At 48.0% G+C, this 139,041-nt stretch overlaps 9 protein-coding genes and 3 long non-coding RNA genes across 24 annotated transcripts in view; 3 read left to right on the top strand and 9 right to left on the bottom strand.

The window, feature by feature from the left end:
• LOC149917482 (uncharacterized) overlaps positions 1-55,671 on the top strand; it is a 71,705-nt gene extending 16,034 nt beyond the window's left edge. For both annotated transcript variants that reach the window (XR_016467741.1, XR_016467740.1), the window contains exons 2-3: positions 8,230-8,332; positions 55,622-55,671. This is a non-coding gene — a long non-coding RNA (uncharacterized LOC149917482). The remainder of the gene's footprint in view (positions 1-8,229; positions 8,333-55,621) is intronic.
• Positions 38,359-42,217, top strand: LOC116226958 (uncharacterized). Its single transcript, XR_004166443.2, has 3 exons — positions 38,359-38,432; positions 38,551-38,647; positions 41,822-42,217. It is a non-coding gene; the product is annotated as an uncharacterized LOC116226958 (long non-coding RNA).
• Positions 55,672-58,082: 2,411 nt separating the features above from the next.
• Positions 58,083-60,568, bottom strand: HOXA1 (homeobox A1). The gene is made up of 2 exons (XM_031590016.2): positions 59,948-60,568; positions 58,083-59,578 (listed from the first exon to the last, which is right to left on the bottom strand). The coding sequence occupies exons 1-2, from the start codon at positions 60,552-60,554 to the stop codon at positions 59,223-59,225; spliced, it is 963 nt and encodes a 320-aa protein (XP_031445876.1). The 5' UTR covers positions 60,555-60,568; the 3' UTR covers positions 58,083-59,222.
• Positions 60,569-64,563: 3,995 nt separating this feature from the next.
• Positions 64,564-67,441, bottom strand: HOXA2 (homeobox A2). Its single transcript, XM_031590140.2, has 2 exons — positions 66,273-67,441; positions 64,564-65,674 (listed from the first exon to the last, which is right to left on the bottom strand). Exons 1-2 carry the CDS (start codon positions 66,652-66,654, stop codon positions 64,929-64,931), a joined length of 1,128 nt encoding a protein of 375 aa, XP_031446000.1. The 5' UTR covers positions 66,655-67,441; the 3' UTR covers positions 64,564-64,928.
• Positions 67,442-68,383: 942 nt separating this feature from the next.
• HOXA3 (homeobox A3) lies at positions 68,384-103,070 on the bottom strand. 9 transcript variants are annotated; one of them, XM_090142643.1, is made up of 3 exons: positions 89,175-89,308; positions 73,820-74,408; positions 68,384-69,732 (listed from the first exon to the last, which is right to left on the bottom strand). In XM_090142643.1, exons 2-3 carry the CDS (start codon positions 74,289-74,291, stop codon positions 69,665-69,667), a joined length of 540 nt encoding a protein of 179 aa, XP_089998769.1. In that variant the 5' UTR covers positions 74,292-74,408; positions 89,175-89,308; the 3' UTR covers positions 68,384-69,664. The 9 variants fall into 9 exon arrangements, with proteins under 9 accessions (XP_089998769.1, XP_031446004.1, XP_089998763.1 ...); XM_031590144.2 differs by lacking the exons at positions 68,384-69,732; positions 89,175-89,308 and adding exons at positions 70,522-72,467; positions 102,964-103,070; XM_090142637.1 differs by lacking the exon at positions 68,384-69,732 and adding an exon at positions 70,522-72,467.
• Positions 89,410-93,057, bottom strand: HOXA4 (homeobox A4). Its single transcript, XM_031590147.2, has 2 exons — positions 92,384-93,057; positions 89,410-91,915 (listed from the first exon to the last, which is right to left on the bottom strand). Exons 1-2 carry the CDS (start codon positions 92,979-92,981, stop codon positions 91,584-91,586), a joined length of 930 nt encoding a protein of 309 aa, XP_031446007.1. The 5' UTR covers positions 92,982-93,057; the 3' UTR covers positions 89,410-91,583.
• Positions 103,071-104,134: 1,064 nt separating the features above from the next.
• On the bottom strand, positions 104,135-106,788 carry HOXA5 (homeobox A5). 2 transcript variants are annotated; one of them, XM_090142644.1, is made up of 3 exons: positions 106,277-106,788; positions 105,969-106,132; positions 104,135-105,097 (listed from the first exon to the last, which is right to left on the bottom strand). In XM_090142644.1, the coding sequence occupies exons 1-3, from the start codon at positions 106,528-106,530 to the stop codon at positions 104,847-104,849; spliced, it is 669 nt and encodes a 222-aa protein (XP_089998770.1). In that variant the 5' UTR covers positions 106,531-106,788; the 3' UTR covers positions 104,135-104,846. The 2 variants fall into 2 exon arrangements, with proteins under 2 accessions (XP_089998770.1, XP_031446002.1); XM_031590142.2 differs by having other exon boundaries at positions 105,969-106,787.
• Positions 106,789-106,979: 191 nt separating this feature from the next.
• Positions 106,980-114,300, bottom strand: HOXA6 (homeobox A6). Of its 3 annotated transcripts, none has more exons than XM_090142645.1 (3): positions 114,201-114,300; positions 110,023-110,278; positions 106,980-108,844 (listed from the first exon to the last, which is right to left on the bottom strand). In XM_090142645.1, exons 2-3 carry the CDS (start codon positions 110,045-110,047, stop codon positions 108,585-108,587), a joined length of 285 nt encoding a protein of 94 aa, XP_089998771.1. In that variant the 5' UTR covers positions 110,048-110,278; positions 114,201-114,300; the 3' UTR covers positions 106,980-108,584. The 3 variants fall into 3 exon arrangements, with proteins under 3 accessions (XP_089998771.1, XP_089998772.1, XP_031446009.1); XM_090142646.1 differs by having other exon boundaries at positions 110,023-110,180; positions 114,201-114,298; XM_031590149.2 differs by lacking the exon at positions 114,201-114,300 and having other exon boundaries at positions 110,023-110,672.
• A 1,265-nt stretch (positions 114,301-115,565) lies between these two features.
• On the bottom strand, positions 115,566-119,000 carry HOXA7 (homeobox A7). The gene is made up of 2 exons (XM_031590150.2): positions 118,482-119,000; positions 115,566-117,390 (listed from the first exon to the last, which is right to left on the bottom strand). Exons 1-2 carry the CDS (start codon positions 118,855-118,857, stop codon positions 117,107-117,109), a joined length of 660 nt encoding a protein of 219 aa, XP_031446010.1. The 5' UTR covers positions 118,858-119,000; the 3' UTR covers positions 115,566-117,106.
• A 6,353-nt stretch (positions 119,001-125,353) lies between these two features.
• HOXA9 (homeobox A9) lies at positions 125,354-127,542 on the bottom strand. Its single transcript, XM_031590151.2, has 2 exons — positions 126,929-127,542; positions 125,354-125,978 (listed from the first exon to the last, which is right to left on the bottom strand). Exons 1-2 carry the CDS (start codon positions 127,470-127,472, stop codon positions 125,740-125,742), a joined length of 783 nt encoding a protein of 260 aa, XP_031446011.1. The 5' UTR covers positions 127,473-127,542; the 3' UTR covers positions 125,354-125,739.
• Positions 127,543-130,962: 3,420 nt separating this feature from the next.
• On the top strand, positions 130,963-133,817 carry LOC116227067 (uncharacterized). Its single transcript, XR_004166476.2, has 4 exons — positions 130,963-131,990; positions 132,234-132,376; positions 132,938-133,092; positions 133,551-133,817. It is a non-coding gene; the product is annotated as an uncharacterized LOC116227067 (long non-coding RNA).
• Positions 133,741-136,264, bottom strand: HOXA10 (homeobox A10). Its single transcript, XM_031590152.2, has 2 exons — positions 135,418-136,264; positions 133,741-134,057 (listed from the first exon to the last, which is right to left on the bottom strand). The coding sequence occupies exons 1-2, from the start codon at positions 136,235-136,237 to the stop codon at positions 133,783-133,785; spliced, it is 1,095 nt and encodes a 364-aa protein (XP_031446012.1). The 5' UTR covers positions 136,238-136,264; the 3' UTR covers positions 133,741-133,782.
• Positions 136,265-139,041: the final 2,777 nt, after the last annotated feature.

Here is a 139,041-nt window from a genome sequence, read left to right as displayed (position 1 = left end):
ATCTTGTTTAGCTGAAAAATGTGATTTCCCCTAACAAGCACCACCTCACCACTCGCTATAGTACTGATCAGACTGGTGCATATCTGTTGGATTGGATTCTAGAAGAAAACACACAAGGAGCCAGCTGTTAGCCTTGCTGGCAGATTGGTTTTTAGAAGCATTTGTCCATGAGGATAAATTCCCTTTAGCTTGTGGAGAGACACGCATATAGGGACTGGTACTGTGCTCATTGACTTTGCTTGAGGAATATGTTAGAGATGGAAAAGTTCTCCTCAAAAGTTCTTCAAACTGCCATCAGCAGAGGCTGCTGGTAAGACAAACTTAATCAAACCACATCCTCTGCCTCTGGCTTAGTGCTGTCTTGACATGACAGCAAGTGAGATGGGGCTGGTTTTGCAGCCAAACGTGTAATTCACGAGAAAGATTAAAAGAAGTTTCAATATAGGATCAGGGCAAATCAGATTTCACAGCAGCTTAGAAATTTTATTGCTTTCCCCTTGACTTTTTCCTCATTTCTGTCATTATAATGTCAGAGTCCAGAAGGTAGACGAAGGAATTCAATACAAAGCACCTCTGCTCTATGGAGTGATCATGGCATTTGCCCTCTCCAAGTCCAGTGTAGTTGGATGGACATCACGTATTTCCAGACCATGTACATTTTTTCAGCTCTGGTCTGCCCTTAAGCAATGTCATCTTCTTTTTAGAATGCTACTTGTCATTCTTTTTCTATTTTATCCAAATAAGTGGAAAGATCCATTGCTGAAACATCTGAGCTTTCCAAATGACCACTAATTTTAATGTTGACTTGTAGAAAGCAATCTTAATGCTGAACAGTGTCATTTGTAATCTTGATAATATTTCTGATTGTTAGCAGCAGTCATATTGGTCATAATTGGCTCTGATTAGGACATTTATTTTCATCATTTTCATTTTAGAAGCTGTGTAGTGTTAAAGCAAAACATAACAAATGTAAAAAGCATGCAGCTTTTTCTGCAGCTCTCCTGAGATGATTCTGTGGTGTTCTTGGATATGAAAATATTCTGCCCCATTCTTGGACAGCATGGAATATGTCATCAAGTGTATATATGTGACATCTTTCAGCAGAATTAGTAATTGATGACTCGTAGTACTATACAAGAAGAACAGCTGCCATATAACACAGTCTTACAGTTAGAAAGCACTCTACAGGAGGGAAACCTTCAAAATACAAACCTTTTCCTTGTCATCATCTGCAGAATACTGGACATTCACAACATGCAAATGTCCAGGTTATAAACTCGCAGGCTGCGTTAACGTGGCAGTTAAATTTACCAGTATGAAAGCTGCACTTGTAAAATATTTATGAATACATGTGGTTGTCACTGCAAAGAAACTGCACTGTCAGCTCAGCCACTTTCTCTGATTGTTTCCTCCCCTTGTCTTCTCTCTTGATTGCATTCCATGAAATTCAAACCATGAGCCTTTAGAAATACCCCACTGAGAGGTGTTACACTGGAAAGAAATAAAGAACTTCCTCCGTGGTATTTTGGTGCAATCATTGCATTCACTTTTTCATCCACTCATACAGTTTTGATTTTAGCATCTGTGATTTTTCAAATTAAAAAGTGAACAGTGAACAATGCTGTGAAATTTTACACAACTTTTAAATTGTACATAAAATTACCAAATGCACTGCTTTTGCTAATGCCTTGCATGGATTAGTTCTTTGTTCTCTGTGGAAGAAGACAGTTAAAAATGAGTCTAGAAGGATTTTTTTTAAATCTACATGTTTTAAATATATATTGTAGCTTTGCATGTTCTTTGTCCCAAGGAGGTCACAGGTTTCACATTCACACAGTCCCTAATTCTACATATATTTCACATATATCATCTATTAATTAAAATATTACTGTTGTTCTCTGAGATGACCAAATGCTATAGCATGCACAGAACAAAGATGAGTGCATTTATGTAACACACATCTTAAGTATTGCCAAAGTATCAGAGAAATATGTTTGCAAGAACCACAAACTGATAAAGTACAGACTAGAGAAGTGAGCCATGAGGTGGACTGGAAACCCTGAACTGCTAGGCTTAGAAGGATGCATCTGGAGGGGAAGTGCAAAGTCCTGCGATTCTGCCAGAGGAAGTGCAATTCCTGCACCTGGGACCAATAACACCACACATGCTGAGGGCCAACCAGCCATAAAGCAGCTTCGATGAAGAGGACCTCAGGGTCTCAGAGGACACCAAGCTGAACATGAGCCAAAAATGTACGCTGGGGCCAACAGCATCCTGGGTTGCATTAGGAAGATCATTGCCAGCAGGACAAGTGAGAAGATCCCTCCTTTCTACTCAACACTGGTAAGACCACACCTGGAGTGGTGTGTCCTGGGCTGGGCAAGTGTGGAGTCCTACACCTGGAGAATAATAACCTCATGCATCTGTACATGCTGGGGGCTGACCTACTGGAGAGTAGTTCTGCAGAAAAGGACTTGGTTGTCCTGGCGGTCAACAGGTTGACTGTGAACCAGCAGCATGCTTTTGTGGCTCAGGAGGCCAATGATATCCTGGGATGCATCAAAAGAAGAGTGGCCAGCAGGCTGAGGGAGGCGATCCTTCCCCTCTACTCTGCCCTAGTAAAGCCATATCTCAAGTATCGTGTCCATTTCTGAGCTCCCTGGTTCAAGAAAGTTCTGGAGACAGCCCAGCGGAGGGCCACAGAGGGACCTGGAACATCTCCATTATGAGGAAAGACTGAGAGATCTGGGTCTGTTCTACCTGGAGAAAAGAAGACTGAGGTGGAATCTTATTGCTTATAAATATCTAAAGGGCAAGTGTCAAGAGAATGGGGCCATGTTCTTTTCAGTGGTGCCCAGCACCAGAACAAGGGGCAATAGACACAAACCGGAACACAGGAAGTTACATACGAACATGAGAAAAAACTTCTTTACTGTGAACATGACAGAACACTGAACAAGCTGCCCAGAGATATTGTGGAGTCTCCTCTGGAGATATTCAACACCTGCCTGGAAGATTTCCTGTATAACCTGCTGTAGGGAATCTGCTTTATCAGGGGGGTTGAACGAGGTGATATCCTGAGGTCCCTTCCAACCCCTACAGTTCTGTGATTCTGTGAGGAACCTACTCCACCTGATCCAGTTCTGAACAAGAAGATTGGATTAGATGATCTCCAGACATCTCTCCCGACCTCAACCATTCCGTGATTTTGAGGTGGCCTGATGTTGACCATGGACCCTATGGACTGTGGGATAGAGCTCTAAAGTAATTATAACATGAGTCAGATCTGTGCAGATGTAAATATGACTGGTTAAACCTACATGTCTTTAAAGTTCTGATCCTGGGAAATCTCTTCTCCAGGAACATGCTTTGTTTTCGGTCCTTTTTCCACTTACAGTCCTATAGATCCCTACAGATCTGTTTGGCTCATCTCCCATGTCCAGCAATACTGGGAAGGCTGCTGAGCCTCTTGTCCATGCCATCCTATATGAAAGGGAGAGATGTTTGGGGACCTACTAAAACAGTCTCATTCATCACAGTCCTGGCTGTGAAGTGAGCATCACCAAACAGTGCAAGTCATCTGGCACACTTCTGAACTGGTTAAACTCTATCTGAAGTGGATAAAGAGCTCTGGCATTCTATGAGAGCATTCTTAGCAATAGTCAGTGCAACACCGTCTTGAGAGTATGTGCTGGTGCTCAGCCCTCTGCTTCACTGAGCCTGCCTGTAATGAAATCCTTGTTATGCAGTGCAGCTGATGGATAGGGGTTGATGTACAGTCAACAACTGGCATTTCCAGGGATTAATATCACAAAAATCTCTATTCATATTTAAACACATAATATAGGCTTTCCCTCCACAGAGAAAGGAAAAAAAAAGAAAGTAAGAAAGAAAAAGACTGCAGATTTCTGTGACACTTGAAAAATCAAAGGCTTTCAAAGTAATAAAGGCAATACCCAGAAAGTATGACAAACAGTAGCCCTACTACAGTATTTCCTTTAAAGAGACATCTGGGGTGAATTAGGATGCTGCTCAGACTGTGGCACTGCTGCAGATGTTGAGGTGTAAACGTGTTTTGCAGGGACTGTAGGTATGTGATCATGTATAATGCTTTTATTGGGAACTCTGGCACTATATTTTCAGTAACATGAAGAATGACAGAGAAGAAAAGAAATGCCTTCTGAGCTTAAATTACAACCACATCTAATGAACTCAGAGGTGTTTTCACTCTACTTTAGTATAACTTTTCAACTCCTGCAGCTTAAATGAAACTACTGATCATAACAGTAAATATGGGCTCAGAGACTATCCCAAGAGGTGTCATTAGCTACATATTACATCCTTTTCTAATTTGTACACTTACCATGTTGCAGAATTTCACAGGACTGATGAAACCTCCAGAACTCCATGTCTCCCTCAGCAGTCTACAATAACCCTTAGTCTGAATGACATGTATTATTTCCTTGTTGTACATGTGATGTAGCAGGGTTAGTAAAAGATTTATTGTAAGAAAAACTAGATGTTTTATTTCCAACCTAATTGAATACGTTATTGCTCCAAGTTTAAAAATGTTGCAGTGATATATTACACCTCAACACAACTGTACACGTGAAATTCACAGCAAGAAAGCTTACTGGTCTACTAATCAGAATGCAGCTGTTGATAGGAGAGATATATACCTTAACTTACAATATATTACAATAACATTTTACTGTATAACCATAGTGGGAAATAAAATTTAAAAATCTGATGAAAGTGTTAAGCAATACTTCTAATTTTACTAACTAAAATAACAGCAACTGCAGAACTATAATCCCTTTTGTTGTGTATGGATGACAAAATGGCCATACTAAAAGCTCCCTATCAGTGTGACATGTAAAATAGACAAAAGTCTGCTAATCCCAGAACTGCCTATAGAACAGAGCAGATTCTAAATTCATTCTGGAATAGAAAGCCTGCTGGGGGGCCATGGGTCCCTGCCACATGTGTGAATTAACATGGGACGGGGCCTCTGCTATGGCTCTGGCCCTCCAGCCTGCCTCCATCTGTCCTCATGCAGCTCTTTGAAGATGAGTACCTGCAAACCCTGATCTGTGATGAAGATAGAACTGTAAAAAATGTTAAGATCAGTAAAGGCAAATGAGTTGCACTGGGAAATTTATTATACATGTGCGATAATTGAGTGGCAGTTCTAGCTGACAATGCAGAGCCTCACTTCATTTGTGGCAATGAAATGTTTATTCTACATCATTGATGTTTGAGTTCAATGGGGATCCTTAGATGAAAGTGACATGGAAATTTTCCAGAAAGCAATATTTAAGCAGACATTTTAATGAAGATGGACCACCCTACTGGCTTTAAGAATGCTGCCTGTAACAGGACAAGTTCTCTTTTTTTTGCCAAAGCCATAAGTCTAACTAACTGCCCAAAGGCCTATCCTTAGATGCTTGGAGAGCAAAGGGAACTATTCATTTCTCTTTGTCCACCGCATCCTACAAGGTGACCCAACTGCTCAGCCTGTCCCAGGCTTGTGGGTCTTCCCTTGCCAGCACCATAAGATTTCCATTAAAAATAAAGACCCTAAAGGTTCACTGCACATTCAAACACTCATCCATAGCAAAGCAAGAGGGCTCTGAAATGCCCTGACACTTCCATCTGAATACCTCTGTCCTGCTTTCCCTTCCTGCATTTTCACTGCAGAAATTATATGACCTTGCCTTTACATGGTCAAATCTACATACTGTTGACAGTCAGTTTCTTTTTTTCACTTTTTATTTTTCTGCACGTCCTCTTTCACCGACTTTCTCCACTGACCTGAGAAACTTGAAGCTATTTTCCCCTGCACACAGACAACGACAGTCTTTATGCATTCCTTGTGATGCACCAATTTTCTGAACAAAATTCCATCTATTGTTTTCAGCAATTGATCCCTGGGCTAAAATGGGAAAACAGAATAATCCCTCATTTAAATGATCAATGGAAAGGAATGACTGGGAGAAAATGTTGATCGCTGCCACAGCCCTAATCATCCGAAGTGTTAGTGCAATTCAGAGACGGAAGGAGGGGGGAGAGATTTACAACATGAGGAGCTCCCAGGGACGGAGGTCTGTAAGGAATGGCTCCCATATGGAACTGGAATGCTTTGTACACCCTGGTTTGGCAATTAAATTTACAAGGTGTTGCTAAGTAGCGGCATCCCTGTAAACTCAGCAAACGTTGGAGATGCTGTTACAAAACTGAGGACTTCTTTTATTGCTTCTCACATTTCAGTAGGGGAAAAGTCATTAGCAGAAGGCTGTTCTTTGTACATACTCTCCATTTGGGAAGGAAAGAAGGAAGATATTCCAGTAAGGGATCTGTGAGTGAGTACAGCACGGCCCATCAGTGAAGGCAGATTTTTCAGCAGAAATAGAACAAAATAAGTATTTGGATCTGAATTAAAAACTATGTGTCTAAAATGAGTAGGCAGTGATTTACTTACACACATACACACAGACATATATATATATATCCGTGTTTCCCCTTGGAACAAAAACTGCCTTTTAAATTCTTCTCAGTCAAGTTTTACTGACAAACTTGTTTGACGGGCATCAGGGACCCAAAGCAAGCTTCAAAGGAAAAAGTAGCCATCACTCATTCTTCATTGGATTTCTATGACAGAATGATCAAATTCTGTAGAACCTGGCATAAGCACATCATTATCAAACCCTGCTTTAGCATTTCTTAACTGATCACGGAGGCTGAGGTCCTTGGTGACTCCTGTTTTCTGGCACTGTTTGTAGTTATTTGACCTTTTCTCAGTGGATAATCCACACAAAAAGCCCTAATTACTTCCCCAGCTTTGAGCAGTCCAGCACTGTGAATAATCAATGACACTGATTTAGGTATTGCACAATCAGATGCTTATGGTGTTTAAAGAACATTTTTCCATTGACCTGCCACAGCCGCAGGACAATACCAAGCACTGAAGTTGCTGCTGTAATCACAAGCTGACCAAGTGACCTTGGGGGTCTGAAGTTGATTACTGAGGCCTTGATTTGAACGGATACAACACATTTTTAATGATTTCTTTATTTTTATTTTCTTACAACAGCACTTAATCAGGGTGCACCTAGCAAAATGCTTGTGTACTGACAGAATCAGAGCAAGATTTATCCACAATCACAGCTGCATAATTTTTTTTTTTTTTTTATCTTTATATCACCTCAATCCTAATTTTTGCTGTTAGAATGCGCAGTGCTGTAGGAAATCTCTTTTGCCGTGTTGAATTTAGATTTATCTTTTAAAAATAACACAGTTATTTTAAAAATAACACAGCTCTCAATTGTCCAATTCCTTCAAAAGAATTGAAGTATGAGTACAGTTCATTCTTTAATCTCCCATCCTTTGCATCTCCCAGAGGACATTGCAGTCTCCTTTATAAATACAAATTCCTGTTGGGTGTATTTGTGCAGTCACAGACTACACAATCCAGAGAGACATTTCAGGATGGCAGGAAGCAAACAGCACAATTCAGAGGCAGAAAAATTCTGGCGAAGAGATATCGAAAGTGCTCTGAATAACTCAGCATTCAAGATTTATATTGCTCCTGGTGACTTCAGTTTGCATACCTCAGCTCTTGAGGCAAATAATCCAGCTTTCCAGTAACTTTTGCCAATGTAGTTTGGTAATATTTTTAGAACAAACTGTTTCTGAACAGTTTCCAACGAACTGAGCACAAACATGTTAAGTATGTGTTTCTTCCATAAATACATTCTATGTGAAGAAAATTTCAGCTCAATGAATGTTTGTTTCTAGAGTATCACAAACAGTGCTAAAAGCTGTTTCTTTTTAATCATCAACACACTAATGAAAAACTGGTTATGTTTAGTCTGCAATGAGGTTGGATATTAGAAAAAACTTCTCCAAAAGAGTTGTAGAGCACTGGAACTGGCTGCCCGAGGAGGTGGTCTGTCCATAGAGGTGTTCAAGAAACACGTAGATGTGACACTGAGGGACATGATTTAATGGGCAATACTGGTGATAGGTGGATGGTTGGACTAGGTCATCTTAATGATCTTTTCCAATCTTATTTATTATATGATTCTTTGATTCTATGAAAAACTGATTTTTTTATCTGAAAGGAACTATTAAAGGAACTATTTAATATTAGTTAATCAATGCTGAAATAATCGGCAACAGCACAACCTCTTTTTTTTCTTCTGATTGACTAATTCTGTGTATTTTCAGTGTGCTGGGATATTGGCAACTCCCATTTGTCGTGATGTCCCATCGGATGGCTAAACCAAGACATAGAACTGTGCCCAGCACCCCGTGAGAGGCACAGCCCCAGGTGAGGACCAAAGTGCATGTCCTTGTCTGCCACTAGTGAGCATGGAGGGCTGGAAGATAGCCCCTTGCCCATGGCCTTCTTTGCCAGGTGGTTATGTTTACATGCTCTGCTGAAAGAGAGTTATAATGGCATTTAGGTCTTCAGTGTTTTTTCAGTCCCAGAGAAGGAGCAGTTTTTCAATGGAACAATCGGTCTGAGCTGAACATGATGTTGGAGAAATGCCCTTCCTTCTTGAATGCCAGTGCTTAAATTCTTCTAAAAACTGCTCTACCTTTACAAATAAGGTATGATTACAGCAGCCAGGGTGTACTGGATGCACCTTTCCTTTGTTAATATGTAGACAAATTGTCTTTACCCTGTGCCGAATTCACTGAGCTGAGCTGAAACTTAATTGAAATAAATATTGCTCTTCCCAGCATCGCAACTGTTCCTCTTCTAAATCAGATAAAAATGTGAAGGAGAAATGGAGCTTTATCACCTCCCCCAAGATCCAAATGTTTCAAGTACTTTAATTTCTCGTGTTCAAATTATTGGTTGTCCATTATCTTTGGTGGTTTCCTGAGATGAAAGAAGGGTAAACAGTCTCACAAGTGATCGTGGTCCATATCCTGCCTTGGGAAGCTCTTCTCAGAAGGGCTGCAAATCAAACAAAACCTTCCTAATGAAAAAGGCACTCGCTTGCTGAGCTGTGAGCAGCCTTTCCATGTAACATAGTGATTAAAAAATGATATCTAAATAACAGGCACTTCACTATCACATTCTGTAGTAGTGCTCAAGAGATACAGTCCCTGAGTGTTTACACACCAGTACAAACAGTGATAAGACTGTTGATTCTGCTAGAAACTACCATGTTAAGTAGTAACTCAGATGAATAGCGTATTTTTGGTGCATTGATTCCAATCAGATAAAAGCTGTGTGATTCAGAGTAGAAGTACAAATAAGTGGCACATCTCTGCATTTCATGTGGGGCCAAATACACATTCTTACACAAATCAGCGGGTGCCTAAAGGTTTGACTGAAGTTGTTGATTCTGTAATAATTCTGATAATTCTTTAAATGGTGGTTCCTAAAAGGAGGAACAAAGCACCATTTAGTGTTGTTGGGAAGTTGGACTATGCACAAAGATCCTGACTTGCAGGGGAAGGGGAAGTTTATGCTGCTGTTCATCTGATGGAAGAGCTGGCTTTGTTATTTTACACCAAGGGCAATGACAAATCTTTTATACACCTCCTTCCCTTTGCATCTCTTGTCCTCTGCTTTGTTCTGCTTTCACTCTTAATGGAGAGCAACACGTCTTACGCCTTGTGGCACATACACAGCTGCTGAGAAAGGCCCTAAAAAAAAGACATTTCACCATTTTATGCCTAATTTACATTTCCACAAAATACTTCTGAATCCTTCCAGAAAATAAATTCTTTAGAATGAACGCAAAATGCAACATTAGGAAGTACATGCTTCCTAAATATAATGTCCTCATTTTTCTCTTCTGCAAGAAATTTATTGTGTCATCAGATCTGACTGAAATTTACAGTTACCCATAATGTTATGTTGATATATTTGATTTATTTTTTTATTGCATTGTGGAATAGAAAATGTGTTTATGGCTTTGTCCTATTAATATTTTCACAGGAACTTAATCAATACAGATTTTAACCAAGAAAGTTTGCAGTTCTTCTGTTCTGACAGTAATCTCCCCATATACTTAATCATTTTGGCAAAAATAATTTTTCCTCCAGATAAATTTCCCTTTCAAAGCTTATAGAGATGCTACTTACTCAGAAAAAAAAAAAAAAAAAAAAAGGAAAGAAAAGAAAAGAAAGAAGAAAAAGAAAAGAAAGCAAACAATCCTGAGAATCATTTCTTTTCATTTGCATGAGAATTCTTACGCATTTTCCCAACATGAATTTAAGATCAAACTTGCTATGGAAGTTTTTGGGTTTTTTTTACTTAGCATGTTTCTGGGCTTCATTTGTAGATGATGCTGAGATTTTTTGGGTTTTCTCACAGTTAAAAATCTCTTTTGTTGTAGACAACACTTTATGTTCTCAGATTAGACAGTGGAATGTGTTCCAGAACATTTATGCTACAATGGAAAGGAGACAACCAAGGAGAAAGAGCTGCCTAGCATCACCCAAATCTAAAGTGTATCAGTGGTTGTGATTGTGGAAAACCATGTAGCAGGTTTCAGCAGGATTGCTTCCTTCTTTCACACGTGGACAGCCTTCAGCATGGACCAAATCACTCAGCAGAGATTTTAAATGAGAATAAGAGCATTTATTAAAGCTGTGATTAAAAGAAAGAGAGAAAGAAAGAGAAGCGAATTAATTGAGATTTCTCAGACATATTTAAAACAGACATTCCAGGTATTAGAATTTTGGGTCTCACTTCTGGCTCCTTTGCCCACATTGGCAGATGTTTATTCCACACACACTGAAATCAATAGCCCAGCTGTATAATATTTCTAAGCTGGACTGTTGCCAGGGTGCATATAAATATTTTATTGTACTCAGAGCTCTGGGAAGAAGATGGAAGTAACAAGGCAATTTAGAGAGGGGCTATTCAGTTTATCGGTGGTTCCAATCTTGGAAACTTCTTTTTCATAACCAAAAATGGGAAATTCTTGGCTTTTTATTAGCTGCACTTGCGGAATTTTGGAGAGAAGCAGTCAGGTTGCAGTGCCATTCCACAAGCTGGCTTTGAGGGCAGGGGGACAAAGAGCAAGCTGTCTGTGTGGTGATGTGTACCTTCCAGGCCTGTGCTTTGCTCTTTATGCATTTCTAATCATAGCTTTTCATGCCAGAATTTCTTTAAAATGTACGAATAAAAATGTGTTCTCAAGAAAAATGTTTTAGTTTTAATACAAGCCAATATAATTGCATACAAAGTCTTCTTTGCCTTCAGCTAGGTCTGCTCTGCAGTTTTCCTTTTTTTTTTTTTTCGCTGTGGCCAATATTTACACAGTACTACAGGAAACGACACTTTTTCTGAGTTATAGACACTCATAGCAGTAAATTCAGTCTGAATTTTAAACTACATTTGGGTTTGGTCACTCTTCTGTATAACAACATGTGAGCAGCAAGGGAAGCTGAGGAAGGTAATCATCAGGGACACCAAAGTACAGCATGGCTTATCAGTATGAGGAGTAGGTTGTCATTCTGTCAGTTTGCTCCCTGGTCAGTCCCCTGTCAGTCTGTCTGTCCGTCCTCCCCCTTCTATGAGCTCACCCACCCTCATCTGGTTTTGTCCAGATCTGAGAGGGATAAAGATGTAAGAGATATTAAGTACTTAAGATAGTCCTGAAAATGATCAATCTGAGAAAGGGCTGTGCTCAGCTCCCACCAGGGAACCCAGGCACCAGACACAATGCTGCACACAGGCAGCCTCAGCTGCCCCACAGAGAACTTCTGTTACCTGCATAAGGTGAACACAGCTTGTTCTCATAAAATGCACCTGCAGATCTTTGATAACGGCTCACCTGTACTCTAGGGTACCCAGATTGCTGCAAGATCATCCAGTCCAACCGTCCACCTGCCATCAATATTTCCCCACTAAACCACGTCCTTCAGTGCAACACCAAAACATTTCTTGAATGTATGACCATGCTCAGACATTTTTAGGAGATTTCTGTTAGCTTGGCATGGTTGCTGTGTGCCAGGAACTCACATTGTCTCTCTTTCACCTGCAAAGATATGCAATTAAATCACAATGCCAACACCTGCTGGATTGCTTTTCCATCATGCCATACCTATATCAATCTGTATCAGCTCAGCACTGCCACCAACACTGTTTTTCTGCATTCTTCCAAAGTCACAATCATTCACTTATCTCAAGGAGATTTTCCTTACCATGTCATGTTAGTAGAAAGAGCACGTGTGAGTATTCTCATTAATAAAATTGAGACAACTGATTTTAGAGTCTGCAAGCTGAGTAAAAATATGGCATAGCTCAAAAGTGCTTTGTGTTTTCTTTGTGAGGTGGCATCCTTCAACCTTGAAAAATACGAAGTATAAAAAGGAGTCAGAACTGTATTACAAAGGTGTTTCATTTAGACATCAGTGTTAAGAGGGGAAAGGATTAAACCATCTTTCTGTATTAATCCACAGTATGCTTAAACAGAAGAAAAAATGTCTTGACTGTTCTGAAATAAAAATAAATAAATCACCAAACTTGGTAGGAATTCATCAATTTATGCAGCTGGACCAAAACCAATTTTTGTAGAGGACAAAAATATTTTTTTGCCAATTTGGCCCAACTGTATTCAGTACATCGTATGAGCACGGGGCCTCGATGCCATTGTGTTCTGCCTACCACAGCACTATCACTGCTGGAAGAGATAGCACATGGTGGTCTCAGTCCTGATGGTTGCATGGAAGGGAGGGAGCTGGGTCTGAGTGTGCCGGACCCTCGCTATCTGTCCCTGCCAGCCACGGGCAGCTTCCAGATAAACCCATCATCCTGACAGGGCAAATCAGTGCTGAAAGGCTGTGAGATCTGAGGAGCTTTGCCCCACTGATACGACAGAGTCATCCCTGATAAGCAGCAGTGCTCTGTTTCCCCTGAGCTGAGGCTGTGCTCCAGCCCTCGGGTTGGGCCACACACGCTGCACCGGTGATGCCAGCATTTTAGGCTGAAGTGGCCAGATGGGCATGGTCTCTTCAGTAGGAGCACTGCAGTCCATTCCCTTTCCTTATCGTGAGATATTCACACTGAAATGAATATTTTTCCTAATAAAACTACGCTTCTGATGGGGTGGAAGACGTAGTGTATTTTTGGGACAGTTCAAATGGCACATTTTTAATACGTGGTCAAAACACAGTGTTCAGTGTTAATATGAATTCCTTCTGAGTTCACACTCAGGGTTATACCTATTTAACTGGAAAAACGGGTGCAAAAATTTGTGTCCAAGCAAATCCGTAATACCTAGTATCTGCTAAGTGATTCAGGCTGTGGTAATAATTAAATTGCAAATTTGCAAGGTTTGATTGCTTGATTTCAATAAGGAACAAGGATAAATAATCCTATCTGTAAACACAAGAGTAGTAAAAGACACAACTTTCCACTCAAGATCCTTTACATAGTTGCTTGTGTAAAGGACACTTCCCATTTCATGAATTGAGATATTAAACTTCAAAAGGGGCTGATATAGATGACCATTTGGACTTTTCTCACAAACTCTTATCATGACTATGAATTATTTTCTAGCGTTCCAAACAGAAGCATTCCCACAGGAATGACAAATTAGTTGATGGTGCTGCAGGAGAAGCTTTGCAGTCCTCCTCTTTTGAAGTCCTTAATGATGTGAGCTTCTCAGTGCTTCAGTCCTGGCTGCTGCTCACCCCATTCATTTAAAAGTTAGGTGCAGTGAAAATTATCCATTGCCTTTTCTTCCTTTACCCCTGCTGCCCAGAGCTGTGACCAGATGCAAACGTGATGATGTGCCTGTGCATGCCACTGTTGCTGAACTGTAAGCGAAGCAAGAGAAAAGTCTGATTTCGAAAATAAACCCAAGGTGCTTGATGAGTGAAATGTCAAGTAGATTCATGTCTGGCAAAGGACTCTTCCTTGTCCATCATCATCCAATCAATGACACTTGAACCTGGGTTGACCAGGTCACCACACCAGCCCTGCTCAAAGCAGGGGGAAATTTATAGGTCACTTTTTTGAATGACAATTAGTACAAGAAGATATGGTAATCCCACTGCCTTTCAAAGCCTTACTGTTTTACCATGCCAAAGTCCCAGTGTACCATGCGCAGCAGCATACCTGCTCTCTGTGTTCTTTACATGAGGAGAAACAAAAGACCTTTAGGAAACTGTCTCTCTAGTGGCTGTTGTCTGATTAGAAAGTCCTCAGGGGATTAGCAGTATGAATTTCACAGCTTGTCCCTCCTGCCCCGCTGCATTAAGGTTAGAAGGATGTGCTTAGATCAAATCACGAGGAGATTAAAGGAAAAGAAACCCCAGAGCAATTCTCTTTTGCATTTGAATGAATATTTGTAGTCAATAGTCATTTACCATTTCTTTTAAAATATGCTTGAGTTTTAGCGAAGCAAAGTTCAAATGTTGCCATGAGACACCAATATCTTATACTTCCATTTTAGATTAGTTATATCATTTACAGTTAATTTGTTATACTTGTACATATTTGCTGTTGCATGTAATCCTTCAATTTGCTCACGAGATTTCATCGAGTCCCCAAGAAGATCAAAAGCTTTAAAGGTTTTGTTTGCATTTCCATGTAAGACTTAGTACTTTCTCACTGCAAAATGGCCTAGAGAGCATTCTTTAAACCCATGTTAACTGTCAACAGACAGAGCCTGCAGGGGACATCTTTGAGGTGTGCACGATCAAACAGAAATATATTTTAACCTTTTGTACAACAAAGTGTGGAAAAAAATCCAATTTCCTATGAAACTCTCAGTACGCTGCCTGTGAAATCTGTTCTACCAGAGATGCTCTTTAAAGGGGCAAATGACGCAGATGGGTTTCTTTAGCAAGGAGCTGTAAAGGATGTTTTTAAAAGCACAATATGGTACTAAAAGGAGAAATATGGGAAAATGCTGTTCTAAGGTATATTTATTTATATCTGCATCTGTTACCGAATCGCTGTAATAAGAGATGGTCCTGGCATCAGCACCGTTATGCTAAGTAACATCATAAGTCAAGCCACTGATTCTTCACAAAGGGAGAAATAAATCTCACTTAATGCAAGCAGAGAGAAGCATGGCTGCAGGACTGATAGGCAAGGAAAACCACACTGGATTCATTTCTGCTCCCTTCTGCAGCTGGGTAACATTATTTCTGTGACAGGGTGCAAATGAAAACCAAACTTAATCCACTGCACTTCAGAACTTAGGTCATCAGGTGGTGAAACAGTAAAAAGGGAACATAGACTGTGGAACAGAAGGTGATCTAAGACTGGCCAGCATTTTGGAGTACGTGGCTTTTCATTGTAGACACCTCACAAACTGACTGCCTTTCAAAGGGAGCAGCTCACTTGAAGCACTGCAGCAGATTCAGACTCCTTCTCGTAGATCTTACTAAGGGAGATAGCCATCGATAAAGAAAACCCTTAGAAACATTGCGTGAAAAGAGCAAACCAATTGTTTACTGCAGCTTGGATATATCAAGTTTGTCGGCTATGTGTTCTGCCATACAGTGTATTGAGCATTGCAGCCCAACACAGAAAGGGTTGAGCACAGTGATTAAAATAGCACTACATAGGCAGCTCTATGGATGAACAACTGTAGTGAACAGAGTCAGCTCCAGGCTTTTGGGGACCTTGGGAGCATTTTCCCAAGGGTCCAAAGGGTCTCAAGAAAAGCCCATCCCCAGAGATGAGCAATGCTCCCTAGCTGAGTGTGTGGTTACATGAACTTTCTCACTGACTGAAGAGCTTTCCCAGAGGTCAGTGGTCTCTCAGTAGTGCTGTTTTAGCTGTGAGGTTGCGTCCAAACCCATGTCAGTGCAACGACTTGTTCTTTCTGATTTAATTTGTTAACAGTGCTTTTGGAAGAATTCAGTCTAGAATAACTCACAATTAGGCACATAGCAAAGCAGCACTAATAGTTGCTCTTTTGCAGCTGATGGGGTGATGAACAGAGAGACAAAGGAGGAAATGAACAAGGAGGTTAAGGCAAGAGCTGGAGCCCCTTGAGCTGCCTTTGCTGCTGGAGAAAAATACTCATCTTTCACATTCCTAAACCTCGAAGCCATCAAGATTACTCACCTCTTACACTGGCAAATGCACATTTGCCTACAAATAATGTTAGCAATATGGCTTCCAGCTAGTGTTCGGGTCAGATAGGAAGCCCTGCATGGCAAACAGGAGCAATCAACGCAGATAAATGATGCCTGCTTTCATTCATGTCTAGGTATTTTGGAGATGCAGCTGATAGCCAATCTCACTTGCTTGTATTTATGCAAGCCACATTTATATGGTTAGCTTTTGGTTGATTGATTTTGTACTTCTGCTTGTTTGGGTTTTGTTAGGTTTATTTCATTTCATGACAATATGGCTGATTTATTTCTGACAACAGTAGCAGTTTAATGCAAAACATTATTGAAAGCTTCATATAACTTATGTTTTTAATTTCTGCAAATACCACCTAGATGCTGTAGGGAAAGACACTATATAAATCTTAAAGTTAAATAAATATTTACTGTACAAGTGACTTGTGTTAATGAATATTGCAGAAGGAGCAGAGCACGCAGATTCACCAGGAAACAACAGCACCATATAAAACACCACCCTTGAGTGAGAACAAATTTGTCATAGGGTCAGAATCGCTGTTGCACAGTTTGTTCAGCTCAGACTGCGAGGTGATGGCAGCACAGCTTTCATTAAAGGGTGGTCAGCATGGCTTGATGAGTAAATTCATCTCAGCAAAAAACAGTGCAAGGAGAACATGCAAGAAAAAATAACAGTTGAAAAACAAGAATGAAGGTACAGTTCTTTCCACATGACTTGTGCTGCTCTTCTGTTTGTCTGCATTTCTGCACCACTTTCTGCAGTGTAGTATCTTAAAACCTTCCAGAAGTTAAGAGAGAAAACAGATTTGAGCTGCATACCCCTTCTCTATCCTTTATCATAGGAACAATACAAAGATATCCAAACTGGTGACTGGGAGGCTTTAAGATACTACTTGTTTTCATCAGTCTTGTTTTAGAAATTAAAGTCTACGTGGCCAATGCCATGAAAACCATTGTCCCATACTCCTTTTATATCTTCCCTGTGCCTTTTGTTGTGTGGTTTTAGGTTCTCTTTCATTCATCCACCAACTGTAAAACACCTGAGTTTATGTAAATTATCATTGTTTTGAATTTTATTGCTCCATTTCCCCTCAATTTATCTGGATTTCTTCACTTCCTTGGTACATTCTTCCCCCTCATTTAGAGATGAATAAAATGTGATCCCCTGTGGACCTTTGCTGGTTGCTCCCTTTCATGCGCTTTGAACTTTAAGCAATGATCAACAAATACTGGGGATTTTTGTTATTGTTATTCTCTCTCATGTGCCCTTGAATTTTTTTTTTTTTTTTTGCCATACTTGAAGATGGAGCATTTCATATCTATAATGTTCAAAATTAGTCTCTAAAGTTCAAGGCATCTTACAGCCAGTAAAATTGTAGATGTTGTGATTTTGTCTGGTAAGGCTCCAAAGTGAGGTTCCTTTGTTTTTACCAATATAGAAAAGATCCCAAATGAAAGACCATTCAATAAAAATGGAGGATTTTCATCTCCGAGAGCATTTCACAGAGCTTTTGTTTCAAAATCTCACATTTCTGGTGCTGATTTAATGGAACAAAGAATGATAACACATTTCTGAAGCTAGAGGAAAACTAATCAATAGCATTCTGCATGCCCCATAACGAGACATAGTTCAAAGTATTCCCTGCCATTGTCTCAGATTGGAAGCTGGTGTTGGATAGGTGGTGAAATATCTCTTGGATAAAACTCAGGCGGTATCTGCATCTTTGATGTAGAACTTTTATGACTCCTCCAATGCTTTGTAACAAGCTCGATTTGCATTCCAAGGCACTCATACCGGTTGCTGATATCTTGAGTAGGAGTTCAAGCCCCATTGAAGGATCTCACTTAACATCAGTGTGAGCTGTAACATGCTTCCCTTTTCCTGTTGACCTCCTCTTGGAGGTTAAAGTTGAGTAGCTGAACTTTAGCTGCTGCCTAGATATGTGTTGAGTGTTTGATACACACTGTCATCGTAAGTCTACAAGTAACAGTGGAGCATGTTGCCTTTGAGTATTTTTACACATTTTCTGATAAGTTATTGAAGATGCAAACATTTCTGAACTCCTTTCCCAGATATCAGATGCGAGGGTAACTAATACTTGAAGCAAAGGTAGAAAAAGATTTTCTGAAAAAAATTCTGAAGACTAAAAGAAACACATGTACACTTGGCATTTTTAAAAAAGCAAAAGTCAGAATTGAGAGCTTATAATTTAAAACCATATTAGCACAGTTTTAAATCACTCTCTCGCACTATTCTGCTGACAACGAGCAGATGAAAGGCATTTTCTTCATCATCAGATGTGTCGATCCTGAGAACATCACCACTGCAGTATGAAACTCAGTTTACACAGACAAGTTGGGCTGGTCAATTAATGGCAGTAGCACTTGAAACTGCGACCAGTGCAGACTATGCAGTGCAAAAAGGTATGAACAAGTAGTGACATTCAGGCTTGAATCATTTTTTTGCTATTTTGTTGGTGAATTCTACAGAGGGACTGGAACACAGAACACCACAAATAATATTAGTGACAAAATTCATGTCAGGTGAGAAATCCTTATGAAATGTAGTGAGAGGAAATATTTTGATGGTGATAGAGGAATAGAAGAGATAAGAACACGCTATTTTGCTACAGCTATCTTTCCATTGATGTCCCAGCACTTAACTGTGACTGACTAGTTCATGTGTGCTGTATCCCAGTCTCTCAGGTAAATCATAAGTAAAGCAACAAATCCTTGAATTGGAGCTGGTAAAATTTTAAGACTTGCCTAAATAATAACAGATATTTTCAAAGGTCCTGGGAAAGTCAGACCAATTTCCTGAAAATCAGTAAGAACTCAATGCCTGGTCCCCTGCAAAACTCCCAGAAGACGAAAGCAGCATGATCACATGTTAAATTAGCCACATTAATGCCTGGCCTCTTAGCATTTATTACCTACAGCTATGCAATAAACCCCTTACATCTACCCTATCCTCAGTCTAGATGTTATGCCTACAACGTGGGGAAGTTATGAATTCATACTGTCTTCTTCCAGACCAGCTGAACCAGTGTTGGGAACAGTTTGCTGCTGCTGTTTCTCCAAACTCTTGCAGAAGAAGGCAGAAAGGAATTGAGCAAGGCAGAAGAGCAAAGAATATGGAAATATCATCAGCAGTGCTTGGAAAGAAGAAAAGGAAATGCAGGAAATCTCATTGTACTCTTCACATAGATAACAAAAGTGAGGAGAAGCAAACTGGAGAGAGAGAGCAACAGATAAATTCAGGGTTTTGGAGTAAGAGAAAGCAGCCATTTTATCTCAACAGACAGATAGGATATCATGGAGAAGGCTTGAACATCTGAGCACCGCAGAGATTCAGAGTTGCCCCAATGAAATTTAAGCCCATGGTGATATAAGGCTACCCTGCCACTTAGCAGCCCACTGCACAGAATTAATGCTAGGTGTATTTTATCTAGACACAGAGCAACTGTCATTAGGTATGGAACTCCTATTCTACTCCATGATATAGAACTTGCACACTTGAAGTGCTAAACTTGATTTGAACTGTTGCTGCTTATATATGAGGGAAAAACAATATTCTCTGCTAAGAAGAGAGAATTTGCTAGGTAGTATTTAAATCAGAAGGGAAGATAGGTTTCCCTTAATCTTACTGCCCCATCTGATATTCTGTGAAAAAATCCATACTATAAAATACATGGTATTTTTTGTGTGTTGCTGAGCATCTTTATCTGTTCCTGTGACAGATCCATCCTCTTTTCAACTGTTTTGTTTTTTGTTGTTTTTTTTTTTCCACTGGCCTAAGTTAACTGGCTTTGTCAGAATTACCCTACAATGACTTTGTATAAGGGCAGAAAATTTAGCTCAATGACCTCAGCTCTGGGTGAAATTATTCAGCTCCTTGAATGCTGAGCCTGCTGTAAGGAAGAAATGGAGTATCAAGGGAGATTTTTTTTTTTTTCCTGCTGAGACCACTTCTCTGCCTCTGCTTTGGATGCAGTGAATTTATTCATTCTAATGAAATTTTAAACATGAAACCTAATGAGTTTCTCTTTTGCTGCTGACTGTTTAGATAACATTATCTACAATGGTACTGGAAATGGGGTTACACTACCATATTTCCTTTATTTGCTAGAATACCCCTGAATCTAGTTTGACTTATGCAATTGTTTTTCTTACTATGACTAGCATGACAGAGAAGACAGTCCTAATGCCTTAACACCCATAAAAAGACAACCATTAATTTCAGTGCTGATAGTTTCTTCTTCTCATTCCAATTGCTAGCAAGACATTTGATAAAAACCTTCCATGTAGTTCTTTCCCTTTATCCCTTTAAGTACACGCATATTCTCTCATCACTTAACATAATTCACAGTAGAAAAAGGTCATAAACAGAAAAAGACATTTTTTGAGCTTAGACAAATAAGATCAGTTAAGCAGAAATGCAAATATTAGTTCAGTCTTTGTCTAATCTTTTTGAAAGTTATGACTTCACCGTTGCACAGCTTAAACATTAAAAAACCTAGGAGATGTGCTGTGAATACATTAGTTTTAAATAGCAAAGGTGGGACAGGAGCTTCTCTGAGTTTCAGGTGGATGATGGATGAAGCTCTTAATATATTTCAAGTTAATACTAAAATATCTTCTAGTATTTTAAATAAGAAATCACATGTCTCACTTGCACTTCTGATCATTAATGGCATTTAATGTAGACTTTTATTCTTGCATGTAAAAATGGTTTTCCAAATCACACACTGAGGATTTCAACATATCTGCAAAAATATGTGCACTTTTAGGCCAAAAACAGGCATAAATCTTGAAATTCTGAGCGTGCTTGTTTATAACATGTCCACTTGCATCCATTTTGCTTCAGGTTTATTGATACAACCTGACTAAGTCACTCATTTACTACCTTATGTGATCAAAACACAGTAGAATCAGTCTGCAAAGTCATCCATCTGTGATTCCCAGTGTTTTAAAGTTTTTATGCGAGTGCTGCCATCCTTCTACTGTCCACTTTTGCTGTGATGTATTTATAAACCAAAATTATGTTATGCTTGAACAGATAATATAGAAGAACAGGGCTTTGGTCCGTCACAAACCTTATGTATATCATAGCACACTAAGAATTCTAGGTTTGTTTATTTACTGACAAATGAGCTTGTACAGCTACTTACACCAGAATTCTGTAAGGTTTTCATGAAGTCTGAACAGCTATAACACATCTTTCCAAATAGGCCATGTCTTTCTTAATATTAAGACTGAGTCCAAAGATGTTTAGTGTTAATTAAATTGCTGTTTCATTGACCTCCATTCAACCTCTCCAATTTTTCCAGCAAAGGAGAAGACATCTAACTTTACTGAAAACATGTCTGTGTTTTTGCAACCTATTATAGGCAGTTTAGAAGTATTCCAGAAAACTCCAGAGGCTAGTGGGCAAGAAAATAAAATCCACTCTTCTAATCTAACCTGTTTCAAAGACCTATAGTTTAAGAGACGCAAGAATTCTAGACTAAGGTTAGTCCAGGGTGTAAGAGGATCATAAAATTTTGGACTTTCATTGAGCTACATATATTTGTAGTCATAGCAAATATGGCTTTGTCCATTCATTGCAACAATTCATTTTTAGCACAGACTGCAAAATGGATTCTTGAGGTGCCTTCAACAAATATATTCATAATTCAAAAGAAAATCCTTCCAAAACTTCATAAAAAGACTCAGCTTCAAGCTGTAGTAGTTTGAGGAAGAAGGAAGAAAAGAAGAAGGAGAAAAGTAGAATGAAGTGACTATACTTCTCAGTGCAGTCAAAAGAACACCTCCAACTTCTGCACACGGTTCTTGGTTTCTCCAAGCAGACATAGTGACAGCTTCTGTACTTGTCAATTAAGCATTCTTGATTCAACAGTTACAAAAGACGACCACAACAGGGATCTTCTGACAACTTATCAGTCATACTAACAGTTGTCAAGCGCCAAAAATATAGCCAGTGCTGCTTGCTTTTCATGTTTGTCCATACATCAGCTCTAAAAACTCAACCATGGAAAAGCATAATACTTCCGATTGGATTGGTTGTCCAGAGAGGTGCTGTATCACTGAATTCTACTGTTGAGGTTCAATGGAGTGATGGAAGACAGATTTCCTCGCTTGCTGTCCACTCTCAGCCTTTGTTAAATTTCTTATATTTTATTTATATCAATCCATATAAGCACAATTCCAAACCATAACAAGTCTGTATATCATCTGAAATTATTTCAAATTGAAAAGCTTTAATCTTCATAACATTTGTTTATAAATATTATATAAATTGTGCTTATTCTAGTATCTGACTTTGCTTAGCATCCATCTAGTTATTTTACTTCTTGCTTCAATTAATAGCTTTTTTTTATTATTATTATTGATTAAGGTTGTTTTGAATTCAGAGGAGACAGATTGTACTGTTATGCCCTAAAGGGAAGCTTTAAAGTAGTGGGATTATATTATGCAAATCATTTAAAAATATTTTTAAACAGGCATTACTTCAGCATTTAGATATCGGCTAAAGCAGCTTTAATATGCAAGACAGGATGTTAGGTGCTTAGCTGATCCAAATGCCAGTCTATAGATTTGAAAGACTAAAGATCACATCACTGGGAGGTTGACAGAAGTGACACTTTGCAAAGTGCCAATGATTTATGCCAATGTCTTGCTTGATGATACTGTTATAGACAGCACTGTCATTACAAAGTCCCTAACGACTTCAGTCTACATTTATGGTGCACAAATTATAGGTGAGCCCAAAGATCGAAACCTTCCTGACTTTTAGATTTCAATGACCAAGTAATTCTCGCTAGGTTCGCTTCTTGTTTGTTGCCTGACACTTTCCACTCACTTCTGTTTTAGCATTATAATTAAGTCACATCAACAAGGGTAACTTATACATTCATTATATGTTACTAAGTCTTCTTTAGCAAATATTATGCAAATTACACTCAACCTTCTTTTTCAGTAATAGTTCCCCCTCTCAACAAGCAGTAATACAGCTCTGCAGGGTACTGAGGTCTTGTGCAGGTGGTTGGGTACTCTGAGTCAGCTGTGTCCATGCTGGGGGGAAAGATGCTCAGGACTGGGGAAGATCAGGCCTTCTCCTAAAGAGCATCTCATGCTATTACAGACCTCCTTCAATGATCCTGTGAGATATAATTTCATATACTAAAAACACTGTTCATGTACATTATTCCCACTTTAGTCAGGCCTGAAATGACTACTACACTAAAGCAAATTACAGCTTTTTTTTTTTTTTTAAACTATTGTTCTCTTCAGTGATACAGTAGCCCTAGTAAGACAGAAATCAAGGAATGTGTTGCATGCAGCATATAGAAGCTCCCAGGTAATACTATCTATAAATTGATAGTATCAGAGAATGATGGTTTGATCTGGAGATAAATTATTTTTCCATGGCCATCTAGAATGGCTAAGAGTTCCTCTGCTCTAGCACTTAGCAAAGCTGACCATGAAGCAGAAGAGGAACACATAAGACCTGCTGATGAGTCTCAAAACACTGGGACATTCAATCACTGAGGGAAGCTCCAGAGGGAAAGCTGCAGTTAGATAAGCCATGAGATTCAAATTTCCCAATCAGAGATGTGATCTTCCTTAGGGCATAATTGTTGGACAGTACTGAATGAAGTTCAGTTGTTTTAAAATAATGCAGTCCATCAAGCAATCTTCTTCAGTGTCTATGTTCTGTCTTAGTGCTGAACAGGAGAAACATACATCCTGCAGAAACCTTTCAATCTAAACACACTAGAAAGCATCCAATTGCTTTGGTTTTGTGGTTTTCTTTGTAACCACAGCTCCTCCAGAAAGAGGAGAGACTCATATTACACAGTAGGATATAATCATGTCTGAGCTAGGACTTACTTCATTTTCTATTCCAGTTACTGTAATTTCATGTTGGTTCTGAGGACATACATAAATATAACACAAAACTAACCAAGCAAACATACTGATTTCCCTATAATGACGAATGTCTAGATAGAAACAATATACAGTGAATTTTGTGGTACAACTGTCAGTATCCTGCAAATTGTTCAAATAACATGTCATGCTAAAGTCAGATTAGAGCTAAACCAGTATCCAAACGTGTTTTTTCTTAATCATCCCATATAAAGGATGTGTCCAGTTTATTGGAACTCACTGCAATATTAACTGTAGAGAGCGATAGGCCTGTTTGATCTGCAAGAGAAATAGGTTCTCTGGGAGAGGCAGTATAAAACCCAAGTGTTCTGGTGTCCTTACATCCACTTCAGGAAAGCCAGATCAAAAGGAATTGTTCAGTCAGGGAAGGAAGCCTTCTCACATAAAGGATATTCTGGCAGATCTTGGGAGACAAATAGCTTCATAAATGCTTTGATTCTACAACTATTTCTTAAACAAAACTCCAGTTCAGATGGGAGCCTTGAGCAACCATGCTATGTCAGAATAGTTAATTAAAAAAATATAAAAATGTTTATTAGCTGTTCTCGTTAGAGTAATTATGTATTAGTTCAATACTTCTACTTAGATGAATTAATGCTTACAGCATCTATAACATTTGTATTTTTAAAAATTCTGAAAAATATAATCTTACCATTGGGAAATTCTTATTCTCACATGCTGCAAACTTCATAATATGAAGTTCTAGGCAGTTAAGTTAATCTTTGCAAGACTAAAAGCTTAAAAGAAGGCTGAAAAGACCATTGAAGGTCAGAATTTACATATTGATCAAACTGTAAGTTTATACTCATGCAAACATGTAATTAACTTTGCCGTTATTGAATTTTGGTTCACAACCAATTTTATTAGTCATAGTTCCACCAGTAAGTCCACTGGAATGAAACATGAGTGACAGCCATCCATAATAATGTGTGTGCATACTCAGATGTTTTGTTTACAAATAAACAAAGGTTTCAAGGGATCTGTTATTTTGAAGAAAGTGTCTTTCATTAAGAGAGAGCTTTTGGCAAAAAAAAAAAAATGAAGCCATCTTCTGAGAATTACTTATTAGAAATTGAACTGAAAAACAGTTTGAAAGTTATGTTTCAAAGTTCCAAGCCATTGGACTTTTTATCCATCCAATTTAATTTTGCAAGATAATAATTGTGGTTTCAGTGATAAAACTAGAGCTTTTCTTTTCTCCTTTATTTGCTGAATGGCTAGAAGCTAGTAAGAGAGAAGTTTCCTGAAGGTTCAACCTCAAGTGTATTGAAAGGATGACTCTTACCCAAACAGCAAGAAGTATGAAGTGGGTGAACACAATGGTCACAATGCTACATTGAAGAATTGCTCTAGAACAACTGATGAATAACCTGGAATCCATTTTGGTTTGTACATCAGTGTCATGGTTTTATGTTTTTTGGTTTTCAGTATTCCACATCAAAACATCACGTACTGGAATTAAAGTGTTAATGCTCCAATTCCAGGTACCTATCCCTATATATTACGGAAGTCATGGGATCTGACCCTTCCAGGTGGGCAGTCTCTTACTGCCTGGCAGTGGATGCTAGCAGGTGCTTTCCTAGCCGTTCCAAGCTTTTCAGGTTTGACTCTGTCTTGGGAACTCTCTCCCTCCTATCTTATTTGATTTATTAGTCTCAATTTCAATTAGATTGTGTTATATTGTGTTATCTTGCATTCCGATATCATAGTTAGTAAAATAAGTTTTCCTCCATAGATTGTTGCCACTATTTTTTTTCCTCCCTTCCTTCCTTCACATTTTGCGGGGCCAGGGGCCTACTACCCCCTGTCACAGGCATAGATTGATCTAGTTAACTCCGTGACAATCAGAAACAGAAATAGTTATTTATATTCCAACTGAAGGAGCATCTGCTCCCTGGCTGAGACATGGAGAAAATGCACAGAGACCAACTATGTCACTTCAAAGAACTAATCCACACCCAGAACTACACCTCAGCCAGGGACATTACAGTCACATAAGAGAATGTCTCACATTCGTTAAGTTAATCATAATGGAGGGTAGCAATAATCAGCCATTAACATGACTGTGATGCCTTTTCTACTTATTCTGCCAAGTTCAGAGGATCTGGACACAACAAAGAACTTCAAGAGTCAGCATGTGTACTCTCATGCCGAAAAGTTAAGTCCTGAAGCCTTGAAATCACAATAATGCCAACAAAACATGTGCTTTCTTGACAAAACAATGAAAAAAATGAGATTACATTAAACATTTCAGGAATGATTATCGCCAATCTCAGCAGACCGCTGTGCCTTTAATACACATTACCCTTAGCCATCATCTCCGTGTCAATACAGCCATCAGCAATGAAGGCTTCACTCAGAAGGAAATTCCTGACTTCACTTGTTATAGCAGGACCCAGAAGCACAGTATCATACAACACTCCAGGAAAAAAATGACAGGACTACTGATAGTATAAGCAGAGCAATGTTATGTCTAGTGGCAAAACATAGCTGGCTGAAACGTGTTTTATTTCTGTTGGAGACAGGTAAGTTTACACTGCAAGAGATTTTGTCACTAAATAAATGTCTACTAAAACAAGAATAAAAATAGAAAAAAGTGTTATGCTTATTATTAGGCAGGGCTAATAAAAAATGGCAATATTGATCAGCATCCATCTGGCTACAGGCTTTCCAGGTGAAGAAAGACTGTATTTTTAGCCAGGCCACAATTACAAAATGAGTCATGGGCTTGGACCTTTGATGGTGATGGTGGTAGTAGACCTGTTGCTATTTTAACATTTAGTTTGAACAAATGACTGTGTCTAAAGTTAGATTTCTCTTTTTCTCCTACTACAGAGAGAATGTATCATGTCACATCACCTGTCATTTTCGTCAGCCATCACATCTGAAGTCACTGCATGTGATCTCAGTCTCAAACAGAATCTTTTAGTATAATTCCCCCATACTTAAGTGAAGCAAGCCAGCAAAATGAGAAGGTAAGCTAGAGATGGCCCTTTACCTTGTGTCCGGCCCACTGGATTTATTCAGTTGTGCACTAAATGAAAGCTGCCTGCAGCTGAAGGGCTCTCTTCTGGCCACTGTACCAGCATGGACCAGGAGAGTCCAGCCACACAAAGAATGTGACACAAGGATCAATAGAGGGGCTCAGAGGCATACCATAGAAATGCCTACCTTGCCTTTATTGCCAGAGGTGATTACCATTACGAAGCTGAGAACAGCCAAAGACACTTCTTTTCTCCATGTTTGAGCCCCATCTCATTGTCTTCTAAAAGTTATCCCACATGTTTCTAGCTATTATTCCAAACAAACACTTGATGAAAACTACACTGCTACCTGTACAATCAACAAATGTGCAGTTAGAAGAGTGGTGTGGTTAGAATGGTATTTTACAGGTTTTATACTTAAAAAAAAAATCATGGTAGAAAGAGACAATTAAAAATAAATGAAAGACTCACCTGTATCCAAGGCTCGCAGTAGAAAACTCCAAAAGACAGAATCTCCAAAAGCTCTTAAGTGGGGTCTAGAAGAGGTGCAGCCAGGTTCCACCCCTTCCAATCACACAGCTGAATTGCCTTCACCTGTGCTCCCATGGCTGACTCAGTGCTTGCCTCAGGTGGTCAATCAGTGGTTCAGGCTGTGACTCAACAGTTCCCATACACTGCCACAGCATGCACTCTCCCTAAGTGACCTACCAGCCTGGATCCATATCAAGCAGTTCTCTTAATTACGTGCTAGCTGTAAACATTTTATTAGTTATAACTGTGAGGTGTTTAAAGTTATTTAGCAGCTATCATACACTTTGTAACTCACCCTTTAACTTCAGTGTACCAGGAAATTCAAATTCAGAGCATGGTGTAAGATGCCCTTTTGTGTGCAAGCTAAATCCGTTTTATACTCCTCAGAATTTGGCCCACTGAATATAAAAGAGTCCATGCTGACAAAAAGAGAAAGTTATATCTAAAAAAGGAGGAAGGGGAATTCCAGCAATGCCTTGTATACAGGCAGCTGGGGAAGTGTCTGCATGGTGATACATCGACCTGTCTCCCTTTCAGGAGTTGCCAGCCAGTATGGGGACCAAACTGGAGAAGTGGGAGCATGCTGCAGGGGAAGGGTGGTATCCAACCTGCCAAGATCTGTAGAACCTCACAAAGACTTGTGTTTTTGAGAGAGGAAGCAGCAGATGCAGCCAATAGCAGGGGACCAGACCTAGTCCAGTAAAAAGTGTGGTTTATCTCAAGTGAGGCTTGGACTGTTGCATCTCCCTGCTTTGTGTCATACCTTGTGATCACCTCAGTGATTCACACTGCACCAGTGGCTCAATGAGTAATTTGACATTCCTGGAGAAATTCTGATGCTACAGCATACTTCCTGAAGGCACAGATAAGCTCCTGCTGTTGAACCTTTGGCTGCTAGAAGCCTCTGTGTCCTTGAGGATGCTGGAAGAGAACCTTCATAGGGGTTTCCCTCCACTTTCACTTGCCCAGTGGAAAAACTAATAAGGAACTTCCTCTATGCTTATTCCTCCATTATGTAAGCCAGATCCGTAGGGTTGTGCTGCGTCTTTTAAGCTCGTTTTCCTCTTTTTTGTAGAATAATAATACATGACAGAAGCTAAAAGGGATAGTTTTCTTTCAAAGTTCTACAAAGTTAAGAGAGCTGGGATTTCTATCACCTCATATTTACAAGATTCAGGATTCAATTCTGTGTTCGGTAACAGCCGGGTGACTTCAGAGGGGTCAGCAGGCATATCAGAGGGCTAAATCTGGTTCTTAATCATTAAAATATTATGTAAGGGAACATGAATAGAAACAAAGGCAAGAGAGTCCCCACTTCCATATCAATGTTCCAGATACTTTGCATTCATACAGAGCAGAGTTCATGAACTCTCTCTAACCATGTTAACAATCCTCTGGGTTTCTAAAGGAGCAGCAGGGGATGGAATGAGAAGTCTCCCCATATACATCAATAACATCAGTCTTGACACACTGATGAGATTTCCAGGGGGTTCTTTGCGAACTGTGCCTGCTAAAACCTCCACACTGCTCAGCAGTGGTATCTCAGTATGCCTCGCAGGGAGGAAAAAGTCTGAAGTTTGCAGTTCAAAACAAGATGTGCATCAGTAGCATGTGATTTCTTGTACGAAAACAAGTTAGAGCGTAGACATTTAAATGCATTTTTCTTAGTGACTGATGTCAGTTGGGATGTCTTAAATTGATATTTTTACAGAAGTTGAGCACAGCTATACTTTATATCCTACTGACTGTATTTTACAAGATGTATGTAAATAAAGCTATGCATGACTTCCTTTGAAAATCAGGGAAGTACAGTAGCCTCTGCTATGTAGGGAAGAGCTGTGTGAGTGATGATGGCTTGCATGTTATGAGGAAGTGAGAACTCAGTGACAGGTCTGTGCCAGATCAAGGATTGATCCGCATAGTCCTGCCCAGCCTTGCTTGGAGTCCAGCACCAAATGTTTGGGGAAGAGTATCATATAAGGACAAGCATATTTTTATACAGTACAGTATCCAGCAATCCATATTATAAGGACATCCTAAGCAGAAGGCTATACATACATCATTTTTAATGGAATTATCTTTATGGCTTTTTCTTCATGATTTTTTTTTCCTAATTGTTTTTTGAATCCATTTATACTTTCTGAGTTGCTAGATTTTATTCAGGATCAGCTTGTCAGCTGCAGTCTGTGGCTCATTGACATGCCATGCCAGTTTCTGTGATATAAGAATCCATCCCCTCAGAGAACTCAACCTTAATATAACAACTTCTTCAGCTTCATCAGCTTTTGCACTGACACATCTTTACATGTAAGCTTTTTTTTTTTTTTTTTTTTTGTAATTGAAAAACAACTGCATGCAGAAATCCAGCATTTTGATAGAGTTTTCCCAGAGCAATTCAGTAAACTTTTGGAAAAATAAGTCATCATCTTGGAAATAACTTTGAAGCTTTCTGATTCTTAAAAAAAATTGACCAAACAGAAGATTTTATGTATCTGTACAATATAAATCAAACTGAAGTGGAAAAAAAAAAAAAAAACACAAATGACACATGAAGTTCTGTGTTGGATTCCATAATAAAAGAAATGCACAAGCTAGAGGAAGCTCAGCAGGGTCTGCTGAGACGGCCAGGGAGCTTGCTTTGGCAGGGAGATCGTACTTGATGATCTCTGGAGGTCCCTTCCAACCCCTACAATTCTGTGATTCTGTGATTTTCCCAGCGAGGAGATGTTCAGCATGGGGAAGAAGCAGCTCTGGGAGGACATAACTGCAGCCTGGTAGAAACTACAGGATACTTTATTGAGAAGTTGAAGGCAGGATCTTCACAGAGATGCATGGCAGAGGACACAGAGTGATGGATGCATGTCTTGCCTCCCTCACACACATCACAAGGATCAATGGGCTAAACTGCAAGGCAAAATTCCCTTTAAGATATCTTCCTTGTCTTCAGAAGTGCCCAAAAGGGCAAAAGCACTGATCCCATCCCCACATCAAAGGCCTCCTGGCACTGGGCCTGTACATGCAGGGAGGACATGGGCTGCCCACCAGCATCTTCTCCACCTCCACTCCTCCCCTGAAGTGCTGGCTTGCATGCAACAGATCAAAACTGCAGGAGGCTCTCTCACAGCTGGAGAGGACAAACAGAGGCAGCTAGGGCTTAGAATTGGTCCACAGCACTGTGGCTTGATGGTACAGACACAGCCTGGCCTTCTGATCAGATTCCAGCAAGTAGCACAGAGTTGCACTGGAAACTGAGGACTCAGGGAGGTTCGAGTCAGCCCTACAAATTCACCTGCTTGAAAGTCTTTGCAAGATCATGGCTTAAACAGCAGCATCTTCTATCCCTTGCGTTTCAGACATCCTCCTCTCTCCAACCGTGCCTGGGATGGGGAGGAATGCACCTCTGCTGTCTCCTCATTTTTCAGTGCAGCCTCCTGGGCTGCTCACCAGAACCCAATCAAATGCTGAGATTTCCAGTTTGCTTCACTTTATTGCTTATTTAAACAGGCTCAAAACTTTAGAAGTGAAGCAAGTCCTCGGGTCTGAGCAACTACAGTGAATTGATTGTGTGTAAGGGAAATGTTGTCATAACAAAACAGGTATTGTACGGTAATTGTGCTGAGTATCCTAACAAGTAGAGTTCATCTGGCACAATTCACACAAAGCCTTTGGGGAAATTTGTTTGTTAGTAAGAGAAAAAATGCTCTCCTTAAGCTAAGACAGCTTCTTGTGAAGGTAAGCAGAATTGTTTAGAAGGAGGTGCCCTTCTCCGGCATTTTTTTGGGAAGGAATTACCTGCAGTCCCTACCACATAATCTGCACATGCAGCAGGGGAACTCAGTGATATGGTGTATGAAAGAGGTGATTAAGGGAAATATTATGGAGGAAGCAACTTTGTAAGTAGATATGGAATAAAACATTTGCAAGAAAAAATACAAAAAAAGCAAAATAAATCTGCCATTTCAGAGGCAAAGGTAACTGATATAGGTAGATGCATTCATGTTTATGTGCTTTCTTAAAGTTATAAAAATAAAATGAACTCAGAAGCATATCAGCATAAATCCTGAGTGGATCAGACAAGTGTTTTTCATTGTTCAATCGCCCTTCCACTGAACAGAGTGCTGACAGCTCTTGTAACAGGTGGCACTTGCTCTATTATGTGCTACTAAAGAGTGGAATGGTATGGGCTGTCATCCTATTCCCAAGTATCGTGCCTTAAATTTGAAAGAGCTTTCAGCATATGACTCAACTCAAACTGGCAATACGATCTTACATCTCATCTCATAAACCTGTCTACAAGAGCGTTTTGGAGTAAGTTTGAATAGGTAAATTTTTATAGCTAATTAGCTAGTCTGTATGCCCAAGGTAAAATTCTAGCTCCACTGAAATCATCTATGAAAGTCATACCAACGGTAACAAAGCCAGGTTTTACTGAATTTTTATCAAGCCAGACATTTTTAAATGTCAGAAATAATGTGCTGTGGAAACATTAGTGCCTTTGCTCAGCTGAAAGTGTGAACCACTCTCACAAACAGTTTGGCTATTCTTCCAGCTTAGGCGGTTTCTGGACATGATTTGCTGCTTCCAACACATCACACGCAGTGTTGAAACTGGCAGAGAACAGGATCTTTCTTTCTCTCCTGAAAGCGTCATATGCCAGTCCTGCTGCTGAGCCCAGGGTAACAGCTGTGATCCCAAAAAACACATCACTGGTGGGAGATTCAACCAGCAGTGCTCAAGCAGTTGGACACTGAGACAAGTTGCTGGAGAATGGCTAAACTGGCGTTAGATCTGCTCCTAGGTATGGGTTAGGATTTGCTCTTCCAGGGTAACAAACCCTTACCCTGCCACGTGAGAACTGCTGCCATCGTCAACAGTCTGTGGGTGAAATACCATCTGAATTAGAGTCATTAAACCCAGATGTATCTTTTTAGGGTCAAGGAGGTAAGGAATTGCATTTCACATTTACGGGTGAGTGAAAGGGTAAATTATAGCTATTTATCTAATTCCTTACCTTATAAAGATGAATTGGACAAGGCTTTCCCAGAAACCAGAAACATTTTGGACATGTTTTTGTATGGGAACACTTTCCCAGTTCTCACTCAAAAATGCTACCACAAGGTCATTTCTCATCACATAAACTTTCTGAACTACTTCAGACTGTGTAAGAGATCCAGGATAACCAACACCCCTCCCTATAACAAGTATAGCGCAATTCCCTGCAGATCCATCAGAGATGGATGTGCTCTCAACACACAAGCAATGGCCTTGAGAATTGGCAGAGAAACAGTTAAGGATCACATGAATTTACTCTGCTGTCCCACCTCTAAGTGAAACTGGGTGTTCCCCATTCATTCTAGCCCTGGGGACAAACAGTGAGATGCTAAGCCAGCCCTGTGTGACTGTATTTGCCTAAAACGTTTGTATTTTTCCCAACTCGGTCAATTTACATAAAAACAGGACCTGCCCCAGAAGACAAAGGTTGTGTTTTATTTTCTCAGGAAGAGAGCATGAGAAGATACTTGCTGCAGAAGGTGATGTGCAGTAATGAATATGAACCACCACTTAGCCTCAGGAAGAAAGTATGCAGTCAAAGGTTCTGCATTTAAAAGAAGCAAAAGAACTACAGGAATCAAAGCCACTATTTGTTATCAGAGGACGCCTGCCAGACCCAGAAATAGTTCTGCTGCCTGATGCTTTCTTTCCTCAGGCTCACAAACCCCAGAGGTATCTTTGGGAGTGGGTGGAGCTGCAGTGTTTTAATAAAGTATTTCAGAATTTTATTAATGTGGAGGGTTGCAAATGTCTGCAATTCTGGTCATGTGAGCATCTGCATTCAGTTGTCCAGGATTTTAATGAGGTGCCATAGAACATCAGCTTTGAAATTCATGTGGCTGTTCTTTTGGCTTAAAACAAGTCGTAGGATGGTTAATACTATGTTCACATTGAGATTTTAGTTTCTAGTTTCATGGAAAGAAAAAATAAGCAGAAAAAATATCCCATGCATTGGAGAGGATCAGAAGGACACCTGGAAATGAAAGAAACAGTTTACAAGTGTGGAACTCATAGGGTGCACAGGAAGGTTAGCCAGGAGAGACAGGGAATGGGATGTTGGAATTTCAAACCCAGAGATTTTGCTGCTGGTCTTGGGCTCATGGAAACCACTGACTGCCCCATTTCATCCCCAGTAAGGAGCAGATGAAAGCTGAAGTGAGTTTTTTAAAATCTTTTTCCTTTGAAAATCAAACTGAGCCAATCGTACCTCTCTGACAGAACAAATGCTCTCTGTTTTGGGGCTCCCTTATTAGGGCATGTAGTTCGTTTTTGGTCTCAGTCCAGCTCTGGCTGGGGCTCAGTGTCTGAAGAAGGGGTGCCTGTGCACTGACACCTTGCTCAGAGAAGTACTGTGTCGACTCAGGAGCATAGCACTGCCATTTAGGGACCCCATGCAGCCCAAAGACAGCAGCTCCCTTCCAGAAAACTGAAATCCTTTGAGGGCCACTGCTCAGATTTCTGGCCATAAACATAAGGCTGCTCTCGGAGCACGAACTGGCAGGTTGTCCAGTGTCTTGGGCTTATATTTAGTTCTCCTTCACCAGAAGAGAGCAATTCCGTATGTGAATCCTACTTTGTACATTAGTTCACTCTGTGGCTACAGTCAAGAAACACAGCTTTTCCCCCTCAGTTTTCTTCCTTCCCAAATCTCACCCCTATTTTTTGCAAATGATATAATGCTCCTCTCCTACTCATAGAGGAGTTCAGAAGACCCTGTGAAATCAGTCAGCACAGAGAGTCTCATCCTCTGTGCACAGCCCTTTCTCTGACCCATTAGCTGTTCTCAATGTCTAGGGGTGCAGGGAGGTCCTAGACCCAGCTCTGACACTGTTTGCTGAGGAACCATCATCTCTCTTGGCTTGTCCTTCTCCCAGCAGCAGTCTGTACAATTCAATCTCAGTGTGTGATGCTCCCGCAGATATGCCAGGGATAATCAGAAGCCTCTATTCAGATATTCATGATCAGGTAGGGATACTTTATAATACACCTTAGAAAATGCCTCTCTATACCTTCCCCATCCCATTGGGAACTGGGTTGTCATGAGCTGGGAGAGGAGCTAAGTGCATGCAGCCAGGACAGCCATATCATCTCTTCCCACTAAATGCAAAGACCAGCCTGACTGTGGAGACATTTGAATAACATTTTTGCTCTGTGCCAGATTGCAAGCTGCATGTCATGCTGTCAAAGCTAGCAATCAGCCTGATTGTTACAGACTTGACAAACGTGCTTATTTTTAGAACTGCTAGATATTACACATTGCACTAGATTTCTCTTTCATGTTAAAGACTTTAATCTTCTCTAGAGTTTCTTATTGGACATCTGCCCGGAATATAAAGACTGATCTTTCTTTTTTCCCCCCGTATTTGATAGAGTGTCAGAGCCTCACTGAAAGGTGTAGATGGCAGTCAAAGGATCTCAGCTGAAGTCATGCCTTTCCCACCTCTCATCCAAATTATACGTAGGGGTTATTGGCAGTATGTTGAAATAACTTTACCTTGGGATAATAGCCTTTTGCTTATCTCCCATCTATCTGTCACACTGTCTAACTTCTGTATTAACAGAGTCTACCTTTGGGCAGCTCACACAGTAAAGTAGCTGTCATTCTGTCCTCACTCCTGGGTATTTAATGTAAACTGAACTAAAGTATGTTGAAGATGTACCAGCAAAGACAGTCATTTTTCCATCTCTTTCCCCACAGAGTGAGAGTTAGCCAAAAGAGCAGCCCTGCAGCACTCCAGATGTGAAGTAGTACGGTACGTATCATTACAGGAGAAGCAGTTTCTGCCTGAGGGGTCTATTAGTAATTTTGACAGCAGAGGCACTCTAATCCTATGCAGGAGAGAACAAGGCTAAAATAAGCTGGGATCGAGTGAGTTCCCAAAATTAAGCCCCAGCTAAACGTCCTGGTACTGCCATTAGACTGAAGATTTCTACAGATTATATTCCTGAGTGTAGAACTCAATATTGCCTGGCTGTGATGGCCCAAATAAAGAGAGTTGAAAAGATGGAAAAAGTTCACTTAAATGGCTCATTTCTTTCATCCCAAAAGTAATACCGGATGACAAATGGGCTGCAGGGACAATGTACTCTGAGAAGCTCACAGGGGGTGTGCGAGCCCCTCCTTGACCAGCACTCTGCTCCTCTCTGCAGGAGTGCCATCCAAATGCAACACAAGGGGAGGCAGAAAGAAGCTGACACTACAAAACCTGACTGTTTTGCACCGCTGTTAACTGCTTCTGGCCCTCCTACCTGGGCTCACCTCTCCTTTGTATTGTGCCACAAGGTAGATTTCTCTTTCCTGCAAGTTTTTTGTGTTTTTATTTTTTAAATGTATTTTAAAAGATAAATGGTTCATGTAAGAATAAGCTTACGTACTTATCATTATCTTCCATATACTATTTTCACTCCGTAGATTCCCGCATTACTTCTGCTTTCATATTTTTCTAAACTTCATTCACTTGCTTGTCTCTTTTTTGCTTCATGCCTTCATTTGATAGGGGTGAGAGTATAGGCTTTTGATGTCTCTTTATTCATTTTAATTTTAGAAAGGGGATAGGTACAAGAAGGCTGTGTAATTTCAGTGAAAATATAGACCCATCATGTTCAGGGGTGCTTAAAAGTCAAAACATCAGGCAAAAGCTATCAAACATGGACTTGTGTAGGCCATGCACTCCTCAACCTGCATGCATTTAATCGTATTTGAAACTCACTGTGACTGTGTCTGTCCCTCCTGCCATTATTGCCAAGGCTGAGGATCCATTGCAAGAGCCTAGTCTGCTAATCCAGCTGATCCAGCTGGTGACATGAGCTGCTAAGGATATGCTCGGCAGCCAGGCTCCATGCAGAACAAGTATCTGTGCTTTGCCTCATGAGTAAGTGTGAGAAAAGGTAGGAGAGCCACAAACAACAGGGAACTGGCCTGGGGCAGTTCAGCTTGTTAGCAGAGAGAGGGGAGCAGCCTTGAAACAGATGTAACCAACACCCTTAATCTGTAATCACTGTACAGTTCTCATGTCAGGAGAGTCTGGGCAATACGAGGATCTCAACTGCTGTCAACATCCAGTCCATGAGAAAACAGAAGATGTGGCAAACCTCCAAACATAGCTTGGCTTGAAGGTCCAGTGAGTGTGTGCTATGCTGGAGAGACACTTGTTTTCCAGCTACTGATCTCAGCGCTCTTTTTTTTTTCCTTTGACAGATGGGGATTAGTGTAGATAGCCAATATGCTTAATCTCTAGAGAGCAGGAAACATTTTATGCCACTCAACAGGAGACTTTACAGATGCTAGGGGTCAAATTCAGAATGATATCTGGAAACCTAAATCCTTTAGTGGCGTTTGGCTTCCCTCTGGCCTGGGTGGAAATTTAGCCACGGAAGAGTTGCACCATAAATACTTTTGGAAAACTGAGCTTAGGCAGATAACATTTAAGCAATTTCCTGAGGAGTTACTCCTTGAGATGTCCCCAGTTTTGAAGGATGCCTACTTTGGTTATTGAGCATCAGAACAGATTATAAAAATATTTATTTACATAATGAATACTGCAGGTAGCAAGAAGCTTACCTGCTGCAGAAGAAGTGCTGGTAGGCTTGTGATTTTAAGCAGAACATCAGCCTTTGCCCCTTAGCTGCATAGCTGGAAAGGTGGTTAGTGAGTAATGTACCTGCAGCCACAGGCCTTGAGAGTCTAATGTCCCATCCATTCTGTTTAGTTGGAGTGGTATTAGAAAAACAGAATTTTACACCAGACCTGTCAATATTTCCACAGAGCTGGCATTCTTCCACATTTATTAGTGCAGTGCCTCTCTCATAGGCTACAGGCATTACTCTAAAATATTTGCTACGTCATCTTGCCTGCAGGAAAATATGAGAGATGGATTCCACTTTGAAATGAGGATGTTCAGTATGTGTCAAAACATGTTGCCTATTTTATTAATTCCTTCCCATAAGCATTTCAACTAGTCTGGTTTAAATTAAAATTCAAGAGTGAAACAGTTTAGAATAAGGCACAGCCAATACCTGCAAGAACACAGTTCCTTTAAGGCCTTGCAGTCAGCTCCATTAACATTCCAGTTTTATTGCATGTACCTGGTCTGAAGAGAGTCAGTAGCCACTGGGTGTAGCATAAATTGTTGGCCTTCAGCAAAATGAACAGCTGAAATGCACACAGTACCTGACCATGCTTGTTAGGCTATTTGCTCATTTAATCACAGGCTGTGCTAGTGAATGCCTTCCATTCAATTATCTTCAAAACCTTCATCGTGTCACTAGACAATAAAATGTGACAAGACAGGTATTACTGTGCTATGGTCATCTGACATCAAGAAATGTCTAATTATTCCCTTCAGTGATTAGCTATGATTACTGCTTTAACCTGTGTATTTAAGGACATAACTGTTTCAAATATTCATCACAGAATACTTTATAAGGCAAAGAGTTGTTCATGGAGGAAGGATGAGCAGTTCCCTGCAGACTGTCCCCAGAGCAGCAGCAACCTGGTTGCTTCCAAAAAAGTTCTGACCCCCAGAATGCCCCTAAGACACAGCAGTCACTAGCCTAAGGGCAAGCCACACATCTTGTCTGCACTGATAGCAAATGATACCAGAGCTTTAGGAAGGATCTACATATTCAACACCCACTTTGGGTCATTTTTTCTTGCCCTAAACCACTCCAGTTAGGGCTGACTGGGAGAGCTGGAGGCCAGACATTCATCTGAAGCATTCAAAACAAGTGATGTCACAGAGGCCACTGCATTATTCCAGTATCTCCAGACTACACTGGCCCCAAAGAAGCACTGTTAGCCCTCTCTGGTAACACTGACAAGCCTCACCCAAGGTTACTGCATACACTTTCTGTATTTCATTTGAGAATTGTACACAAATTTAAGATTAGGACATTGTATTGGTTAAGCTGATGCAGTCCTAACTCATCAAAGCCACTTCAACCAATACAGGACAAGGACAGACTTTTCTTACTGGCATCTGAAAACAGCAAGTTGCAAGAGTAAGAACCAATAAAAGGTTGCACAGTGCCACACTCCTCAAATGTGGGTAAGTCATGGAAATTCTTGAATTCAAATTCTGCTTCATTCAAGCCTTACCTTCACAATAAGCAATGGGCAGTGGAGGCTTCCATCCAGGAGGGGAGACTCCTACAGGCAAGGAATAGCTGAGAGGCAGGAGTGATGTTGTGTAATAGGAAGGCTGATTGTCAAGGAGAGGGCATGACAGACCCATGGACTGCCACTTTCAGTAGATCTAAATTACATCCAGGGTCAAACTAATGCTGTCTCCTTCCTTTTTGCCCTACTCAACATAAGTCAGACTCTGATGAAGTGGAAAATTTATCCTGATCTTTAAGTTCAAAGTCAAGACACACATTTCACAGTGGTGCTGCAGTAGGGGGAATTAATACTCGCATAAAGTAGTAAAACAAGAACAGCCAGCCTTTCACTGGGGGAAACTGGCAGTTTCAAAGGCACATTGCCAGTCAAAATCTCTCTCCCACTGCGGCTGAGAGTGGCTTCTCAATTTGGTCTGCCTTCCATATCGCCTTCAATGTGATGAGCTAACAACCACAGCTGGCACTGCTGCTGGCAAAGTCAACAGTTGCCTCGGGCAGATGACGGGTAGAAACAGCAAAATAGCCCTGCTTTACCTACAGCAGAGCCCTGGAAATTCAAGTTGGGGAATGTGGCAGATGTCCCACCCTAGCGCTACAGGAGGGACAGGTCTGGCTCTCCAGGACTCTCCTCTATTCCAGCCCTTCCTTTGCCCTTCTCATCCAGCCCTGGGATGAGCCCAGTCCTCTCATGTCACGGCTGCAAAATACAGTTCTGCCAACACTGCTGAGAGGCTTCAAGCTGGACCCACAGGCAATGAAGCTCTTTGCGAGAGAATGAGTTGCCAATTTTGTTTCATGTGGCACAATGAAACATTTAAATAAAATCCTGATTAAGACAGGAAGACACAGACTTGATTCACAGCAGGGAAAGCTGAAAACTGCTTACTACATGCCGTTAAATTACCAATTTCTACCATTTTATTTTTAAAGCAGATTGCTGTTTCTCTGAACTGGGAACAACATGGTATGCACATCATTTTGGATAATGTGTATGCAAGGTCACTTTGTCAATTTGATGATATTGAGTCCAAAGTAAGAAACTCAGGAGGCTTTTTCCTATCCAGTTTAGAAGTACTTTTTGATATGTAGACCTCAGCAACCCTGTGGTAGGAAAAGATCTGTCCTGAAATGTGCAGACTGTAAAGTGAATCAGTCCAACTCCACTGTAAGGACCAGAGGGAATCATTCAGCTTCCGCCAGTCATCCTTCTGTGCCAGGAATGTAGCAATGAGGTGAAAGAAACTTTGTAGTTCTCCCTCCTATTCCTTTCATTTAAGTCACAGAGCACAATTTGTACGTGCAGATCATTACCTTCCATCTCAGCTGCAGAGGACTTGTTACACGTATCAGGCACAGCTAGCAAAAGTTTAATGAGGAACACATTAAGAACAATGCACCAAAACATTAATTGAATGCTAACTGAGAATAATTTGTTGACATTATTTCTTCCTAAATCTTATCTAACTTATCAGCTTTTCCATTACCTGGCTGTATTTATGCTCACGTGTGTCTGTGTAGCTGATCTCTTCAGACCATTTCCATTTCCTATTGGAATAAGCATGAGCAATACTGAAGCAAATGCACTTCATACAGATTGAGGTATGTAGAGACAGGAATGCAAGAACATGCAAAATAACTATAAATAGAGCCTGATCATGAGTTTTAAGATGCAATTACTGGGATTCATATTTGCTAGTCCTTGGAGGTATTTTCTCAGATCTTCCTCAGAAATCTTTTATCTCCCATCAGCTAAGCCAGCTGTGAGTTTGCAGCACTGTCTGCATGCATATCTAGTCCTTTCTTTACTGTCTGCCTTCAGCTGTGGCAGAAAGACATAGAAAATGTTGCAACACCTACCTTTTGTGTTCATCTGCAGACAAGAGGAATATGTCATATATACTAACCACTATAACTGTTGTGTTTGTTTTCAGTGCCCAGGCAGAGAATAAGTGGTGTTGATTTTTAGGTATCTGTAATTTTAGATGACAGTGCAGTGCACAGTGCAGATGAGTTTGTATTGCTGCAAAAGTGAGCGCCCAGACATTTTAGAACATCCCTTTGAAACTCATCCCTCACTTCTATGCTGATGAAGCCTTATAGTTGTAGCTGCACCCCATAGTAACAATTTTTTGGTGAAACCATCTTCCCTCAGCAATGCCATGTTTTAAGGAATCCAGCTGAGTTAGTGACATTCCCTTCTTCTGCAGTTACAAGGGGGCACTGATAGCCCACAGTCACCATACTGCTGCAATTCCACTCCAGGCTGTGATGGAGAACAGTCAGGCCTGGCAGCTGCCACTACAGAAGGCTTTCATGTTGGAATCATGTTAGATCTTTCAGTTGTTTTAGACCTAGAGTTGCCTAAGCAGCACTGATAACAAGCTGAAGAAATCTAAAGCATGCAAATGAAGAAGTGCTATGCTGAAACTGCTTGCTCTTATCAGATATTTTTTTCTGGGCTTAGGAGGCTATCTGTATGTCCCTTCTCTAGTGCCTGCTTTTGTTACACCTCATCTTCTTTATGTCCAAGCAATCTTACATAGTTGTTGGTGCAGAATGCCATTTACCCTGTACCAGTAATGCTCAGGTATGCTCATGGAGCAGGGTATCGTCTCTCCTTAGAAAACCTTCTCTCCTCACCAAAATGCCCTCTTGTGAGACAAACAAACAGATAGAGGGATGAGAACAAAAGGTCCTAGGAATGCAGAAAGGATGAGGCAAAGAAGAGGGGTGAACTTGTTGGTGCATTAGTCTATTAACTCAGATGCCAATAGAGCTATGCAAAACCTCGAGGTCCTACCAGACAACAGGATGCAATGTTAATGAAAGAAGTTGTTTTCAACTGGCTGCACTGAGGCTTCTTCTCTTCACCCTAAGTATCACTATAGCAGCAGCAGTGGAGAAGTGTAGATTATTTCAACTTCAGATATATAGCTTCTGTGGCCAATTCCTTTACACGACTTGTGCTCACTGTACCCGGACTTTCTATATGGTCACCTAAGTCTCCTTGTCAAGCCTGAGCACACTTAGTTTCCAAAGCAGGCAAGAATAAGATTCATTCAACTTGTTGTGGGTGAGGCTTACTGAATTTGTTATTGCAGCAATCCTTCAGTGAGACCTGCAGCTCTCAGTGACTCCCAGCGATGGACTCAGCTTACATGACACTACTGAGACCTGCATTGCAATAATAAGCCATTGAAGTGATTGTTCATTATACATAATTAAGATGTTGGTTAACCATGACATCCAGAATGAACGTTAGAGCAAAGACACTATGCTAAATCTGGAGCAGTATTCCAACCCATCAAGATATCAGTGTGATTGACAGATCAGATAATCTCTTTAGTAATCCTCTGAATTCTAAACACAGACACCCATAACTCAATGGCAGATAAGAACATGCTGTGGTTATACTCTACCACAGCGGAGAACAGAGTTTCGGTTGACTGGCTTTGTTCACTCACTGTTGGCACAAGGCTGTTTGAGCATCTCTGTGTAAAAATAAAGTTTAACTGTAACTTTATTATGGTCTGGCATGTTCATTAATATCAGTGAAAAATTCTTGCAGAGATTCTGCTTTTAATTTTTTTGTAAGGCGGTAATGATGTAATAAAGATTAATTAGTGTAAGTTATAGTGTCTGAAATGTATACCTTCAAGCTGTTAAATGTGCCAGTGGAGATCCATTATGACAGCAACGGGCATATTATTCTCAATAGGGATTGCTCTATTTGCCAGTGTGAGATGTGTGCTTGTTATTAAGACAAAACCAGTGAGGGGAGCTCAGATTTAAAGGCAGCTAAAATAAGAGCCTTGCTTTACACAGCATGATAAGCCTTGATTTTGTAAACACTATTACTTTGCTTTCATTACATATTCCTGCTGGTATTATTTCAGGGCATCAGCTATTTTATAGGCTTTTATTTGTCATCATACAAAATCAGGCCAACAGAGCATGCTTAGCGCTTTGCAGCTAAAACAAAAACAAACAAACAAACAAATAAATAAAAACCCATACACCTTGATTTATGAAATATAAATTCTTGAATTTGAAATAGGATCTAGGTCCAGATGGCCCATCAGATGGAAAAGATTATTTCTACAACTACCAAGTTACAACAGCCAGTTGCATACAAGGCTAACAACACATCTATATGCTTGGGCACTCCGTGGCCCAGTCAAGCAGGCATCCACTCACCTCTGGATTACTGTAGCACAAGTCCATCTGTGTCTATGAACCTAAATTGACAACAGAGCTGTATTCCTACCACCTTTCTATTCAACATCTCTTTTACTCATTAGAGGATTGAAATTGATTTTAAATCCCTTATCAACATATTTTTTAAATAACGATGAAATGCAGCAGTAGGATATTTGCTAGAAAACTTACTATTTAGATGTTGTGAACACCAATGGGAAACACATTTCTCAAAATACCTTGGATGACAGTTAAAAAAGTTCAGTGCTTGAATTGGTTTCCAAATAGGCTGAAAACTGCATGGGGATGATGAGTCCCTTCAAGTCTGAGAGGTGCACATCTGCAGGCATTGACAAATTCTCCACGACCACCAGGCTCCAGTGGAACCAACCACATGACAAACACAGCTCTTCTCCACATCCCACATTGTCGTGTGGAAGGGTTATCATTTGTTTGTGTTTCTCAAAGGGATATTTTCCAATGCATACCCAGTAGTTGTTTCCCAACATTGTGTTTTGCAAACATGAGGTTTTATCCACAGTTTTCCTGTGCACAACCTTCCTGCAATTTTGTGGGACTACAGCTTGGCTAGGACATTGGCCTTCATGGAAGAACATTCAGGCATCAAGATTAGCCTTCCTTCTCTCAGTTTTCAGTTTTGTTTGTTTGCTTGCTTCTTTCCAAGTTGTAGTTCGAAAACAAAACCCTCATTTTCTCGCTCTTCTGTGACTTAAAGTTGAATCAAAGAATTTTCCTCAAACTTTCAGAAGAAAAAAAAGGTCTTTTGTGAGGAGCATCAAAGCTTTCAGCTCTAGAGAAGTTTGGGAGGAATTTACAAGAACTTGAAACAGTAGAGAAAAAGAGTGCCACTAGTGACTTTCCCAGCTCTGGAAGAAATGTGGTTCCTGCCCCTTTTCATCCCACTTTGCGGAGCCTGGGCCTCCACTGAAATCAAATGTCAGCTTTTTTCAGAGTAGAGCTCAAGACCAGATCTTCCCTACAATTTCTGCTGGCTTCCTGTTGTCTCATTCAAGCTCACTTCACAGCATATACAGGACCACAATACAAGGGAAGGAAAGCAGAGATGGGAACGTGAGGAAAGGAAAGAACTCCCCTTTCCCTTCTAAGTGAATGCCCATGATGAATCTCCAGCCCATGGATGCTCACCTCATCTGCTCTCTATTGGACAACTCCTAGCTGAAGAGGACTCTTCAAGAAACCTGGGGGATCCACAGAACATGGACTCTGAAGTCCTTTTCTTGTAGCCACGTTGTCTCAAGTCTTGGATTATCTGCTACTTGAGAACTCAGCAGGTCCTGAAGCACAACAGCTTTTCATAGCTAGACTCTGATTCTAAAAACCCAAAGTAATGCCTGTGCTTACATATACATATGTAGGAAGGACCTATTGTTACTGCAATATGGCGAGTCCTCGATCTTCAGCTACAGCTGCTAGTGGTAAGTGTTGTACCGCGGATTAGGAAGGCCACTCAAGTGCCACTCTTTGGTTTGCCCTTCAGTACCAGAACAACAGGAATTACTTCTGTGGTGCTGATTGGCATCCCATCTGTGGAAGTGCTAAACAAAGAAACAAACATCCTCTCCTTCATATATTTAGATTCAAAATTAAGACCAAACTATCGTAAGATTTCTTACCTTACAATCTGAAGTCTGGGACTCAGCACATCTGAACTACAGCCCATATTACTTTCCATATATAAATCATTCCTAGAGTTCAAAACATGTTTGTTTGCTTCATGTAAATCCAGGAAGATGCATGTATGAACATGTATTTACTGAAGATCACATCTGTGCTTTGATGTATCTGTAATTAGATGCACAGTTTCTCAGGCTGTTACAGAAGATCTGCATCTAGCTATGACCCACTTAAATATTCCAGCCATGTAATTTCTTTTCCTTTTTTTTTAATTTAACCTTATCATTGCCACGATTTGGAACTATGTATTTTTTAAAATACCTGAATTATGTGCATTTTACTGTGAATGAACCTATTCATACACCTCAAGTAATCTAATGACTGTAGAGATTATAATCATGAGAGAAATTGAATTCCCAATTAATGTTTTCAAAGTTCTATTGAAGAATTTTTCCATTGATTACACTTACCATTGATTGAATGAGATTTTAATCAGTTCAGTTGTTTTTTAGGAGGCTTAAACACCAAAAAATTCTCATCCCATGTAAGAATATTTGCATTAGAAAGACCCTTAAACAGATGAACCTTAAAATTCCATCTTAATTTACCTTTCTTTGCTATCTCCACTGGAAAGATTTAAAAGCAAGTATCTTCTTGTTTGAAGATACTCTGCACCATAATTTTAAGCACATAGGCATATCTATTTCTTATTAATAAGCATCATAAAATTTTAAAATTGAATCTCTGGGATTGCCATAAAGTTCAGCTAGTGGAAATGTGGTACTTGCCTGAGTTCTTATGCATTGAGCAAGCATGGAAATGAACTAGAAAAAAATAAAAGCTAATTACTTATCAAAATTAAAACTCATATGCTTAATTTCACTACATAACAAGTAAGCTTTGTGAAGTACTATCAATTTGTACATTTTATGTGCTTACAGTATTTTCCTTCATTGTTTTTTTTCTGGAGAAACTGAAGCCTTATATGAGGGCTGCACTGAAAGCAGTATCTCCTACTTCATTATGTCAGCAGACGACGTCAGAGGTGGATGTTGGTGGTTTGGTATTATATGCTGAACCTTCCCACTGATATTCTGCCATGTGTTGGCCGTGTGGCAGATGGCAGCAGACGGGCAGTCTGACAGAATGGTGTCTGACATGGACATGAGTGTGGAGCAAAGGTGTGACATTTAATTCCTTCACTTGCAAAAGGTTGCACTCATGGACATTCATCTAAAGGAGAGTTTCAGTGGGACAGCATGAGCTAGTGGCTCTGAAGGCATCATCGTGGCATAGCACAAAACAAGCAGCTGCCTAGGTAGGGACTTGAGACAATCTAGTGACTGGCTCCATTTTGGGAGCATGATTTCATCCCAGAGATGTCTTATCGCCAGCCTACCTACCCACATACATGCAAGTGTGCTTCATTAAAAACAGTGAAGAATCAAGTCTCAGTCCAAATGAAAACTGAGCTGTAAGTCAGTCGTATCTGGCCTGTAGAGTATAAGATCACAGTTTGTGGTATGAGTTGATATGGTCCAAAGCCACAGTACTTCTCTGACTTTTACATGATGGCTAAGAGAACAGTCAAGTCAAAAATTCCACCCCAGCAGGGAGCATTCACTTTCTCTCAGTCTCATGTGTAGCATGAACAGGCTTACAAAAATATGTGTAATTGGAGACCTGGAAATTCAAACTTCAGTAAAGGGCCATTGTCAAAACACAGTAAGTTCATCTTCAGGTCCAATACCTTACATGGTTCTTTTGCACAGAAAAATATCTTTGTTCAGTAATTACAGTGCAAAAATCTTCCTACAAGAGTCTTGAATAAGATGAGCTGACGTTCTGTCTTTTAGTCTTTTTAACACTTTGAGTCCATGAGCTGCTATTTGCTGTCAGCTCCAGAATCCTGCAATATTGTGAGTTCATCCTAGTGTCCAGCACCAGGCAGGGGATGAACTTTGCTTCCCTGGCATTGCAGTGCTGTACCTGAGGACAAAAAGTATAACACCTGTGTTTTGATAAATCAGATCCTCCAATGATTATTTTTTATTAAAAATCAGATGAATTTGTGTAGCGTGAGAGATAAATTATCGGAGAAATTGTGAAATATAGAAAAGATTCAGGACACAGGGTCTGGCAATTTCTTTAAAATTTCACACAAGCTGAGATGACAAACAGATGGTACAGTTAGGAAAATCTAGAAGGCAAAATATAGCCCCTGTGTCACTTTAATGATGCCTCTGCTTATCACAGCCTATATTTTAGATCAACTTATAAGGTATTTTTCTAAATCATAGAACTCTCTTGAGCTCTATTTGCTAAAGACAAACTGGCCTGCGAAGATGCATCAGTCAAGCAAAAGATTAATTCCTGTTGTACCAAGTTGTTGTTTTTGGCACAGAAGTCAATATTTATAAGACAGAAAGCAGCTGTAGAGTGCAAGTTAGCATAGTGCATAAATCTTTGCAGCAGGTTATAGCAAGATTATGATACTATCCACAGGTAATACGATGGAAGTGCTGCCACAACAGAGCTTTCCTAATGGTGGCCATCCATTTACCAGTGTGAGCTGAGCTAATGAGGTCACGTTGAATCACTTTGTGTTGTTTCCCCTTTGGAAGCAATCAGCCCACATATAAACCAGTCATATATTAGGAGAGGTCACCAGCACAGCAGTTCTGCAAAGAGTGAGCTGTTTGTACAGGACTCCAAGCCAGATCCAGTTTTGCCTGGAGCAATAGGATGAGTGGCTGCTGACAATGAGGCCTGGGATGCAGATTAATCCCCCTATCCCCTCAGAAGCTGTTGAAGGTGAAGAGCTGCTCTCAACTTTGCCCACAGTGAGATGCTTCATCCCACTGCCCTCCTCACCCTGACACACAGGCCAGGGGACAGTGGAGAAGGACAGAGTTAATGCTTAATTTTCCTTATGCCATCTGCCTCCTGCTTTGTGTAGCCAGACACAATGAGGGACTGGGGCTCAGTATCACCTACAACTCCACTAGACACAGTTCTGCATTCATGGCAGTGGGTCAAAAGACATCCTCGAATGGGCACCGTGCTCCCATCTCTCCCACACAACAAAGCAGGAGCTGTGGTTGTTACCATGGTGGGTATTACCAGCCGCTCTGCTTTCATTTACTGGTGGTGCTGACAGAGGCCATGCGCTGCTGCACTCCCCAGGGTGCAGAACACTGCATCTGGGGCACCAAGCACCCAACATCCTTGTCATGGCTTTGGTTTTTGCTTATTTGATTTTCAATATTCCACATCAAAACATCATGTACTGGAAGTGTTAATGCTCTAATCCTGCAACTCCAAGTGCCTCGTCAAGTCCAATCTCTCCCTGGCCTCAGCTCCCACAGCCTTAACACAGTAGTTTCTCTTCCTCATGGCATACAGTGAGATCTACAGTAGAGCAGGTAAAGCTAATCTCTTTTTTGTGTGTGTGTGAGGTTATAGATTATCACTGCCCTTATCTCCATCAGCCTTTCCCATGATTAAATGGAGAATATTGGATTTCTTGTTACAATATCCTATCCCTAAGACTAGATGTGAATGGAATTCAGCATGGAAAGGTACTCAGATATTTTGCCTTCCTGAGAAGCTTGTCACACCAAATTTTAGTCTTTGGCACTGCCTATGAGTGCAGTTTCTCACCATGCAGTTTCAAGCCTATGGCTTTCTCTCCATCTCACTATTGCACTCATTCTGACATTCTCAGCCTTGCTTGACCAATTTATATGTGGTTTTAGGCGAAGATGTTAGAAATCTAATGTGGAATAGATGCAGATTGAGCCCACATGGGAAGCAGGAAATACGACAGAAATGTGCAAGTCCATTATGTGAATTTATCAGCATACATTCTACAAGCTTTATAAATTTCGCTAGCACAGTCATCTGTTTCGTTCCTGGAAGAGAAAAATCTAACAAATATGAATTTCTTGAAATAGGCGACGGAAAGAGATTGGCTCAGAATAAACAAAATAGTTGAAATTACATTTTCTTGGCAAGGTTTGCTTGTGTTGTTCATCAAATAAATGCACATTATGTCTTGCGCTGCTACTCAGCTGTGATCCTATAATGTGTTCCCTGCATCCTGTCAGACATATGATCCTTTGTCCCGTAATAGACCCAACTATCTCACAACCAGCTGAGCTCAGGGTCATCCCAGGGTCAGGCTGGTTAAAGATGGCTGTCAGTTCACTGCCTGACTCACAGACGCGCTTTAAATCACCTTTATCTCGCTTATGCTGATGCTTTCCAGCAGCTGCCAGAGCAGGAGCTGGAGCACCTCTGTGCAATGTAGGGAAATACCTTGTAGCATCCCTGAAAATTTCTCTTCGGATCCACCAAGCCCAGCATAACCAATGTAAAGAAAGTACAGCCCTATGTATAATGTGGTATGAGGATTATTTCAAACAGCTTTTTGCAAGGTGGCTAAACAGTAGTGTTCTCATCCATCTTGCAAATGAAAACAGAAATCCAGAGAGTGAAATATCACCTTTCAGATCAGAAATATAATACTCAGCCTGAAATTTCCAGCAAAAAGAAGATCTGAATAAGTAGGCCTGATAATCTGGGAAATGCATCACCTGATGTTTTTATTGTGATAAATACCTCCCTTCAACTCCCGATGCCATACAACTTCTTAATGTTTGTCACCAGTCTCCAAGGTACAGAAGAAAGACAGGCCTTAATTGTAAATTTACGCATGCTTTATTGCCAGTGCAATGGCACGAACACATTTAACAGGATTGTCATTCCAGTTAATTATGCTGATTCTGACATGCACCTATCACTTCTAAAATTGATAGTGCCTTTCGACCGGGTAGCAGCATCGCAATATGCTGTGCCTTTCTCTCTAAGGTTAAGCATGCAAGGGGCCAGGCAATGGCAGGGGAAGGAGTCCCTGCATACTAAGCAAGTGCTGCAGCTCAGCCTCCTCTTAACAGAGAAGCAGATAGCTCAGAGCAGCACATGTTCTGCATTTCTGTGCATGCTTCAGCCACAGCCCACCTGCCTCAGGCAAAAACAACAATCTCCATTATGCCTAATAGTAAACAACACCATCCCAGACCCTCAGAAATTCAGCCCTGTTCACAACATGTAACACCAAGCATGCAGGCAGCTGGTAGCACTTATTAAAGATATTAAAGCAACAGAAAAGATGGTAGAAAAGGAGGCAACTGCTAAAAAAAAAAAAAAAAAAAAAAACACCTTTGTGATAAGAAAAAGAAATCTATGTTTCCCCTGCATCAAATGGGAATAAAACACCATCCTTCCTTTCAGCAGTTACCTTTGCTCAGAGCAAAGCCTAATTTTAAATCCCCAAAGGTGGTTAGAAATCTGGGGAAGTAGTACATCCCCTTTCCTCCCCACACACCCCAGTATAAATTTTGGGGACCTTCCAGAAGGGAAATGGAGGTACACACTTCTCATATTCACACCTGGCCAACAAGAGTAATGTTTTCAGGTTGTCTGAAAGGAGGAAGGGAAGGGAAAAAGTAAGAGAGAAAGGAAGGGAGGAGAGAAAGAGGGAAGAAGGGAAGAAGGAAAGGAAGGAAGGGGGGAAGGGGAATGGAAGGACAAGGATTTTCCCTCTTCTTGCCCCACACTATCTTTGCCCTTTTGGCCACCCTCATCCCAACATGAATAAAAGCAATGGAAGCACTGCTCTAAGTGTGCAGACTGGAGGATGTAAGTTCATCATGTGCTGCCAAGACTTGGAGCACCAATGACGATCATAAAGAGCTTGTCTTAAAGATGTGGATAAACATATGGGAAACATAAAGATGAACCCTTTTTTTTCCCAAAAAAAAAAAAAAAAATTCTTTTAAATACAAGTGTGAGATGTATGCAGGGAGGAATTCTTACCCCTCCTTTCTTCTAATAAGAACTTATGCAGCTCTACACCCTTCAAGTGTGCCTAAAGTAGTCAGGAAGAGGTATTTTCAATAGTGACATTCTGGCTCAGCGCAGGTAATCCTACTCACGACCACAAGGACTTTCACACGTGGCAGCTGAAGGAATGTCTGAGCTTGGGCTGGCAGCGTCCTGGGAGCAGAGCACCACGCCTGCTGTGGGACAGATCCACTGCAGGCAGGTGTGTTTCCAAAAAGGGATGCTGAAGGGCTTCATTCCTCTCTCCCTCTTCTCTTTGAGATCAGATACCATCTACAACACAGATAGTGACTCTGGGGCTGCTTCCACTGCTCTTTTTCTGATAAAACACCTCATTGGAACAAGGCACCATGCTGCAGACCCTGTACAGCTGTGGGGCCGAATGCATGTGCTGCCCTCGAGGAAGGAGCTCCTGTCGTCTCCTCTCAGTAAACTCACACCTGAATGCAGTTAATATTGCTCAGCTTTTCCATTCATCTCCTGGTGTTGGGGGTTTTTTTGTGGTTTTTTTTTTTTCTTTCCCTATGTCTAAGAGGAATTTTATGAAATAAAGATCTAAGGACTGAAAAATGTATGTGCAGAGGAGGGGGAGTGTGACAACCTTTGCAGCCCTTATGAAAGGTTGTTTTGCTTCTAGACCAAAGGGGAGGAGGCCTGATCCTGCTCCTCGCTAGATAAGCAGATATCCTGCAGGCAAGCAAAGCTGGCAACAGGCTGAAATCGTGGTGAGAGTTGAAAAGCTTGTTTTTCTCTATGCACAACAAACCAGAATTGTTGACAGAAAAGCAAAAGAACATCTGCTCACGCTGATCTATGAAAGCTTTCTCCAGCTCCATTAACCTCCCTTCTTTGCCTGTCTCTCTTTCTCTAGGCTGAAAATTATCATTTAAGATGTTTGAGGCTTTCATTTCTCTATTAATCAAATTAAATCTCCTCAGCCACGGTTAAAATACTCTGAGAGGTGCTTTGACCAAATATCATTTGCCTTGCAATTAGAACTCATTTTTAATACAACAGGGGGAAATAGAGAAGCGGAGCTTTGCAATCAATAGAACTATAAATTACGTGGAAAAGGAAATGGCAGCCTCCTAGCTTGAAACAACAGATTTATTATCAAAGTGGGGAGTACTGTATCAATGGAGTGCATAAGTTTTACAGAGAGAGAGAAGGAAACGCACAGACAGAAATCAATGTTAACATGGGCTCACTGTTACCTTAAATGCTGCATATGAGGTGACAGATTTTCACTTATTTTGAATTGTAAAATGTCACATTGAAAAAGTAGTTGCTCAGGAAGAAAAAAAATGCAGTATTTTTAAGGCAAAACTACGCCAGTTATAATGAATGAGATCTGCAGAAGGGGGGTCCCATTCTATGTTCTGTATTCAACCATGGTTAAGGCTGGTTAGTAAAGAACCCTCTCAATAAGATCATAGCTAAGGCTGCAGATAAGATTTCCATCTAAGCTTTAATGATTTGCATTTCTTTTGATTCACGCATACTGGATAGAGGGAGGAAAATTGTTCTTTCTAGTGGTAGAAAATCTTTTAAGTGCTTTACCTTCCTCTTTCACAAACAGGATCCCCAGAGACAGATCTCAAGTATAATGCAAAAGAACTGAGGATCTGACCAAATGTTGCTTGTTGGGTTTCCATTGCTTCGGTCTACAGCCTGCCCTTTTGCCTTCTCACTGGAAAGCAGAGGATGGATTTTGCTCATTGTTGAGTATGGAGCCTAAAGTTATAGTCCCACTCAAATATAGTCAGAGCCCACTCAAATGATCATGACTCTTTCTTTTCAGCCCTGATGAAAATAGAGGCAACCTTCATGGTCAACTGTTTCCAAAACACATCACTGTTTTGTGCTCAAAAAGGTGGTTTCACGGAGGCTATCTGGATTTCTAGAGCTACTTGTCTGCTTTGCAATCGTTAGAGCTCTGAGTCCCAGCAGAATTTTCAATGTTTTTTATCTATTTTCCTTGCGAGCCTTACTGTGGCATTCAAAACCCCAGGGTGAGAAACGTATAATCTGAAAAGAGAAAAGTTATCTTTACTGATGGATTACTAGGTTCAGTGAGCCTAATCTTTTGATTTGCAGACCTGGGGCTCAGGTGAGCCAAATCTCCCCGGGCAATGGGCCATGGTAGGTCCAGCACAAGATCGATGTATGCATAAGGCCAGGTACAAGCCTCTGCTGACATTAAATCATTCAGTTTGGGAGCTGACTTGAAAGAAGCTATGGTAACAACTCATTAAATTAACCTAAATTCTGAGGGAGCATACACATTCACATGGATACAATGGGAGCTGGGATTTACTTTCATCCTTATCCTCTTCCTCTTCTGACCAACATGCAGGTCTTCTCCAGCCCTTTTTGTGTCATCACTTCCTGGTCTCCTAGCACTGTCAGAAGTGCAAAACTGAAATACATAGAGGAGGAGGCTGAAAATGTGATGAACTGCAAAGCCCCCTGGGGTCTTAGTTGCCTGCAATGCCCACCTCCATGACTAAACATATCGTTCATGCTAATGCTGTTTGCTGGAAGGAGTGTTCCTTCAAGATAATGTCTCTGCACAGTGAAATATGCATAGCTTTTCGATGGCTCAGCTTGAATGGGATCACCTTTCAGTGCCTAGACAGTGCTATTTTTTAAATATTTTTTTTTCCCCAGCACAGCATGAGGAACGCAAACTACCCCAATCAATGCACTTTGTTTTATGATCCATCCATCCCCAGAACCATTCAGGAGTCCACTGGTATTACAGTGCAATTGTGCAGGTATTTCTTCCAAAATAGCCTAGTTTGGTAAAGTCTCCTTCTTTCCTGAAGATTGGAGGGAATATTTTACAACTAAGCTTAGAAAATAAATTGAGGCTTGCCTGGCATTTCCAATGGAACTGACATTTTGCCCATGAGTTTGTCAACCTGGTGCATCAGTCAAAATTTTAAAAAGGTTTTTTGGTACTAAGGAGTTTCAATTAAAACTGTGTGGAAATCCCTATCCTCATGGCTTCCATGACCTTCACCGTTTTACAAAGCCGGAGGGAAACCTGGGCAAGTGGCTGCACTCTGTGTGTGGCTCTCACTTCAACTCTCCGATGTGTCCCCAGATGAAGTCCGTTGTGCACAGCTGTGCTCTGCACCTGAGTGCCCACCGCTAGACAGCAGTCGGGAGATTCCCACTGCCCTGTTCCCCTCTCCAGCCTCATCCTCGTCCCGTCTCTTCTCATTCCCTAACGAACCCGGCCTCCTGTGTTTTCTCTGCTCTTTATTCTATGTCACCGGAGCTGAGTGACTGCTGAAGATGAGAGGGGATGAGGAGTGTGAAGAGGGTAGCTCCTGCCTTTGGTCTGAGCCTGACGAGGAATGATGAAAACCACATGGGCTATGAAGAAGTCCAGTCCAACTTTCTGTTTACCGAGCTCCCTAGAAACATCAACATCTGTCACCGCGAATCCCCTAAAAGTGGCACCCCCTTGCTACAGGACCCCGGTGGCAGCTCCCATCCCTCTTCCCCGAGTCCGGGCCGGGGCTCCCGGGTGTTGACAGAGCGGGAGGGAGGTTATCCGGGACTGGTGAGAGCTGTATTAATAGACAAAGCGGACCGGCTGCGATGCCCTCCGCTCAGCGTTGCGGTGCCACTCGGGCGCGGACAGCCGCCGGGGTTCGGCTCATCTCTCGCAGCCCCGCAAGTTCCCGGTGCAGCCCCCGGAGCCGCCCCACCCCGGCCCGGCCCGGCCCAGAGCGGAGCGGAGCGCTCCGGTCCCTCCGCCGTCTCCCCTCGGTTATTGTCACAGCGCACACAACGAATTTTCTTTCTATTAGTCATTTCCCGAAGATCAAAACCGAGGACAGCTGCGAACGCGATCGATCCCTCCAAAACTCCTTAGCCAAGCATTCCATCAAAGTAGATATTTCCTGGGATTTATTTCTTTTTTATTTATTTTTTTTAAATAATCGATAGCTTATTACTGGCTTTTGACTTGGTTTTCCTCTGGCCGGCTTACAGACCGGGCTGCAATTACACAGTAACCCTCAGCCCTTCGCACAGCCGAGCGGACGGGATGCGGATACCGCCCTCCCCATCGGGGAAGCCGGGCCGGATTGGGGTTGTGCCGCTCCCCGCCGCTCCGACACCTCCTACAGCTGTTCCGAGAGGAGCGCACCGTGGGCCCCTGCGTTTCCCAACCCCCTCTGCACCGCGTCTTACACCGCTGAGAGAGGAGGAGAAAGTTTGAGGCTGCGGCTGGCCTCGTGCCCCCCCCCGTTCCCCCCGTTCTGCGCTCCTTTGGTCTTGTATTTGTTTCGTTTGGTTTAAGGTTTTTATTATTCATTCACTTACTTATTTTTGGCAACGCGTTGGCTTTGTGTTTGTAAACCGGACCCACTCAAAAGCCGCGAAGCGTCCGTTGTTTTCACCCTAAGAGAGGTCGATCATCATTTGGTCACATTTTCATAAGAATCACCGGTGGCCATTTCACATCACGAGACAGGAACTTTCAAGGAAAGAAGATCGGAAAGCCAAAAGAATTGTGAAAGTAATGGCTGAAACATTCTCCATGTGGAACAAATGCTTCAAATATGGCACTGTCCCATTAACTTATAATTAAAAAAAAAGGAAAAAGAAAAAAAAAGAAAGAAAGAAAGAAAGAAAGAAAGAAAGGAAAAAAAAAAAAAAGAAAGAAAGAAAGAAAGGAAGAAAGAAAAAAGTAGCGCGGAAGCATTTCTTCCGGGCCGATTTCTGCTCGTATTACTAAAATACCTCATTTTTTTGGTAGCCGTATGGCAAATGGTGCTCCTCACATGATCAGAATCAACAGTTTGCCCCCCGAGTTCTTAGGAACTTTCTTTCCAGAGCCTCCCGTTGATTCCAATGGTCTTTCCGTGCCTGAAACAGGAGTAACTGTGACCTGTAATATTTTTTGACACATAAACCATAAAAGAATAATGTTAACAGCGCGAGTCGGCCAAGTGGTGTGCCTGGGGGAGAACGGGAATGTTTGCCTTGGAAGGGAGAAAGGGAGGAAGGAGAGGGGAAGAAGAAAGCTATAAAGAAATATTTGTGATCATTTTCGATATTATTTTGCTATTTAATTAAATATTATCCATTTGGTTATTTCTGTATTTTTTTTTCTCCCGTAGTTTAAGGAGCTGGCGCAAAACTAATCGCCGCTGGAAGACGAGCAAGGAAGCTAACGAGAGAAATCCTCCGAAACGATTCAATTCCCCCCAAATTCTCCCAGTGTGAGCGGGCGGGGGAGCAGCCCCCTACGGGCGCACTCCCGGCGCTGCCGCCCAGCACGGAGCCCCCCGCAGCCGCCTTCGTGCCTGCGGGGCTCCCGCAGCGCCCCGGTGCTCTGGGGGGGTCTGGGGGAGGTGGGCTGAAGGGCGACGTGCGGGGGGAAACCTGCTCGGCTCGACGGCCAGAACGTGAGCCGTCGTTAGAAAGGTGCTAATAAACCCCTTTCAAGCAAGCGGTGATGCACTGATTGCGTGATCTCTGGCCTTTGATTTCCTACAATTAATAGCGACATCCAGCACGTTTTGCCCAGATTTCTTCTTCTTATGCCCAGATTTATTATTATTATTATTATTATGTATTCCCACCGAGGACGGAGAGAGGGACGCGGCTCCCCCAGTCTCCAGCTGACCCTGCCGCTGCCGGGGAGAAGCCCCCAGCATCTCGCCCTGCCCCTGGGACTCCCCCCGTGTTCCCTGCGGGACGGTTTCCCGCAGCCCGGTGCGTACCTCCGGGACACCGCGAGGCAAAAAGGAGAGGGAATTGCTGCCGCAGGGGAGACCGAGAGAGGGACGGAGAGAGAGGGATGGTTCTGCGATTGTTGCTTTAGCGAGGCAGTGAGATTAACCACTGAGGCTTATTCTAAAGTGACCCATCACTGAATTCATTTCTGCCTGAACTTTCGGTGAACCTGAGATTAAAGAGGGGAGAGCAGCTAAGCAGTTTGTTGTTAGCTGCCTTTTCAACAGCCCTTTCAGACTGAGTAAATATTGATCGCTTTCAATCTGATTGCCCCAGAGGAAAACACCAAAGCATCTCAATAGCCTCCAAAAGTAAACTTTAAAGGTGAACAGTAGAAATGGCCTTAAGTATGATAGGAGGATGCTAAACTCCGTTTGACATTCGAACGCGGTTTGAGTTGGGGTGGTTGGTGAGGGATTTTTTTGTGAGTTGGGTTTTTTTTCCTTTTGTTTGTTGTTGTTGTTGTTGTTGGGTGTTTGTGTGTGTGTGGTTTGTTTGCTTGTTTGTTTGTTTCCCAGACATTCAGGAGAGAAAAATAGGGAAAAATAATCGGGTGTAAAAACAAAAGGTTCCTCCTATTCCGAAGGACAGCTGATGGTTCCCCCGGCCGACTCGTGCTCTGCTCGTTGCGGTATTTCTGTGCCAGAAACTCGTTCCTCCTTCCCCCACCGGCAGCACTGAGGACTTGATTATATCGAAATGATAACAATAAAAATAACGAAATGAGTTGGGGTAGGGAAGGCTGGGCTTGTCAGCTTTAAATCTTTCGTGGCTGAGAAAAATAAAATAAGATAAGATAAAATAAAACGATAAAGTGAAAAAACTTGAAGCATGGGGTTTGACTCGGAAGGAGAGGAAGCTCTGTGTCCCAGCTCCGCGCAGACGGACGCACTGCCGTGTGTCCCGTCCCGCATTTAGGCTGTAATTTATGGGCTCTCTTCCCAACGCATTGAGTCAGCACCGGGGGAGCCGGCTCTCAGATCCGGATTCCAGCAATGTTTAGATCCAGATTTCGATATTGAAATGCCCTCATTGGCATGCAAATGTCACTTTAACACATCCAAGTCTCTGGAAGAAGGCCATCTGGTTTGCTTTGTGGCTTTACACTAATAAACAAAAGGTAAAGTATATGGCAGGCTGGGAAATGAAAGAAATCGAGGCAGCGGTGGCGGGAGCCTTTGGAGACAGCTCCGCTGCCTCGCAGATAGCTGCTCTTGATATGGCCGCCGCGCCTGCAGATCGGGGCTTGTTTCTTTTGACACCGAAGTGAAGAACGTTTCGTTGGCTCCCGGCGATCCCGCACAGCGGAGCCGCTCGGGCAGCGCTGCCCCGCAGCTGTGTCGTGTCAGGCGGTGTCATGCGTGGAGCTTCCAGAGGCAGCGGGGACTCCGGGCACCCCCGGCACTCGCTGTCCCCCTCCCCGACCTCTATGCTTTTGGCACCTCTTGGAAATGTCACACTATTTACCCGCAATACCTTGTTTGGGTTTGCTCCAGAAATACGAAGGCAGCGGCTGGGAAACGGGCTGGGAGCACCTAGAGGCCAACCCCTCCCCCCCGCCCCATCCCTTGGCAGCCCTTCGGGGTGGCAACGCTGGGCGGGGGGGGAAACGATGCCCGCGGTAATTAAATGTGCAGCCCTTGCGAGGGGCCTGCGACGTGAGGAAAGAGGGCTCGAAGACAGTTTCTGCTTTTGAAGCGTGCTCTGTTTATATAAGTGTCACCATCCATCCCGAGGTGAAAAGGTTAGCACTTGACCCAGGAAGCTCTCGTGTTTGTGCTTCAGAAATAGATCGGGGTCATAAATTCCTCCCAGTTAAAGCGGAGGGCCTCATATTTTTTCTAAAAATAATGCTGTTTGAGCGTAGGGAAAGAGGAAGGTGCGTGTTTATGGGGAGGACCGGGCAGGCCGGGGGGGTGAAGGGGTGAAGCTGGGACCCTCCTCCCTTCTCCCCTCGGAAGTGCCCAACGGCGGAAAACGTGGGAGCCGAGCCGTGACGTGCCGGTGACGTCACGCAGAGGCAGACACACGAGGTATACCTGAAAGCGGAATATATTTATTACAGACATGGTAAGGACCCGTAAATCCTGCCCTGGGTCCCAGCGGCGGGGACCGCAGAGCCCTGGTGATTGTACGCAACGTCGGGGGACGCGGCTCCCACCCGACAGAGCTCCGTGTCCCGAGTACAGCACACACGGGGCGGCATGCAGCGGCCCGGACACCAACCACAGAAGTTATACATTCATTTGGCCATCCGACACATTCACGAGTGGGTCGAAAAGACATCGAGGCTAAAGGAGGGGGGATACGGAAATAGGGAGAGGTGAGGTCTGTGGGGCGGCGGTGTCCCTTTGTCAGGCACAGCCCAGCACAGCTGTATGGGGGAGGGAGGGACGAGCACACAGGGTAAGGTTTACAAAACCTAGTGCAATTGAAGCCTTGTTTGTCACGTTTTGGGAAATAGCGCTACGCTTTGAGGTATCTGCTGGAGCTTAACACGTCTGCTTGATGCTGCCGTCAGCCTGACCGATAGAAAAGCGGGTCCGGTTTGGCGAATGCACTCACCCTGCTTCACCTGATCATCTAAACGTCATCTCTAGAAAAATCTGTAAAAAGATAAATCTCTCGGACAAAGTATTTACAAGCAACAAACTCATAGACACGAATAAAGTATACATTAAATTAAAGGGTGAAAGTCCTAGAAGTCGTGTAAACACTTGCCATAGTGCATCTCTTCGTGAGGTTATGTACCCTCCATGACCTGTCTGTCAGCCAGGGAAACTCAGAGGAACGTCCTTGCGGGGAGGAGGGAGAACCCAGCGTGTGTCAACGCAACTCCTCCGGCAAGGAGGTGAGGAGGGGGAAACCGAAAGAAAACCTCTTGGTGGCAGGGGCCGGGAGCGGCCGGGCCGGCGCCCCCGGGCCCGACCAACGGACGGACGGAAGGACAGGCCGACGGAACGCACCGCAGCTCGGAAGAGCTCAGTTGGCGGCGGGACCCGGGTCCGAGGTGCAGGATGCGGGTGAGGCGCTGCAGGGCGACGGGCAGCACTTCTCCGTCGGGTCCTCCGCCTTCTCCTCACAGCCCGTGGGAGTGGCGGGGGAGATGGGCAGCAGCCCCTCTTTCTCCCTCTTCTTCTGTTTCATCCGCCGGTTCTGGAACCAGATCTTCACCTGCGTCTCGTTGAGCTGGAGAGAGGCGGCGATTTCCACCCGTCTGGCCCGAGTCAGGTACTTGTTGAAGTGGAACTCTTTCTCCAGCTCGGTGAGCTGCTTGGTAGTGAAGTTGGTCCGGACGGTGTTGGGCTGCCCCACGAAGCCGTACTCGCCGGCCTTGCCTGTGAGGAGACGGGCAGCGTTAAGCGAGCGCAAATGATTTATAGGCGACGTAATCGATACGCCAGCAGCGGCCGAGCGATAGGGATTCCTCGGGATACGGGAGAAGCCCCGGCAGGGTGAGTGATGGGGTGCGAGGTGCTAAACTCCCGGTGTCGGGGAAACTCGGGAAGTGCTTTGTGAATTACACGAAATACGACCGCGGGAGGGGTGGGAGGGGAGACCGAAGAACCGGCGCTGGCTCCCACCCAGCGCTGAGGGCACACGACCCTGCCGCCCCCGCGGGCACCTGCACCCGCCTCCCCCCACCGCCCCGACGGCGGGGCCAGAGCGAACCGGGCCGGGCTGCCCCGCTCCCGCCGGCCACTGACCTGTTTTAGGGGGGTTCCTTTTAACTTTCATCCAGTCGAAGGTCTGCGCCGGCGGCGAGGTGTCGGCGGAGGGGGAGCGGGAGTTGTCCTGGTGGCCGGCGTGGAGGGGAGAGAGAGCATGGTTGTAGGTGCCCAGGGGCAGGCTCTGCTGCTCCTGCCCGTACGGGGAGGGCACGTACTGCGCGGGGCCCCCCGCGTAGCCCTGGTGCGGGTGCTGCGCTGCGGCGGAGGAGAGGCTGCCCGAGTAGACGGCGGGCGCGCAGGGGGGGAAGCCGCCGCCCAGCTCCGCGTCCTGCCCCAGAGCGTAGGGGCCGTAGGCGGCGCCGAAGCCCTGCGCGCCGTACGTCGGGGGGCAGCCGGGGTGCGCGTAGGACACCCCCAGGCCGCCGTGGTGCTGGTAGGCGGCGGGCTGGGCCGGGGGATGGTGGTGCCGGTGGGGGCTGAGGGGCACCCCGCGGCCCACGAGGAAGCGGTCCTCCCCGCTGCAGCTGCCGGCGCTGACGGCGCAGGGCTGGAAAGTTGTAATCCCGTGCTCGGGGTGGTAGGAGCGGGCGGCACAGGCCCCCGCCTCGCCGCCGAGGACGGGGTACTCGAGGAAGGAGCTCATCCTCGCAGCGTGCCGCTGTCACGCCGCCGCCGCCGGGTCTTCAGCGTCCGGCGGGGCCGCGCCAACTTTCCCACTTCCTCCATGGGGCCGGGAGGAAAATGACACGAAGGTACCGCGAGCGGGGAGGCACGTGGGGGGCGGCAGCCAATGGCTGCGGCGCCTGCGGGACTTTCCCGGCTCCTGCCGCTGATAGATCGCCGCGTCGGGGGCATTTAAACGCCGAGCGCTCCGACGGCGCGGCACGGCGCGGCGCGGCACCGCGGGGCAGGGCGGCGGCGGCCCCCCGGGGGGCGAGGGGCAGGGCTGCCGCGCCGCCGGGGTCCCGCCCGCTGGCTGAGAGGGGAAGGCAGCGGAGAACCCGGCGGCGAAGTCCGGCCGCGGAGCCCGGCCCCTCCAGGGTGAGTGAGTGAGTGCCTCTGCGGTGGGCCTGGCCGAGCTGCCCCTGCGCCGACCCGGCTGTCAAACTGGTGCCGGGCACCTTTGCCGTCCTCCCGGCTTGGGATGGGGAGGACTGGATCGGCGGCATGGGGCGGGGGAGAGGTGATGGGGACAGAGAGGAGAGCATCAGCGCTAGGGACGGCGGTGAGGATGGGACCGTGGGTGAGGATGGAGACCGTAACGGGGATAGTGACGGGGATGAGGGTAATGCGGGAGATTAGAATGGGGCCGCTGCTCCGGCCCCTCCGCAGAGCCCAGCGCGACGCGACGCCAAGAGTTAAAGGGGCTTGTCCAGCCGCATCACCAGGCGGCCGCGGACATTAGCATGGAAATGAGGCGCTTCGGGGACTGACGGCCATTGTGCTCTGCCGGGCACGCCAACCTCTCCCTAGCCCGCATCCCCTCTCCCCCCGCACCTTCTCCGGGCTTCCCCGCTTCAGCCGGGGCTGGGGTAGAGGAGGGGGAGTCGGGGGGCTGGCCACGGGGCGGAGGCCCGCCGGGCTCCGCAACCCATCTGCCGGGTCCCCGCGGCGCGCTGCCACCCGCATATCGCGGGCCGGGGGGGGGAAGGGTGCCCGGTGTGCCGCAGGTCGCAGGCCGGGGAGGCGGCCTGGTGCAGGGCCCGGAGAGAGGTAGGGGACGCATCCCGACCCTTTTGTCCCCGCGCTTTGCCACCGCCCAGGCCGGCAGTGGTGGGAGGTGGCAGATGGCCGGTGGCAGAGGCGGCCCCAGGACCCTTGGGAACCGCGCCGAGCATCGGTTTAAGTTTATCCTTCCCCACCCCCATCCATGGGTAAAAAAAAAAAAAAAAAAAAAAAGGGTACGTGGAAAGAAAAGGACGGGGGGAGATGGGACGTGGGTTGTGACCCCATATTCTGTTTATATATGCGGAAAGTGAAAGGGGATGCAAAGAGCGGGCATCCATACGTCCCAAGGCTCTCATCTATCTTCAGGGAGAGGGGCTGGCACCAACAGTCAGTGCTCCTCAGCACCGACCCCGGGAGGAGCCGCCTCCTGTGCTGCTGCAGGTGCACTCCCGGCCGGCTCTTCCATCGCTGTGTGCTCACTGCTGCTTGCTTTGAAATCCCAAAGGTTCCCCCTGCCCAGCCACCTCTCCCTGCTCACCAACACACGCGCACACTCGCTCACCCGCAAGCTCCTCCCTCCACTCCGAACCACAACATCCTCCCCGAGGTGCGTGCTCTCCCGCTGCTCTTAGGTCAGCCCTTACCCCATGCCATCCCCAAGGCCTCTCTACGGGCAGCAAAAGCTGAAGGGCCGCTCTTAGGATTTCTGTTTGTTCTGATTTACTGAGCAGGCAAGAGTGGCTGAGGGCCCTCCGGAAAGGTTCCGTTTCTTAAACTCCGGGGGGGTCGTGGGGAGAGCGACAGCAACAACACTCCGGGGGCGTTCATGGCATTATACTGCATCAGTGTGGGTTGTGGTAAGGGACGGAAACACATTCATTTCATTCCCATAAACCTGTTGTGATAAATACAGCATAAGGCAGAGCAAGAAGGAGGGCCGCTGGGACTGTTTACCAATAAAAGAGCTGGCATCCTTTCAGTGCATTTTTTTTTTAACAGCAGCCTTCGAAGAAAAAATATGTATTTATCTGCAAATGGATCTGTTTCACCCGTAAATCCCGGCAAATTACAGCACCTCTCTTACAGTCAACATCCCGTAATCCTTTTCTTTTTTTCCTTCCCCTTTTCTGTGCCATTGTTGGAAGCAGCCCCCATCCCTTTTGTTGCACTGTCTCTCTCGCGATGCTTTGGGTTTTCGCTGCCGGTTCTGTGTGAGGGGCAGAGGCTGTAGGGCCGGGGGTGACCGCTGCCTCTCGGCGGCTCCGCTCGGGGCTGAGGCCGGGGCCGGCAATCGCCGTTTCCTGCCCGAGAGTGGAGCCCACATTTAAGCTTTGGCGTGGGAGTTCTCCCCTCGCAGCGCCCCGGGGCTCAGGGGGAGGAATTAAGACGACTCCTGATAGCTGCACCCCTACGTTTATTTAAATCGAGAGTTGGAGAAAAATTGAAATCTTGTCGGGAATTTTTATTTCTCTCTCTTTTTTTTTTTTTCCCCTCTTCTTTTTTTTTTTTTTTTTTTTTTTAAATTATTTTTAAAGCATTACCAGCACGCAGACATCGGGCCACAAAATGCCCCCGCACACTGCAGCCCGGTTCGGCCCGTGCCAAAGAGGTGCGGAGCCGCTGGGCCGCCCGCCCCGCGCAGGGCTGCAGCGGGAGGAGGACAGGAGCAGGGCCGGGGTTTCGCCGCGGCCGCAGCTCAGCCAAGCTGTTGTTTTAAAGGAGCAATAAAAATGAATTATGACTAAACGCCTTCTCACTTAATGGTTTTAGACGGGGATCCCCAGCCCCGGCAAATACGTAAGAGGATTTTTATTTGTGCATGTGTTCCTGCAATTGATCTCTTTGATGACATTCTCATTCATAGAAAGCGTTTGATTTATGACTTTAGGAAGAATTGCGTTCAGCCCTTCCAGCCATAACCCACGCATCCCGGCTCCACAACACGGTGCAGAGCTGTGAGGCGGCTCTCCCTGCACGGACGGGCAGCGCTGCGCCGTTCCCAGGCCCCCGCTCTCCTCGCACAGGCTCCCCACGCACGGAGCCGCGGCCGCCGCCCCTCTCGCCCTCCTGGGAGCCCCCACTCGCGTCCCAGGGAGGGGATTCGCCCCGCTCAGTCCCGGCCGCGCTGCTGCCCGAGGTGTGCGGGGGTTTCCCAGTGCGGCTCAGCGAGTGGGGACCTCGAGGAAATCGCAGCTCGGGAGTAAAAGCTTTCCCTTTTGGGTCGCTCCGCAGGATGGGGTTGAGCAGAAAATATCGTCCTCTACGACCCCTCACCGCCCCCAAAAAGGACCGAGCGGAGGGTGCGATCCCTTCCCCGGTGATTTGTGCGGCCTTTGGCTGTTGCAGGCTCTGACTTCTCCCTTCCTTCTCCTTTTAGGGCTGATCTCCCGGACCACTCAGCGCGGGAGGACCCACCGAACGCATTCTGTGAGCTCAGATTTTTAAGGTTCCCAGCCAGCCTGCTGGCTGCTCATTATGGTCGAGAACAAAATACTATGCTCGAAAAAAAGAAAGAAAAAAAGAAAAGAAAAAAAGAGAGAGAGAGAGAGAGAGAGAGAAAGCCTTTGGTGAATGTACCGGGCTCATTTCTGCAGGAGACACGCACCCTCCTGACCGTGCCCCTCGTTTTGTCTGTAACAGAGAAAGCTCTCCCTTACGCCTTTGTTAGGGTTGAGCATTCTCAAGCTCCGCGTCCGCACGGAGATGCTATGGTTATACACTAAAGGGAAGAAATCGCCATAGGAGCTGGGAACGGTTTGGGTTGGTTGGTTTGTTTGTTTCCCCTCCGATAACCCCCGCAATAAAGAATTCGAACGTGTTTTTCCTCTCTGCTAAATGTCCTGCGTTGCCAACGAGAGAGAGATGGCAAGGTTTGATTATTAGTGAGTTAATAGTGAAAGGGAGGGGGAGAAATACCCGTTGTGTTATCAGTGTTCAAAGGAGAGAGGGAGAAAAAAAAAAAAAAAAAAAAGAAAGAAAAAAAGAGAAAGCGCCTTGTAGCAAACAAGAATTTATTCTACCAAAAATACTTATGACAACGCATCCTAATGCAATACAAAAATAAAAAGAAAGTGACGATACGATCCCTATATGATCACTTTCTTACAGACCTCATATATTGCTTTCGTCGAAGGACCTAGAACGCGGCTAGGTTAAAACCGAAGACAACTAAAACTTGATCAGAATCGGTAAAATGGCACGGCGAAGGGAGGGGACAAACAGAACGTACCGACGGGGAGGTGGGGGGAGGAGGGGGAGGAAATAAAATTAATTCACTGGGAAAAAAAATAATAAAGGGGAGGAATGAGGAGGAGAAGGCAGGACCCTGGGAGAGGACGTCTTTAATTTCTCAGTAATTCAGATGCTGCAAGTCAATCGTGGTGAGCGTGTCTGTAAAAAAGTCAAAGCTGTCAGCGGAGATATCTACGGGGCTGTCCAGAGAGCCCGGCAAACTGGGGGAAACCGCGTCTGAAAGCTGGAGGCAGGAATCTGTGGAGAAAACGTTGAAGTCCTGTAAAGAGGGGACCTCGAGGGCCTCAGGACTGTCATTGTTGAGGCCAGCTGCGCAGTTCTGGGCCATTGTTGAGAGGCAGTTTTGAACAGTGGGTGACTGGTGTTGAAAATGTTTCAGATTTTTCTCATTGCTCGTTAGAGGCGAAACGGGGAAACTTTGGGATTCGCCATTGTGCGCATTCTGCGCCTGCTGCTGCGAGAGCGCATTCTGCTGAAACGCGTACCCCTCCCTCTCCAGCAGCGCTCCCGAGACGGTGCCGAGGGCTTGCTCGAAGAGGGCTTTCTCCTCCTCCTCGTCCTCCGCCGCCTTCTCGGGGTCTTCCAAGCCCTTAAATTTCCCCTCGCCGTTCTGGTTCTCCTTGCACTGGGTCTGCCTCTTGTGCTTCATCCTGCGGTTCTGGAACCAGACCTTCACTTGCCTCTCGGTCAGATCCAGCAGCGCTGCGATCTCGACCCGGCGCGGTCTGCAGAGGTACTTGTTGAAGTGGAATTCTTTCTCCAGCTCCAAGAGCTGCGTGTTGGTGTAGGCCGTCCTCAGCCGCCTAGATCCACCGCTGCCACTATCGGGGATTTCAAGGGGGTCTGTTAAAAAAGAAAAAGAGAAGGCGAACCACCGCCACCACCACCACACGCACACGCGCCCCGGAGCGCAACGAAGAGCGGGGGCGAAGCAGAGCCCCGCGCACGTCGGGGAAAAGCGCGGATGGCACCGCGGCCCCCGAGCCCCTCGCGGCCCGGGCTGGAGGGGGGGCAGCGCTTCTCCCTCTCCCCCCGCGTGGAAGCGCCTCTCTATCCGTATGTCCTCGCGGCGTAAAATAGCGACTGCAACAAAATGGCCGCCCTCGGCCGCGGGACCCCATTGTGCGGCGCCCGGAGCCCCCCGGCCCCTCGGCGCGCCCCGCGCCCCCCGCTCCGCGCCCTCCCCACGCCGCGGCCAACTTTATATCGGCCATCGCGCGATTGATAATTAATGCATCAGCCGCCGAGCTGAGCGGGAGCAATCTATCACTCTTCATTACTGTCAAATAGCCCGGCTCTAGGACAGCGAGACAAGAGAGGTCAGCTCCAACTCAAATAAATCATCCCGCGTTGGGGCGACTCGGGAAAGTTGGGCTCCGCGCGGAGCCCCGTCCGAGCGGGGGCTGCGGGCGGCCGGGGGGCGGCGAGCCCCGGGACTGACCTTTGTGGCTGAGGCAGGCGGGTCCGGCGGCTGAGGCGGAGGCCGAGGCGGGCGGCAGCGAGGATCGCTTGGACGCCTTTTTCTCTTTCATCCAGGGGTACTCCGGGGGCGGCGGGGCGCCGGCGGGGCCCGGGCTGCCGCTGCGGGCGCGGGGGCTCGCCTTGGGGCGGCCGCCGCCGCTGTGGCGAGGGTGGCCGCCGGGGTTCAGGCTGGGGATGGTCTGCTCGAAAGGAGGAGGAATCAGTGTCGAGTGTGAAAGCGTCGAGTTCTTGATTGATGAACTTTGAAATGTATCACCGACAGGGGGAAAAGATGTCAGGCACTCAGCAAGCGATGGCTGACTATTGATAAAACCGATCTCTCGCTCGAATTCGAAATTCATGGCCTTCAACTCGCAGCCCCCGCGGAGAAAAAGTTCCCTCGGATGCCGGGGGCTCGGGGGGGGAAGGCCCAGGAAAAAGGAGAGAGAGGAGAAAAAAATATATCATAGAAGATCGCTGGTGGGGTGTTTTTTTTCTAATTCACTGATTACGGCCGTATGGGGACCGTGCTACTATTAAACTATTGAATTCATGGAGACAAGGTTGAAATTGGACCGAATTGGCTGTCACATGATTGCCTCTGCCCAATGACAATTTGGGCTTTAATCAAAAGAAGCCACTGTCTGTTTGATTGATCCAAAAAAGTCGGGAAGGAACGCCTCATTGGGGGCCAGAAAGGCTTTATTTACACTTTTTTTAAAGAGGGAAACGGTATCTCCCGCATCCATCCCCTCGGCGTCCTAATCTGAAATGATCGGGGGGGGGGGAGGGCGCGGGGGTGCGTTGGTGCGGCGGCTGCGGGGTGTGTGCGTGTGTCCGTGTGTCCCCGCGTGTGTGCGCCCGTCCTGCAGCCCGCTGCCTCCTCGCCTCCGCCCGCGCACTCTCCCCTCATTGTTTGGGACTGTCAGGAAAGCGCTTTGCACCTCACAAATCATTTAAGCACCTCAATCTGACGCCGTGAGTCATTAACAAAGTCGTCCATTAATCTTCAAAGTTTTGACACCGTCAGGCCCCCACATAAGAAGTTGCACCCAGGCAGGAGTCTCGAGTCTTGATTTTTTCCTGGAGAATAACACTTCCTCCAAAACTACTTTACCGCTTCAGACTCAGCCTCCATGGGCTCCTCTTTTTTTTTTTTTTTTTTAATAGTTTTTTTTTCCTTTTAAATTTTTTCTTTCCTTTTCATTTGTTTTCTCTCTCTCTCTCTCTCTTTTTTTTTTTTTTTTTTGGTGGCCAGCTATTGTACAGTACGGAGAACAATTGGCCGCCGGTGCCGAGCCATTGTTTAAGAGGATCTTCCTCAGCAATCTTGCTTCTAAGGGAAGAGTCACACAGGCAGCAGCAGCCCCCGCGCTCCGTGACTTCCCTCTCCAGTTGCCTTCCCGGGATTGGACCACAAAAAAGTGCCCTGCGAGCACCGCTCTGGGCGAGCCAAATCGCGAGGCTGCAAAGGCGGCTGGCCGGTGCCTCTTTAAAAAAAAAAAAAAAAAAAAAAAAAAAAAAAAAAAAGAAAAAGCCAAAATCCTGTGCCTTAAGCTTGCAAACGCGACTCCCGTCTGCTGGCATAAATTGCTTAATAACCGTAGTAGGCTGGGTCTGGTGAGTATTTTCGATTACCAGGAGATATATGGGCTGGTAGCGGGTTTGTTTTCACGGGGCCAGCAGAGCTGCGGGGTGATAACCTGGGGCACGGCTCTCGTCTCCGAAGCTTGGCTCTCTCCGTCGTTTCCACGTGCTTCCGCTCGGTCGGGTCCCGAATTCGGACGCTTTGGGCACAACCGGGAGAGCGGGTGACAACGCCAGGGGCGTCCCCGGCCCGACGAGTCCTGCGCGCAAAGCCGGGCCGGGGGCCGGGCAGGAGCTGCGGGCGATGTCCGTGTGTCCTCCAGCTGCCGGGGAGCATCACAGCGCCGGGCGGGGCCGTCGCTCTGCATTTTCGAGGTTGCCAAAAGGGGGGTCGGCAAAGCGTCTTCTTCGTGTTGCAAAAATAAAGAAGAAACAGAAGAAGAAAGAAGAGGGAAAAAAAAAAAAAAAAAAAAAGGGAAAAAAAAAAAAAAAAAAAAGCCCCAAGCACTCAGAGGACCGGTCTACGTCCAGACTGCACGAAGTGCATTTTAAAAATCGGTTTTAAGTTAATGCACCCTCAAGATGTAGCATATCTGCGAAGGCATTGGAGAGAGGGGGAGGGGAGGGGCTGGGAGGCTTTAAATGGGCTTTTTGGTGGTTGCTTGTTTAAATAAAATATAGAACGAGACTTGTCATTTAATCCCTCGAAAGGGATGCCTTACAAATATCGATGCTGTTGGAAAATGCAAAGGGTTTAATTTTCTTGCTTTTAGTCCAAACAAAGCTCTGGTGGTGTCTGCGCGCGATCAATCTTGGCCGCCAAAAGGTTTGACAGCTTCTGGCCCTTAAGAACACATTTAGAGCTTCTTGCTCTTTCCAAGATCAAATGTGTCCGAGCAAAGAGGCAGAGCGAGAAACGCGGGTAAACAAGGAAAAAAACTGCTTTTAAAATATGCTGTTGGAGGGCTGCTCTGCTGTGGGAAAAGCCCGGCTTTATTTTGCTTCTCTGCGCCTTCCTCGGGGTCGGGCTTTGCTTTTTTTCTTCTTCTTCTTTTTTTTTTTTTTTTTCCTCCTCGAAAATATTGGGATTAACAGCAGGATGGCAAATAATAAAGAGGGAGGTTTGGACTTTAACCGGGCTTTGTGAGTAAAACCTGCGTGGGTGTCTCTATTCTGCACATTTGTTCCTTGTGGTCGTCCTAATACAAAAACCACCTGGAACAAAACCTTTGGAGAGGGGACGCGAAATTCTTGGGCAAATCAATTACTTCTGCCTCCAGAGGGATCTTTTAATCGGGCGAATCTCAAATGCAAAAATACAAATTCGTATTGCCAACGTGCAGGCTCTGAGGATGGAGAGAGGAAAGAAGGGGGCAAAGCCGCCTGTCTTTTTCTTTCTTCGGAGTGGGAGGGGGAAGAAAAGCCGAATTCCTTCTCTACGGATATTTTCAGAAAAGCAATCCTGGCGCTAAGCCTCACAACCCGAGTTCACCGCCCGTACCGTTACCTTTTGTTTGATCTATGGCACTTATCTGAGGGGTGGGGGGCGTTTGGATTCTCTATATTCGCTAATTGGAAAGGAGCGATGCCTTGCGACGGTGCCAAAATGCCTTCTTTGCCTACAAAACAATAACGGGTCGTTGGTCTGCGCTGGGCAACAATCGGGTTTCGATGAAAAATCTCGGAAGAAATCACCTTCCACGGTTCTACATCTCCGCCCGTAACGCGCAGCACGGTGCGAATATATCCGCCATCCCTTTCTCTGCCCGAGCACTCTTTATCTACTTATGCAGAAAAGCTCTCTATAGATTCGCGGCTGCGTGGCAATGCTTCGGCATCAGGCAGGGGTGGCTCTGGGAACAAGATAAAGCCCAAAGATTAATAATATTTCAGCGTGAGACCAAAATGGCGACATTTTTCCTTTGCTCTGGAAGATACAGATGGCAAACAGCGTGCGCGATTATCTACACGGCATAGGGATACGTCTCTATAAACGCGCAAGGGGATATTTTACCCAGTCTATTAAGGTCCGCTTTGATTTATCTTCCAAGTTTCAATCTACAAATTACGGACATTTGGCCTGGAAGGAAGAAACATGGCATTTAAACACGGCGTTGGGGTTCCTGCCTTCACGCGGACCGGCTCGGCCCGGAGACCCCCGCGGGTGCCCGCTCACCCCCGCGTGTCACAGCCCCGCCATACGAGCACACGCACGCCCACGGACACGCGGGGGGCGGGGGGGTATGGGGAGGTAAAGGCAGCACGGGAACTCCCCTCCCCCACTGCCTCGAGCTGCAGAGGGGGGGAGGAGGCTTGGCCAACAGGAAACGGCCCCAGATTTAAATCCAGAATTATAACACTAATAATAAAAATAAAAGGAAGACGAGAGTGAGAACCCACTCCTTTAAAGAAAGCGGGGAAAATGGCAGTGGGGGTGGAGAGGTGCCCAGAGGCAGCTGTGCCCGGCATCCACCCCACAACTGCGGCTGGGCTCTGCAGCCTCCTTCCGCTTCTCCTCGGTCCCCATTCGGGGAGCCCGGGCACCGCGCGGCCCCTCCGCACCGCACCGCACCTCGCTGGGCCTCAGGCCCCGCGCTCGCCCCCGTGCAAACGCTCGTGCACGCACACGGCACACTCCCTCCCCCCCCCCCCCTCCGCGTGCACACCCGCGGTCCGCGTCCCCGCCTTCCGCACCGGGCGTGGGAGAGGCGGCAGGGAAACCCAACAGGAAAAATAATCCTAATAAATCCCTCTCTCTATCTCTAAAAAGGCGCTACGGAGCCGTGCGGTGGGAAAGCTGAGCCCCGTGTGGGCTCCAGGCGAGTCCACCGACTCCCCGCGTCATGAAGGTTTCTCCCTTCCTCTCACTGCAAATAACGTGGCCTTAACTCTTTATTATTCAGAATAAAAACTTTATTATTTTTTTTTTCAGAACGTGAGCAGCAAGGAATGTATAACTTTCAACACAAATCTAAGCCTTTCAGCTTCACACGCCTTCTTTCCCCCTACCTGGATGTTACAGGCATCAATTATTCAAGCTGTGATCTTTTTTTTTTTTTTCTTCCCAGATTTTATTGCATTGTTGTCATCACAGTTATCATTTTAATAAAGGAGTTATAGTTCCCTTTCAAATGATATTTCCTACGCGTGCCGATATGCCATCTAACACATGGCCAGGTAAATACCTCCTGAATATTCAGGGTACAGATTCTTTATATATATATAAATATGAACAAATGGGGATAAATAAAATTTTAAACACTTAGATTATTCAATGTTTGCAAAAAAAAAAAAAAATAATATAAATAAATCTGAATGTTCACCAGCATACACACATTGAAAGACTTACACGTATCAATAACTGTCCAGGGAATCCCTGTCCAAGCGCTTCTGATGTCTTTCTCGCTATTTAAAAGAAGTGCAATAAAAAAATTGCTTCCCCGTGGGATCAATCATGTACGAACAAATTCACATTTAAGAATTCCTTTTATAGAAAATTTGTTCATATACCCTGTTTTGATAAAAGTGTAGAAGGTAAAGTATAAAGCCTCTGTATGCTCCCAAAGTGAGACACGAGGCTGCAGTTCAAGAAGATAAATATCCACTAGTGAAACTATAGAGCAATTCAAGCAACAAATATTGCTACGTCACATAAACTAGAAAACGCTTTTACCAAAGGAAACGAAACAAACTAAAATGAACAAAAGAAAGAAGGAAGAGAGGGGAGGAGGGCGCGTGGTGGGGAGGAGAGGCAGAGAGGAAGGGGAGAGTACTTTAAAAGGTTGGGGCTTTGCGTTCCACCTAGTGACTCCTGGCTCCTACAGATGGGTGAGTTTGGGCGCTTCCTGAATTCTTCCCTGAGAAGGATGGTGAGCTGTAAGGTCTGTGTATGTCGGGTGCGGGTCGCAAGGTCCGTGGTGGTGATTGTTGCCCATCGGCCCAGCCCCGCTGTAGTCCATGTTGGCAGAGGGAGGATGAGAGAGATGAGTTAGACCAAAGATGGAAGGCCCAGAATTGGTCATGGTCTCCACGTAGTTGCCCCCTACATAGACGGGGCTTCCCTGTATATGTGGATTCCCATAACCGTTGCCTTGAAGAGGATGAGTATCATATTCAGGTGTCACAGCTGCTGTCCCCGTGTATCTTTTTTGAGGAGGTGGGCAATTATTAAGAGGAGCGGTATACGATGCGGGGATGCCATAGGTGTTTTGATGAGGCTTATTAAATGGCGGAGGTGACTGGGGCTCGTAGGGAACACTGTTTACTAAAGAATGCATAGAGTTTAGGTATCCCCCAGCAGCTGGAGGGACGGGGCTTCTGCTTGGGGACTGTCCTCCTGAAGAGGTCATCATGCCCTTGCCCTTTTGATCCTTTTTGTATTTCATTCTGCGGTTCTGAAACCAGATTTTGATCTGTCTTTCTGTGAGATTGAGCAAATTGGCCATCTCAACCCTTCGTGGCCTGCAAAGGTATCTATTGAAGTGGAACTCCTTTTCCAGTTCTACCAGCTGGGCACTTGTGTAAGCCGTACGGGCTCGCTTAGAGGATGCTTGGCCTGGGGGGCTCTTATCACCAGCACAGCTCTCACCTATGTAAATCACACAAAGAACACAATCAGATGGTAAACCTAGACATGGCAACCAGAGACAGCGCCCAACAATGTCAGCAGCTGCCCAGCTCTTGGACATGAGATGCCCACATGTGCAGCATGTAACTCCAACATGAGCTCAGCCACGCCATGCTTCAAGCCCCAGTAGGCTTCCCTTATTTTACTGGTACCATTGTTCGGCTACACTTGCTTCAATAAAGAATGACAGGGCGCAACATATCTTGAGCTTTGCGTAAAGGAATAAGGAAGGTTCAGGGAAATAAAGAAGGTTTTAGAAACTCAAAAGGTGAACCTATTGTTCCGCATACATACCAGGCTCAGATCCTTTGAGAACTACCTGCTATCCACAACCATAGAGATCTACAGCCCTTTCTTCCGATAACCCTGCTGTACATACATAAGCTGTAGATGTCTGAAGGTCAGATATCTACATATAATGTTGTAACACATAGAATTGGCAGTATAGTGTTTCTCGCACATCCAACATTAACATATGGTAGTGATTGGGAAATATAATGCACATCAGAAGAGCATATGGCGGCTGTGCTTGCGTACAGGCATATTTAACTGTTATTGCTTTTTAATAAAATAAATACACGCTGTGGAAGTCTGTAAACAGCAATATTATCAGAGCTTTAAAAGTACACTGGTAGAGACCTTTGCTTTAAGATTTGGACTCTATTTCCAAAGCACATTTATGAGAAAAAGAGGAAGAGGTAAATATAAACACAACTCCTGGGCACTGAAGTAGTGCTGGTGTTACTGATTTGGGTTTCCTTGAGTAATAAAAGTGTTAATGTACACTGCCATCCTCCAAAAAATATTTTACAGGCTTAAATTTATGGCACTCCAGAAGACTTTTGTTTACCAGTCTTGTAACTTTGCCAATCAGCCTGTAAAAGTAGGAAGAGGTTTTGACTGCACACAGGGGCATTGATCCCAACTGCACATGATTATGAGCTATTTTATTTGCGTTACACTTCGGCAGAGATAGGTCACTGTCTTATTAATCTAACAGCACAGTGCCAACAAAGTACTCGGGACAGGCCCCTGGCTCAGGGCCTGGGCTGCTCGGCACTGGTGTGATTTACTGGATGGGGGATTACCTATGAAATGTGATAGATGCAGGAGGACACAGGCATTTGAGCCGAAGGGAAACCAAATCATATTGGATCCATTCTGCAAGGCTGGGAAAGATCCCAGGGGGTTGTTTGGTCACCGAGATCCCATCGCAAGCCAACAAGCCCCTAACCCTCCCTTCCTTCCCAAAAGTGAAGGTAGCCAGGGCTGCCCCCTCCCCGCAGGACACGTGAGGGGAGCGTTTTCCATACCTGAACTGGAACTGCTGTTTTTCTGCTTTGTGTTTTGCCGAGACTCTTTCATCCACGGGAATATCTGTTTGGAAACAGTGGGCGAGTTAAGAGCCGGGCTCTTAGTGGGGTTGGCAGGGGCAGGGTTGCTGCTGGCATTTTGAGATGGTGAGGCCGAGGACGGAGGTGGAGGCTGTGCCTGCGGGGCCGGAGGTGGCTGCGGTGGGGCCTGCGGGTCAGCGAGACCAGGGGGCTGTAGAGGCTGGCTGGGGAGGGTCCTCATGCAACTCTCACTGATGTCATTGGCCTTGTGGTGGGACACGGCGCTGCCGGGGGACTGGAGGGAGCACGCGGGGCGGTGGTACTCAGTTTCCACAAGTGACGAAGACGGAGGATATTGCTGCTGACTCGCATTATAAGTGAAACCATTTGCTCCTTGGTAGGGGTAGGCACCATAGATTGCAGAGCTGTCGTAGTAGGTCGCTTTTTGCATTTCGTTGTTTCCCAATATTTATTTCGCAAACTGACAGGGTCTTGACACCCTTGGAGAATAACATTGGCACCCCTCTGTCACGTGGCACTGCTCCTCCAATGGCCGCTCCGGGCAGACCTGGGGTGTGGGGAGAGCAGAGCAGGGTGAAGAAATGGTGCAAATCCATCTTACTTTCAATAGCTAAGTGACATGAAAGCCATAAAAGAAAAAGTGGTCAGCAATATTTAGCAGCATGACTTGGCCTCAGGCGCAGAGCGTTTCGATGTAAAAGCTGCCTGGATTTACTGGCAGCTACAAATATGTGCTTTGCTGCACCGGGATAGGGTCTTTCTAGGGTTTTTCCTTCCTTTCTTCTTAAGAAACAGGGCAGGGCACCACACGGCAAAGGGGTCAGCCGTTTATCACTGCGAGGCTGTTTTAATACCAGTTGCTGTGATAAGGCTGATAGAGGAATCACTAATGCAAAGGGGCTGGGCTATCACTCCATTCCAGCTCCACAACCAAACCCTCCCCTGTAACTGGCATCTTTTTATTTTTAGCCTTTCTCTCCAGGTTACGGCTCTCCGTCCGGCTTCAAAGAAATACATGAGATTGTTCACATCTACGTGTGGGAGGGGGCAGGAGCGGGGTGGAAAGGTTTTGCAGCCAGAGGTATTTCCACACACAGATCCCAAGTGATGGATTTTGGCTCGTCTATGAAATGCTCGATAGGAAAATAAACAAAGCCGGTGCCTTCTCCCCTCCGTGCTCACACACTGCCTCCAGCCTCCCGAGTCAAGCACCCTGGCACCAGCGGTTCCTGCCAGGGTGAGCCCCAGAGTGGCTCCTGCTCGGCCCTGGAGTGATAGCAGGGCCACTCCGCCACCCCCACAGCCCTTCAATACTGCATTGCCACAACCCCACGGTGACTCTCCACCCTTCCTTCCCCCGTAAGCGGCTCTGGAACCCCCACTGGACCCAGCCTGGATAGGAGCCCCTTCAGCAAGGCCAGCAGGGACAAGCTGGGTGCTTCTGCTGTTGTTTTTTAGCAGTTATTTCAAGACATTAACTTTTCGTGGAATCAGCCAGATTCTACCTGTTAAAACATGATGGATTGGAGGAAAAAAAAAAAAGAAAGAAAGAAAGAAAGAAAGAAAGAAAGAAAGAAAGAAAGAAAGAAAGAAAGAAAGAAAGAAAGAAAGAAAGAAAGAAAGAAAAAAAAAAAAAACCAACAAAACACCAGGAACCTGAAAAACCAGCGTTCATCTCCATGACCACGGCTTGAACTTTCCTTCCAACTTAGCGATAATAGGTTCTGTCTTGGAAGCTGCTATGTAATTTGATGTATGAGGGTCACTTGGCTGGGGAGAGGGTGGACACCGACCCAGAGAATGCTGCTCCTGCCCGGGCGAATCCTTTTCTCTCCCCTCTCTTTTTGCTTTCTCCGTCCTTCTGTTATCTGTTATTTTTTTCAAATTAAATTCTGCAGCTTACCTATCTGAAAATAACCAGCCCAAGAATGGCCCGCACTAATGAGAGACCTGTACGCCATCTCCCATCCAGCAGCTCGTCCCACACGCACATACATTGTTCTCAGAAATCACAGCTTGCTGCTCGTCGTCCCCTCTCCCCTTCCTGACCAACAGCTCCGTTCTTTCGGGTCACAACAGCTCTGATCTCTTTGCCACTTCCCCCGCGCTTAGGCAGCTGGCTATTTTCCCCCAAAACATCTAACGACGACAAATGCTTAGGGGCGAAATGTCTTAGGCAACACATGCACCAAACGATCTCATTCTGCGCCTTTCAAGTTATACAAGTTCTTAGAAAACAGCCTTTCCTTTGTTACATCCCAACCAAATGAAGGTAACGCACCTACAGCAAGGCGGCAGCCTCATTATTGCACTCATCAACCTCTCCGGCTGTTATTAAGCTAATAAGACAATCAAGATCTGAGGCGCGGACACCATCTCCAGCTCCTCGTCTCTCTTTCCTAACGATATCTGGGCCTGGCGTGATTTTTCTCAATTCCTTTCCTTCAGAAAGAGGGAACCGCAATAACAGGAAGGAAACAACCGGCCTTTCATGACGTCCACAACAAACATTTCGCCTTCCCCAGGCGCTCCCAGATTTGCCGGGTGCCGCCGGCGGGCAGAGCGGCAGCCCCGCAATGTTCCGCGCAAAGCTGCGCGCCCGCCTCGCCAACAATGGGCGGCTGCGCCTCGAAGGCAAAATATTAATGAAAATTCGGCCGCCCGCCAGGAAAGGAAAATCGGCCCCCGCCTTTGGCTGCGGGAGTTAATCACTTCCTAAAAGTTAGGGTAACCTGAGCGGCGCACGGCCATTACTCGCGAAAACAGCACTAGCGGGATTTATAGCGACAGGGAGCGGATAATAGCAGCGCCCTAACGGGAGCTGGCGGGGGAGGGAGGGTGGAAAGCGGAAGGTTTGCCACCCAAACTGGTGCCTGAGATGGGAAAAGCGCTCCTCGTCCCCGCCGAAGACAAAAGGCCAAAAGAACTCGGCCCCCAAATTTGCCCGCTCCCGTTTCGGCGGATCCATCCGTCCCCATTTGCACAGTACACCTCTCAGCCCTTTACCGGCCTCTCCCCCCGCCAGACAGCCCGGAGACAGCAGATGAAAGCTGCCTCCCCCAGGCATGTCCCCCTCGCCTCCCCGCTCCACGGCTCCGCTCTCCCTTACCTCCCCCTTCCCCGTCCCTAAATACACCGCATCTTTCCCCTGTAGCTCCCGGCCGAGCCCCAAACTCTGACTCCGGGACGCAAAAAAAAAGCAGTCCCCCAGAAAGATTTCCTGAAAGATAAAGACAAAGTTGAGAAGAGGTGAGGGGGTGGGGGGAGAGGAGAGAGAGCTGCCTGAACACGAAGTGTAAGGGTATCAGTCACTGCCTGGAAGGAAGCCCCAGCTTGTGAACTCTTCTTGAACCGACATTTAAGTCTACGGTCATAAATCACTGGGACATAAACTCCGCCATTCACGACTGATAGCAGCGTATTTGTGGCCTGCTTACCTTAACTTCTGACGACTGAGGCGGAAGCCAGCATGCTTTTTTTTTTTTTTTTTTTTTTGCCTTTTTTTTTTTTTTTTGCCTTTTTTTTTTTTTTAGGAGCCTCGGCGACACAGCCCGGGGAGCAGAGATTGATCTGCCCCGGCCGAGTCCCTGCGGCTGCGGGATGGGCACCGGCTCAGCTCCTCCGCGCCGGCCGGGAGGGGCGAGTCCTGCCCCGTGCGGGATGGGGACGGCTGCTCCCGACCCCCGCCTCCCCGGCTCCCTCCCGCTTCTCGCTGCCCACCCTGCCCCTGTCCCTGTCCCCTGCGCAAAGCGCGGAGGATGGGGACGTTTCCCAGGGCCGCTCCCCGCGCCTGGAGGGAATGGGAAGGAGGGGAAGGAAAGAAGAAAGGGGGGGAGCGGGGATAGGATGGGAAGGAAAAAATAAAATTATACGGCAGGAAGAAAGAAAGGCGGCCGCCTGGGGAAGCCTGGGGGAAGGAGGGAAGGAGTGTGGCAGCGAAGGAGTGCGGCCCCCCCACCCAGCACCCGGGCGTCACCAAAGTCCAGGAAAATTATGCTAATGAAGACAAACGGCTCTCACAAAGGGTCGCTCTCACCGGCCTCCGGGGTTCTGCGGCGGGGCTGTTTGTTTTGTCCCTCTCACGAGCGGGTTTGGGGGCGGCCGTGCAATAGCCCCTCCGCCGCTCCCCGCCGCCCGGAGCCCCGCACAGCCCGGCTGAGCGCCGGGAATGGGGGGAGCGGCCCAGAGCGCCGGGTCCGGGACCGGAGAGCCAACCAAAGCCCACCAGGATCCCCGCTCTGGGCAATCCTCGCAGAGCCACGCTGGAAATCATTAGAGTTACTAATTATTAACTCATGCATGCGTGAGCGCACACACACACAGATGTACACACAGAACCCCCCCCGCCCCCCAAATATCCCCAGTGCTCGGGACGGGCGCAGAGGCGCTTCCCCCACCACCACCACCACCCCCGCCCCCCATGTGCCGCACACCCGGGCCGGGTGCCCGAAGCAGCGTGGGGACGCGTGGGCTGCAGTCCCGCGTGGACGTGGCCCCGGCGCCGCGCAGCCCCTCCCCGCCTCCTGCTCCTCCGGGAAAGCTCTCGCTTCTTTTTTTCCCGGCTTTGGGTGGGGGGGTCCCCCCCTTTTTTGTGCAAGAGCAACACAGCAGAGCCCGTGCAAAGCGGGCGCTCACACGAGGGCTGGAAACAAGTTGCAGCCCCGGCCCCTCGGGCTCTGGGCTCCGAGACCGAGCCGGGGCTCCGCGTAGAGCCGAGGTGTAAATTTGACGTTACTTCGTTAATTAAGGCATTAAAAATATAACCAGTCCGTTCAAAGCACGAGGGAGCCCGGCGTCATCCTAAAGCACAAACAAAGCGAGGGGGAAGCGAGAAATAAAAAGCACTATAAGGCTGGGGTGGCCTCTTACGCATACCAATGGTTTTTGTCATTTATGGCTATGCAAGATTTATGACTTCATGCACCAAAGCTGTAAACAGAGCACTAAAACAGAAAACACTTGCTCCTTATGGCACAAGTGAGAAGGCACCACATGAAAGGGGAAGCGGGCAGCGTAGGAGGAGAGGAGAAAGCAAAAATCCCGCGTATGCATTTTGCTTCAAACAACCCCGTGAATGTGGCATCGGAAGAAAAGTCTTTTTAGTCAATAATCAACCCCACACTTTCTTCTGAAACTGCTGAGCCGTCGCTCGCCCCGGTGCCCGACCGAATAGAGAGAGGCACCTTCGAGCCCCGACGGAGCCCTCCGGAATAAAGAGCGGAATGTGGCAGAGGGAGCACCGAGGACGAGGAAACCTGCGGCTGCCGGGACCGGGCCGGGCCGGGCCGGGCCGGGAGCGCTAAGGAGAGCGTGTGCCGCCCTTCCGTCTGAGGGCTTTATAACTTCGGAGCCGGATATTCTGACACCATGTCTGTATCTGAGTGTGGGGACGGGGGGTGCTTTGTAAAACCGGAGGGATTTGCGAGGGACTTTAACCGTGAGAACCGAAGTAGTTCGTGGGGATAGAGAGGTATTTCCTCCATTCGTCTTTTCCGCCTGCAAAGAGCGTTTTGCCTCTTGGCCCGTTTCCCCACGCCCCCTCTCTCCCCAAAGAGGTCATTTTAAACACGAAAAGACGATCTTTTTTCTTTCGTAATGTGCCTTATGATGGAGGGATAAGTGTCCCACCGCACAGCCCCCGCTGCTTTTATCTGCCTGGCCCTCTCAGGGGCCGAATATTTTCTTTCTGCCACATTCCGCAGAGAGCGATAGGACTCGGAGAGGGACCTTTGGGGCTGACTCTTGACTCACGGACGACTCTCTTTTTCTTCCCCTCAAAGTTCAGTTTACGGGATCCTGCACTGTCTTAATTTCCGAATAAAATGGTGCCCGGAAAGCGCTGTATCTCGGAATGTTTCGAATATCATTCAAGGTTGATTCTGGGGAATCTCTGTGGGTCTTAACAGCAAGGCGGGGAGCTGCGGGACGAATTCTGCAGGTCGGTAGGGCTTTTAGGGGGGGGGATATCAGAGGGACTGGGCAAGAGAGCAGTGCGAGCAGCCGTGGTTAACCCCAATCATTCTTTATATCCTCTAACACCAGAGAATTGCCGCGAACAGTTCGTTCTTTGCTCAGCAGAGCGAGGCTATTTACTCAAGCCGCCGAGATAGCCCTCTCTACAGAACTCTCCTTTCTTTTGCTCCGGAGCAGGACCGTGTTATTTATGAGTGTTTAACTGGGTCAACATGCATCCGAGCTGGGTCATAAATCAGAGGAAACGCTGCCAAGTAATGGAGCCGCAATTAAAGCTTACGCTTTCTTTTCGAGGCGCGTTTTGGCCCATTTCAAAGCATGGCAAAGCTAACCTTGGCTTTTAGACACGCTGCTGAGCGGAGGAGCGCTCCTGCCCGGAGTGAGAGGGACACAGGGTTTGGTTCAGCACGACCAGAGGGGAAATAGCAGTTGTTTGGGTCAGATGTGTTCTGAGAGCCGGTTAAAAAGCGAGGAGGCGAGAAAGAAGCGCTAAACATCTCTGCCCCCGAGGTCTCCGCAAAACGGCCGCGAATAGGTTCACGTGGAAACAGCCTTCTTTTTGCCGTTTGTTTTCAACTCGTTTTCTATCTCGTCCTTCGCTTTTCTGTCTCTTTCTCTCTTTCTGACCCCGAGAAGACGTGTCACGAAGCACCGGGAACTGGGGACAAATTGGTACCGCAGAAATAGGCGCTGACCAAATTGGAGGACAGAGCCTCCGAGCTGTGACCTTTCCCAAAGCAGAGACCCGCCGGGGCAGTGTCACTTTATGTAACATTTTGCCCTCCTCTCTAAGTTCTTTTCCTATAATGTGGCTACACGGACACATTTATCCGTATATGCACATATTTGTACATACTGTACGTACTTATATTTGTACATATGTACGTACTTATAGAAAAGGCTGCATGGATATGAATTAATTACCAGCGATACGGTCACCTAGAAGATGATTTCCAGTCTTACCCCCGTTATTCTCGCTTTCCAGAAGAAAACAAAACCAAAACCCAAACAAAATCAAATTAAATAAAATCCCGCCGCACTTCCAAGGCTGCTTATTGTCGGAAGACGCGGCTGCCTCTCGGCTCAGCTCCTCCTCACCGAGGAGAAGCAAAGAGGAGCCCCGGCTCATTCGGGAAGGGGAAACCTCGCCACAGAACTGAGCGCCCGCGCAGCCCTCCGCGCACGGCAAGCAAAACACCACCGAAGTATCATAAATAAAATGGCAGCACACTCGCGTACTCATCGATTTCCAGCTCGGCATCGGCCGAACAAACGCGCATAAAACAACCTCCGTCGCACACCCGAGAGCGACCCCAAACCGGCTGTATCTCCCCCCCCCCCCCCCAGCCCCGACCCCCGTAAATACATAAGTAAACAAACGCACCAACCGAAATGAAAAATGTATTTGAATTAAAAATCATCATAATAAAAATCATCATCATCATCAAAATGCCACAAAACGCTAAAAGGAGGCTTCCCGTCTCCCGCCGGCCATAAATAACGATAAGATGGCAATCGGGGGGCCGGAGCGGAGGCAGCTGGCCATCAGCAGCAGTGTGGGATCTCTATGGAGAAAAATAAATAAAGCAGCTCCGCTCGCTGCGAGGGGAGAGCGGAATATTTACCGCAGCAAATTGAAACAAAGAGGGAAGCAGCCCGGCCCTGGTGCACACACACGCACGCACACACACGCACTCACTTCAGCCTTTTCTACTGACCTTTGCCTCGAACAGCAATAACTCACCACATAAATGAACAATCAACGGAAATACCTTAAAATAAAATCCATCCTTTCTAACGAAGCATTTCGTCCTCTCGGCTCGACAATAAGCTTTCCATAAGGAACGAAAGCTGTCAGCGGAATGGCCAGCTCTTGAGGGGACGGTGATGGGGGCAGGAAAAAAAAAAATAGAAAGCAGTGCTTGCTCTGAACAGAAACTGGAAAAGCGTAATCGCAGACGGAGCCAGACCGGGTCTCCACTCCAAATGCCACAATAATGCGCTGTATTATGTGCTCACGTGGTCATACGTCAACTTAAATCCTTTTAGTTGAAATAGGGAATCACTGAAGGAGCGGGGTTTCTGAGAGCGAGCCGTGGCTTTTTAGAGCCTTAGCCCGCTGCGTTAGAGGAGAGTTTAGAGGGATGGAAGAACCACAAAACAAAATTAAAAAAAATAATAATAATAAAATTTCAATCAAGAGCCGGCGCTGCCTTGGGAGGGGGAGGGAGGGGGTCGGTTCGAGTCTCTTTCATCCCACACCAGCATTTCTTTATACAAAGCCCATCGGAAAGTCGGAGGAATCCTTCTTGCGCCGTGGGATCGCACCGCACCCTGATACTGAGCCTAATTAATCGGCATTTGCTCCCCGGGCCACCGCGCTATCCCACGTCGCACGTTCTCTTCAAGCCCCGAAGAAAGCCCAAATCTCAACGCCATCCTTTTCAGCTCCCTTCTACACGGGACGATTCCCGGCCCCCCCCCCCCCTCCCCGGCCGCCTCTGCCCTCCATTGTGCAGGGCTTGCTGCCTCCCACACGTTACATCGGGGCTCCTGCAGAAACTAAAAAGACCTATAATTACCTGACAAAGGCAAAAAAGGGTCTCTTCTAAGAGGCTAGTTGATTTTTGTCCTTGTACCACACTATGGAGCACACACCTTCCTTCACTGGCGTGCCTCTGAATTTTGCAAAACCTTTTGGGACCTCGCTGTTAAACCTGTGCTTACGCATTTCCTATACAGCTAGTTTGAGTGATGCACAAAATTATAGGTTTCTAACGATGAAAAAAAAAAAAAAAAAAAAAAAATTGGGGAGGGGGAGCTGTCTGCCTGAGGGGGAAAAGAAAAGAAAAAAAAAAAAAAAAAGAAGAAGAAGAAGAAGAAAAAGAAGCAGCCCTATTCGGCCCCCGAGCCTGCCCAGCGAGCCAGACTCGCCTGTGTGTGAACACATCACATCTTCCCTGCAAGGCAGTTTAACTTCTGCTATTGACACAATAAGCTAAACAAACAAAAGAAGCCCTAATCTCACCCAACTTTTCTGGACGGAGTCGCAGAGATTCGGACGGATCGCGCTTTTAACGTGTTCCTGACTGCGTCCTGTGACTCCAGCATTATGCGCTGTGATGTGAATACCTTTGCCTAAACCTTTCCACCACCCCCACGGGCTCGAAGAAAACTTTCAGCCAACTGCATATCCCCCCTTAGCGTTTCACCTGCGCTCCACTGAGCAGAAAGGAAGGGGATTTCTTTTGGAAGGCCATTTTTACTGCTAGGGGCATGCCTTCCTACTCTCACTTGGGCTGTAAAAGTGGGCCACTGGAATTTAAACCCATCAGTAACAGCGTATATGAGTGGACAGTGCAGCAAAGTCAGCGTGACATTACAGCAGAGGAAGAATTTGCAATTTTTCATAGGGAAGTCACTAAGCTCGTGACAGGGCACGCATACATTATCCCTCACTAGGAACTGGAATAAAAATGATAACACCTCTGAAAGAGAGAGGAGAGCATTATCCGCATACGACAAGGCAGCAGCTAGCAGCACCACGTGGGACTCCATAGGGCACTCCGTAGCCCTCGTCCTAAACGTAAACCAAGGCTGAGATTTACTGGACGGGGCGGATTCATGGCTCTTTTGAATACAGCGCGTTTTGGGCCCATCAAAAAAAAAACACAGAGAGAAGTTCCCCTGCAACAATGAGGCCGAAATTAATGGGGAATGGAGCAGATGTTGAAAAAAGCAGAGCAAGTCTTTCTAGGGGCCGTTGTAAAAAGTTATCGACTGCTTTGCGTCAAAAGCAGAAAGATGGCTTTAGAAGTTGCAGTCCTGAGCAAATAGAAACTACAAAAGCAATAAATCACAATCATAAGTCAGCTTAAATGCCTTAACGCTAGCTACGGCCACTGGCTTCAAAACCCCGTTTCTATGAACATCTTTATTAGTATTAATGGTCAAGTTAATGCTAAAACTACTGTTTAACAATTAACTTCGTGTCTGCAGTGGGGAAACTAATTAATTCTTGAGAAAAGTAACTCCTTGACGGCTGAATACCTGACTCAGTGTGCTTCGGGAGGGCTGAGGGGGAGTCCTCCCTGCTGCACACTGTCCTGGGTGGCAGCTGAAAATGATTCCCCCCGCCGAATTTGGAGAAGGTTTTCTTTGCTCCACTACTTATGATCACGGGTTTACAAACACGAATTCAAAGGACCGTGTAAGTAGCAGACGTTAGATTTCCTCCGCCATCCCATATATTACTTTGTTCCTGTTCCTGGACATTCAACACTGTGTTTTATGACCTCGATGATTTGGAGACCTGAAACATTGTTTCTGGGAGAGGAAAAAAAAAAAAAAAAAAAGAAAGAAAGAAAAGAAAAGAAAAAGAAAACGTGGCGTTTCTCAGTGAGTCTGCTACTGATTTTTCTGTGCTTTACACACATGGCTCCGAGTTGGGCTGAAATTCCAGCCTCGATAACAACAAACAGATCTGAGTTCGTAACGTGCACTCGTTACGAGAAACCCTTTTGCCAGCTCTGGCACCAATAAACTCTCCTAGCATTAATGTGATTTAAAGTTACCTTCAGTACAAATAAATTTCGAATTTCTGCCGTCTTTCATGTTTACGTTTATGGCAGTCGTTAAGAGGTCAGGTTGTCACTCCCATGCGGAGAGGACATGGGAATCGCCGCACTACACGAGTATTTATTTCCTCTCTTCCTCGAAAGTAGGGATCTGTTGGGATGCGGAGCTGTTTACCTACATCTGCGAGGCTGATCGAGATAAAGTCGCTCTTTGATCACTTCGAAGCAGATAAAAAGAGCAGAGCTAGCGCCCGTGCCCTGGTGGAAGCTGCCCCGGGAGGCAGCTGAGGCTGAGCGCCGGGGCACCTTAGGAATCCCAAATATCTCCGCACGAAATGCTGCGGGTGCGTGCCACAGGAGGAAGGTTTCCTCACACCGTGTTTTCGCTTTTAAATTTCCGTGAGTGGACGTTCGCAGCGCCTTTTTGTAGTTAAGATTTAAGCAGCTCATTAAACCGACACAAAGAGCCCTTGTAGTCCTGTAATTTATGACCGCTTTTAAAAGGTTGTAAAATACACTAATTGTACATCAGCGTCCAAAAATAAGCAGGTAAATCTAGCAGGAATTTACGCTAATTCTCTCTAATCCTCCCTCCTCTGCGGCTGGCAGGGGAACACGATCGCTACGGAAAGCATCGCCGGTCCCTGCCAGAGCACCAGGGCTCGGGCACCAACCGCATCAGCCCACGGCCGGGGCGAGGCGGGCCGGGCCGGGCAGCTACCTGAGCTTTTTGTGGGTGTGAGCACCCACGCACAGCCGTGTCCCGTGGCAGGGCACCGCCGCACGGCCCCTCCAGGAGCCGCCGACAGACCGGCAGCGATAAGAACTCAGCCCCGCCGTGCTCCAGCTATCTCCCTCTCCCCCTTACGCCTGCGATTTTGAAAGGAGGACGAAGAAATCCTCAAGCTCTTTGGCTCCTCAGACGACTTCGCATCCTTCCTGTTCCCGGCGCCTTTATAAGGGCTCAGGCACTCGGGTCCCGCACGTCGCTTTGTCTGCCCGGACACGCGCATTCGCAGAGGCGGAAGATGAATAGAGACGAGCCACCGAACCCCCGGCTCGGTTAAATATTTCTCACCGCCCCTCTCAGGTACGAGGCCGGCACAGGGCCGGTCCCGGCTCTTACCTCGTCCCGCCGCCGAGGCCGGGGCCGGAGCGCTGCCGCCGCCCGGAGCGGGGCTTTTCGGGGCGCCGGGCGCTCTGCAAACAAGCGACAAACAACGCCTTAACGGGGGAAGCGGGGCCGGCGCTCGGCCGCCCGCGGGCGGGGTGGGCTGTGCCGGGACGGCCCCGCACGGCCGCAACTCTCCGGCGGGGCCAGGAGCGCTGCTAGCTGAGAAATAAAAGCGTGGGGCTCTTTTTTTCTTCCCCCCCTCCCCTCCCGTAGACAACTATGCCTTCTGTCTCCAAGTGTTTGGAAATATTGTCATTCCAAACTCTTGTTACATGAATGTCTGCTTTATTTTCCTCTGGGAAACCTTTGTTTAGGATCATTTAATCAAGAACAGACATTAAACACAACCAGTGGTGTTCATCTCTGTTGAATAAAACGCGGAACGAGTTCCAGTTTCAATGCGGAGAGTATTGTGGTTGGGCTCTCATTCAAACAGGGAGCGGGGCCCGATCCTGGCCCCAGTAGCGCAGGAAGAGGCTGATAATTGACTTCGCCGAAGCAGCATCGGGCCCGAAAGGCTTAAGAGGGGAGGGGGGGGGAGAAGAAAAAAAAGAAAAAGAAAAAAAAAAAGAAAAAAAAAGAACAACGCGAGAACACCGGCACTGAAAGCCAACAGACGGGGAGAAAACTGGACGGCCTCACTCCCCCTAAAATAAACAATATTGCACAATCCAAAGAGACAATAGTCAGATTATTCGGGTGCCACTTACTGAATCACGTTTACTTATGAATTTGTCAGATGTAATAACGTGCCCCCTCTATTCATTCTCGCTAATAAAAGCCGTCTAACGCGTCTGAAAATTGTCAGTAAATGTAAATGCTAATAATTAAATAACACAGTTCTCGTAGAAGAATGTCTTCTGAGCCCTGGAAATATTAAGTCTGTCTTGGGAGAACTTTTCCAGCAGATATTTCGCGTTGGTAATTTAGTAGTCCCATAATTACTCTAATAATTTTAAATTTGGTGTTGAACTCCAGCCTACATAAAATCATGCAATAATAGCCTCCTAAGCTGTTTATTGCCGTCTCATAAATTTCAGAGCGCTGACTGCTACAATCTCCTGGCAAACACCGAAGGATTCGGCGAGTTCCGCCGCCATTCGTGCCCAGCCGCCCCCGGCGCTCCATCCGCCCCTCTCGGAGGGCACCCCGCACCGCGGGCTCAGCCCGCACCTCCCCGCCCCGACCCCTCATCGATAGCCTCGCTACGAGCGGCCATCAGCATCGATCAAGAGAGCCGGGACCGGGCGGCCCCACTCGTGTTAAATATGGAGTGTGTATCTGCAAACGGTGCCAGCGACTTTCTGTTATTTATTTTGGAGCTATTAAGTCACACCGCCATATATTACGCTGCCACGGCCCTTTAAACTACGCTTCCTCTTGAAAGAGTTGCTAAGTAGCAATAAAGCACTTTACAAACGCTAGGACATTATTATTATTTTTTTTAATTTGTTGTTATCCCAAACTCTAATATTCATTGCGCCACTTTAAGTTCCTACATAAATCGTTCAGACTAATGAGTCATAGAGAAATTCGCCCGTGACTTTTCCTTTACAATGCTCGCCGCCTCTCCATCTCTTTTTTGGCCCCGCATTAGGAGCCGGTGATTTATTAGCGCCTGGAAAACGGAACAAAGCAGGTCCTCCTGCACGGTGGCACCCAGCCCTCCGCTGTGTGAATTAGAACATTATCAAATGTGTTCGCCTCGGTAGCGCTTAATCACCAAACGCCGTAATGTGACCACAAGGCAGCGAAAACAAAGATTCAACATTTCTAAATATTAAACTTGTTAAGCAAAGGCTCAGCAGACAAAGCAAGCACAAACAATTAAAGTCATCAAGCTAGAAAGACGCACTCCCTACTTACCAACACAGACCCTACTGCTTGCTTAAGGAGTTTAGAATCTTTCAAGATAAATCAGGTGGGTTTTTTTAAAGGGAAAAGAAAAAAAAAGAAAAAAGAAAAAAAGAAAAAAAAAAAAAAAGAAAGAAAAACAAACTCCAGTAATAAGGAGTTGAGTTTCACTTGTGAGAGAATCACTCCTAGTGAGGACTGACGGCCACAGATCCATTCCTGACTATCTGCATTAATTATTTAATGAGTCACGTGACCCTAAAGATTAAAATTTCAATATCTCCCCCAGAACAGACGCAACACCTTTATCTGCGAGCGCAGGGATCCTGTACTCGGTCCCCTATCTCTGCTGCCTTTGACAGCTCCTCAGTTTCTAGGGAGAGCGCTGGGACATGAATAATACGGGCTCGTCCCTCTCCTTGGCGGGACGGGGCAGCCCCGCAGCACCCCCCCCAAACACACACACAACAGCGAGCCGGTCCCAGAGCCTCGGTGTGTGGGGCAGCGTGCAATATTGAGGGGGGATGGAGGGGCTGGATGCTGTTGGCGATGGGAGTACTGGGGCGGTCCCCCCCCCCCCCCCCGGGAACCCCCGGGCTACCTTCCAACGAGGGACAATCTCCCTTCTCACGGTCCCGGGCGGGGCCAGGAGGGCTCCTGGGCGCGGCGGGGGTGGGGGTGGGGGGGCGGTGGCGGAGCTCCCTCTGCCCACGAGGGGAGCCCGAACCTCGGACCCGCGTGGGCCGGGTTAGCCCGAGGGGACGGCCCCGGGAGACCCTCGTGTGGAGCGTCACTCCCGGGAGGTTGCGGCCCCGGCCCGCGCCCCCGCTTGCCCGAGGGGTTGGGAGGAACTGTGGGGGCAGCGGAGGGACAGAGCCGCCCGGATAGGGTCCCGGTGTGTGGACCCGGGGGGGCGGGAGGGGCCGGGATCTCTCTGTCAAACCTCTGCCTGTGTGAGGGCTCCCCCCATCCCTGCACTGTTATTGACACTGAAAAACGGTCCGTTGGACGACAGCGCCCTGAAAAAAATATATAGTAAAAAAAAAAAAAAAAATCACAGGATTGAGTAATCCTCCAATGCGGAATGGCTCTAGTTATTAAATACCACGAGGCGCTTGTCACAGCCGAGTTCCCCCTGTAATAAAACACCAGGTATAGCAGAGATTGCGGGAGAATGGGGAAGGAGACCTTGGCAAACTCCCATTTTTCTTGGTGGGTGGAGGGGAGGTGGGGAGCGGGGTTAACGGCGTGGCGTTCCCTGCGGCCATTAAATTGACTCCGAGGTGATTTTGTCTTTCTTTGAGATATTGACAAACTTCCACTTGCGGCGTTTTGGGCCGCGCTCGCCTTTGTGGTGAGAGCAGATAAATACGTGTGTGAGAGACAGGGGAGAGCGAGGGAGAGGGAGGGAGAGAAAGAGACATTGCGGTCCGAGCTCCAGCTTAAAAAGAATACTGTCTTTAAAGGTCAAGGGTTTGAAGGGTCAGTCTGCTCCTCTAAAAAAAACAATTAATGGGATAGAAAATTTGTCCTCTCGGTGAACTCCTGGTTGCCCTAGCAAAGGGAGCACAATGCGAGAATTTAAGGCGGACGACGTAATTTTGGAAGTTATTGTAAGCCGGGTGGGATGGAAGCAGGAGTGGAGGGCTCCCGGCCCGGCAGCATCGCGCAGCACACAGAGGACCGGAGGGGGGTTGGAGGGGGGGGGGGGGAAGGGAGAAAAAGGAAGATTTACCTTAAACGACGAAAATCGGCCGTGGGGCATTTTGCAGTCCGCCGCTCTATCTCCACCGACAGAGTGTGCATGTTTTTAGCAGACAGCCGAGATGCGGTGTCTTTACACATGACCACTTTTTTTTTTTTTTTTTTTTTTTCCAGGAAAATCCTTTGCGTCTTCACAGACTTTTCCAAGAGAATGCCTTTCAGAACCGCTGTTGAATTACAAAGAAGTATTTATTGTAGGAGGTGATTAATGGTCCTCTCTAAAATTGCTATTTGCAGCGTGATTTCATTTCTCTTTTCAGTGGGACAAACCAGGTTTATACGCACAGGCTGCACACCAAAGCAACCCCGCGCTGCCAGTTAATACGTTTCAGCTGGAATTGTGCTCGCTTGTGCTAATTTTGGCTCGAGGTACGCGAAGGGATTCGAGCAATAAACAAAACGAGGAGCTGCACGCCCGCAGATAGCGGCTGCCCGCTTCCAGCTGTATCGCTCTCCCTCTAGGAGGAGGCGGCTGCGACGTGGGGCTCAGCACACAGCGCTGAGTGGGAGCGCTCCCGGGGCCTGCTCGTTGGCCAGGCTCGGAGACAGCAGTGTTTGCTCAGTGTGTTTACAACGCCATATCTGCTGTGCTGAGCATACTCCGCCAGTGAAACGTTACATTTCTTACCGAGGAGCTCTGCGCTCCTCGGGTGGGCAGCGATGCTCGCGGGGTCCCACCGGATGCCCCTCCGGGCCGATGGGCACCGGCCTCTGCCAGTGGGATCCCAAATCCCTGTCGGATGGACGCGGTAAGTAACTGAGTCCCGGCCTCCGGCCCTTCTCTGGGAGAGGCACGGCACTGGAGCTCCTTTCCAGACTGTGCTACCATCTCTCGGGCTGAGAAAGCCTTTGGGGGCAGCGAGGAGCCGCTCCCCTCGCACCCCATTTTGTCCCCATCGTATGAAGAACCTCGGTCAGATAAACATCTCAGCTGTGCCCTGTTTCGTGTCACTGGTAAGGCTCTCTCAATACAGCTCAAAACTGTCTTTAAAGTAAAGAGAGAGAGAAAGAGAGAGAGAAAGAAAGGAAAAAAATAAGGAAGGAAGAGAAAGGAAGAGAAAGGAAGAGAAGGAGGCAGCTAGAGAAACTTCAGGTTACCGCCCATGTATTTCCCTTCAGAAGTGCTGCCAATTGAGGAATCACAATAGGAAGAAAACGAACGAATAAATCACGGCCGGCTACAGATTTACAGTGTTATCGTGGCGAGCATGTGGGACTTCTCCTCCAGCGCAATCCGCCATGGGAGCTCATTGGCTCCCAGCAGCTCAGTCACTCTGTAGCGCAGTGCAAACGAGCCCAGAGCTCGGCGATGGAGCGGGTCGGTTCTGTCCCGAGTTCTGCAGAGAACCCGGCTCGCTGTGCGGTACAGACAGCTTTCCCCGTCCCGCAGCGCTCTCCCCGCAGACGGCAGTTGGGACGGGGGACGCTTTGCGCTACATTTAAGCAACCAGAACCGTATTGACGGAACGAATCCCAAGTTACACCAACACGTTAGGCCGTTGTTTTCCACTCCTGGTGCCGAGAGCGGCGGAGCACAAGGTGCACGAAACAGCACGGAGTGGACGCGTGTTTGTTTCAAGCGTTTAATTCTTTTGTACAGAATAATCTTTATTACCAGCATCTGGCACTGTATACATTACACCAAAAATTCACAAATTGTACATGGACCCAAACGATTTAGACGGTGCCAAATATGAAGACAGCCACAGCCTTTATAGCTTTTTTTTTTTTTTTTTTTTTTTTTTTTTTTTTAAATAAATGCAATTGGGAATGTGGAGAAAAACTCATATATCACAGCTACTGCGGGGCTACACCGAAACCCAGCTAAGTTAGCGCCGGTACACCAACACGGCGGGAGGGGACGCTTCCCATAAGTTTTTAACCCGAGGTGAACGTGTCCGCTCTGTGCCTCGTGGGTCCGTGTTTGCCCCTCACGGCCACGCTCGTCCCACGCCACTCGAGTCACTGCCTCGGGCGGGCGTCCCCCGAGCTCTTGGCTTTGTTTGAATCGTCTTTTATTTTGTAAAGTGTTCTCTATTTAAAATTAAAAAAAAAAAAAAAAAGAGTCCGTCATAGGTACGGAGAATTCGTCCGTGACAGCATCCAGCACTCTTACAGCGAGGGCAAGAGAGGGTTTCCATAAATAGAAAAAAAATGATGGGCATGGAACCATTATCTATATACAATGTAGGCAATCGTCCGGGTTTTGGTTTCAACGTGTGCCCGTCCCTGGGCACGTCTCGTCCTCCTTCCCTGCTCCTGCTTTGTTTTACACAGTTGCGTGGTCCCAAGGGCCAGTCGCCAGCGCGGGCGGCCGCACAACCCCAATAGATAGGTAAATAGAGATCTATATATTAAAAAAAAAATAATGATAACCCCCTTATAGCGCGGCCGCGTTGGGCGCAGCCCCGTCGAGCGGGCGGGGGTGACCCTGTGTCTGTGCCTTGGCCTGCTGCTGGCCGAGCGAGGGCTGGTTGGAGGAGCGCATCTTGGTGTTGGGCAGCTTGTGGTCCTTCTTCCACTTCATGCGCCGATTCTGGAACCAGATCTTGACCTGGCGCTCGGAGAGGCACAGGGTGTGCGCGATCTCGATGCGTCGCCTCCTGGTCAGGTAGCGGTTGAAGTGGAACTCCTTCTCCAGCTCCAGGACCTGCTGTCGGGTGTAGGCGGTGCGGGACCGCTTGGGCTCCCCGCCGCTGTAGTTGGGGTTGACTGAACGTGCACCCACGGCCACGCGGAGAGGAGAGAAGGGAGGGAGCGATGGAACATCGTCATTAGAGGATAACTTGACACCGGGTTCAAATCAGATACATAACGGCAAGAAAAATTGTTTCGCAGCCTATCGGCAGCGGGGACAATCGAGGAGCAATAAAAAATGGTGATGGGCATTTGGGTTAGAAGAAAAGCTTCAAAGACACATGGCCCAGAGCCACTGAAGGGCAATTAAATTTATGGGGGCTATAATTACTGCCCTAACAGTTTGGCGTCTCGTAAATCTTTTGATAAAGGACCCCGGATACAAAAGGTTTCTCACTTTTTTTTTTTTTTTTTTTTTTAAATTAGGAAACGCGGAGGGAGGAAAAAAAAAAAAGCCACACACGTACCCGGCCCCAGCAGCACCCTCCCCCCCTTCCCTCCTTGCAGGCGCATCCCGGCCTCCCCCTGCCCCGGGCGACTCACCCGTGCTCACGTGGATCTTCTTCATCCAGGGGTACACCACCGGCTCCTTCCCCTTCAGCCCGGGCAGGCTCTTGTCGGGCAGCAAAGCGCAGCCCGGCCCGGTGCCGGCCCCGGCGGCGGGGGCCGCTTCGCAGCGGCGCTGCAGGGCATGGCCGGGGAGCAGGGGCTGGGCCGGCCCGGGGTGGCCCTTGGCGGGCGGCGGCGGCGGCGGAGAGGCTCCCGGGGGCGGCTGCTCGGGGCCCGGGGCTGCGCTGCCGGCGCTGCTGTAGCTGTAGGGCGCCTGGGGGTAGGAGGGTGCCTGCGCCGGGTACAGCGCCTCGGGAGGCGGCCCCGGCGGCCCCGGCGGCGCGGCGGGAGCCTGGTAGCCGGGTTCCCGGCGGGGCCGCGGGAAGTACTCGGGCAGAGCGGGGCCCGGGTGCGCGGCGTGCAGGTGCGGCGGCGGCGGCGGAGGCGGCGGTGGTGGGGCGTGCGGGTGCGGGTGGTGCGGGTGGTAGCTGGCGGAGCTGCCGGCGCTGCCGCTGTGCTGCGTGTACTCCTCGCAGGGAGGGAATTTGGGCTCGATGTAGTTGGAGTTTATCAAAAACGAACTCATGGTCATTAATTTGTGAAGTGCAAAAATACTAATTTTTCTCGCGTTGTCGTTTTTCTGGGCTCGGCGAGGCCCCTCCCCTTCCCCCCCCCCCCCTCCTTCCACTCCCTCCCTCTCCCCCTCCCGCCGCTGTCAAGTGCTCGCCGCTGCCAAAGTTTGGGCCTCCGGCTTCCCCCTCCCCGCCGCACTCCCCTCCCTTCCTCTCTTCCCACCCCTGGAGCGCGCACAACGCGCACACACACACACACACACGCACGCACCCCGACACACCATCACCACCTGACCGCCAGCGCCAATTACCACGCGGGGCCGCGGACCCCGGATCAGGAAATGGAAGGAGAGAGAGCGGCCGTAGGGCACCTCCGCGCCCGCGGCCCCACCGCGGAGCCGCTCCCGGCGCCTCCTCTCCGGGCCTCGCCGCGCCCCGCGCCCGCTGCTCAACGGCATCGCCGCCTCCTCCCGGGCTGCGGCCGGCACTCGCGGTGTCAAGCGAGATAAAACTAATCCAGAACTGACAGTCCTCACACTCGTCATTTTTTTTTTCCCTTTCTTTTCTTTCTTTTTTTTTTTTTTTCCCCTTTCGTGTCAGAAAGCGGGCAGGGGAAATAGAGTGCAGCGCGAGGAGGGAGGCAGGCGCTGAGCGGGGCGTTGCACAATAGCTCTCCACGCACCCATCACCCAACACCTCCCGTCGGGGCTGCGGGGTGGAGGTCGCCTCACCCCCTCCTTTTTCCGCGACCTCTCCCCGAGCCGAGAGCCGGCAGCTCCCGTCCCCCTGCAGCCTGCTTGGCGGAGGAGCAGATCCCAAAGTTAGCGCGGACGTCGCGAGAAGGCCGAGGGGAGCCCCTCCGTGTACTGTGGGGTGCGGGGGACATGGGGAGTCGGGGAATAACGGGGAGGAGAGGGAGGGCGGCGCGGTGCTATAAACGCTTCCTACCGGCTGCAGCGGGGCTCGCTGCGAACATCCCTCCCCGCAGAGCTGCGTTTTCCAACTACGAATGTAAGACTGTCGCTTCTCTTGCCTGGTGCTGGCTCAATTTCTGAATTCTCAGTTCCAAGAGAAATCTTTGTCGCCTTCGCAGAACGCCTGGCGAGGGAGGGACAGGGCACCCGGCCACTGCTGCGTTGCTGGAACTGAGACTGTTAACGATATTTTCAGCTCAGAGGGAAAAGAGACACCCGCCCTGACCTTAGGTAATTGAAATTTGATGGTTAAACTAATTACGCTCTTATTCTAAGGGGAAAAAGTACTATCGAACGCCATCTACTCTTGCAGATTGGAAGTTAGAAGCGAACTTTTCCGATTTTTTTTTTTCCCTTTACAGGAGAGCGTGTATACCCACAGAACTGTTTACCGCATCCTTTGAGAATATAACTGCGGAGTGGGTAATCTCACCCTCCGGTGTGAGAAAATGCATCTAATATATCAGGCATAAGTACGACGCATTTTAGATCTCGCCCTCCTAAAGATACGACATTAACAGTTACTCTGTTTGAAATTCAGATTATTGTCTTTAGCCGTTTTATAGATAATGGGAACGTGTAATAGAATTCCATTTGAAGCTCTATTCTACCCAAGTAGGCGCACGGAGTATCGATCTGTATTTGACACACACGGACACACGCACACTGCAGGCGGTTCGTAAGATGTTCGAACATTTCCAGCACTTGGGCATACTGGACTACTTATCTAAACAATCACTCATTTCCTGCTCATATCGAATGGCTAATTTGTAAAGAGAGTTAAAACACATTTATTTACTCATTTCCAACAGAACATCTATGGAACTCTTTAACTGGGCTAATAGATAAGTTCCTCTATTTACTCTGCGTGGAGAGGAAATGCGGTTACACACACACACACACAGACGCAGCCGCACACTTTGGGCAGAAAAGAGGAGATTGCTTTATTAAAAATAATAACAACAACACGGCAACCCAGACTGGAAAATCAGAGCTCCCACCTGCATTACCTTAAAAAGAAAAAGAAAAGGAAAGGAAAAAAGAAAAAGAAGAAAAGAAAGAAAGAAAGAAAAAAAAAAAAAAAAAAAAGAACAGAAAGAAAGAAAAGAGATAAAAGGAAAAAAAAAAAAAAAAAAAAAGATTGCCAAAGCCCAAAGCACGTTCCCGGCGCAGAGCTGCACGCACGCACAAATACCTGCTGGCCGCCACCAGATGCATTGCCCTGCGGTGCCGGGCACATTATCCTCGCCATAAGGCAATTCCGGAGGCTCTATGGCTAGCTCGGAACAGCAGGCTCCGTGCTCCCGAGGCACGAGAAAACGCAACGAAAACCGCTGTCCCGATTTGTAGGCTCAGCTCTGTGCCGACGAGCTGAGCGGGTTCTGCTTCCTATTATTTACCGCGATTAGATCTCGGAGATGACTCGTTTCGCTGCACCTCTCTACCGTGTGGCTCTGCCGCTGGGTTGGACGGAGAAGGATGCGGTGCTGTGTGCTACCGTAAATCTGCAAGGTGACCCGAGGTGCCGGGCTCAGCCTGTTTCTGCGGGGTTCTATCAGGGTGCGGAGATGTGCTGAGGCAGGACCTCCAAAAGGCCTGTTCCATGTCTTTGTGGTTTTGTTATCATAAACAAGAACCCAGCCAAGACCACCAAGTGTTATCTTGCACACGGCCATTTCGACATTTTACTGCAAGATTTATGGCTGTAATAAACAATCTCTGAAACCCTTTTTTTTTTCTTTTTTTTTTTTCCCCTCCCCGGTACTTCCCTTTGCAAACTTGTAGCATCATCCTAACCCCTCAAAGAAAGAAAAGGAGAGGGAAAATAGGCCGGGTCCCTTATTTTTACAGAGGGGCCGGGGGCTCTGTTAGCTGCGGAAGGAGCCTTTAATCAGTGATGTTGGAGCTGGGGGCTCCCGGCCGAAGAGGAGATGGGGACTGCACTGGAATTAAGTTGAGAGTGAGAGAGTTAATTGCCGTGCACCAAGGAGAGCAGCTTCATGCATACGCAAAGGGGGTGAGGGGGTCCCCCTTTCTCTCGGGAAGCATGCAAACGCCGCGTTCCCCTCCGCGCCCGCGGCTAAACCGTACGGATTACAAAAGAGAAGATAAGAACGAGGAGAGAGGAGAGTAATAACAACAACAACAGTAATAATAGAAGACAACCTTTCGCCGTGCCCGGGCACCCACCACAGAGAGGGGCAGGAGGAGGAAGGATCGCACCCGCAGCCTGGGTTGAATTTGATTTGAACCATTTTGAATATATTTAGCCCCAGCTTTCCCCTCTTGAATGCGAGGCTGTCCCGAGTTTCAAAGTGACCGAAAAGTGACACCGTGTGCATTTTGTTTCTTATTAATCTTACACATTGACAGTCTTTGTTAAATAACAAGGCGTGCCCTTCACCAGGCGACATTTTCATATTTGTTAGACGCGGTGACCTGAAGTTCACCTCGGCCTTGGACTTAGTTTTTCTAAAAGGTCTATAACAGCGCCTTTTAGATAGCGGGGTGCTTTGCCCAGGTCACCACTTCTAAGAGAAAATTAAGAAAAAAATCGCGGGAAAATGTAAACGTTATGGAATGTATCGACTGTATTCTCCCCTTTGTTCCCGGGGATCTCATTGCTCCCGGGCAGCCTCCGCCTTCCGCGGGCGCGCAGCTCGCTCCGCGCGGGCGCTGCTGGGGGGACGCGCCCGTTGGGCCCCCAAGTTCAGCGTTGTGTAGAAACGGGGACTCCCCCGGCAGCGGCTCTGCTCCCAGCAACGCCGTGTTTGGCGGCCGTGCTCGCTCTGTCCCGCCGTGGTTAAATAAACACACGTAAAACGTGATTTGCGCCCGGATTTTAAATGAATGGTCTTTGGGCCGGAGCTTCCACGCCGGAGAGCAGCGTGCTGAAAGCAAAGAGCCGAAGGGAAGAAAGAGCTCGCCTCAAATAATTCATTTTTTCACCCTCTTATTATATTTATTCTAAGGGAATAATTCACACACCAATTTGAAAGATTCGATATTTCCCGAAGCCAAAGTTTCGACTTCTTTGAAAATACTCTCACTGATATTTTTATCCTAGGCTAGACTGAAAAACATGGAATCCGAACGGCTAATTGTTTTGGTAAGGAAGCAAATGGATTTCCGTCACCTACTCTTGAGTAACCCAGTTATAGTAGCAGCTTTCGTTCTGGGTGTATCAAAGACGCATTGTTGTTCTTGGAAACAATCTGACCGCTATTCTTTAGCAAAATAGATATTTGGCCACGGCTTTTAGCTTGTTATCAGGCTTCGCTTTTACACCAAATAAATACTCCAGATGTGAAAGGTTAAACAATATCTGCGGTGAGGGAAGGCTCTCCAAACGGGCAGTGCCAGGGCTCGCTGTAAGGAAACAGCATCAGGAGCTCGGGAACAACGTCCCCACGCCGAGCAAATGCTCGCACACCTTGCTGCGCTCCGGCAGGTACAGCGGGGCAAAGCCTCCAGCAATAAGTCGGGCCGATCTGAAATCTCACACCACGCGCATGTGTTCCTAAGAAATATCGCCCGGCTGCCACGATCCAGCTGTGTCCCTGGCAAATAATTCACGCGTAGCCCGTGCGTGGAAGACGGCACAGGCTCCCGCCTTCGGGCTCGAAAGGCAGCTATGCACGGATGGTGGTGAGGTGCGCTTTCTCTGACTTCCTTCCTCGTGGCACTGTCCCCTCCTCCATACCTTTCACAGCTGCTAGCGGATATTTCGGAACGTCCTTTCCCTCTCCCAGCCACCCCTCGTCCCCATCACTGCAACCTGCCATTTGCAGTGGTCTCCTCTCCCCCTGTCCCCACACATGAGATTCCGGCCGCTTCTCCTCACAGACACGCCCGGCCGAGAGCTTTAGCTAAGGCTTCGACACCGAGGCGAACGCTGAGAACAAAACAAAACGCCAGCAACGTGGAAATAACTCAGCGCAAAGAAATTCCCCTAAAATTCCACCAAACTTTTTTTTTTTTTTTTTTTTTTTTTTTTAAGCTGAGGAGAGAAGGCAAACCAACCCTCGCCTCTCCCCATCCCTCTGGGAAGCGACGGGTAATTCCAGAAGGCTCGGAGCTCCATCCAAATCGCGGCTCTGGCAGCCAGCACCGTAGCAGAAGGCGGCCCCGCAGCCCCGCGCCGTCACCGCGCTCCTGCGGCCGGAACGCTCCGCACAGCCCTCCCGCATCGGCACGGCCGCGTCCTGCCCCGGCTAAGAGCGGTTCAGTTGGCGTTACAGAAACGAGAGCCAAAAACAAAGCCGCGGCCGGGATCGATACGCGCGTTAATTGCCCCGCTCCTATCTTATCTTCCTGCCGTTTGGCAAAGTGAGGAGGCTTAACGTTAAACCTCTTAAAGCGGGTTATGATATAATAAACAAGGGGAAACGTTTCGCTCCCCGGCCCCGGGAGGCGGCGGCGGCTCTGGGGTGGGGGGACACGCGTGTTTACCTGCCGCGCTGAGCCCGAGATATTCAGACACAAATGTGACCGATAATTCAAGATGAAATACAACGTGTATTACTCTTGAAAAGAGGAATTTTCTATCCTTTCCTCGGTAATTGAGGTCATTCAGCCAGTAGGGTTCACCTGGAGTCCATACTGTGATACACACGTAACTCAAAGCTATTTTATCTTTTGTGCTGATAGTCAAGATCTCGGCTATAACATTGACATCAAACTCTGTCTGGACGAATGACTAAGAGTGGTGCAAAACGTAAACTTTTGACCCTCAACTTTTTGACCTGCAGTTGTAACGCCCTTAACCACAAAGATATACAAAAGCTATGCAGCTTCTTTTAGGAGTAAGAGACTAGCAGTGTTTGTTTCAATAGTTCTGCCGTTTCCCCCCAGCTTTCTAAGGGCTTTTTTTTTTTTTTTTTTTTTTCCTCCTTCTTCTCGCTGATGAGAAATCGGATACTTTTGCATTTTTAATTATTGCTTTTTTTTTTTTTTTTTTTCCCTTCTTCTTCTTTAATCTGGCAGCTTTGTAAAGTGCTGTTAAATCAGTTTGCACAGCCTTTCGGCAGCGTTGGAAGGAAGCCTGTACTCAAAGGCGCTATTTGGTTACAATTGCAGGTGAAATGCTGGGTAAGTTCTGGGCGTGAGGTTGGAAGGACTTAAAGACCGGCATTGGGGGAAAAGCTGCAGCTCTCTGCTGCGAGGGTCTTAGTCATTTCTCCTTGATTTAAGCATAAAGAAACAACTCTAATTGTTTGCGAAGCCTTGTCTAGGCAAACGAGTTGACTGTGAACTTGGTCTAAAGCGAGCTCTGCTGGTGATTCCTAGGGTGTGCAGATTTATCTTTTCTGCATTTACTTAACCTGGCAGTGAACTGCACGGGCTGCCATTTGTTATCCGGAGACAGACTTCACCTCAAGCAAGGACTGTTCCACAAAATTGCAATAATTACCCAATAACCTTCATAGCAAATATTATTATTGAAAAGCCATTTTTGGGGGGGTTGCAGGAAAGATTCCTTACGCGTGCCATAAAGCGAAATCCTCGCGAATTTTACACTCTCTCTGTATCAGATTCGATGTCGTTTGTGCGTGCAGCCCCACGAGCATGTGACTGCGACGGTCCATGAGTATTTGCCTTCCAGAGAGACATTAGCGAGGATGCTTTCATTTAAAAGGGGTAATATTTTCGAAGATGATCAGGCGGCAGTGGGAGCTGTGTTCTTTTGCGCTCTGGGTAGAGACTCTAACAATAAGTCGGGGATATTTGGGGGGCAGGAAGGGAAAGGAGGTGAGAAAGCGAAGCGATGGCTTCACTTGGTGAGGAGATTTACTTATGTGTGCAGCTAATGCGTTAAATCTGTATTTGCGGGGAGGGAAAAGGCATTGCTCCAGTATCCAGGGTTTGAAATCGAAACCTCCCGATCCGCCCCTCGCGATCTGTTCCATTCAATTTCCCATGGAGCAGATTGCAAACCCTTCTTTTGTCACCCTTCCACAGATACACACTTATTAACTGTAAGGAAATGGCAGAATCAAAATTTCCCTGTAATGTTCAGTAATTAGGGCGTTTGCAGGGCTTAGAAAGCGCAGCGGAGCTGTAATTTACGGATGACTTTCAAGCGAATTGTTACACTTCTGGTTTAGAGAAAGTTATGGCTTCCAAAGTCACTGGCTACACACATTAAGAGGGTTGCCTAATCTTTAATTGGCCCTACGCTTAGACATGACACACTACACTCAAGTATTTCTTTCAAAGGATTAAGTAAACTGTATTTCAATGCGCTGAACGCCACTTGCTGTGCCTAAAGTAAAACAAACTCCACGCATTAATCCCCAAAACACAGCACCAAAAAAAAAAAAAAAAAAAAAAAAAAAAAAGAGCTCAGATAAGAGCTCTCTCTCTCGATTCCAGGCGATTATTCTCCGTGACGTTTTTCACTCAGAAAACAATTAGGATCTGGGAATATTTCTGCACAGTTCAGCTGTCTGGAGTCGCTTGAGTTCCGAATTTTAAAAGCGGGTTGCAAAATCTGAACGCACTTTGCCGGTTTGCGATGACTTCAGCTCTTCTGCTTCGGACGGGGGAGGGCCGAATCTACTGAGAAGTTGTCATTTCCAGCGAAGTTTCTCTCGTTGTTAGAGAGTTCCTTGCGGTGCGGGCGGGTTTAGACGCTTGTGGGCTTTTGTGATCTTTTCCTTTCCCATAGCTCTTGAATTTCTGTCCACAGCATTGCGAGAATACGCTCTAGAAACCGCATACAGAAATGTGAAAATAATAGGAGCAAAGCTTTTCGCTGCAGCCCATTACAACCCGAGATGGCACCCAGGTTCCTAAAGCATGAGTTGAGCGGGTGTGTGCGTGGACGTGTTTGTGTATTAACCAGGCACTTGAAGCAACACGGTGTTGTCGTGTATTGAGTAATCGGGAACGGTTTGCGCCCGGAATGGTTCCTTGTAACAAGAAAAGGTTTCTCCTACGGAAAAGGACCCGCATATGAAAGGATCCCAAACTTTTAAAGCATTTGCATTCCTTTGCCTCCTACTATAAAATTTTTATGGCGTATAATATAATCTAGTGCACGCCTATCATATAAAACTTTCTGGTATTCCTATTGATGAAGCTGACAGCTAGCGAGCTATAAAATCCCCAGCTGTTTATGACGGAAATGATTTTCGAATGTGTATTTGGGTCTGTGCTTTTAAAGCCTTTCCCATTATTATTATTATTTCTTTTAATACGAAGTATATGCATATGTGTTTGTTTAGTGCTCACAGAGCGATCCGCAGACACAAAGGCTTGGGACTTCATTTATCTTACACTGGGGGTTGACTCCAAATATTAAATATTTGTAAAACGGTGAAATCTTTTAGCTGCTGCTACCTTAGCTGCAAGCGTCTCTCTAACGTTTAAGGCGAATGGATGGGAAATCAAAAGAGATCAGACAACAGTGCTGGTGGTGGACCTTGGGCAGACCCTGCAGAGGTCTACGACGACCTGCCCCACCCGCAGCCCCGTCTTCCCTTCCGCTCGCAGTGCCACGCGGAGCCCGCACCGCACCGCACCGCTCGGGCCATGGGATAGCAGGGGCAACATCAAACAAAGCCCGGCTCCCATCTCCCATCACGCCGCCCCGTTCTTCTTGAAACTCGAGTTTATGACACATCGAGGAAAACAATGCAATCTGCAGAGGGGATTGCGTTGAATCCCTTCTACTCCAAACCCGAGCGGAGAACGAGGTTCTCACAGCGAAGCTGGGTACAGACGCATTTTGGAGCTCGTTCTCAGATCTCCGCCCCGGCCCCCACCGGTCCGTCACACCCCCGAGATCACTCGCTCTGAGGGTAAGGATCAGGCCTTGCAGCTACCAAAGAGAGACAGAGCTCCTTTCACCCTTTCATTCAAGTCCTGGAAATTCAAAGACTGAAGTTAAATCCGGCCATAAAGTTTATTGCTGAGTAATCACACTCTAGTGAGAACAGTCCACTTAAATAAAAAGAATGTGGAAGTAAACACGCAGCTGGGGCCTACCCCACAATGGCAGCCAGCAATATAAGGCAGAGAGGGAGAGAGCAGAGCATTGGGGATATTTACAATCTTCAATAAACCGAGCCCGTATTTCATAATTTGAAGTACTCTAATGACCTGTGGTCTCTTGTATTAATGCTACGAGTTACACTCAATTGGTTCGCTTAAAAAAAAAAAAAAAAGGCTCTGGAACGTATATATGTGTACACACATACACACCCTTTGTACACATAAAGACACCAATAGCGCATGAACGGAGGCATGTGCTCGGATTTACACAGGGGTACACACAGATCGGTACATGCATGCACACACGCGCATCACTCGAACGCATTTATATTCTTATATTTACAGATAGGAGCTGGGGAAAAAAAAAAAAAAAAAAAGTTGCAGAGTAGTTACAAATGCGCACACCCGAAGCACAGCACACGCTCGCGGATGGGCTCAGCTCCATAGCTAAAGCTTCCCACACGACCCAGTGCAGAAAAGAGGAATCTTAAGCACTCCAGCGTGCTCCGTGCCATTTTAATACTTGCTCTGATGTGCAACACATTTCGCCAATGCGAAGATGATTACCATATCATCACGCCTCCACCCCTATCGTGCCTACTGAAGGCACTGCCCAGATCATATCAAGCCTTATCTACTCTGTTTTCTTTTTTTTTTAATCGCCCGCAGTAAGTACTCCTTGCTAAACAAAACCTCTCCAAACTTGGAGAGTCTATTGGAGCGAAGGAAGTAATTATCTTCTGCGGTAGTCCAAGTGATTAAAGCTAGGCCCCAAAATCCATCTCTGCCAAAGTCGCTTATTGTGGTTTACTTTGATTTGATCGCTAAAATAGAGCGCTGGCAACCGCGGGAGCGGGGCTGGGGCACTGCGCAGCACTGCGCACAACCTGGGGCTGCGTGCGCTGCCCCGGGCGGGGGGACAGCCCCAAACCTCGGCACAGGGAGAGGGGAAGGGGAAGAGAAAGAGCGAGCGGGAGCCTCGGCTCCCCCGGCACAGAGAAACTTTAAGGAACTTGTGCACAAAACTTACCTCGACTTGCAGGGAGCCATTTTTTCACACAGTATTGAGAACTTGTGGTTTGGATACTTCTGTACCTAAAAGTGACAATGTGAATGGCCAGGAGGCACACGTAGCCTGCAAAAGAGTCAAATGAAGTCCAGCGTCAGTGAGATTATATGTTATGTGGTATATAATGTTGGATGTCAACTCCCCAAAACCATAAAACTTACTTTAATGGCACCACGTGACTTTTTATAGCCAGTGAGCCTATCTGTCTGTGCTATGGATGATTTTACGATCTAATTCATAGACAAAACCCTATTCATTTGGCACCCAAATGTCATATAGCCGGAACTGGGGCTTATAAAGTTTACTGTTTTATAACTTTTAAGGGAAGGCATCAATGTAACCGGTCAGTAAATGTGCAAATCTGTAGTTGCTCTTAGAAGCTGGGAAGAGTTAACCATTCAAGCTCTGACGGGGTAAGTAACATCGCGCTTATAGAAAACTAACCGTAGTAGCGAAGAAAGCAAAAAAAAATCTGTAAAGGGCGAAAAGTGGGAACGTGGCGATCGAGTGTTACTAATAGGCGCAGAGGGCTCTAACGTGGCCGCCCCGCAAAGATACTTAAGGCGACCACAGGAGAAAAGCTAGAGCGGGGCGAGCACGCCTCGGACTTAGCAGCGTGTTTTAACAAAGCACAAGTTTTGTTCAGCCATCAGCGACCGGCTAACGCTTGCTTAGCCCACAAAGGCTGTCGATCGCGGTCCTCGCGAGGCGGCTTTCCACCTTAGCGAGCGGCCATTAAGGGAGGAACTTCTGCTCCAACTTTGCAGCAGCAGCAGCAGCAGCAGTAGCGCTCCCGGAGCAGCGCAGCCCGGCCGCTCAGGTGAACGCGCTCAGGCGCTGAGCGCGGGCCCGTGGAGCGCGCAGAGGGAGCGCAGCTCTTTGCTTTGCACAAACCAGATCACGAAAACTTTACAATAGAAAGTTTATTATTATTATTATTATCATCATCAATTTTTTTTTTTTTTTGTCGATTTCCAGTCAGGTTTGTTTTTGTTTTGTTTTTTTTTTTTCCTTTTTCTTTTTTAAAAAAACAAATACAAAAAAAAAAAAAAAAAAAAAAAAGCTGCTCACAGTTTGCTCAAACAGCCAGACTTTGACTATATTTGTAACTCTGACCACCAAAAAAAAAAAAAAAAAAAAAAAAAAACCAACCAAAAAAACCCAAACATACATCACAGAAGCTGCGCTTAATAAGAGCCACTTCTAAGAGTTCGTGCAAAGAGTCATATACAAAGGCACAGCAAGGACATACTGCTTGGAATCACAGTTTTCGTCACAGATTCACTATTCACTACACGTAGGACAAGTTCAGTTGATTTCATCATTTCACCTCTACGACAGCATTAATTACACAGAAATTATATAGGTAGTTTGAATAAAAATATTTTTAACAGCTTGGAGCTATACGGACATTAACACTTGACCACACATGCACAGTTAAGCAGGTTGAGTGCAACACATAACATTTGTACTAAACCGGGGGAGGGTTTCTTTCTCTCTCTCTCTTTTTTCCCTTTTTATTTTTTTTTGTTCTTTTTTTCTTTTGCTTTTTTTTTTTAACAGTTACTTCAAGTAACACAGCTCGCTTCATATAAATAAGTTAAAACATCTATTATTTTTTCAAGACAAAGCCATTCAAGACAAAGAAATGTACGATAAGCAGATCTACTTATACACGCGAGAGAATGGTAATAAACAGGCTCATGATTAAAAGATGAATAAGGGCGACAAGAACAGGGTTTCTTCACAGAAGTAACACAAGGAAGTTTTAGAAAGTCAACTTAGTACTGACATGAGACGCAGGGTCAGCTAATACTGCTCAGTACTTTTAATTGATCAAACGCTTAGGGACGGAATGCCCCCCCTGCAGCTGCCATGCTCATACTTTTCAGCTTATTATCCTTTTTCCATTTCATTCTCCTGTTTTGGAACCAGATCTTTATTTGTCTCTCTGAGAGGCAAAGAGCATGTGCTATTTCAATCCTTCTTCTGCGGGTCAGGTATCTATTGAAGTGAAATTCCTTTTCCAGCTCCAAGGTCTGATACCGGGTGTAAGCAGTCCGAGCCCTTTTCCCTTCTGGTCCCCCTATGTTGTCTGGAAGAGAAAAGTACAGCGTTTAGATTCCCAGCAGCGACGTGGAGCCCTCGTGTCTCCCTGCAGCTCCGAGCCACCAGGACCGTTATTCTCAGCCCGGCTCGGTTTTGTTGCTGGGCTGGAGAAATGCTCAACAAGTTTCCCCCTCCTGCCCCTTTAGAAAAGCCTTTGGGGGAGGGGGACCTGGCGGCCGTGCTAAGTTTCCGCTCGGATTTCGGTTTCGCTCTTTCTACAAAGGGCATTTTAGCGCGTTTTCGAGGCGAATCCCCCTCTCTCCTCCCCCGGCTCGGCTCTGCGGAAGACGCCTGCGGTGCACGCTGGGCTCTCGGGGCCGCGGAGCGAGGCGGAGGCGCGCAGCCCGTTCCCACGGCGGAGCTCCGGGAGGCGGCGAACCCCCGGCGCTCCCCGGCGGGCCGGGCGCGGCAGGTAGCGGGGCCGGGGCTCTCCGCGCCCCTCCGCCCGCTCCCCGCGGTCAGGGCGGTGCTCCCCCCCCTCCTCCCCGCGCCTTCCCGGCGGCGAGAGCTGCCCTCCTCGCCCCCTGCTATTCTCTTTTCGATTCGGCTCGGCGACACAAATAGGGTCGGCAGCGCCGTTCCCGGCGGAGGGTCCCCCCGGAAGGGCAGAGCAGGGAGCGGTCCCGCTCCGGGAAAGGCTCCCGCAGCCCCCCGCTCCCCGCGAGCCGGCCGGGCGCTGGGTCGTGGCCGGGCGCTGCCGCTCTCCGGGGGGAGCTCCCGTGCAGGGAGCGGGGGCTGCGCGCTCCCACGCCCTCCTCTCCCCCTCTCCCCGACCTCGCTCGGCGCGGACACCGGCTTTACATTCAATCCTGCTTTTCCTCCAGAGAAATAAAGAAAGAACAGGGTATTTGCTTTACCATGACTTATGTGCAGCTTTCGCATCCAAGGGTAGATCTGGGGCTGGGAAGGCTGTGCTGTGCTTTGGTCGCTCGGGGCACTTGCCTGCTCGCTGCTCGCCGGAGTGTCTTCCTCGGTGCCGGACGAGGTGCCAACCCCGTCCCTGCTGATGTGCGTGCTGCTGCTGGAATTGGACGAAGTGCTGCTGGAGTTGCCCAGGGAGTTTTTCACCCCGTGGTGACTCTCGCTGACGGGCGAAGCGGCCACGGCGGTGCAGGGCAGGGGGTCGGGGGGAGGCGAGTGGGAAGCGGCCGCGGACTGGCTGTACCTGGGCTCTGTCGAGGCAGAGGTGCTGTTGGCCGGGTAAGAGCGGGCTCTCTCGCTGGCACCAAAGTGGGTGGAAGCGGAGCGCCCGACGCTGAGGTCCATGCCATTGTAGCCGTATCCGTACCTGCCGGAGTGCATGCTGGCGGAGTCCCTGTATTGCTCGCTCACCGAGCTGTGATCTCCATAATTATGTAACTGGTAGTCCGGGCCATTTGGATAGCGACCGCAAAATGAGTTTACAAAATAAGAGCTCATTTGTTTTTTGATATGTGTGCTTGATTTGTGGCTCTTGGTCGTTTTGTGCGTCTATAGCACCCTTGCACAATTTATGATGAATTATGGAAATGACTGGGACATGTACTTGGTTCCCTCCTACGTAGGCACCCAAATATGGGGTACGGCTTCAAATCACGTGCTTTTGTTGTCCAGTCGTAAATCCTGCCTGATGACCTCTAGAGGTAAACTCGTGCACTGGTGGGGGAGCTGGGAGGGCGCGGGCGGCCCGGGGCGCGCCTCCGCCGCGCGCCGCCGCCACCGCCGCCGCCCGTCCGCCGGCCTCGAGCGCCACCCGCTGGCGGCGCGGGAGATGGCGGCGCGGAGCGGGGTCGGCGCGGGGTGACGGCCCCCGACGGCGGCGCGGAGCGGGAGCGGAGGCAGAGGGGCGCGGGCGGGCGGCGGGGCCGCCCCGGGGCCGCGCGGGGAGCGCCGCGCCGGCTCCGCGGGGTGATGCTCGTGCGAGGCGGGCCGCGATCGCCGTGCGCTCCGTCCCCGGCGCTGGCGGCGGTCACGTCCCTCGCACGATCCGCGTTACGATATGTGGATTTTTGTACCGTTTTCCCGCGGCGGAGGTTTCGAGAGGCGAGCGGGTCCCGCCACTCCGCAGCGGCAGGTAGCTCTGCGGGATGAGAGCCGTGCGGCGCTTCCCTAGCTAGCGGGCGGATCGCAGGCGGTCGGTGTCGGTGCTACTTTTCTGCCTCCCGGCAAAAAAAAAAAAAACACCATAAATCCGATGGTGGCCATTTTGCAGTAGGATTTTGGAGCTCTGGCTTGTGAAATGTTGAGAGCGGTAGCCCAAATTGCGCTGCCTCCCGAACAAAAGAGCCTCGGTGCGCACACAAGTGGGTTTGTGCACAGCCTCACAGCACACTCGCATGCAAACAATACAACATATAGAGATAGAACGTACATATCAACCGCTGCTCTTCTGTTCCTTACACAGAACCCGAAATGGAACCATGCTATCGCAGCTATATCTCTTTAAAATATCTTTTTTTTTTTTTTCCTTTTTTTTCTTTTCATTTCTTTTTCTTTTTTTTTCTTTTTTTTTTTTTTTTCCAGTGCTAGGAAATGCGGATGTAAATTAAGGTACCACAAAGCGGGGAAAAATATCCCCGAGTTAATACGACCGACTCTTTCCTTTCAGTTCAAAAGATGGTAAGGGGGGAAAAAAAATAAAAAAGAAAGAAAGACGGACCCAAACTCTCGAGTCCCCAATAAATGAAGTCCATAATTCAGTGCAGAGCTGAGCTCACTGAAATCACAGTGCGAGCTCAACGGGAACGACAGAAATTCGCCCCTTCAAAGCCTCTCCTCACTCTCGCCCTAAAGTTTATCACCGAGCTCTTACTCGGTATCAATAGTGCAGATTGGGGTCAGTTTAGTGGCATTTAGAAGTCTCCCTGCAATTCATTTTCGCATTATCTGCAAGCTTATACCAAAGTTTTTATACAACGATTTTTTTTACAAGGATTTTTTTCTGCTTTTTTTTCTACTTAAATATCCTACAGTCGTGTAAAACTCTTTTTTCCCTCCCTTACGGACCATAAAATCCCAAACACATCGTATCGAGGCGGCCCGACGTAGCGGGAGCTGGTAAAAAGATAAACCCGAGATTTTCTACCATCTCTCATATTTCTACAGTATGAATGTTCACAATCACACACGCACAATAATAATAATAACAGTCCTCCGCGGGTCGGTTCTCACACAGGCACTCCGAGGACACTCTCCCACACTCAGATAAATACTCAAATATTTTACAGTCTGGGCCAGGTCTCTGAATGTTTTAAGCAACGCCATCTACTCGTGGCAGAAGCGGTTCTTATCTATATACACGGCCGTAGCTCGAAAGCTCGGACTTGTGCGTGTCTTAGAGCAAGTCCCGGCTGATTGCAGATGTACATCAGCCTGTGGGGATTAATAGACTGTGACAAACCTATGGGATTTTAGTAGCAGAAGGAGCACAAGGTAAATAACAATATAACAGAGAGCTCTAAGGACGGGCCTGGTAGCATTTATTAAACACGGTTCTACTCCCCTGACTTTTCCTCTGTTTCGTCGCTGCCGGGCTGTGTGGAATTTATGAATTTGTTTTCCTTTTTCCATTTCATCCGCCTGTTTTGAAACCATATTTTAATCTGGCGCTCGGTAAGGCAGAGAGCGTTCGCAATCTCAATGCGTCGTCTTCGGGTTAAGTATCTGTTAAAATGGAACTCCTTCTCTAACTCTAGCGTTTGGTAGCGGGTGTAAGTCTGCCTCCCTCGTCTCCCATGAGCTCCATATACTGTACCTGCAGAAGTAAAGACAAAACGAGCGCGTTGGACAGGGCCCAGTGCTTTCAGACCACAAAGCCGTGCCGCTTTTCGCGGGGGGGGGTGACGGGGGGTGGGGGGGAGTGGGAGAGGAGGGGGCTGCTGGGGCTTTTTTGTCCCCCTTTCTTCCTGCCTGACCGGCTGTGGGTGCGGACGTGCTCATGGGGTGGCCGTGATACAAAGGGGCCGTAAGGTGGGGGAAGGAGGGGGGGGGGGGAGAGCTGTAGGTAGCACCTTACTCGGATGCGGGGAGGCTGCGTGCACACAAATACACACATACATACATACACACACACACGTGTGCGGGCAGGGGTGTGTGTGCGCGTGTGTGCGTGTGTGTGCTGGCACAAACACGCTCTATTGCTCTATGGCTACAGAGGAGCTGTAATTTAAGCATAATGATAGACATCAGCTAAAGATCATAGAACAGCCTTTGCCATTTGCTCCGGAATTTATTGCCCTCCAATGCAAAGCAGCATCAGAATGGTCTTGCTAAAAGTTTAACTCCCCCCACCCCAAAAAAAAGAAATACAGCCCACAGTCCAACGACCATAAACGCGGGAGGGGTTCTCACTCGGGGACTCATTAGCAAATAACGCAAGCAAATGTGATAATGGGATTATCAAAAATAAGTGCCAAAAATAAGAGACCCCTCCTTTCCCCAGCACCACTCCCAGCCAGAACGGTTCGATCCCATGCAGTTCACTTTGTAAGGCAGAAAAAATCCGCGATGCCATGGGAGTGCGGCCCCGAAACGTGCTTTCAATATCCAATACTAATGAGCTGGGGGAGGGGGGCGATGAGGAATGTTCCACAAATGCATTGGATCCTCAGTGCAGAGGGCATATTCCTTGCATCGCTCTCTGACAATGAAGGAGCCGAGCTTTGGGGTGGCTTTAGAAGAGTGGGAAAAGGGCTTTGCTCCCTCCCTTCTATTGCCATTATTTTTTTGCCCGTTTCACAAGGCTGAGCTCCCGGCCGCTGCTCCCAGGGTGCCAGGTGCCCGGTCCTATCCGAGCGGGTGCCTGCGGAACCATTGCCCCTCGGCAGCCCCAGTTTGCCTAAAACAAACAACCAAAACAAACAAACAAACAAAAAAATCCGGGGGAAAGAAACTTTTGGCGCCCCTTCCCTTCGGCTGCGCTTAGTCACTTACCGGCACAGGAGTTCATCCGCTGCATCCAGGGGTAAACAGGGCTCGTGTACTTCCGGTCGGTGCCTTCGTCATTCACAATTTTGCTTTGCACGCCGTTGGATTTGTATTGTTGCTCGGGAGAAAAGTGTAGATAGTCCCCGTGTCCCCTCTGCTTGCCACTGCCGGAGGGAGAGGCGCTACTAATTTCCTTGTCTGAATAGAAACAGGAGGCTCCGTACTCATAGGAAGCCCGATTGCAAGCAATGACGGTGTTGGACTGTTGGTAGAAACAAGGTGAGGTGTAGGTCTTGTCCTGCAGGCTGCTCGCCCCGTACGAAGCCGGAAAATGCCTCAGAGCATCATAGCCCGCCGGGTACAGGGGGATCTGCCCGAGGAAGGAGTCCTGGCCAGCGGGCAGGCTCCCGGGAAAAGTGGGATTCACGAAATAGGAACTCATTTGCTCTCCCCTCTCCCGGACCGTGATTTGTTGTGTATTAGTACATCTGGCTATAACTATTAGTAGTCATCGAAGTGGTTTGTTTCTGGATGGCCGAGCGCCAAAAGCGACAGCAGAAAATAGGAGCAGCTGACGGCGGGGCGGCCAATGGGAGCGCGAGCGGCGCCCGCTCCCCCGGGGCCGCCGCCACCGCGCCGCGAAGTTACCGACAGCCCCGGCCCCGCCGCGCCGCCCCGCGCCGCCCCGCGCCCACGGCCCGCGGGGACCGACCGCGCCCCCGCCCGGCGGACCGCCCCTCGGGGATCCCGCCGTGAGAACGGCGGCGCGCGGGTGACAGCGGGGGACGCGGAGCCCCCTCCTTCGGTGGTCGGAGGGAGGGAGGGGGGCGCCGGGGGGGGAGAGGAGCCTCCCGTAAAAGTTGTCGCCTCGCAGCGCCGAGGAGGAGTGGGCGAGCGCCGGGCCCCGGCCCTGGGGAGGGGGCGGGCGATGATGGATGCTGCGGAGGGAAAGTTTGGAGGACGGAAGGGGCAGCGCGGCGCCGGAGGGGCTCTGCCGGTGGGAGAGCCACCGCACCCCGCCGCCGCCCCCACCGCGGCGCTGGGGGCGAGGCCGCCGGGCTGGAGGTGATGTGCTGAAATCCCCCCTCCGATGGGGCTTTCCGCCCCGGCGCCAGCTTTGTGTGAGGCTGCGCCTCCCGCGTGGGCCCGGTCCCGGGCGTTAATGAGCGCTCCGGCAATTAACGGCGAGCTGCGGGCCCGAGCGGGGAAATGCGGCCTGCGGGGAAGGGGTGTTCCGCTCCAGCATCCGAGAAGGGGCCGAGAAAGGACGGGGGAGCCCCCGCGCACAGCCCCGATACACCTCCGCGTGTCGGCCTTCCCGACCCCCCATCCCGGCTGCTGCCAGGCCGAAGGAACCAAACATCCGAACCCAACAACGAGCCGGCGGGACTATCTCTAATTAATGAAGGCCCGCTATTGAGTCAGTAGAAGCCAATCGCTTTCGTCGTAGCTCTAAAAGAATTTGATCAAACACGTATGTGTGTCTTTAAGAGAGAGGGAAAAAAAAAAAAAAAAAGCGAAACAAACATTTCCACGTTCATTTTTCAACATGGCAGTTACCCGTAGCGGAAATCTCATTCCCGGCCCAGGGCTGGGACAGTAACAGTGCTGATGAAATTCGCCGCGATGCGCACGGCGGAACCGTAACCCCGCGGTTCCTGCGGAGGAGGGCACACCCCGAGCCGTGCGTGTTCCCATTACAACACAGCCAATATCCTAATTTTAAACGCTCTCCGCCGGAAAATGGTATTCGTGCGAGCTCCGTTTCCTAAAGCAGCTTTAACCCGAGAGTTCTGTTGTTGTCGGAGGGCTATTTATCTCATTTCCGGGGGCTGATTACGATACCTATAAAACAGCAGCGAGTTAAAACGTCGCCCCACAATAGTTCGTATTGTTCGCGGCCTCAGCTGGACTTTCACATTCAGATGTTGATTGCCACCAATTTTTTTTCAACTTCCTTAAACTCCCGGTGCCGGCCGACCCGCGGCCACACCTGGCAGAACGCCGGCTCTGAGCTGCGGGCTCGTTGGGAAACGCGTGTTTGCCTTCCCCAGGAAAGTTTTGTGCTCTCTGCAAATAGGGCTATAAAAAGGGGGAACGGCAGCAGCCCAGCACCCAGCGCGGTGAGCACAAAGAGGTTTAAAACGAGAGGATTTCCCCCAACGTGGGGCAGAACGAAAACGCGCCGTGAAACATCAATATTCGGGGCAAGCGGAGCGCAGCGGCCCTACTTTAAAAAGTTGTGGTCGGGCGGCCTTTGTGTGAATCCACCGCACGTAGACCAACGTTTAAAAAATCGCGCAAGGCTCTCTTTTATTTACATTTTGCAGCATAGCTTATGCATTGATTTATTTCTTTCTCTCTCTCTTTTATTTTTTCCTTTTGGTTTTTTCTTCTCTCCCTCGAGTTATCGCTCGCATCCAAACCGTACCGTCTACTTCCCGGCCGCGAGCGGCGAAACTATTTCTTCGTTGCTCTCGTAATACCAAAGGCACTCAGTTCTCTACTGTGCGCGGCCGGGCCGCGGTCCGAGCCGTTTCGGTGACAACCGAACGCTCGGCGCTGCGCTCTGTGCCGCACTCGTATCTGCACGTCCTCTGCGCTCCTCCCCCCACCTCCGCGCACCCCAAATCCCGGCACCCCGAGCTCTGCCCTCCCGGCCACATTCACTGCAGTTTTCCTACAGGGAAGCAGAAGGCAGCCGCAGCGTTTTGCCACAGAGCCCCGCGCTTCAGCCCCCGGTATCTGCCGGCCGTGCGTTTGTTTGCAGAGTTCCCCGCGTCCCGCGTACCCCTCTCTTCATCCACAGGTACAGGTGCGGGGGCACTCCCCCTCTAAACCCTAAAATCCTCCTTCTCTTCGTGCACAAACCCCCTTAGAAACCATTCTCAGCTCGGCAGCATTCCGTCCCCCTCCCCCCCGCTCCAAAGCCTTTAACTAAGAGCTCGAATCCGAGCGCTCCGGGCCGGCCGAGCGGCCACTCTGACCCGAGGGACACTGGGGGGCAGCTCGGGGTGCACAGACCGAGGGCCGCCCTCGGCTCACGCACACACCCACATCACACACACCGAGGGCACAGCGAAGGGAAGAGGCAGCGCAATATCGGCCCACGGGAGCGATGCTCCATAGAGATGCGGTAGGCAGGACTTCATTGTTAAAAATATATCCCTTTTTTAATATATATTTTCGGATGGGGGGAGGCTGGGGTTAAGCCCTTGCGCGGTGCCGGCAGCAGCGGCGCAGTCTCCCGGCGCTGCCCCGCGCCCCTGCCCGCCTCCGCCGCTCGGCCACGCCGTGGCAGCACTGAGCACCGCCGCCCGCAATAAATAATCCGCCGCTCGCCGCAGCCCCACTCCGCCGGGTACCGCAATGCAATGCAAATGCGAGGCTTCGGCGGCACAAACAGCGCTGCGAGCCGCTCACCCGTGATGGCTGTCACCGAGGGGCGGCGGCGGGGGCCCGGGAGCTTTCCCCGGGGGTTGGGGGTTGGGGGCCCGCGCCCTCTCCCCGCTCACAGCGAGGGGAGAATGGGTTCGGCTCCGCGATCCGCACCGCTCCGCGCAGCCGGGCTGAGCGCTGCCGCCGCCCGAGCGCTGCGCCACGGCTCCGCGGCGACCATCCGAGAGAGACAACCAAAGGCACAGCCGCGTTCCGGGCAGAACCTTCCCCCGGACACAGCAGCGTCGTGCCGTGATTCCAACCCCCCCCTCCCCCAAACAGCTTTAAAATAATCACAGATAAATCATATCTAAATTTCAGCTGCCGCGATGGAGCTTTAAGTTAATGCTGCGAAAGAAAAATATTGCTTTTATATACATATATAAATCATCCTCCCCCACCCCCACCTCCACCCCCGGCAAAAATAATAATAATAACACTAATCCTCCCAGGCTGATGCTGTAAACCTGAATTCTTAGAAAATAATCGGAATGCCACAGCGACCCCCTGGCAAACGCCGACAGAAATAAACTTGGTGAAAAATCCACGCTTCCCGAATAAATAACAGCAAATCGGCATTTTATTCAGCATCTCCGCATGCACAGGTTAAACCGAAAGGAGCCGAGCTGCGACCGCGTCTATTTCTGGCCGCTCACATTCCCATTCGCTTTAATTGCACACGTCTAATATCTCCCCGTATTAAAGCATGTTTCCCTGCTTACGGCAGTGTCATATACATTTCTCACCTTTTAGGTTCTGGCTCACAGGAGCCCCTGCGACTTTGACAGCTGTCGCTTTGGCTGCACAGGAGACGAATCGCCCTCCTTTTGGTGCCAGAAGAAGCAGGAAATTAGCCAGGTTGCAAGTTGAAAATCTGCCACGCCAGTGCTTTGAATCCAATATGCCACACCTTCCAGCGGGGGAACTGGAAATTGCCATCCCGGATCTGTGTTCTAGGCGGCTGCTTATGCCGAACCTCCGCACACTTTGTTCACTATTGCCTTACAAAGAGCAAATGAAATGGGGATTGAAAGCCAGAGAGATCCGAAGCAGGACAGAGCTCAGCAAAAGAATGCGGCTCTATTCTCGCAAGGGAAATTATAAAAAAGTTCATGTTCACGGTTACCATCCACATGACCGACAACGACCAATGGAAAAACCGAACAACTCATAAAGTTGTATTGCAAAGTTGTAAATTTTCATAAACAACAACGGATTTATGGCCTTTTCCTCATCACTAAGAAGAGGCAGGTCTTAGAGAGGCGCCATCTTACCACAGACGCAGCCCAGGAGTTTTTTTTTTTTTTTTACCAGACCTGGAGTTCGCACTAATTTTATAAAAATTGCAATTAGTCCATCGGCGGGGACCGAGCGCGGCGGTGAAGGGGAACTTCAGCTCAGACGATGCTCCCGTTCCGCTCCGCGTTCGGCCGCCCGAATAAAGGCGCTTTTTGGGTTCCTAAAAATTATTTTTTTGTTGTTTTATTTTTAATTTTTATTTTCTGATTTTTGATTTCTGTCTTTTTTTTTTTTTTTCCTTCCATCATTGAAAACACTTTTTCGCCTCGACGTCGCGTGCTACACAGCAGAATGGATCTCATTCCTAAAACGGGGCTGTTTTTCCCCATTTTTTAGCCCCATTCCCGTGCCCCCCGGCCCCGGAAAGCCGCCCGCCCGCAGCCGAGCGTTCACCCCGGGAAGTTTCGCCCCTCACTTTTTGCTCCTTCCTAAATCTAGTTTCCCTACGTGCCAATGGGGCTCTGTCACGGCCGCCTGGGCCGGGCTCGGGCTTTCTGGAGGAACCCGAAGCACGGTGGAAGGAAGCCCTGCCATAAAGAAGCTTTCCGCTTTATTAATCAACCGCGCTGGGAGAAATAAATAAATTAGTTTTAAAAGAGAGAGAGAGGGGGAAAAAAAAAAAAGCACGAAGTCGAGATAGAGAAATTGACTGATCGCTGCCCATTCGTCACCTCAGATTATTTTATTCCTTTCGATCATGGGGGAAAAATAATAATAATAATAATGTGGTCGAATTTCTTTATTTGCGCGTGTGAATTATTTTTTATCTTCCCTTCGAACTGTTTCCCTAATAAAAATAAAAGCACAATGAATTGTCAACAAGCATCTTTATTTTCCGTGTGACATAAAACACATTTATCGTGGGGGATACTTGAACACGGGATCACTTCCAAAGAGAGTTCACAGACATTTTTTTTTTTCCACTTCCAATACTTACACGGCATATCCAAATGTTCACAACGAACACATCGAAACACATTGTAACATACAATTGTTGGAGTAAACTTTAGCCAAACCTTCGAGACGGGTTTATACAGAAATCTGAACGATACGTCATGCGACAAAGTTTCCCAATTAATTACATACTTCCCAATTTATGACATGGTCTTACAAATGAGCTCCAAGACAAATATAAATGAAAAAAAAAAAATCGTTCAAATATACAATATCTGCTATCTTAGGAAAATTCACGGTATTACATATTAACACGTTGGGATCATCAGGACAAACAGATATTTGAAAGGCGGTTATATGGTCATTTAAATTCGCTTTGCCAAGAACACTTTCAGCTATATTGAGTAAGATCAACCCAGGATAAGGAAACGGCCTTGAGCAGAGGCAGCCTAAGGTAGAAGCCCACGGTAGATATTAAACCGCTTTGTACAATATTGGCGTGTGCGTTCGCTCCCTCACTCCAGAGAGTAAAGGTTCGCGGACAGAGATATATTGCAGCATATGGTTTTCATTAATAATTGCTTTGGAATAAATATATTATTTTAAATTTAAATATATTCAGCCTTTACGGTACCAAATTCTATACCAAAGCTATCGATGCGTGCTTTTCGAACGACTGCGTTTATGTTTCTAAAAGCGTTTTGCAATTCACATTAGTACGTTATCTTCTTCTGACTACTAAAATACAGCATACTTTCGAAGATAGGTAGGCGGAGCAAGATACATAGGTAGTCTGAAAAATAGGTAGTACGACTCATTGCTGTGGATTGTAGTGGTTTGTGGCACATCTTTTTTTTCCCCCTCGCTTGCTGTTTTACCTTTATGTTAGTGTAGCTGTTAGTTATGGTACTTTCCTAACAATAATTAAAAGAAAAGATAAAGGAAAAATAATAATAATAATAAAAAAGAAAAGTGCAGAGCTACTTATTCAAAATTAGGTAGTTTTTCTCAATACGAGCCTAATGCACTTTTCCCCTTACGACGTGATTGGGACTATTGAGTCAGGTAGTTACTTCGGAAGGTCACGGTGTACTTTATGTGCGAGCAGCAGTCCTCCCACCGAAACGTCCCCAGGAGAAACCCAGCCGAGCGCGGGTGAACGAAAACTCAAATGATTGTAGGATGCTCTCAGGATATGCTACCACGGGGCAGGTTTGGGGAGGACGGGAGAGGGGAGAGGGAAGAGAGGACTGGAAGTCCAACCCAAGAGACGTTCTCATGTTTGCAAACGCTCGCTTGCAAGACAGAACTAAAGGGAACTGATTAACTTTTTTTTTTTTTTTTTAATAAAAACAGTGAGTGTCTCTTTTTTTTTTTTCCTTTCTCTCTTTAAAGGGAGCTTTTACAGCTGTCACGTGCGTACGTTATTCTAAGAGATTGCTTCCTCGAATGGGACTCCCTAATCCTCTTCTTCTTCATCTTCTTCCACTTTCTCCACAGACGCTGCTGCTGACGTGGACTCGTTGGGAGCCGGAGTGCTGGAGCTCTCCTCCTTGTGCTCCTTCTTCCACTTCATCCGCCGGTTCTGGAACCAGATCTTGATCTGCCGCTCCGTCAGGCAGAGGGCATGGGCGATCTCTATCCGCCGCCGCCGAGTTAGATAGCGATTGAAGTGGAATTCCTTCTCCAGCTCCAGGGTCTGGTAGCGGGTGTAGGTCTGGCGCCCTCGCTTCCTATCGGGACCTGAAGGCAGGCAGGCAGGCACACACGCCCAGCGGTTAGGCAGGAAGAGAAGAGGAAAGTTTTATCTTTTTTATTTCATCCTCATTTTTTTTTCCAACGTAAAAAACAAACACCAAAACAAAACCGGCCCAAGCGAGAGTGAATAATCCCCTTCTCCCCTTCCCCCCCCCGCCCCACTCCCCCATCCCCCCCCCCCCCCCCCCCACACACACACTTTGTCCTAACAAAGACATTTCAGCGACACGACCTGTCCTGCTCGGGCAAAGCAAAAAATTAAGTTGCTCGAGACATAGAAAAAGTGGAGAGAAAGCATTCAGGAGAGGAGGTGGGGGAGGAAATTGCTTTTGGGAGGAGGAACTTTCCCCCGGGCGATATATTTTCCTAAAACCTTCCAGGCTTTTGCGTTTCACAAGGGGAAATAAAAATCTGGAAGGCCGGGCCGTATTTATTTTATTTTAATGTCTGGGGCTCCCTGCACACACACACACACACGCACACACACACACCCCGCTCCCCTACCCCGCCCGGATCGTAAACAATACCCCGCGTTCAGCCCCAGAAGCGAGCTCTCGCTTTTCACACACTCTCGCCCCCAGCCCCCCCGGCTCCCTCCCCTCCCTCCGCTTTCCTGTTCAATCCGTTTCTATAGATTCTTATCTCCGCGGAGGGGGCAGGGGGGGGGAACGCGGCTCGGCGCGGCCCGGCGGAGCCCCGGCACAACCGACCCCGCTCCCGGGCTCCCCTTCCCCCCCGGGCGGAGCTTTTCTGCCCGACTTCGGCGGAGGGCAGTGGGGACGTTCACCCGAGGGGGCTCTGCGAGAACGCAGCCAACTCTCCGCATTTCTGCAGCAAAAAAGCGCGAATAAACTCAATGCTAAAATTCCATAGCAAATGGAGTTAAATAAATTTACGAGGCTAGAACCCATTAATTGGGCAATAAAAAGTTTTATGATACTCATTTACATACAATGCCACGGGCTTTCTACGCAATGGCGCCTCGGCTATAATTAAAACCATCAAGGCTGTGCTGACAGTAATTTTGGCGACACGCTTTGCCTGGCTGCCACAGCTCCAGCCCCGCTCGCCCCTACCTGAAGACCTCATCCAGGGGTATATCCGGAAATTAGCCTCAGCCTGGTTGTGCAGGTTGCTTTCCTCCGCTTTCTCACAGCTGGGTTTGGTTAGGTCATTGCAGAGGACGGGAATGTTCTGATCAAAAGAGGAACAATGCAGGTTGTAGGCATCAGAGCCCAGGCTGTATCCGGAAGAGAACGGGCTTTGATATATGGTACTGTTCACATTGTACAAGCCGGGCATGGAGGAGGCGAAGGCACCCGCGCCTGGTCCATAGCCGCTTCTCTGGGAGTTGCTTGCAAAGGAGCAAGAAGTAGGCTCAGCATTTTGGAAAAGAGAAGCCCCCGCCGTATATTTGCTAAAAAGCGCATTCACATAATACGAAGAGCTCATAATTTTGACCTGTGATTTGTTGTCCGGCAGGCTTCAGTGTCGGTTTTACGAGGTAGCGTGATATATGATAACATTACACCCCCAGATTTACACCAAACCCCATTTTCTTTTGGACTGAGCTGCCTCCAGCACGTGACCGGTCATATGACGCCGCCCGCCAATCCCCGCCCGCCTCACAGGTGGTGCCGGCCGCGGCCCGCCGGTGCCCGGCCATGGACGGGGCCGCCGCCGTCGCTGCCGCCGCCGCCCCGCGCCGTCGAGCCGCCGCCCCTCCGCCCCCCGACGGCACCGCCGCCTCCGCCGAGAGAGGGGGGAACCCGGGTCCCGCTCCGAGGAACCGCTCGGCGGCGGCGGCGGCGGCGGAGGAGGGGGGGGAGGCGGGGGGGGCGGGCACCATGTGGTCCTCGTTAGACGGGGCGGGGGGGGCGGGGAGGGGGGCCAGGGAGAGAACGTTGAAAACAAAACAACTTGAAAGAAGTGAAAGCGCTCGTTATTGTTGTTATTGTCCGTGCTGTAAACACGCAGAGGGTCGCTGGTATGCGGGGAGGGGGTTCGGGGCGCACTCGGCTACGGGGCACAACCGACCCCGTCCCGCCGCTGCGGTTCCCGGAGCCCGAACCTAGCATAGGGGTGCGCGGAGCCCTCCGCGAGTCGGCCCGGCCCTCCTCTCCGGGCAGAAAGGAAAACACCACCGCCCCCCGAATAAAGGCAGCGTACAACGTGCGGTTGAGGGAACGTTCAACTTTCTGAGCGCCTTAAAAAGCAAAAAGAAAACAATACGCTGCATTCAAGGAGCCGCCTGCAAATGCCTTCAGCCCTGAGCCTTATTTATTACTATTATTTATTTATTTTTTTTCCCCAGCACCCCTTTTACCTTTCCGTCGTACATACCTTACGGCCCCGTTCTTCTCAGCTCGTGGGGAACGCTGCCGGTTTTCTAAACCCCGGCTCCCCAACAATGCGAATGGCTCTGCATTGAGGATGCTGCACCGTGCCCTTCCTTTAAACGGATCGTAAAATGAGTTTCCTTCCCTCAGACAGGGAGTCCTGGTAAAGACAGCTTTTACTGCCTGCCTGTATTGCACATCATAAACTGGAAGGAGCACAATGGAATTGCCCCGGAAATTCTCCTTTCAATTATAGTTTGGTGCCCCGTGTACAAAGACTTTCTCACCACTTAAAATTGTTCTTGGCGATATTTCGCACGGACCCTAAACTTTCCGTTTTGTAACCGTGGAACACCCTCTCCCCCCCGCACACCTCCACGCTCGCCCTTGGGGAGCCTTTATGCGCGGTTATTGCAGCCCCATGAATACAGGTTTCTGACAGAAGCGAGTAAATTCTTAGAGCGAAGTCCCCGAGATATTGCAGCCTCAGAGCATGCAAATGTGGCGGCTGCTCCTAGAGATGTGCCAAGCGCCAAGCACGTGAAAACGCGGCTGATACTCGGAGGCGCGGGGGAGAATCTGGAGAAAAGGGCTCTGCTCGCGTTTATTCCGATTTTGGCAATATCGCTGCGGTCGATGTGGGAACATTCCGGCAGAAGAGGCTGCCGGAAGGGAAGAAAGGCCCAAGAAGTTAAACGAACGCGAAGCAAACAAGACGACGACTCAGAAGATCAAAGAAGCTGAAGTAGATGACATTAGACCAATAAATTGCTCCTCTGGTGACAACATACCAAGACGCGAGGAGAAAGAAACGGCAAACATAGCCGATGTCTAGACTCTGATATTGATAACGTCGAAGCGAACGGCGGGGCTGGGCGCGTGTATTTCGGGTTCCGCGTGTCTGCAAAACAAGCGCTGCGATGCCGTTAGTTTTGCGGCGGTGCGTTGTGACCGCCGCCTTTTCTTTTATTTTGCTCGCAGCTTTTTATCTGCCAACCCACAAATAATAATAATAACAACGTCAAAATGCCTCCCACCAAACAAATCGTCGAAGCAGCTCCGAATTGGCCCCCACCGCTTATGTGCGCGCCCACCCCCCGCGTGTTCGCCCAACGGCGGCACGGCGCTGCTCGGAAATAGCCCCGAAATGTCTCATTTTGTCGCACGCAAACAACCCCGGACACAGCAGCCTGCAAAACGCATTCAAATGTATATGTGTATATATATATATTACAGTCGAGGAAATAGCGAGCGAGCTGAGATTGCGAGGTTTCCGTCACCGCAATCTTCTCACACGCTTTAAAAATAATCCTCCAGGCGGCATTCACTGCATGTATTTTTTACGTGGGAGAGCCGGGGGTGCCTCGCTGTGCGTCCCGAGCTTTTCCGGGAAGTCAAAGGTAGCGATTAAACGGTGCTCAGAAGTTACGCGCGACCTGGGAGCACTGCCCGGTTATGGCTCATGTGCCGAGAGGGATCGTGATGTACTTCGCACTAGAGAGGATTTTTGTTGTCCTGGAATCCCGCCGTAATTTATCCCCGATTATGATGGAGCGCGCTGTGCAACGTTATTACTTCTCATGACGACGCATAAACACTTCTTAATTTCGGTGCAGTTTTACTGCCCTCGGAAAAAAAGAAAAAAAAAAAAAGAATTAATCATAACAAGTTTAACAACGCCTTTGTAGACAAACATTTGATAAGAAGGCTCTTATTAGAAAGCGGGGAGTGGCTGCTGCTCTCTATCCCTAGAAAGAATTAAATCTTTGCAACGGGGTGGGGAAAAAATAGCACAGAGCGCGCATTCCTTTCCGATGCTGAATTTCGATGTTAAGATATTGTCTTTGATTTAAGGAAATGTAAATAAAACGCAGAGAAAGCGGTTCTGTTACGCAGCGCTGTTCAGCTTTTTTTTTCTTTCCTCTTGTCTGAGGAAAAATACAACGATCTTCTTGCAAAGCACATTTTGTGCTTCCTTCCCTCCCACTTCTGTTTTCTCTCCAATTACTTTTCCCCCCTTTCTTTTGGCAACATGTGAACACGCGCTACCATTCCCCACTACTTCTCGTTCCCAAGACCGAAAGCCAACGAAAGCAAAACGGAGAAAAATACGAAAACGAGAGGAGGAAATCAGAGTAGCGGGCCAGAAGAAGTTAGGAGTGACTTTGAGACGCGTCAAGTTTGCGGAGTACCCGACTGTTAGCATCTGTACGATGGAAGTACAGCGGGTCGCACGGAGCGGGGATCGCCGAGGACGCAGGCAGAGAGTTTTATTTGTACCAGAGACAGATGTTGGAAATTTCCCTTCTCCAGTAAATAATTTTCCAATTAAAGCTCCGCAGCGCTGCTTCTCCCGTCTTTGCCACGCACTCCGAGGGCGGCCCGTGCCCACCGCCTGTCCCGGGCAGGGCCGGCCGGAGCCGGGAGCACCCCGATTCCCCCTGCTCTGCCCCAGCGCTGCCGTCCCCGCATTTTCCGAATATGTCATTCCTCACCGGGAAAACGGGAAGCTCAGAGCGGGGCGAGGGATTGGGGATGGAGAGGACGGGCTCGCAGCTCTGTGCCGCGGCTCTGTCAGCTGATAGGGAGCGCGGTGGGTGCTTTGAGAATAATAACGCGGGACGCGGTGAGGAGCGAGCGTTTGCTGCGGCCACGCATTGATGCTACCCGCACTGCGTCCTGATGGCTCAGTGAGCCGGGAATAAGGAGAAAAAATGGAAAAAATAAAAATAAAGAAGAAGAAGAAGAAGAAAAACAAATGGATTAAAAAAAAAAAAAAATTAAAAGAGAGAGAGAGATACAGAGAGAGACCAAAAAATAGTGGGGAAAAAAAAAATGAACTCGGCCTTTGTTGACGCGCAGCCCGTGGCTCCGGCCCGCGTTCTGCACCCACACCGTCGACATTTTAGGCGCTGGCGGGAGGCGGCCGAGCGCTTGATGGCGGGCGGCGGCTCTTTCGCGGGCTCACAGCGCCACCTGCCGGCGAGCCGGCGCTCCGCCCGCCCGCCGCGCCCCGCGGAACGGCACCGCGCAGGCGGCCCCGCTCCGGCCGCGCCCCGCGGCTCCGCGTCCGCGTCCGCGCCTGGCCCGGCCCGGCCGGGGGGGAGGCTCATAAAGGCTGTTATTTCCGCTCCCTCGCTTTATCTAAAACAGCCAGACAAAACAAATGAAAAGGCTTTTGTAGAAAATCTTAATTGTGGCTGGACAGTTGTAAACTCATTAAGGGCCGAATTCCAGACAGTTTGCAGACCCGTCATTTATTACACACTCTTAATGCTGATTCTTTGAAGTTGCCTCTGTCTGCAACAACAGAGGGCGTCCCAGCATCCCAAACACCGGCTCGGGGCTCAATTAGGGGCTTTTTTTGTGTGTGCACGCCAGAACGAGCTCCTTTCACTAATTAGAACTCATCAAATCTTACCCCGGATTTCTTTTATTATTATTTTTTTTTTTTTCAAGGTGAAGCCGACAGCATTTTCCCCCCGCAGTTCTGCACATCTGTACGCTCCGTGCCGGCTCCCTACATTCTGCCTTTCGCCCTGCAGCGTTTTACACCCCATAAACGGTTACAGCAGTCATTTTCTTTTATTGCGCTGCACGGCTCTGAATTTTCCTAACAACAACTTCTGCCAAAGACCGCGAGTGCGCTCCGTCTTATTTGGCTCTCGGTACATATCTGTGCGATAGATACGCGGCAGCGGAGCGGGCTCCGTTCCCACCCTGTCGGGGTGTCGAGGCGCGCAGAGCCGCCCCCGCGGAAATACGTCCGCCCCAACGCGGCTCTGCAGCGCAGCGCTCGCAGACTCCGCGATTTCTTTTGTTGCAGAGCCCGGTTTGGCTCGGGGCGGCGGGGGAGGGGTGGGCGCGAGGGGGGGGGGCGCAGAAATCTCCCGCTCCGAAGAACCTCTCCTGTCCCTTCTGTTGTTGCTGTACAGAAATAATCGGATTTTGCCTCCCCTGCTCCAGCCCTGCTCTTTCCCTCGGCTGAACCAGCGAGTAAAATTGACACCATAAATTCTACCATAATTGTCAGTAAAATTTTATCTCTCTCTGTCTCTCTATATACATACATAATCTGCGGCGCTAGTAAAATGCAGCGGGTTGTTTTTATTTGCCACGGGACATTTAAAAAGGAAAAAAAAAAAAAAAAAAAAATCCCCTACGCGAAGGCGAAGGGAGAAAGAAATGGGGGACTTTCTCAATACCATATTTTTTGCATGGGCGATTATATCCAGAAGGGGATTTAGAATGGGCTCGGAGCGCGGGTTCCTTCCCCAGCTCGCTGCAGCACGCCGGGCTTCGGGCGCGTTATCGAGGAGCAATGAAGCGGCCCGGTGTAAATGTCGCCATCTGCACCGATTTACGTGACGGCCCGCTCCGAGGAGAGCTGCACGTTTCGGGTCGGTCCGCACCAACCCCCGCCCCGCCGGAGGAATGGAATAAAATCGCCTTAACGTGAGCGTGAGCCCCCGCTCCTCTTTGCAGGAGCTGCCGTTCTCCATCGCTAAGCGCCGGCTTCCGAAACGGTGTCCGGGAGGGGGGAGCTGGGCCTCACCCCCTCGGGGAACCAAAGGCATTCCGGACCCATTTAGAGCCAAAAACAGCCCAGATTTCCCCGTGCTGGGCTCTGCGTTTGCAGAAAAGCACACAAGAAGCCTCAGCTCGGCTTTCAGCCCCGCCACGTCCGCTGGGGACTTCGGGTGGAACTCCTGCTTAAGAACCTTAAAACATCACGGAATAGAAAAGAATCAATATATTTTATTTGGCAAAAAGTTAAATATCATTTCAACACAACGATTTGGTCAGTAGGCCATGAGGTAACTATTTCAAAATAGACAGTGTACGTTCTGCATCAACATCACTTCCCGGATTTATTATTACTATGATTTTTTTTTTTTAATAAGCGATACAAATTTACAATAACCAAATGTAGGTTTTTATAGCGTATAATTTATTATCAATAAAATTAACCTTCATTACAACAACCATCAAATCATTCGATTAAAATTAAAACGTAAACCATAGGTAGTTACCCTTTCACATATACGTATAGCTCCGAAATCTGCTAACTGCTCACTGGTGCAAAAACAATATTAAGCTAGTCTGCTTAGTTACTTTTTCATATATAGATCATATATACAACTGACACAGACAGTACGATATATATATCAACTGTGCATACTAAAACGACTCGTTTCCATGTATTTTGAGAACCGCCATTCCCAGACATCCCGGACAAACTTTTTTTTTTCTACTTTTCTGTGTGAGTTTAAATTGGGATATATATATAATATATATATTTTACAATCAAAGGTTAACTGTCTAATTATACAGAAAAGACTTAATACGCTACAGAGCTATACTCTATGCCATTTTTATAATAAACAACCTGAGTTCAAATTGAATCCTAGCTTACACAATTACATCCGGTACAGCACCCAAGCACATAAATTGAGTCACAAACATAATTACCACAATAAAACACAGTGTTCAAGTATTAGAGCAGAGATCTCTCCGCCGCGCAAAGAGCGAATAAAATTAACTACGTCGACTAAACTATACAGTCCGTAAATAGTTGTGCATTATGAAAAGGTAGTTTTTGCTCGTCGTTCTATTTTTTTTTCCTTTTTTTTTTTTTTTTCTTAAGTGAAGAAACAGGTAGATTTATACAAGCTAGCTCAACAGCCGTTTCGTGCTAATGCCCCCTTTTTCTTTCCTATTAGAAAATGAAAAGTCTTACTGTACCTCTCCTGGCAACTGGCCTCTCCATGCTACTGTGACAAGCAAGGTACAATCGTAATCAGAATTTGCCTTGGGAAAACAAATGAGGCCTGGACCCAGACGCATTGCATGGCAGGGCTCGAGGGGAGGGTTTTGTTGGTGTTGTTTTTATTTTTTTGTTTGTTTGCTTTTTTTTGTTTTTGTTTTACTTTATGCTCTTTTTTTTTCTTTTTTTTCTTTTTTTTTTTTTCTCCATTTAACCCACGTATCTCCATCATTCGTCCTTCGCTCGGTCTTTGTTGATTTTCTTCATTTTCATCCTCCTGTTCTGAAACCAGATTTTCACTTGTCTCTCGGTGAGGTTGAGGAGCCTGGCCACCTCGTACCTGCGGTCCCTGGTGAGATACATATTGAACAGAAACTCCTTCTCCAGTTCCAGCGTCTGGTGCTTGGTGTAAGGGCAGCGCTTTTTCCGGGTGGACCTCGCGTGGAGCCAGTTAGCAGCGGGGTTATCTGCGAGGGGAGCGAGAGAAATTGAGGCTCAGGGGGGTATCTGGTGGGTGTGTGGAGGGGTCTTGGTGTCGGGGTGCCCCTCGTCTCCGCGGTGGGCACGGAGCACCCACATCCCCACGCACGGGAGGGGTCACGGAGACCCCTGAGCGGCAGAGCCACGCCGCCCCCGCCTCCCTTCGCTTTTTTTTTTTTTTTTTTTATTGTTTGTAGGATGCAGTTTGAAAACACCCGTCCGCCTGCTCTCTGCTGGCTGCCTCCTTCCTTCCTGCCCTCTCCGCAGCCCCTCCGAGTGCCAGCCCGGCCGGAGCGGCAGCTCGTCTGAGTCTGTTCTGTTACAATTCGCCCTTCTCCCGTGTCATCGCTGGCAGGACCCGGGGAGCTGACGAGCCAGTCAGCCTGTATGCGGCCGCCGACATTACAGTCCCGGCAGTTCAGGGCCCTTATTTGCATGGCTTATTAGCAGGAGCAGCACCGTTCCGCGGCCCCGCAGCGCCCAGCGCGGGCATTTCCGCCGGGGGGCGGAGGGGGAGGAGGGCACCGCGCAACGGTGAGGTTCCGGATGCCGGCCCTGAGCTGCCTGCCCCCCCCCCCTCCAGCCCCGCAGCTCACATTCACATCCAATGCTTCTCGGGCACCCGCTCCGTGAGTGCTGCGGGAGGATGCGAGCGTGTTCTGCGAAGTTGGCTGGGGTGGACGAGGGGGGGGGGGGGGGGGCGGGGAGGGCGGGAGAGGTGGGATTTTTTTTTTCCAGTTATTTTATTTTATTTTAAGTCGCAGCCGCACCGAGGGTTTTTGTTCTCCCCTCGGCCCGCAGAGCCGCAGCCGTCCCGGATCCCGGCAGAGCCCGCGAGGGGCAGCGCGAATCTCAGCCCCCGGTGCCCGGGCAGCACGGAGCCCCGCACCGCGCCTCCTCCCCGACCCCAAACGCGCCGCCCCGCAGCCCCACTTACTTGGATCAATGTGTGGTTTCTCTCCGTTTGCCTCACTTTCTCCATTGTTTTCAGAGAATGCGCCTTCGTGGCTTTGCTTATCCCTATCAACTGGAGGAGAACCACAAGCATAATCAGACAGAGACAAAGTGTGAGTGTCAAACGTGGTACAGTCACCCCTTCTGGCCGCCAGCGGTTCAGGTTTAATGCCGTAATGCCTGCTGGTAGGTAACCCGGGGAAGGACAAGGAGCCCGGCACAGGCTCGAGCCACGAACGCATGTACCTGCCGTCGGGCGGTGCCACGGGCGCCTGGTGGTGCGCGTAGGGGTGGTACACGGCGGGGACGCCGCTGGCGCCGGCGGGGTGCGCGGGGCTCCAGGGGGGGCCGAAGACGGGCGCCTTGGGCTGGAAGCTGCAGGGGGTCAGCTCGGGGTGCTCGGCCAGCGCCGGGCGCGGCGGCGGCCCCAGCGGCGCGGGGGCGTAGCGGGGGGCCGCCAGCTCGTCCCCCTCCGGCACCAGGAAGGAATCCACGTAGTAGTTGCTGAGGGTCCCGGGGGCCGACATGGCGCGGCGCGGCGCGGGCGCCCGACCCGCCGCAATTCGGGGCTGCGGCTTTCACGTAACAACTTGGTGCTGGCGGAGAAGTAGAGTCAGTAATAAGTTGGGGGCAGCCCGGGCGCCCATTGGCTGCCCCGGTCACGTGGCGGGGGAGCAGAACAATAAAGTATAAATCAGTCCGCGGGCTATTAATGGGTCAGTGTTTTCCAGCCATCATTTTTATAGCGAGGCCATATGTTTTTATGCAAAGGGATATTTGAGTTATACGGCGGAGTTTGTTTTAATTGCGGCCAACTGAGATTAAAAGATCGGATTCCGCATTACGGCCCCCCCTTCCCTTTCTTTCTCTGCTCTCCCTCTCTCCGTCCCACTCTCTCCTTTTTATTTTTTTATCTTTTTCGTTTAAGCGGACTATTTTATACCGTAATTAATCATCCCATCAGTGAGTCGCGTTCCCTACGAAAAAAAAAAAAAAAGGCACAAAAAAAAAAGAAAAGAAAAGAAAAGAAAAACAACCCAAACCCTTCTGGTCGGAGACCTTCACATAAAATTATACAACAATCGAAGCAATAAAAAGAAGCAAAATAGCAGTTGCGGCGTACTGTATTTAAATACATATTTATTATATTTCATAAGGAGTTATTGTTTCGGGAGCCACGGGGTTGTTATGAAGTCAGTAACTATGAGCGCGCTCATTTGCATCGCTGTGTTTCACAGCAGTAAAAATTTACGAGTGCTCGGAAAGGTTAAATTATACCATTGTGTTTCGTTTGGGAGCTCCCTGTAAATAATCCCGTTCCGTTCCGCGCTAAGCGGGACCGGCAACGAAAAGTCGAACCCGACGCATCCCACGGCCGGAGCCGCTCCGAAGGGCCTTCATAGGACCGGGGCAGGACCAGGGCACAGGGATTCGGTCCCCTCGGGCCGGGCTGAGCGCGGCAGTGACCGAAGCTCCCTCGTCGCCCGGCCCTGCCCTTGGACCCCCCCCGGCAGAGGGGCCGCCGGGAGCCGGGCAGCGGCGGGCAGCGGCGTCGCTGGCTCCGATTTATTCTTAACTATGCAGCCAAGCGGCGGGGGGGGGGGGAAGGGGCGAAAAAGCGCCGTGTGCCCGCTGCAGTGAGGCACCGCGCTCGGAGGGGAGGATGTAAGAGGGGCTCTCGCTTTCGATCGCCCCGCGCCCCGCGGAACAGAGCGGAGTTATTGATTTGGCAGCAGGACGCGCGCTGGAAACCGAGCGGAGGGTTACGTTCCTCCGAGGAAGGAGGGGAGGGAGAGGGGGGAAAGCGAGGCGCGGCCAGATCCAAGGCCAGTGTTAGGGATTAAACGGGGATGCGCTGCGCGCCCGCGCCGGTCCCCGTCCCCCCGGCGGACGCGCGGTGCTGAGGTGTGCGGGGGGAGCCCCGAAATCTCCGCAGGAGCCTCGGGGTGCTCGGGGTGTGCTGTGCTGAAAGCAGAGCCCCCTGAACGGAAGGGAAGGCCGAGTAAGAATTAAAATCATGTGTAAATATCGTGCGTGCAAAAGTGTGGTTCTAATTAGTTTTACATGGCTGTGTGGGCCGCTTCTCTCCCTCTCTCTCCCCTCTCTGTTTCTCGCTTTTTCTTTTCATGTCCTCCCAACAGTTTAGTCAGAAATCGCGCGGAGATCCCATTTTAACGACACTCTCTCCCCATTCAGGATTACAAAGGCCCATAATGAAACTATTATCCCCTATTAGAAAATTATAAAACGCTTACGGGATCCCCGCAAACGGGGAGCCCCTTAGTTTCGAACAATTCAAAAAATGTACATAAAGGTCTCCTCCGCTATTTTTTGTGGCCGTTGTATAGACGCGCCGTAATAGCGAAAAATAATTGTATTTCTTTCCTGGAAAGACGGAACTCGACGTCATTTATATTTATTATTAAGAGTCAGCTGTGGTGAAATGTGATTGTAGAACTTCCTTTTTCCATTCAGAAAAAAATAATCTTAGCTGCAGGAGTCCTGGATGTTTATATTCGAATTTGGGTTCTCAACTTGCGGCGGGTTTCAATTTTTTTGGTTCCTCACCAAAAATAATAGCAAATGAATAACAATAACAATAACGTTTAAAAGAACGCGCCTGCATTTTTATTTCCCTGTAAAATTCGGAACGCGTTCGCTGCCAACACCCGAGCGGCAGGAGAGGTTGTGCAGAAAGAGCGAGTTAAAATATGGCAAATAATTACAGGCGTTTTTCACGCGGTCGCAGCGCTGCTGATAGCGCTCGAGCGTTCGCCTTCCTTTTTGACCTTTTAGGCTCAGTTTTCCCCAAAGTACGCTTTTCATTCGAGCCACGAGAGCTCGTGGGAGGCTGCATCGGTTTCGTACCTTCCACCTTGCCGGTTACTGCGGGATTTGGGGCAGCAGATCCCGGGAAGGACCGACCGGCCATCCCACCGCGGTACGAAATCGGAATTTCCAGGCACGAAGCACCGCTCCCGTGGCCGAATAAAATCCCTCCCGGCCTCCATCCCGGCACAGTGAAACCCGCGGCGCTCCCAACCCGCTTGCTGCGGCAGGAAGCACGCCTCTGCGAGGGGCAGAGCTCCGCGGCCGCGGGCTTTGCGCGGATTTTGCGCTGGAACCCCGCCTCGTCTTTTCCTGCCGCTGCGAACGATTCGGACGGAACCCACCGGCGCGGAGCGGTGCTTTGGCACAGCGGGCAGAAAGAATGACTCAGAGTTTGGGGGAAGCGGTCCAAAAGTGGAGCGATGTGAATCCAAAGGGATATAAAGCACAGAGGCAAAGCTGTGCGTGAAGGCTACAGAGGCACTCACACACTGTAAATACACCGTCGGTATGTACACAGAACAGGGCAGCCCGACAGCAGCACGGTGCTCACAGGCAGACACGAGCACTGCTGTCGGACTGCGGTGTACACATCTGCTCCTGGCCCGGCCTTGGCGTCTCCCGCGAAGATCCAGCTAGGGTAGGTCTGCCTCAAATCCGCTATCTAACTGCTCTCCGTTTCTGCAGCCCCGTCTGGAGCTTCAGAAAAAAAAGTTCTTCCTTTTCTTTTTTTAAGCAGAAATAATCGATCGGTCATTTAGGGGAAGAAAAAAAAAAAAAAAAAAAAAAAAAAAAAGAAGAAGAAGGGGGGGGAAAAAAAAAAGGAAAAAAAAAATAGAAAGCTAAACCCAACCCCACAGGAGTGCCTTTCCCTGCCCGATCCCGTGTCCGCCTTTCCGCCGCGGGGCAGCCGGTTCGGAGCGCGCTGCCCTACCCGTGCTGCGGGCGCAGAGCCCGGCGGGAGGCCGCCCCCGCCGCGGGCGCCACGGACACAAAAGGCGGCGGGCGCGGCGCGGAGGAGCGGCGGCGGCGGCGGAGGGCCCGGAGAGGTCGCTGTTGCCCGTTCCGCCGCCGCGGAGAGCGGCCCCGGGCGCGCCGCAATCGTGATCGTAACCGAGGCCTTGTGGGCCGCGTGGCGCTGAGCCCGACGGCGGGGGCTCGGGATTCCGAGGTCAGCCCCCGGGAACCGCGTGGACGAGAGCGGGCGCGGCGGGGCGGGCGGACCTCGGGCCCCGTGTGTCGGTACGCCCCTGGAGAGGGGCTGCCCGGCTCGGTCTCTCCCCTCCCCCGGGCAGCCGAGAGCTTTTCACCCTCCGGTTTTGAATAAATCCAGTCGGAAAAAAATATAAGCGCAACCCACCCTCGCTCCCCCCTCCAATCCCTCCGCCCGAGCTCTACCCACGCCGAGCGGAATGCAAAAACGCACCTGACCTTGAATGCAGCCTACGAGAGATATGAAAATCCCGCAAGCAGGCAGGGACTCGCTTAGGAGCTAGCTAACCTTGAAGAACTTGTCAAGCTTCCCCCCTCGGCTGCCGTGTTTATCTGAGAAATCAGAGGAGTCTCCGTTGCAGATGGGGAACAATGGCATTGGGACTTGACGCCTACAGATAACTTCGGCGCTAAGATTTCTTCGGGCACAAAGGACCCTCGCACCAAGCATACCTGGTGATGATATCAGCTGAAGTAATTAAGGCAGTTTCGTGCTGTAGAGAGAAAGGTGGAGCCCCAACAACATGAAACTACCTAAACCACAGAGCAGTTCTCAGGCGCTAATAATTACTTTCCCCATAGCCGTGGTCTTTAACGCAAGGATCCCGCTACGGAAATAAAACCAGAAACGTGACCCCGCGGTCCCTCTCGCCCCCCGCGCACCCCGCCGGGCCCCCCGCGCCCCCCGGCCGGGTTCAGGGAAACGGAGAAATAGCATCAGAAACCCCCCCCGAGGGCGGCTTTCGCCTCTCCATGCAGATGGGAAGGCCGTCCGCTGCGATGTTACATCATAAAAAGCTAACGGCTCCCTCTAAGCCCGGGTTCAAAGTCTCTCCCCCTCCTCCCAGCACACACATACCCGGGAAGAAAGCTGGAGCTGTCGCTCCTCTGCCAGCCCTCGCTGTGCCTTCCCTTTGTGCGAGCCCCCGCTAGCTGAGCATGCAGCGAAGGAGGGAGGATGCAAAGGCGGCCCGGGGGGAATAAGCGCTCCCGCATGCAGCCAGGTAGGGAACGGCCCTGTCCGAGGGGGCCCGGTGGCACGGAGGCGGCTCTCACCTCCCCCCTCCCCATGCGCTCACCTTCACGGTTTCTTCCGAGCCGTGAGATAAAGCTACGGTTTGTCACCGTCCTCGGCAGCTAAAGATCTCCTCACGCTCGTAGGTGTGTGATTAAAAGGGGGTGGGGGGGTGGGTGAGAAAATAAAAATCTCTTCCCTACCCTCAAGAAATTGTAATTTGCTTCCTCAGTCTGTGCAGCTCCTCAGTCAACTGAAACCACTCGTTCAAGACAGCAACAATCCAGATATACTAGCAAGTCATAAAACTGAACAAAAGCCGACAAACCTTAGAGCACCATCGCTATATGGCCCAGACAAATTACGACCGTCTAGGTAATATTTAAATAGATTCCTAAAGTAATTGCAGGGGGTTTAGGCAACTATTCCTGTTGTAAAAGTTCTCGAAGACATAAAGTAGAACCTGAGGATAAACAGTCACAAAAAGAGGTAAAATTAAAAGGATTCATTCCACGTTTTTTATTCTTCTATGAGAACATAAACATCGTCTTTTTCACGCACAGCAGCATTACAATATTAATTTATTCCGATTTAAGGTAAGAACTAGATATAGCTAGAACTAACATTTATAATAACGATAGAATGCATTTGCTTAAAACGGTATCGGCGTTTTAATAATAATAGACATTTATACATATCTGTACTTATAGTTTTTCCCCTTCTTTCTTTCTCCTTTTTAAAATCTTTTTCTAATCTTTTTCACCTATAAGCTTGACCCTTTGATGCACGCAACTTCACAGTATAAAGGAAGACGGACGAACTCTCCCTCGCTATCTCAGGCTCTGGCTCAGAAAGTCCTTTTGATGTTCAGGATGTACACTTTGCAGTGAAATTAGTGAGGAAAAAGTGACGGCTTTTTTTTTTTTTTTTCTCAAGGGGGAATCGTTGTGTGCTTATCCCGTGTTACCAACGGTAACGCTGTTTATCGACCAAAAAAAAAAAAAAAAAAAAAAAATCACTAATTCCACATCTTTAAGCAAAACTACGTTACGTAAATATCTACAACCAGAAAGAGAGAGAGAAATTCAGAGGTAAGTGTCATGATTTAGTCCATGAGCGAGACGAACTTTTAAAAATATTTTTAAAGAGAAGAGATTTCATTTTCCTGGCCAATTTCAAAGCCGTAATATTGACTTCCAAGGTAAAGAACAAAAAATCGCTCTTAACACCGGTTCCCATGAAGTCCTTTTAAAGGATGCCTGCATTTCATTATTGCAAGTCCTGCTTTGGAAAGGATAAAGGGGGAGGGGAAGACAGGGGAAACAGAGGGAGAAAAAGCTGAGCTCCCAATATATAGAAATATGGCACGGCTTAAATAATTCATTCCGAAGCTACTTACAGTCCGAGTTACACCGCCTATATTTTAAAAGAATGCGCCTTTAACCGAGCTCGTTTACTTTTCGAAGAGACACGGGGGTGGGAAAAGGGGGAGTGAGGGGGGGGGAAGAATATTTGCAGCTCCTGAAATCCTATTTCTGGGCTTTCAAAGCTTGAAAGAGCAAAGCGGGCCCGGGAAGGCTGCAGGAACCGAGGAGGCTCACACATGGCCCTCAGCATTAGCATGGCTTTCTTCCGCTCCCCCCGCAGCCCCGAAGCAGCTATTAAGAGTTTAAGGACATACTGAGAACGTCTAAAATCGTTAATCCATACAGGTGCGGATGACTACAGCCTAGGAAAATGATACTGGCTCTTTAAACCATAAAGATGTGTTTATAGGTTCATCAAGAGAAATTAAAGTTGGCTGTGAGCTCCCGAATCCTATTCTCTCTGTTCATTTTCTTCAGTTTCATTCTGCGGTTCTGAAACCAGATTTTAACTTGTCTGTCTGTGAGATGGACTGTGCGGCTGATCTCTAGGCGACGCTCACGAGTCAGGTACATATTGAACAGAAACTCCTTTTCCAGCTCGAGAGTTTGATGCTTGGTATAGGGGCACCGTTTCTTTCGGCCACTTTTTGCGGTTAGCCAGTTTGCTGCATTTTCTCCTTTTGAATTGCCTAGTTTTGAGAAAGTAAAAGAGGGACATTACCAGCGGGTAGGAGGCAAACAGTTGGGGGAGAGGGTGGAAAGTGTGAGTGGGTGTGTGCACATACAGGGGCTCGCTCCTCCAGAGCTGGGATGTGGGGGCCTTCCGAGAGCTCCCGAGCGCTCTCCTAAAGGCCCTGGGGCTGCCCACGGGGCAGCCTTTCCTCTGCTGGGATGCTCGGAGGGGAGTCCAGCTCCGACCCCCCGAAATGGGCTTCTCCCCGTTTCGACCCCGCCGTTCCTGGGGGGCGGCTCGGTGCGGGGCCTGGAACCTTTCGGCCCTCCCGAGACACCTGCTTCCAAAAACAAAAGCCACCCAAAACGTGCGGATCTGAGCTTTATAAGCGTGTGCTGGGGGCTGAAAACAAGGTGAGCTGCAGGGCCAGAGCCCCCTGCCTCCCGGGCTGCCTCGCCACGGCCCTCTGCTCTCCCACGAATCGGCGGAAGAAAAAAAAAAATAATAATAATACTAAAAGAAAGGGGGGGGGGGGTTGGAAAATCGCCCCCTTTCAGGGCGGGAATTCCTATCGCTGGAACCGTATGGGAAAGAAGTAACACCGATCCCTCGATGGCTTGGAGTGGCTCGCAGGCGTGGGGCTGGCTCTCTAGGAGCTTTCCTTTGCATGCTTTTCGTTTTGATCTTTAAATTATTTTTAATTATTATCATTCTCCAACGGGGCGCCTGAAGGAATAACAGGGCGTCTGAAATGCAGCCAGAGAGAAGTGCCTGGAAAGTCTGCGGCCCACGGAAGGGGAGCTAGGCTTTCGCCATGGGGACCGGAGAGGGAAATAAATAGGCGAATGAATAAATATCAACCCTGTTATCTAGTGTAGACGCTGAAGGATATTCGCGGTGCATTCATCAGTCTAATTTGATAGCAGTTCATAGATGGCACATTTCAGCGCGGCTGTTATTCCGAAAAGCATTCTGGATCGTAAAATATAACTTACCGCGTTAATAGGTTTATTTATTGGCACTGCCTATTGCTTATTTTGGATGCCATACAAACATCTCTGTTATCTGGTAGGCACCTTCCCATCGCAGGGGAAAGATTGAGCTCGTTTTTCTGTACGTTTAAGCCGCACGCAGGCGAAAGTTGCCCAGAGCGGAGGCTCTCGGGGTTTTAAGCTATAGGACGGACGTTAATTTTTACGGCAACCCCGTGCCCGAATATTACAAAGTTCAGAAGGTCACCGCGAGCAGCGCTTCTTGGCAGCCCTGCGGGGCAGCCGGGATCCTCCTTTCGCGTCGTGACGCTCCTCGCCCGCGTTTCCTTTTTTTATTACCGTTATCACCGTTTCCTAAGCCTCACCCCGCCGTGCTTCGCTTACCTACGGGCTCCTTCTCGGGAGAGGCCTTGCTGCCCTCCGACGGCGCGGGGGAGAGCTCCTCGGCGGTGGACGACGAAGCGCGGGTCTCGTCCTCCCGCTGGGAGCCGCACGCCGAGGGGCTGGGGGAGCGCTCCTCGTCCTCCCTCCTGCCCGGCTCCGGCACGGGCGGCCCCGACGGCGGCGGCTGGAAGCGGCCGGGGGGCTGCGGAGCGAAGGGGGCCGCCCCGGCCGGCCCCGCGCCGTAGCCCTTGGAGGTGCCGTAAGCCTGGGAGAGGCGGAAGTAGCCCGGGACCGGCACCCCGGTGCCGTTGGCGGAGGGGCTGACCTCGGCGCTCAGCCGCGGGAAGGGAGCGAGGTCGGCGGCGGCCGAGCCCTTGGGGCATTTCTCTGAGTCATAGAGGCAGTAGGAGCTCTCCTCCTTAATGTTTTGAGCGAAGGAGCACGAGGTGGCCTGCTGGCTCTCCGGCTCTTCCATGCGACAGGAGCGGGGCGGGTCTAGCCACACTTCCATCCCCGACACGTAGGGGTGCGTGCTGGGGACCATGCTTTGCGAAGTACCTTCATTGCGTTTGCCCAGGACGGGGAACAGTCCGCAGCCCTGCAGCCCGTAGGACAGCTCGGACGCCTGTGGCAGGTAGAGCCCGCTGCCCGGGTAGTAGCCGCCTCCTCCTCCGCCTCCGCCTCCTGCTCCCGCCGCGTCCCCTCTGCCCGCGCTGATCAACGAGTCCACCAGGAAAGAGTTTGCAGCCGGGCTCTCGGAGCATGACATTGTCGTGGAATAATTTGGCGAAGGGAGCGGATAGCCCTTCCTGGCTGACATTTCTTGTGCAAAACATGCTGAATATGATTAGAGATACCCCCGCACCGCGGCGAACGCTTGCAGCCAATGGAAGCCCGGGCCTCCCCAGCAACCCCTCCCCGTCTGGTTTCGTATGCACCGAGCTGCTCTCAGGTCGACCTCTGAATTTGGGATATGGATGGATATTAATGTGCGATATGGATTTCCAGCCACACGCACACGTGCGGAGCGGCGCGGCGGGGCAGGGCCGGAGCGGGGCAGGCGGCGGCTCCCGGCTCTCCCGGCTCTGCCCCACGCACCGCTCTGCGCGGCGGTGTTTATGACACCCCGGCTGTGGCCGCGGCCAGATGAAGCTTTTATTATCGCTCCTCTCTCCCCGCGGTCGGGCTCTCCGGAAGCGATGCGTGCTCACCTCCCCGAGCAGCCCGTGTGTGTGTCACGAAATTAATAAAGCCGCGGCTCTCCCTGTGTTTTATACTCGGGCTCTGCTCGTTTTATTTGATTGTCTCGGTTTTTTTTTAGTTTTTGTTTTTTTTAAAGAAATAATAGACGTGTTATTGTTTATCACAGATAGTCGGGAACCGTAAAGGGCCCTTGTGTCTCCTGGGTTTGAGACCCGAGGAGGGGGGGAGCCCTTTCAGCCCCGTATCTCCCCCAGCTAGCATTTCCTAGAGATAAAGAGCTGGCTGCTGCGCTTAGGAATCTCGGAGGGAGCAATGCCACTCCGGGAGGATTAATTGTGCGGTTGCAGCTTCTAATGCTGTAGTTAACGCTGGATTCTTCCCGAGGTCTGATTGCCATTTAAAATCCAAAGCCAGACATATGCCACAGAAAGAATCCAGACGTGAGCAGCTCAGATGGATGCTCGCACGATGCTGCGCACCCTGTTTATTGGCGTGTTTATATTTGGGCGATCATTTTTATTTCCCCCCCGCTCCAGCCCCTCCCCCCTCTCCCCCCTTTTGGGTCATTCACTCTTCTCTCCAGAAGCACCGTCTCTGTCGCAAGCGCTGCATTAAATAATAGAGAGAAGGATACGCAGATGAATCCTGAGATAGGAGACAGCTCTGTCCTGCCAATTTGTAATTGTGGCGGAGGGAGCAGACAGATAGCAGACAGACAGGCACGCAGACAGAGAGACACATGGATTTTTTAATGAATCGCTTAATGATCGCTTGCTTTCACTTCCATCATCTTTCGCTTAGGCCATTTTGAAGTCGCCTGCCTGCCTGGCCGGAGAAATTAAGGCTTCTCCAGCCCGAGCGGAGCCTGGGGCTACTCGAGGTTTTCCAGCTCTCGCTGCCCACCCGAGAGCAGCAGAGCTCGCTCCTCGCCCCCGCGGGCATCTCCTCCCGGGGAAGCAGAGCCGGTGGCCCCGCTCCCGAGGGGCTGGGCGAGATGCGGCCGCTCTGCCCGCTGCCCCCGCCGGAGCTGCGCGGAGTGCCGCGTCCCGGCCCTACCCTTGGCGTTCAGAGAGCCTCGGAGGGCCCACGGGAAGCGCTGCCCCCCCCCCCCCCTCCCGCCACCCCCGGCTCTGACATGCCTCACGTGGTCTCCGGGATGAACGGTCGCCTATGAGAGGGAAATTATTATTTTATTTTATTTTATTTTTTTCTCCCCAGTTTTGCCATTGCTTCGGACGGATAGTTCTGGGGAAACGGGACACAAGCGAGCAAGCCGCTCTGCTGGGGCCCTCCCGAGGCTCCGTCTTCGTCAGCTGGAAGGCTGCGGCAGGGAGAGGTCGTTACAACTTCACAGTCGCCATAAAACCTTGATGGAAAGGCGCCCTATATTCCCAGCGTTCTCGGGCTTACCCTTGAGTGCCGAGCGGGACCGCCTGTCTGATGGGGGATAGGAAGGGGCCCGACAGCCTGCGGAAACCCTCCGAGGTTGTCCCCACGTTTCCTCCCGTAATACCGTTTGTGTTTCCCAAACGCGAGATGTGTTAACGCGTGATGGACAAAACCTTATCAGATTCCTATGAGGGCCGTATCACCGCTAACAAAATTAATACCGTGCAAGGCATTTTATTGGTTCCTATACAGGAAGGCTATTATCAATAGGCTTAGCGTTATAAATGCAGATCTAAATAAAGTGAAACGTGAGCCCCAGCTCCACGCTCCCAATACGTTTCTCTGCACAAGTCAGGTATAAAAATTACTCCGGGGAAGTCCGCTCTTGCGGTATGTTTGTTTTGCATTTGCCAAATTAAATAGGAATGGATTGCAAACCTAAAAACCGTACGGAATCGAGGAGTAACGCTTGAAATCCTTCCAAAGCTGTTTTTAAAATAAGCAGCTCCCTTTAAAGATAGGATTAAAGCGGGGAAAGGCCCTTAAAAGAACTCTGAGATCCTCCTGAATAAAAAGGGCTCAAAACGCATCGCAACAAACGCGAGTTGTACGCTTCCACCTCCTCGAGTGCTAACGCGGACCACATCAGACAAAAGGCGCGGAGGACAGAGACGATTCGGAAGAAGAAAACCAGATTTTAGCCTCACTTCCCTTCCTCCCCTCACCCAGGCCCCCGTGGGTTCGACGGCGCAGGGGCCGTGGCTCGGCTCTCGGTGGCTGTGCCCGAAGGCAGCGCTCCGATCGTGCGGGATCCGTCGTCGGGAGCGCCGGTCGGGGCCGCTCGTTTGGTCCCCAGCGCTGCGCCGGGTGGCTGCCGGGGCACTCCGCCTCGATCGTGAACTCCGCTCGGAGCTGCATTATCTCCGCTTTCTTTAATCGCTAACAAGGCCAAGGCAAATAGTAACCGGCATCATCAAACCCACTGAAGTAAAACTAATAACGCGCGCTTGGTTCTTAACTATAAAAGATAAT

The sequence above is a fragment of the Phasianus colchicus genome, chromosome 6 (genome assembly GCF_987193195.1).
Source record: "Phasianus colchicus chromosome 6, bPhaCol1.hap1.1, whole genome shotgun sequence".
NCBI lineage: Eukaryota > Metazoa > Chordata > Aves > Galliformes > Phasianidae > Phasianus > Phasianus colchicus.
Note: the sequence above shows the minus strand (reverse complement) of the source record. Positions and strands in the feature narration are given on the sequence as shown.

Bases quoted from the DNA above. Each gene is read 5' to 3' on its own strand.
- HOXA7 (XM_031590150.2), bottom strand. From the start codon at position 118,857: ATGAGCTCTTCGTATTATGTGAATGCGCTTTTTAGCAAATATACGGCG. The intron at 117,391-118,481 runs GTAGGGGCGAGC...GCCTGCCTTCAG, and splicing joins CCCCTGGATGAGGTCTTCAG to GTCCCGATAGGAAGCGAGGG.
- HOXA4 (XM_031590147.2), bottom strand. From the start codon at position 92,981: ATGACCATGAGTTCGTTTTTGATAAACTCCAACTACATCGAGCCCAAA. The intron at 91,916-92,383 runs GTGAGTCGCCCG...GTGCACGTTCAG, and splicing joins GAAGATCCACGTGAGCACGG to TCAACCCCAACTACAGCGGC.
- HOXA3 (XM_031590144.2), bottom strand. From the start codon at position 74,291: ATGCAAAAAGCGACCTACTACGACAGCTCTGCAATCTATGGTGCCTAC. The intron at 72,468-73,819 runs GTATGGAAAACG...TGATTTACATAG, and splicing joins AAACAGCAGTTCCAGTTCAG to GTGAGAGCTGTGCTGGTGAT.
- HOXA2 (XM_031590140.2), bottom strand. From the start codon at position 66,654: ATGAATTTCGAATTCGAGCGAGAGATCGGTTTTATCAATAGTCAGCCA. The intron at 65,675-66,272 runs GTCAGTCCCGGG...CTTTTTTAACAG, and splicing joins CGCCTGCCTCAGCCACAAAG to ACCCCCTTGAAATCCCCGAT.
- HOXA10 (XM_031590152.2), bottom strand. From the start codon at position 136,237: ATGTCAGCCAGGAAGGGCTATCCGCTCCCTTCGCCAAATTATTCCACG. The intron at 134,058-135,417 runs GTAAGCGAAGCA...TCTCAAAACTAG, and splicing joins TCCCGAGAAGGAGCCCGTAG to GCAATTCAAAAGGAGAAAAT.
- HOXA5 (XM_031590142.2), bottom strand. From the start codon at position 106,530: ATGAGCTCTTATTTTGTAAACTCATTTTGCGGTCGCTATCCAAATGGC. The intron at 105,098-105,968 runs GTAAAGCAAATA...TTTCTCTTCCAG, and splicing joins AAAGCTGCACATAAGTCATG to ACAACATAGGGGGACCAGAA.
- HOXA6 (XM_031590149.2), bottom strand. From the start codon at position 110,458: ATGAGTTCCTATTTCGTGAATCCCACTTTTCCCGGGAGCCTGCCCGCT. The intron at 108,845-110,022 runs GTAAGTGACTAA...TTACTTCTGCAG, and splicing joins GCGGATGAACTCCTGTGCCG to GTACAGTATATGGAGCTCAT.
- HOXA9 (XM_031590151.2), bottom strand. From the start codon at position 127,472: ATGTCGGCCCCCGGGACCCTCAGCAACTACTACGTGGATTCCTTCCTG. The intron at 125,979-126,928 runs GTAAGTGGGGCT...CTCCCCTCGCAG, and splicing joins GAAACCACACATTGATCCAA to ATAACCCCGCTGCTAACTGG.
- HOXA1 (XM_031590016.2), bottom strand. From the start codon at position 60,554: ATGAGCTCCTTCCTCGAGTACCCCGTCCTCGGCGGCGAGGCGGGGGCC. The intron at 59,579-59,947 runs GTCAGTGGCCGG...GTCTCCTCACAG, and splicing joins AAGGAACCCCCCTAAAACAG to GCAAGGCCGGCGAGTACGGC.